General features: G+C 49.2%; 4 protein-coding genes across 9 annotated transcripts; 3 read left to right on the top strand and 1 right to left on the bottom strand.

Annotated features, from left to right (window-relative positions):
* Positions 1-17408: 17408 nt before the first annotated feature.
* On the bottom strand, positions 17409-27145 carry LOC111161514 (proteasome 26S subunit, ATPase 4). 3 transcript variants are annotated; one of them, XM_022525228.1, is made up of 12 exons: positions 27064-27144; positions 26132-26230; positions 25830-26016; positions 23894-24040; positions 23703-23812; positions 23521-23614; positions 18568-18735; positions 18410-18486; positions 18097-18265; positions 17827-17882; positions 17538-17654; positions 17409-17492 (listed from the first exon to the last, which is right to left on the bottom strand). In XM_022525228.1, the coding sequence occupies exons 1-11, from the start codon at positions 27097-27099 to the stop codon at positions 17541-17543; spliced, it is 1257 nt and encodes a 418-aa protein (XP_022380936.1). In that variant the 5' UTR covers positions 27100-27144; the 3' UTR covers positions 17409-17492; positions 17538-17540. The 3 variants fall into 3 exon arrangements, with proteins under 3 accessions (XP_022380936.1, XP_022380935.1, XP_022380937.1); XM_022525227.1 differs by having other exon boundaries at positions 17409-17654; positions 27064-27145; XM_022525229.1 differs by having other exon boundaries at positions 17409-17654; positions 25830-25923.
* A 34925-nt stretch (positions 27146-62070) lies between these two features.
* On the top strand, positions 62071-105025 carry LOC111161544 (Fc fragment of IgG binding protein). Its single transcript, XM_022525278.1, has 19 exons — positions 62071-62125; positions 66998-67344; positions 70546-71116; positions 73180-73784; positions 75921-76488; positions 80675-81267; positions 83668-84259; positions 84410-84609; positions 86936-87077; positions 89118-89455; positions 90415-90988; positions 91370-91986; positions 92422-92965; positions 93811-94382; positions 94613-95186; positions 96204-96403; positions 100727-101110; positions 104549-104816; positions 104942-105025. Exons 1-18 carry the CDS (start codon positions 62071-62073, stop codon positions 104777-104779), a joined length of 7707 nt encoding a protein of 2568 aa, XP_022380986.1. The 3' UTR covers positions 104780-104816; positions 104942-105025.
* Positions 105026-109385: 4360 nt separating this feature from the next.
* LOC111161582 (fibrillarin) lies at positions 109386-120588 on the top strand. The gene is made up of 9 exons (XM_022525330.1): positions 109386-109488; positions 115318-115467; positions 115566-115667; positions 115756-115850; positions 116793-116963; positions 118005-118137; positions 119118-119230; positions 120204-120349; positions 120459-120588. Exons 1-9 carry the CDS (start codon positions 109479-109481, stop codon positions 120481-120483), a joined length of 945 nt encoding a protein of 314 aa, XP_022381038.1. The 5' UTR covers positions 109386-109478; the 3' UTR covers positions 120484-120588.
* Positions 120589-120968: 380 nt separating this feature from the next.
* LOC111161538 (dual specificity tyrosine phosphorylation regulated kinase 1B) lies at positions 120969-129376 on the top strand. Of its 4 annotated transcripts, none has more exons than XM_022525270.1 (11): positions 120969-121094; positions 123083-123247; positions 124260-124379; positions 124487-124675; positions 124814-124961; positions 126025-126311; positions 127060-127206; positions 127294-127434; positions 127734-128049; positions 128438-128544; positions 128640-129376. In XM_022525270.1, exons 2-11 carry the CDS (start codon positions 123185-123187, stop codon positions 129009-129011), a joined length of 1890 nt encoding a protein of 629 aa, XP_022380978.1. In that variant the 5' UTR covers positions 120969-121094; positions 123083-123184; the 3' UTR covers positions 129012-129376. The 4 variants fall into 4 exon arrangements, with proteins under 4 accessions (XP_022380978.1, XP_022380976.1, XP_022380975.1 ...); XM_022525268.1 differs by lacking the exon at positions 120969-121094 and having other exon boundaries at positions 121812-123247; positions 127734-127769; positions 127854-128049; XM_022525267.1 differs by lacking the exon at positions 120969-121094 and having other exon boundaries at positions 121812-123247.
* Positions 129377-129828: the final 452 nt, after the last annotated feature.

Raw genomic sequence — 129828 nt, 5'->3', positions numbered from 1 at the left:
ACTGTGGGACTCGATCCCAGGACCCTGAGATCATGACCTGAGCCGAAGGCGGAGGCTTAACCTACTGAGCCACCCAGGCACCCTGACTTCATTTTATATAAAGGTTGGTGTGCTTTTTGGATGTGCATGTTTACATCTTTAATCAAATTTGGGACATTTTGGGGCACCTGGGTGGCTCAGTGGGTTAAAGCCTCTGCCTTCGGCTCAGGTCATGATCCCAGGGTCCTGGGATCGAGCCCCACATTAAGCTCTCTGCTCAGCAGGGATCCTGCTTCCCCCTCTCTCTCTGCCTATCTCTCTATCTACTTGTGATCTCTCTCTCTGTCAAATAAATAAAATTAAAAAAAAATTTTGGGGACATTTTCAGCATTATTTCTTCCAATAATTTCTTCAGATTTTTTTTGCCTTCCCCCACACCTTTTCTCCTTGGACCCGCATGATGCATATATTGGCTACCTTGATGATATCCCAGAAGTCCTTTAGGCTGTTTGCTTTTCCCTAATATTTTTTCTTTCTGTTCCTCATACTCACTAATTTTCATTGTTCTATATTCAAGTTCCTGGAGGCTTTCTTCTGCTGCCTTTGGATCCCTCTAGTGAATCTTTCATTTCAGTACTTTTCAGGTCCAGAATTTTTCTTTTTTAGATTTCCACTCTTTATTGATATGTCCATTTTGTTTGTGCATTATTTTCCTGACTTTCTCCACATTTTCCTTTAGTTTTCGAGCATCTTTAAGGCAGTTGTTTTAAGGTCTTTGCCTAGTATATCTGCCATTAGTTCTTTTTCAGGGACAGTTTCATTGATTAATTTGTATTTTCTTTGAATGCTCCACACTTTCCTATTTCTTTGTATACCTTTTGATTTTGGTGTTGTTGCTTCAGTTGGCCATTTGAATCTAGTAAGTGTGGTAACTCTGGAAATCAGATTATCTCCCCTCCCCAGGGTGTGCTGTTTTGTTTTGTTTTGGAGGTTATTTGTTTATTTTTGATTTTTGGTTTTTGGTATTGTTTTTTTTTTTTTTTTTTTTTTTTTTTTTTTTTTTTTTTTTTTTTTTTTTTTTTTTTTTTTTTTTTTTTTTTTGGTATTGGTTTTTGATTGTTGTATGTCATCTCTGTGATCTAAGACATTGTGTTCCACTTCCAGATCATAGAGTAAAAAGATATCTCTGCAGACCCATTCCCAAGTAAAAGAAGTAAAGCTGAAAAATAACATTTGAAATCCCACAACTAAATATTTACAATATGAAACATATCCTAAGGTCATATAGCAAGTGAAATATTCTTCCAAAAAAAATTTACTGAAACTTGGCAAGAACATCAGGAGTCTGGCCTTTAAAATATGGCCTGTTCCCTCCTCCACTCTGGAGCTCCCCTTGATAGAAGCTTCATTATAGGTAGGTGTGACCAAGAAGATGGGGCTCCCTCTCCCTCCAGGTCTTGATCAAGTGTTGCTGTATCTCAGAGGGAGGGAGAGAATGCAAGTGTTTCTCATCCTTACCAACTCAGTTGAAGAGGCTAAATGCCTGATGAGTATAGTTGAGTACTTAGGGACTTCTGCCACCAGCCCCTACCCTACATAGGTGGGGTACTCTACTCAAGCACAGTAAGCTCAGAATAATGGGACCTGACTGTCCTCATCTCAGGTCACATTTTAGACAGATTCTACACTGAGAGAAGCAGGATGAGAAGCACAATGCCCAGAATAGTTGTTCAGAGATTTTGCCCAGAGGGAATAGCAGTCTGTAAGAAAAGAGCTCTGAAGCTCTCTCCAAAGGAACTGATTTTATTTGAAACAGTATAGGAAAATTCAAGGCTGAGGGCAATGTTAAAGCAAATAGTTCCTCTCAATTAAAAATAATAACCAAAACCATAGAATAGCTATTTCATCATACACAACTGGGGCCTGAGCTAATAATTACTATATATTTTAAGGCCAATGGCATGATTACATAAATATTTTTTCCATACAACTTTTTAAATCTCCTAGGAAGAAATATGAAGCTATACTGTATTATATACTGTACTTTTTACACTGTACTTTTATACTGTACTGTTACTACTTTTGTTTTGATTTTGAATTTCTGTCCAGAATTACTTCATTTCAACATGAAGAACATTCTTCAGTATTTCTTTTTAAGGTAAGCCAGGTAGGAATGAACTCTCGGTTTCTATTTTCTGGGAATGTATATTTTACCACCTTTTGGGGGAGAGGTGTTGGGGAGGAACAGAGAGAGAGAGAGAGAGAATCTTTTTTTTTTTTAATTTTTTAAAAAATATTTTATTTGTTTGACAGACAGAGGTCACAAATAGGCAGAAAGGCAGGCAGAGAGAGAGGGGAAGGGAACAGGCTCTCCGCTGAGCAGAGAGCCCAATGTGGGGCTTGATCCCAGGACCCTAAGATCATGACCTGAGCTGAAGGCAGAGGCCTAACCCACAGAGCCACCCAGGCGCCCCGAGAGAGAGAATCTTACGTGGACTTCACACCCAGCATGGAGCCCAACACGGGACTTGATCTCACAACCCCAAGATCATGACCTGAGCCAAAATTAAGAGTTGGACGCTTAACTGATGCTTAACCGACTGAGCCACCCAGGCACCCCTACCATCATTTTGAAAGATAATCTTGCTGGTCATAAGATTGGTTGGTAGAGTTTTCATCTTGAACAATTTGAATATGTTTCCCACTGCCTTATGTCCTCCATTGTTTCTAATGAGAAGCAAGCTGTTAATCTTATTGAGGTACCTTTGTGATACATTGATTTCCTCTTGCTGCTCTCAAGATATTCTTGTCTTTGACTTTCAGCATTTTTACCTTTATGTATCTCTTTGTGGGTGTCTGCACGGATCCTGCTGGGAGTTTGTTGAGCTTCTGGTATGTATAGATTAATGCTTGTCAAAAAATTGGGGATGGTTTGGGGTGCCTTGGGTGGCCCCATTGGTTATGCGTCCAACACTCTTGATTTTGGCTCAGGTCATGGTCTTGGGATCCTGAGATCAAGCCCTTGTGTTGGGCTTCATGCTCAGTGCAGTGTCTGCCTGTCCCTCCTCTCTTTCCCTCTTTCTCATAAATAAAATTCTTGAAAAAACTGGGGATGGTTTTAGCCATTTTTTCTTCCTTTTTTTTTTTAACTTCTTCGATATTTTAATACTGTGAGGAAAACAGAAAAAGGTGTTTTTAAAAGTACTTATTTTCACTTCACAAACTACATTTAGCCATTATTTCTTTAAATATTTTTCCTCTTCATTTTTTTCTCTCTTCCTCATTTTCTCATTAAATGTATGTTGATGCACCTAAAGATGTTCCAAATTTGTCTGAGTCTCTGTCCATTTCCCTTCATTCTATTTTCTCTGTTTTTCAGATTGTATAATATCTGTTTACCTATCTTCTACTTCTACCTACCTTTCTGATTCTTCTGCCAATTGAAATCTACTGGTTACCTCTTGTGATTTTTTTTTAAATGTTAGTTATGGCATTCTTCAACTCCAGAATTGCCATTTGGTTATTTTTATTATTTCTATCTCTTTACTGATATTCTCTACTTGATAAAATATTATCTTCATATTTTTGTTCTTGTTCCTTTTTCTTCCTAAAAACTGGATTAGTCTCCAGCTATCTTTTCCCCTGAACACTCTGTGAAGCAATCTGCCTCATTTGTATTATTTCCAGCCCATTAGGCTCCACTGATTTCCTGCTGTTTGCTCTGCTGTTTTCAACAATTTCTTGGAGGTGTAAATTGCTCAGTAGTCTGATCCAATTTAATTCTGGAAGGGCTAGTTTTTAAGATCAATCTTTGAGGTGTATTTTGATCTCAGGATTTATACATGGATATGTATAACAATAAGAGTGCAGAAAGTGGGAGGATGGAATGAAACTACATAGGAGTAACATATACATCAGTGGAATTAAGTTGCTATAACCCCAAAGTCAATTCTACATTAAGATGTATATGGTATGTGGGGCACCTGGGCGGTTCAGTCAGGTGTCTGCCTTCAGCTCAGGTCATGATCCAAGGGTCCTGGATCAAGTCCCACATCGGGCTTCCTGCTCATCAGGGAATCTGCTTCTCCCTTTCCCTTTCCCTCTGCTCCTCCGTCCCTACTCGTGCTTGCTCTCTCATTCTCTCTAAACTAAATAAAAATTTAAAAAGATGTATATGGTATGCTTCAGAGAATCTACTAAGAAAATAACTTGAAATATATAGTGAAAGAGTGCTCGCTTCAGCAGCACACATTCTAAAATTGGAACAATACAAAGAAGATTAGTATGGCCCCGGTGCAAATAGGTGATGGGTTAATAGGAGGGCACTTGTGATGAGCACCAGGTGTTGTACCTAAGTGATGAATCACTAAATTCTACACCTGAAACTAATATTATGCTGTATGGTAACTGGAATTTATTTTTTTAAAGATTTTAATTAGTTTATTTATTTGACAGAGAGATCACAAGTAGGCAGAGAGGCAGGCAGAGAGAGAGGGGGAAGCCAGCTTCCTGCTGAGCAGAGAGCCGGATGCGGGGCTCAATCCCAGGACTCTGAGATCACGATCTGGGCTGAAGGCAGAGGCTTAACCCACTGAGCCACCCAGGCGCCCCTGGAATTTAGATAAAAACTTGAAAAACATATATAGTGAATGAGAAGAGAATCAAAATTTGTCACTATATAAAACAAACTAGGGGCGCCTGGGTGGCTCAGTGGATTAAAGCCTCTGCCTTCGGCTCAGGTCATGATCTCAGAGTCCTGGGATCGAGCCCCGCATCGGGCTCTCTGCTCGACGGGGAGCCTGCTTCCCTCTCTCTCTCTCTCTGCCTGCCTCTCTGCCTGCCTCTCTGCCTACTTGTGATCTCTCTCTCTCTCTCTCTCTGTCAAAAAAAAAAAAAAAAAAAAACTAACACCAAGGAAGGCAATAGTGGAGAAAATGAGAGACAATAAGATATAGGAAACAACAAAATAGCAAAAATAAATCATTATCAGTAATTGCTTTAAATGTAAAGGGATTAAACTCCCCAACCAAAAGATGTAGATTGGCAGAATGGATATAAAACAAAACAGAATCCAATTATATGATGTCTACAAGAGACTCACTTTAGATCCCAGACTTATAGTTTAAAAATGAAATGATTGGGAAAGATATTGTGAATAATTACCAAGATAGAGAAGGAATGGCTAATACACAAAATTGACTAATACACAAAATTGACTAAATTAAAAACTGTTACAAGAAACAAAGAGGGACATTATATAATATAATGATAATGAGGTCAATATACCAAGAAGATATATCAGTTACAAACATAAATGTGGCAAACATCAGAGCTCTGAAATATATGAAGCAAATGCTGACAGAATTGAAGGGAGAGACTTCGGTACCCTACTTTCAATAATATACAGACAACCAGACTGATGATCAATTTGAAAATAGAGGACTTGAGCAATACTATAGAACCGTTGAACCTGCCATATATACCATCCAACAATAGAAAACATTTTCCTCAAGTGCACATGGGATATTCATCATGATAGACCATATGTTAAGCCACAGAACAAGTATTAAAAATTTTAAAAGATTGAAACTAGAATTCAATGGCATAAGGAAAACGAAAATCAACAAATATGTGGAAATTAATCAATACACTCTTAACTAATGAGTTGAAGAAATCACAAGGGAAATTAGAAAATATCTTTTTAAAAATATTTTATTTATTATTTATTAGAGAGAACATGAGAGGGGGGAGGATCAGAAGGTAAAGCAGACTCCCAGCTGAGCAGGGAGCCCAGTGTGGGACTTGATCCTGGGACTCCAGGATCATGACCTGAGCCAAAGGCAGTCACTCAACTGAGCCATCCAGGCACCCAAAATTAGGATTTTCTAATATATCTAATTTTCTAGTATCTAATATCTTGAGACAAATGAAAACAAAAGCACTAACTACCAAAACTTGTGAGATGCAGCAGAAGCAATAATAAGAGTAGACAGTAAATGTCTATATTAAAAAGATTTCAAATCAACAACTGAACCTCACACCTGAAAGAACTAGAAGAGAAGAACTAAACCCATAGGTACTAGAAGGAAAGAAACAATAAAGATCAGAGTAGAGAAATAAAATAGAGGATAGAAAAACAGTAGGGACAATTAAGTAAACAGTAGAGGAAATTAATGAAGTTGTTTCTCCAAAAAGATCAACACATTGACAAATCATTAGGTAGGCTGACTAAAAGGAGAGAAGACTCAAATAACTACATTAGAAATGAAAGAGATGGAGGTTCCTCAGAATGTTAAAAATAGAACTCTGGAAAACAGTATGGAGTTTCCTCAAGATGTTAAAAATAGAGCTACCCCATGACCCAGTAATTGCACTACTGGGTATTTACCTCAAAGATACAGATGTAGTGAAAAGAAGGGGCACATGAACCTCTATGTTCATAGCAGCAATGTCCACAATAACCAAACTGTGGAAGGAGCTGAGATGTCCTTCAAGGGATGAATGGATAAAGATGTGGTTCATATATACAATGGAATATTACTCAGCATCAAAGGATGAGTAACTACCTTTTGCATTGACATGGATGGAACTGGAGGGGATTATGCTAAGTGAAATAAGCAGAGAAAGACAATTATCATATGGTTTCACTCATAGGTTGAATATAAAAAATAGCGCAGAGGACCACAGGGGAAGGGAGGGAAAATTGAGCGGGAAGAAATCAGAGAGGGAGACAAACCATGAGAGACTCTCGACTCTGGGAAACCTACTGAGGGTTACAGAGGAGAGGGGCATAGAGGGATGGGGTACCTGGTAATGAGTATTAAGGAGGGCATGTGATGTGATGAGCACTGGGTGTTATATGCAACTAATGAATCATTGAACACTGCATCAAAAACAAATGGCTAATGAACATAATTAAAATAACTTTCTAGTATATGATAAAAATTTTCAATATAGTACATTCTTATAAGTACTTATAAGTATAGGGACATTTTTTAAAAGATTTTATTTATTTATTTGGCAGACAGAGATCACAAGTAGGCAGAGAGGCAGGCAGAGAGAGAGAGAGGAGAAAGCAGGCTCCCTTGCTAAGCAGAGAGCCCAATGCGGGGCTTGATCCCAGGACCCTGGGATCATGACCTGAGCCGAAGGCAGAGGCTTTAACCCACTGAGCCACCCAGGCACCCCAGAATAGGGACATTCTTATAGTAAAACTTACTCATTGTTTATCTGAAATACAAAAATTAAAATACAAATTTGAAGGGATACATGCACCCTGATTTTATAGCGGCATTATCAACAATAGCCAAACTATGGAGAGAACCTAAGTGTGCATTGACTGATGAATGGATAAAGAAGATATGGTGTGTATGTATGTATGTGTGTATACATATATAGGTATAATATGATGAGCACTGGGTGTTGTATGTAAGTAATGAACCACCAAATTCTACTCCAGAAACCAATATTGCTCTGTATATTAACTACCTAAAATTTAAATTAAAAAATAATTTAAAAAATAAATAAAAATTTTAAAAAAGAAATGAAAGAAGTAATATTACCAAGTTTATAGGAGAGTACTATGAACAATTTGTGCCAGCAAACTGGATAGCCTAGATGAAATGGACAAATCGCTAGAAACACAACCTCATAAGACTGAATCATGAAGAAATAGAAAATCTAAATATACTTAGAACTAGAAAGGAGATTGAATCAGCATTCCAGTACCTTCCAACAAAGAAAAGCTTGGGATCAAACAGCCTCACTGGTGAATTCTTCCAAATGATTTTAGATCTTAATTCTTTTATGGTACCATAGGCATGTATGTAAGATATGAATTTCCCACTAAAAACATCCTTAACTGCATCCCATACATTTTGATAGGCTTTGTTTTTATTCTCCTTCAGTTCAAAATACTTTCTAATTTCTCATAATTTTTTTGAGTCCTAGAGTATTTAGAAATGTGTTGATTAAAATATTTTTGGATCCAACATTTCCTTAATTATTGATTTCTGATTTATTTCCATTGTAGTCAGAGAACATACTTAGCATGATTTCATTTTTTTTAAAATTTATTAAGATGCTTTATGGTCTAGCATATTACTTTGCCTGGAGAGAATAATAGGGCATGCTACCTTGAAAAGAGTGTGTATTCTTCTCTTGGTAGAGTGTTCAATAAATGTCAGCTTAGTCAAATTGTTTGCTAGTATTATTTAAGTTTTCTGTATTCCTGCTGATTTTCTGCTGGATTGTTATATCAATTATTGAGAGTATATTGCTTAACTTTCCAACTTCTATGAATGAATTGTCTATATCTCCATTCAATTTTGTCAGTTTTTATTTTGTATAACTGTGGGTTCTGTTGTTAGGGGCATACATATTCATAATTGTTATATTTTCTTGAGGAAATTACCCTTTTATTATTAAATAATGTCCTTTTTCTCTAATAACTTTTTAAAAACATATTTTATCTGATATTAATGTGACCACCTCTTCTCTCTTCTGGCCAGTCTTCATATGATGTATCTTTTTCCATTTTTTTCGCCCTATTTCTGTCTACTGATACGGTTCATTTTATGTCTGCTATTTTGCTATTTTTCTATATGCCTCGTGTTTTGTTGTGTTTTTTAATATCTAACTTGTATTTGTTAAGCAACAATGTATTTGGCATCTCCAAGGAAGATCTGGGGTTTATCTTCTTGTTTATGAATTTGGTATACTGATTAAAATCATTAGATGCTTATTAAAAATTCTTTTTAAAATTCCAGTCCATATACTAGAGAAGGGGGGAAGGGCAGATGGGAAGAGAGAGAGAGAGAGAATCTTAAGCAGGGTCCACTCCCAGGATGGAGCCCAACATCAGTGCTTGATCTCACAATCCTGGGTTCATGACCTGAGATGAAACCAAGAGTCAGCAGCCCAACCCCCGATTGCACCATCCCGGCATCCTTGTCAGAACTTTTCAAAGTCCCCTGTCCCTGTCTTATTTTCCAGTTCTCCCAACCAGTTTCATAGCCCTAGGCGGATGTGATGCTGATATTCAGAGTGACACCCCTTGCTATTGTTTTCAATAATGCCCTGAGGACAGACCTTTTCCAGAGTTTCAAATCAGGTGAGTCCCCTCTGATGACTACCAGACCTCACAGTTTCTGTACTTGCTAGTGTTGGTTGAGAACGAATGAGAGTGACCCAAGGTAGAATGTCACAAATTCCACCGCTCTTAGTGAAGTTCAGTAGTGTTTCTTCAATAAATGCTTTTTAGTTTGTCATGTAAATTCAGTTAATTTATAGTGTTCTAAAATGGTAAATTTTTTTGCTTTTTTTTTTTTTATCTGAGGGAGATTTACTGAGATCCTTACTGCACCATTTCAAACGTCCCTTCTTAGCAGTTTCTCATAGGGTTAAATGTACATATGACTTAGAAATTCCACTCCGAGGTATTTACCCTAAAGAAATGAAAACTTATGTTCATACCAAAACCTGTACAGTAATGTTTGTAGAAGCTCTATTCATAATCCCCAAAACTTGGAAACAAGGGAAGGACAACTCACAGAATGGGAGAAAATATTTGCAAATCATATATCTGATAAAGAATTTATACCTAGGATACAGAAAAAAATGCTTATAATTCAAAAATCAAAATATAAATAAATACATTTATTTATATTTTATATATAAATATATAATATATATAATATATTTAAATTACACAAATCAGGGGCACCTGGGTGGCTCAGTGGGTTGGAGCCTCTGCCTTCAGCTCAGGTCATGATCCTGGGGTCCTGGGATCGAGCCCCGTGTCGGGCTCTCTGCTCAGCGGGGAGCCTGCTTCCTCCTCTCTCTCTGCCTGTCTCTCTGCCTACTTGTGATCTCATTCTCTCTGTCAAATAAATAAATAAAATCCTTAAAAAAATTACACAAATCATATAAATTTATAAATTATATAAATAAATATATATGAAAGTATATAAAAATATATAAATATAAGTAATTACAATTTGGCAAAGATTCTAAATGACTATTCCACCAAGGCAATATACAAATGGCCAGCAAGCACTTGAAAAGATGGTCAACATTATTAACCAGCAGGGAAACGCAAATCGAAATCACACTGAGTTACAATTTCATACCCATTAAGGTGACTAGAATTTAAAAAAAGAGATAATAGGGGTGCCTGGGTGGCTCAGTGGGTTAAGCCTCTGCCTTTGGCTCAGGTCATGATCTCAAGGTCCTGGGATGGACCCCTGCATCGGGCTCTCTGCTCAGCGGGGAGCCTGCTTCCCCCCCTTTCTCTGCCTGCCTCTCTGCCTACTTGTGATCTCTCTCTCTCTCTCTGGCAAATAAATAAATAAAATCTTTAAAAAAAGAGAGAGAGAGATAATAGGTGTTGGTGAAGCAGAGAAATTGGAATTCTCAGACACTGCTGGTGGGAGTGTAAAATGGTGCAGTTACATGGGTTAACAGGCTAGTGGTTCCTTAAATGATTAAACATAGTGTTCCCATATCACCCAGCAATTCCACTTCTGGGTGTGTACCCAAGAGAAATAAAAAACATGTTCAGACAAAAACTTGTAAATGGAGAAGTACCTTTGATGGGTGGGGAGGGCCGATCTGTGCAGCTCTCCACTCACACTGTAGGAAGATGGCTCAAAGACTTCTCCTGATGAGGTGGGCACCCCTTACCTCCGGGGCTCTGCAGAACCCACAGTACAGTCCTGGAGGCCTGACATGAACAATATACACCCACCAGAGTCTCCACAGTGACTTTTAACATCCGGGTGGACCTGACTTTCAAGACGGAGTTGTCAACAGTGAGACACCAGTGCTTGTGGGTTTCCATGCATAGTGGTGTGGCCCCTGCAGTTTTTTTCTCTCGGGCCAAGGCTAGAGAAGATAGTGGCCGAACAACATGGAAAGGTGGTAATGACCAAGGTGGACATTAATGACCACACATTATGAGTATGATATATCAGCTTTTCCCCAATGTGCTGGCCATCAAGAAAGGGACATCGGGCACAAGTTTGTAGGTATCAGGGACCAGTTGGAAAGCCTCCTAAAGAAACCAATCGACTGACAAACAGGGAAGAGTCCTGTTTCCCCTTATCCCCTGGATCCCCATGGTCCCAGGGAAGGACTCTGGTGGAACTCACAGCCCTTCTGTGCCTTCCCTTCCCACTTCCTCCCTTTGTCTGACCCCCATGGGCCCATGCTTTGGAGACCAGGCCTCTAGACATAGGGGCCTCTAATATTTTCAACCCAGTTGACTGCCCATGGTGGCCACCAGAGGAATGGTACTGCTGCTAGTCTGGGGACTGCTATCTTCCTACCTTTGTCTTTCCTTCTAGGGCTTGTTGCCATTCTCCCAAGATCCCTGGAGAGAGCCCTGGGGCCAGCCAGAGTGTTACTGTTCCACCAGTAACAGCCTGGTTCTCATCTCCCTGGTCCCTTCTGATCTGAACCCAGGTTTCTGGCTCATTTGCTTCTTGTATTTTTCTTTCCTGCTGTTTTTGTTTCGTTTTGGTTTTTTTGTTTTGTTTGTTTTGTTTTGGTTAAAAATTTTAAGGAAAAAAAAACCCCAAAAGTAAGAATAATATATAATTCTCTCATTTATTATAAGTTTATAATAAAACTTTATGTAGGGGCGCCTGGGTGGCTCAGTGGATTAAGCCTCTGCCTTCGGCTCAGGTCATGATCCTAGGGTCCTGGGATCAAGCACCACATCAGGCTCTCTGCTCAGCAGGGAGCCTGCTTCGCAACCCCCCCACCTCTGCCTGCCTCTCTGCCTATTTGTGATCTCTGTCTGTCAAATAAAAAAAAAAAAACTTTATGTGATTACTACCTGCTGTGAAGAACAGACCCTGGGCTTTACAATAAAATTATCCCGTAGCTGCCTCTCACTCCCCCACCCAAAGAGCCTCTTTCCTTTTTTCCTCCTAGGCACAAAGGCAGAGAATAGCTTTGGGCTGGGGGAGCCCTGCAAACCCATGACTCTGGAAGACTGGGGACACTGTCTTCCCTCACCATCAGCTGGCCCGTTGGTTCTCTGAGCAGGAGGCTTAAACTGTGAACAAACCAGACCAACCAAACTAGAGTTCGAATTACCCACCCCACACCCCCCGCCCCCGCCAAAAGATAGTTAAACTTGTAAATGGATTTTTACAACAGCATTATCCACAATAGCCAAAATGTGGAAGTAAGTGTATGTCCATCAACAGGTGGAGAAGCAAAATGTGGCTGTTGTGGGATGAATTTGTCGCCCCAAAATTCATATATTGAACTCCTAGCACCGAGTACCTCAGAAGGTGATTTGGAGATTGGGTCTTGAAAGAAGTAATTAAGGTTTAGTGAAGTCATGAATGTGGGCCCTAGTGCAATGACTAGTGTCTTTATAAAAAGAGATTGGGGGCTGGGGCGCCTGGGTGGCTCAGTGGGTTAAAGCCTCTGCCTTCAGCTCAGGTTATGATCCCAGCATCCTGGGATCAAGCCCCGCATCGGGCTCTCTGCTCAGCAGGGAGCCTGCTTCCTCCTCTCTCTCTGCCTGCCTCTGCCTACTTGTGATCTGTCAAATAAATAAATAAACTCTTTAAAAAAAAGAGAGAGAGATTAGGGGGCACCTGGGTGGCTCAGTGGGTTAAGCCTCTGCCTTTGGCTCAGGTCATGGTCTCAGGCTCCTGGGATGGAGCCCTGAATCAGGCTCTCTGCTCAGCGGGGAGCCTGCTTCCCTTCCTCTCTCTCTGCCTGCCTCTCTGCCTACTTGTGATCTCTGTCAAATAAATAAATAAAATCCTAAAAAAAAAAAAAAGAAATAAAAAGATTAGGACACAGGCTTGCCCATACAGAAGGAAGACCATGTGAAGACACAGGGAGAAGAAACAACCCTGCTGACACATTCATGTTGGACATTGAGCCTGTACAAATACGAGGAATCACCTTTCTGTTGTTGAAGCCACCACCCTGTGGTACTTTGTCACGGCAGTCCTTGCAATCAAATACAGTGAATCAAACACAAGGAATGAGGTAGTGATCTACACTATAACTGGGATGAACCTTGAAAAACATTCAGCTAAGTGAAAACAAACAAACAAACAAACATAACATAACATAACGTAACCCAGTCACAAAAGACCACACACGTTCTATGATCACATTCAGATGAAATTCCAGAATAGGGAAATTCAGAGATGAAAGTAGATTAGTGGTTGCTTATGGCTTCAAGGACTTGGGGGTGGGGGGTGGTCTTTTTTTAATTGAGTTGTGCTTACGTGTAAAATTGCTGTTAACATTCCTGAACAAGTTTCCTGTAGGTATATATTTCTAATTCTCTCGCACAGATGCCCAAGAGTGAAATTACTAGATCATAGTATAGATCTGTGTTTAATTTTACAAGAAATGCCAAATTGTTTTATATAGTAGTTGTGCCAGCTTATACTCTCAGAAGTGATAAGTGACAGTTCCAGTTTCTCCACAGCCTTGTTAACATTTGACATCGTCTGTCTTTCACATTTTAATCATTCTGGTAGATTCGTTGTACTTACTATTGTGATTGCTTTGTGTTTTTCTTGGTGACTTGAGGGCTCATGATAATACCATTCTTACAAATGGGTAATCCCCAAATGCTTTTAGACCCTGGCTAGAAGTCAGTCAGTTGCTCTTCTTGAGCTGCTGGTTAAGTGCACACCCTAACTACCTCTCTCTTTGGGCAGTCACACTCCAGGACACTGTACATGCACCCTAATTGCCCCAGCACCAGGTACCAACCAGGGACAGCCCCTCTTCCCCAGAGCCTGCTGAAATTATTCAAAGTCACAGTCCTAAGCCTGCTTACCTTTCTTTGCCTCTTTCATTTCTTCCCACAGAAAAAGCAATAAAAGTGCTTGCCCACTGTTCTCTTCTCTCCTGTGGCCTTGTGTGTGACACTGGCACTTCCCCAGAGTGACCCCATGTGGCATGCTGTGTTCTCCCCTGGGAACTGTGAGTATAATAAATTGTAAAATTCTCCACTCACTCTCTCTTGATCTGCATCGCCATAGCTTACCCAAAGTAATATGGTTTAAATACTCATGATGTGAACTTTTTTCTTTTTCTTTTGGTGTTTTTTTGGCCATTTGTCTATCTTCTGTGAATTGTCTGTTCATATCTTTTGCCCATTTTTTGGTTTTGATTTTCATCCTATTAAGTTGTTTGAGTTCTTTAAATATGCTAAAGAGAAGCCCTTTTTGGTTGTATGTATTATAAATATTTTGTGTTAGCCCATAACTTAATTTTTGCTGTCCTAATGGTATCTTTTGATGCTAAATTTTTCATTTTTGGGAAGTTCAATTGATATATATATATTTTAAGTTAGGGCTTTTTGCTTGCTCCAAGGTCGTAAGGATATTCTACCATATTTAATTTTAGAAACTTCATAGTTCTTTTATGTCTTTGATTCACCTCAATTTAATTTGGGGGGATGGAGTTAGATATAGGTTGAGGTTAATTTTCCCAAGTTTATCCCATTGTTTCAGCACCATTTTTTGAAAGCTCTGTCCTTTCTTGCATTGAACTGCCTTGGAGTTTTTAAGGACAATTAAATGACTATATGAATATAGGTCTATTTCTCGATCCTCTATTTTGTTCCGCTTATCAATTTATCATTATACCAATACCACATTGCCTTGATTTTAGCTTCAGAGTAAATTAGCTTGAATTCCGGTAGTATAAATCCCCCAGCTTTGTTCTCTTTTAATATACCCTGAAGTATTCTAAGTCCTTTGCATGTCCACATGTTTATAATCAACCGAGCAATTTCTGAAGTGCCTGTTGGGATTTCAGTTCACTTCCATTAAACATACAGTTCAATTTGAGGAAGATGGATTTCTAAACTCAGCCATGATTATGGCACATCTTTCCATTTATTTAGGCATTCTCTAGCTTTTCACAGCAAAATTGTGTAATTTTCAGGTGTGTGTTTTGTTAAATTTATTCCTAGTATTTTATGTTCTCTAAAAATGGAACTTTTCTCTTTTAAATTTCATTTTCATTTCTCTGCTGTAATATAAAAATTCAAATTGGAGGCATATATCATCCTTGAAACTATAAATCTTTCCCACAAAGAAAACTCCAGGTTCAGATGACTTTAATGTCAACTGGACCCAAGATTTAAGAAAGAAATAATACGACACCAATATCCCTTTCAGAAAATAGAGAAAGAAGGAACATTACCCATTTCAACTTAACACTGATACTAAAATCTGAGAAAGATATTATGAGGAAAAAAATCATAGACCAAAATCAGTAATAAGCATAGACACAGGGGCACCTGGGTGGCTCAGTGGGTTAAAGCCTCTGCCTTTGGCTCGGGTCATGATCCCAGGGTCCTGGGACTGAGCCCTGAATGGGGATCCCTGCTCGGTGGGGAGCCTGCTTCCTCCTCTTTCTCTGCCTGCCTCTCTGCCTACTTTTTGTGATCTCTGTCAAATAAATAAATAAATAAAAATCTTTAAGCATACACATAAAAATCTCCAAACCTTCCCTCCACCACAAACCCACAATTAGCAAATGGAATTCAGCAGTATATATAAAGGATAATACATCATGACCAGGTGGGGCCTAACCTAGGATTCAAGGCTGGTATGACATTCTAAAATTAATCAAAATAATTCAGTATCTTAAGAAACCAAAAGATCGTGTCAGTAGTTGCTTTTTATGTATTTGGCAAAACTCGATACAATTCATGAGGACTCTCGATAAGCTACGAATGAAACAAAACTCTCCCAGTTTGAGAAGGGATGTGTACGAAAATGAACATCTAACAGACACCTTGTGATAAAATATTCATTGGTTTTTCCCTACGGTCAGAAACAAGGTGCTTCCATTCAACACTGTCCTGTTACGTGTATACGTATAGTGTAGAGCAAAACAAAAGCATGCCCATCGCACCCTCACCGCGTATTTCCAGTCTACTCCAAGAGTCAACTACTTCCCATCCTCTTGTTTTGAAATTCACTTCCATATTTCCAAAGTCTATGCTTTTGTTAATCAGTTTTAGGTATTAGCTGCTACTGAGTGGGAAAGATGAGGGTTTAATGTGTCTGAACAACCCATTCTCTTTTCTTTCTCTCATGCTGCTCAATTTCCTGATAGAATCCTTCAGTTGCCTGCCTGGGGCTCTCACTTAGGCTTCTTTGGCACACGCGCCCTCTCTCATCCCTGCTTCAGGCCTGCCAGCCCAGGGACCCAAGGTCCAGCCTTTCCTGGAGTAAACCTCCAGCCAGGCTGGAGAAGGGGCTTGGAGCCTGGAATAACAACAGTTCATTCCTTCACTGCAGGTCAGGTTCAAGTCCCACTTAGTGTATGAATTCTGATTTTTGTGTAGCCGTTCTGGTAGTCCACGTTTCCAGCCCTCCCCTTCAGAATGGGGCACCTGTGATCTCTCAAGTGTGAGAATCTGTTTGGGCTCCCCTGTAGCTCAGGCTCAGTTGGGCTGATGAGCAGTTATCAGCCTCTCCCCAAAACTGTGTTGCTCCTATGTCCTCTCTTCTCCTGTGTCCTTGTGAATGTCCATCTTGCTTTCTTGTCTCCTTACTCTTATTTTAGCGAGTTCCGGGGGGGAAAAAAGGGTAACGTCTCCACTCAATCTGTCATGCTCCTCGGCAGAAGAATCACCCCCATCTCAAGGACTTGTGACTACTGTTTTTCCTTATATTTTCTTCCCAGCTCACCTTCAAATATATAGTGACATTCATGTATTTGTTCAAGAAATATTAAGTGAAAGTCTACCATGTGTAGGCACTGGGACTTGAATTGTGATCAGGTCACAATCCCTCGCCATAGGAGGTTCCAGTTCGGAGGAGGGACAGGCAAGCACGTGAGAAAGCCTAAGGGGGTGTAAGTGCCAAGCAGAGCAGGTACATGGGGCCAGTGGAACACAGATGGGTTCCTTCCCAACTTGGGGCATTAGGGAAGGCTGCCCAGAGGGAGAGCCCTCGAGAATGGGCATTGGCCCAACCAAACACATTCGTGCCCCAAAAAGACCACATGGAGGAGAGCCAGAGACAGTCACAAAACCCAGCCATCCCACTTCCTCTCCACAACCCTCATCCCTACTCTTGGGGACTCTGCGGGGCAATCTCCTCATCCTTGATACTCCCTCTGAGTGTGAGGAAGGCAGGAATCACCAAAGACACAAATGGTCTTCTACCTATGCTAGGAAATGTGGGTGGTGAAATGTGTGGGGGCTTTATTTTGTGGTCAAGGGCCAGTCTGTGATTCGATTTCCACTCTTTTCCCCAAATTTCTAAAGTCATCTGATTTGAATTCTTTGCTTCTCTCTCAAACTGTAACCCAGGCCTGTACCTCACCCATTCATCTGTCAGGAGAGCTGGAGGGACAGAATATCCTATTCATGGCCCAGTTTTCTCCAAAGGAGTGAAACTTAGGAAGAAATTGAACAGATTTAATCTTGTATATTTATTGAGTAAACCAATCCTGGGTAAAGAAAAAAGAACACTAGGTTTGGGGACAGAAGTTGGGAGGTGAGAGAAGTCCCCTCCTCTCCCCTCCCCTTCCCCCACAGGGATGGGTCACTTATAAAACTCATGCTCCTGCTCATCCTTCTTGATGACGGTCTTGTACGCTTTCTCGAAGTCCTTTGCCAGAACAATGTAGCGGTTCTCACGGACTGCCAACATTCCACTCTGTTGAGGGATGACAGTTAAAATCTATTCCCCAGCCCTAGTGATGGTGGGGGAAGAGACCAGGCCCCAAGCCCCAGGGAGACAACGTGGGACACGAGGATGGCGGCAGAGTGGTCTCAAAAAGGAAGGGTCTTCATACACCCCTCCCTCCAAAAGAGAAACCCTCACTCACCTCCTGACAGATGGAGTTGATATCAGCTCCCGAAATCTTATCTGGTCGGGCCACATCTGTGGCAGGTGAGTTAAGGAAACCATTCCCTGCACGAGAGGGTAAGTGCCTGGAACCAGAAGTCATCCTCAAGCTGTCTTTGTCACCACCCCCATCGTTGGACCCTGGTGTCCCGCCCTGCACAAGGTGGGTCTCGGTGAAGGCAGAAGTGGTGATGAAGATCCAGTCCCCACTCCCAACTGGGACCCTCCCCTCCCTTCTAGAGCAGGATACAATCTTCCAAGTCAACCTCCTCAGAGAGATTCATCTTGCTGGTGATAGTGGAGAAAATCAATCTCTTCTGGCGGCGGTCAGGGAGTGGAAATTCGATTTTACGGTCAAGGCGTCCTGGCCGCAGCAGGGCAGGATCCAGAGTATCTGCTCTGTTTGTGGCCATGATCACCTGGCATTGGGGACAGGCCAGCTCAGACCTCTGTGCCCCCCCACACCCTTCTTCCTGTCATGATACCTGCCCCCATACATGCCAGCCTCCACTTTTCCCTAATTCCCATACCACACCTCCCCCTGTCCACCCTGAACCCCGAACCTTGACGTTAACGTTCTGGTCAAATCCGTCCATTTGATTCAGCAGCTCCAGCAGGATTCTCTGAACCTCCCTGTCAGCTAGAGAGCGCAACACAGTCAGTCCTAGGCATCCCGTTCAAGCCTGCCCAAGACCCCAGGCCCTGCTGAGGCATCACTCACCCCCCGTCTGGGCGTCAAATCTCTTGGTGGCAATGGCATCGATCTCATCGATGAAGATGATGGCAGGTGCGTTCTCCTTGGCCAGGCGGAACACGTCCCGGACCATACGAGGGCCCTCGCCCAGGTACTTCTGTACAAACTCTGAGCCCACGACCCGGATAAATGCAGCTGATGGCGGGATGACAAGGGTTAAATGAGGAAGGGCCTCCCACGGGGCCGTGCTGCTTTACTGAAACTGAGAATCCCCTGAAGACATCCCTTTCTTTGACACCCACTCCAAGTAACCCAGCCATTCTCTCATTCCCTGGGGCTGCGTCCCAGATCCTGCTGGGAGAACCAGCCATCTGCCTGCTCCCCACAGCAACCCAGCAGCCCAAATCACGAATCCTACCGCAGATGTGTCGTTTTTGGCACAACATTTAAATACCAGGACATCATCAAAAAAAAAAAAAAAAAAAAATGCATCTGTGCTTCAAAAGCCCATATGGAGGAAAACAGAGACATCTGTGGAATCTAAGACAGAAAAAACAAACCCCTGGATCTCCACATGTTGAAAAAATCAGTAAGAGAAAACAGAGATCTGTGGGGCGCCTGGGTGGCTCGGTTGTTAGGCGTCTGCCTTTGGCTCACGTCATGATCCCAGGCTCATGGGATCGGGCCCCACATCAGGCTCCCTGATCAGGGGAGCCTGCATCTCCCTCTCCCACTCCCCCTGCTTGTGTTCCCGCTCTTGCGTCTCTCTCTCTCTCTGTCAAATAAATAGAATCTTTACAAAAAAAAAAAAAAAAAAAAAAAAAAGGAGATGCTGTCCATACACTACAGTATCATACCACCTCACTGAGAGCTTGGAGTTCCGTTTGGTATGGAAAAGGACCCACTTTTGAATATCATGCAAGAATCCGGGACCCCAAGCACATATTCTAATTAACCAGCAAGTGGCAATGTGGCTGAAGACAGGCTTGTTCTGGGCCTCTCCTTTTGAACTTATTTCTTAAAGTCTAACTTACTTGTTAACGATAGATGTGGCTCTGCGAGGCATGGATCAACCCCCAGAACCCTCCTTTCAGCCACCGCAGGGAAGGGAGCCACACTGTCCACGATGCAGCCCTGTGGGTCTTCTGTCCTAACCTGGAGCCGTGCACTTGGCTGGCCTGCCCTGCCATGCCCTAACATCCAGCATCCACAGCTGGCTCAAGGTGTCCCTCCTCTGCGATACCTTCATTACGTGCGGGCTTGCTCAATGGCAAACCTCAGGGTATCTAAACACATCCCAGGATCTGCTTCCGCCACACATTTCTGTGGCTGCTCTGCAGGTGTCCATGCTGTTAACTGTGAAATCCCAACTTCTGAGCTCCCTGTATCTGACTCGGGTCTTGGTCTGTCTGCCTTCCCCACACTCAGTTGCTGCAGCGCCCCGTCCCCCTGCCTCCCCTTCCCCATCCTCCCAATCTCTTGTACTGTGTTTCAGTGAAAATCTCCCGGTCACTGAATTATAGCGCGTCCCACATTCACTCCATCTTCCCCTGACACCAGTCCTGTGAAGGTCACCATTACCCACCCCCCCCATGACCCAAGGGAGGAAATGGAAGTTGCTCCTGACCCCTCCCACTTGCCAACCCCTTCTAGTCAGTCAGTAAATCCGGTCACTTCTGCCCCTTGATTCTACCTTCTCTCCAACCACCTCCAAGGCCTTTGCCCAAGGCTACAATAGTCCTCCCAATCACTCCAAAGTCTTCTGATTGGCTGTCAGATTTCTCCTCCCTCCAGTTCACTTCCAGCTGCCAGGATCATCTTTCAAAAAGCTAATCTGATCATACCACTTCTCTAATGGGGTGGCCACTGGCTACATGTGGCTGCTGGGGAAATGGAAATGTGGCTGGTCCAAAATGAGACAGGCTGTCACTGTGAAATACTCATTGGACTTCCAGAGACTTAGCATAAACAAGTGTAAAATATCTTCATAGATGTCCACATAAAGAAAACAGGGTACATACATACAGTGGAATATTATTTGGCCTTAAAAAGGAATTCTGTTTTGACACCTGCTCCAGCATGGATGAGCCCTGAAGATAAGAGGTTAAGTGAAAAAGCCCGTCACGAAAAGACGAACGTTGTACGATTCATCTACTTCTATGAGATACTCCTATATGACAGCCAAATTTATCGCCGCTGGATGCAGAATAGAGGTCTTCAGGTTTGGGGGCGAAGGGGTCTGGAGAAACACGGAGTTAGCTTCTAATGGATACAAGTTTCAGTCTGGGACGACAAACAAGTTCTGGAAATGGGACAGTGGTAGAGGTTGTGCAGCACTGTGAATGTTTTTAATACCACTGAATTGTAGACTTAAAAATTGGTTAGGGGCACCTGGGTGGCTCAGTTGGTTAAGCAACTGCCTTCAGCTCAGGTCATGATCCTGGAGTCCCAGGATGGAGTCCCACATCAGGCTACCTGCTGGGCTGGGAGTCTGCTTCTCCCTCTGATCTCTCCCCTCTCAGGGTCTCTCTCTCTCAAATGAATAAATAAAACCTTTTTTTTTTTTAAAGATTTTATTTATTTATTTGAGAAAGAGACAATCAGAGAGAGAGCATGAGCGAGGAGAAGGTCAGAGGGAGAAGCAGACTCCCCGTGGAGCTGGGAGCCCGATGCGGGACTCGACCCAGGAACTCCGGGATCATGACCTGAGCCGAAGGCAGTCGTCCAACCAACTGAGCCACCCAGGCGTCCCGAATAAATAAAACCTTTAAAAAAATTGGCTAAAATGGTAATTTTTGTTACATATATTTTATTAAAGAAAGTAATAGGAAAAAAATCTCAAATTTTCTATCTGCTACCTGTTCAAATAATGGTATTTTGAGGATACGTGTTAGATAAGATTTAATAGGTTCACCTATTTCTTCTAACTTATTTTTTTAAATGGGTACTTAAAATTTTTAAATTCTAGATGCAGCTTGCGTCGTATTTCTATTGACCCCTGCCTGTCTAAAGCCACCCCGCTCTCAGGACAATGTGCAAAATCTGAGATTCGTGCTGATACTATATTTACAAACTTTCTGAGTTCCCCAGTCTCACCGCTGGGGTCCTGCCAAGCACAGCCCTCTTTCAGCCAGGCCCCCAACATTGGCTGACCAAGTACCACAGTGAGATTACTGGGCAGGCGCTGGAAACATGGGAAAGAACCAATGTACAAGGTCCTGCCCTTGTGGAGTTTAGTCATGGTCTACTCACGACTCACTAAATAAAAGTTCTTTCCCACCCCAGGCCTTTGCATATACTACTCTGGGATGCTCCCTCCCAGCTGCGTGCCCAACAAATCACTCTTGCCTCGCTTCCTCTGGGAAGCCCCACCTGAGATGCACAGGCAGAATGGACCTACTCGCCCCCCCTGTAAGGGCAATCCCATTTCTCTCCCTGCTTCTCCAGGCATCTGCTGCTCGGCAGACTGCTCCCACTCAACCTCCCCTGTAACTGTGAGCCCCTCGTTCACTCCTTTCGAGTGTAGGGCCTCCCTATTATTCCTGGGACACTAAGCACGTTCCAGCCTCCCCCAGACATCCTCAGGACTCACTCTTGCACGTATTTTAGGTCTTTATGTAAACGTTGCTTCATAAACGTCTTCCAAGACCACCCCCCAGTTCTGCCACGCAAAGTGGCAGCCATACTATTCTCTATCCCCTGGTCCTGCTTCCTCTCATCACACATTCGGCGCCATGTGATCCCTAATCTGTTCACCTGTTTATCTGTTCAAGCACATCCCCAACTAAGACATCACCTCCACAAAGACAGAAAACTTCGTTCTGTTCACTGCCACGTCTCTGGCACCTAGAACACGGCTTGGCACACATCAGGTATTCAATAAATAGTAACTGAATTCTAAGTGTTTCTTTTTCTTTTTCCCCAGTCACACTGGGAGATTCTCCACCACAGGGGACACGTCTGAGCTCAGCTCAGGGCCTGGGAGAGCAGAAGTCCCAGGAACCTCTAAGCAAATGAATGTTCGTGACAATGGCTGACATTTCTTGTCCACTCTCTACGTGCCAGGTATGGTTCTAGCTTTATATTGATTTAATCCTCTGAGTATTCCAGACAGATAGGAAACAGGAGTCAGAGAGAGACTAACTTACTGAGTAGTGACATACATGAGCTTACATAAATGGTTGTAGGGGAGGCAGATCTCAAACCCACTCAGCCTGGCCCAGAAAACCCACTGCTTAACCACTGCCTCCTACTGCCCCCCAGCTCGCATGTTAGGATTTTAAGATGTGCTGAGCTGATCCTCAGGCTTTACAAACAGTAATATAGCGACCTTCAGACATTTTTGTCCGGAACCTATGATAAGAAATACATAAGAATTACGTGTATAAGAAAAAGAGGGTGCCTGGGTGGCTCAGTGGCTTAAGCCTCTGCCTTCGGCTCAGGTCATGATCTCAGGGTGCTGGGATCAAGCCCACATCGGGCTCTCTGCTCAGCAGGGAGCCTGCTTCCCCCTCTCTCTCTGCCTGCTCTCTGTCTGCTTGTGATCTCTCTGTCAAATAAATAAATAAAATCTTAAAAAAAAAAAAAAAAAAGAAAAAGAATCCATACATAAACAACCACAAGCGTGTGTGTGTGCAACAGGTTTCGACAAAGTCATATGAGCTCCTACTATGTGGGATGGACTCTGATGTTTCCGGTTTCATTTTCTTAAATGCTGGTTGCAACCCATGAATTTTGAACTCACGGTTACTGATGGGTGACAACCCACTGAGAGGCAAGTCTTCTGTGAGACGAGGGAACTGAAGCACGAGGCAGTGAAGCCACCTCCCCAAGACGGCACAGCCAGTAAGAGTCACCCTGGGGCTTTGACCCCACAGCCCCCGTTCTTAATCACCACACCTCGTCACTTCCTGGGGAACAGGAGAAAGCAGGGGGCGAGGTCCCGAGCCCAGAAGGCCAGAGCTCCAGGGAGCGGCTCACCTGTCGTGTGATGAGCCACGGCTTTTGCCAACATGGTCTTCCCGCAGCCGGGTGGGCCATACATGAGGACACCTCGGGGAGGGTCGATGCCGATCTGAAACGTGGAGGTAAGGGAGGATGAGCCAGGGAGTCCCACTGCCAACTCGAGGCCCAGGGCGGGGGGGGCCCTCCCAGCCCCTCACCTGCTTATAGAGCTCGAAGTGTGTAAGCGGGAGCTCCACGGCCTCCCGCACCTCCTGCTTCTGGATGTCCATGCCCCCGATGTCTGCATACATCACGTCTGGCTTCTGGTCTGGTGGGAGAGCAGAGCGGGGGCTCCCAGCCTGGCCTCAAGATCCCCTCAGGCCCACCGGCCCCAGGCTCCCCCTCCCACCTGAGGTGAGCATCATGATGCTGCTGTCGGCCTCAGGCGGCAGCACGTCCACCAGGGCGTTGCTGTGTTTGTGGAGGGCCACCGAGGCGTTCGGCTTGAGCAGCTCCCGGTCAATGGTGCTCAGGATTCGCACGTAGTAGTTGGAGCCTTTGGGAGACGGGGCGGGGGTGGGGTGGGGCGCAAGTCAGAAGTGCCAGAACCTCAGAACCATCTCCTTCCCCGAACCCTGCAGTCGTAGTAGCCACTAGGCCACTGGTATATTTCACTCAGACCCAGAATGGCCCTCCTGGCCTCTAGTCTTGCATTCCCCTGGCCATCCCCACATTTATGATGACAGTTTCCTTGTCCATCTTCAGCTCCAATAGTCTCGCGAGCTCCAGTCCTAGCTGAACAGCAGCCTCTTGGACTGCATCCCCCAGCATGTCCCCAGGGTCTCCCTCACTCACTGGGTTCCAATATGGTCTCAGTATCTTCTCTCAAACTGTGCTGCTCCTCCTGGGTCCCCATCTCAGGGAGGCCCGTGGTCCCTAGTCACCAGCCAGAGTCCCAAGCCTCATTCTGGACCTTTCTCCCCGGCCCTCCAGAGCCCATCAGTCCCTACGCAATTTCCCTCAGCCTCCTGAATGTCTCCAACCAACCTCCTCTCCTTCCTCACAGAAGCCCCCTGATTCAGCCTTCTGCTCCCACCTAAGTCTCCACACCAGACTCCTCCCTGCTTGCCCAGCCCCCATTGACCTTCTGCTCTTATGGCAGTGATACACACCTCTGTCCAGCATCAGTCTCTCTCCTGACCTTCAGACCTGGCTGTCTAGCAGCCTCACAGACCCCTCCCTGTGAAGTCCAAAACTGCCCACACTGCCTCCCTCCAAACCTACTTTTCTGCCCATGTCAGCATCTCAGGGACAGCCCCATTGTCCCCCTAAGTCCTACAGGTCCAAGACATACGCCTCATTCCAGGTTACCTCCCTCCCTTCACCACCTCACCTCCAGCCCAACAGTCCAATTCCAGGCTCAGTTATACACCTTTCCCCACCCTTCCAGAACATGCTTGGTCCACAGGAGTAGAGGCCAAAAGCAGGAAATGACAGATAACACACAGAGATAACACCCATCATGAGGGCAGGGCCTGAGCCCGTGTTAACAACAGCAGCTACCACATACTGAGTCCTACCAGAGCCCAATCCCTTCACACTTCACCCATGGTTTCAAATTGCAAGTCCCAACTCAGTAACTGTCACATGAAATCAATTTAGAGGATCACATCCCGAACAGTTTAAGACAAAACCAGACTAGAATGGAACAGGAAACATCAGAGTATGTGACACACAGTAAGGCTAAATATCATTTGATGAGACTTCCAGCATGTATACGTATGCCACTGACCCTTGAAGACTGCAGGGGTTAGCAGCGGAGAACCCCCCAGGCAATTGAAAATCCATACATAACTTTACTCCCTCAAAACTCAACTACTAATAGCCGTTGACCAGAAGCCTTACCAATACCATAAACAGTCAATTAACACGTGTTTTGTATGTTTTATCTATTACGTACTATATCCTTACGGTAAAGTAAGGCAGAAAAAAATGTTACTGAGTGATTCGTAAGAAAATACGTTTACAGTACTGTACAGTATTTATCCAAAAATCCATGTGTAAGACCCACACAGTTCAAACCTGTGCTGTTCAAAGGTCAGCTGTACATGTGGGTATATACATATACACGAACACACACAAAACATACACACACGTAGCGAGAGAATGTGAAATATACGTCTACTCTTATATCAAAGTTAGAAAAACACCATTACGTTGCTTTGCCTTGTTCGCTCTTCTAAGACTCCAGCACACTTCCTGGTCCGTGACCAGAAAGAGTTAACCGACACTGAACGAACAGATGAGCGAATGAGGTGCTCCCACCCACCCACCCGCCTGTGCACCTGTGGTGGAGCCCACAATGGCTGTGTTCTGATCCACAGCCTCCAGAAACTGCCCGATGACCAGTGGGATGCTCTGGATCCGCTTCACCTCTTCCTGGGCGTGGAGGAATTCTTTCTTCAAATTCTTCTGCTCATCCTTGATGTACTCCTCCTGCACCTCGAGGAACTCCAGCTCTTGCTGCAGCTTCTGTGAATGGAGAGGGGTAAGGCAGACGGCTGGCTCTGGCCCAGCTGAGCCAGGCGGGAGTGGAAGGTATGGCGTGCTGGGCCCTGTGCAGGGTCCAGACTGGGGGTGACGGTACCTTGTAGCGGCTGTACAGGTCCTCCAGGTCCTCGGGCTCAGGCCCCAGGAAGGAAAGGCCAGTCTGGGGCCGTGACACAGACAGTGCTGGGATCTCATCCTAGAACGAGAGAGAAAACTCAGGCTGGAAGAGCATCTCCTCGTGAAAGGATCTAGAGCATCCTCCCCACTCCGCCATGAACCACCTGAGGCTCCTGACATCATTCAGCCCCTCTAAATAGACCCTACAAGCCTCTCAGCCCCCTAAATGGGCTCCTGATGTTACCCATTCCCAGGGTCACCTGACTCTCAACGAGGGCCTAAAGGTCACATCAACTCCTTTTAGGACTCCAAGGCCTCTTAACCCCTCAACAAGTTCCTAGTATCATACGGCTATCTCATTCGAGGCTGTTAAAAGTCACCTTCGGACATTCCAACAATACCCAGTTTTCCCCCAAACATCCCTCATGTCACAAAACCCAAACTCACATGAGGTCCTTATGTCGTCCAGTTCCCTACGTCGGCCGCAAACATCACGCGGCCAGACCACTGATATTACGCAGCCCCCCAACACCAGCCAAGCCCCGAACGTCAGTCAGCTCCCCCGCCCACATTGAGACATCATTCGGCCCACCGCCAAGGCCCTATCACTCACACCCCAACACATCCGCAGCCCCGCCGGGCCACCGATGTCACTAAGCACTCCTGGATAGCCCCCGAAATCATTCCGTGCCAAAGAATCCGGAACGTCACTCATTCCTGCAGCCGCGCGTTCTGAGCCTTACTGCCCTCCTAACATCATTCAGCCACCGACCGAGCCAGGCCTCGGGGCGGCACAGAGCTCTCCACCGCGGCCTCCAGAACCAGCCAGACCTGGGCCGGAATTCCCGCAGCCACTCAGCACCCCACTCAGGTGGGCCTCGCCCTCTCCCCGCGAGCCTGGCCCCACCGGACCTGAGCTTTCTCCACCAAGATGCCTATTTCCTCCATAGTGACCAAGCCGGCCCCTGTGTGTCCCAGCCAGATCTAGTCACCGCTTCCGCCGACGCTGCCGGAAGACCAGGGCCTCAGTGGGTTCTGGGAAACGTAGTTTAAAATGTCGCTAGAGCAGGCTGGGTTGGGCCGCAAAGGATGGAGGGAAGGGAAGCCTTCGTCCTCGACTCCGCCCCCAAGACTCGCCAACGCGCCCTCCTTACCCGGGCTTGGGATAGTGCGCTTGCGCAGTAGTGCGTGGAGGCAGGGCCTCGAAAGACGTCTGCGCCGGTTTTTTCTAACCTGCAGGAGGCTCTGCCTCGTTGCTTTTTCAATTGAGGAACTCGCAGATCTGTCAGGGAGAGCTTGGTGGCCAAGTGCTGGTGGCTCTCCAGTCCCATTTACTGGCGGGGCTGGAGATGCTCTGGGCGAGGTTGCCTAGAGGGGTTCCTTTAGGAGATATAAATGTGGGCTGCGTCCGAGGATTACCCGCCGCGTGGGGGCAGGAAGCACCGGGCGCCACCCTGGAGGTTGATGTGCTGTGGGCCAGGGGCTAATGCTGGAGAAAGAATTCTTGAGACGTTTTTGGTGGAAGAAGGTGCTTTATTATAGTAGGGGGACAGGACCCGTGGGCAGGAAAAGCTGCACTTGTGTTTGTGGGGAGTGACGGATTAAATACCTTCTAGTTTGGGGTGGGGGCGGGCTAAGGATAGAGTAAGTCTCTAAGGACTTTGGAAGTAAAGATTTCAGGACCTTGAGGGGCTAGCTGCTGCTAAGATAAGATTATTTACTAATACCTAGTAAAACATCAGTCTTGAGGCTCTTCAGATGTGTATCAGTGGGCCCTATGCTCAGAAGGTCATTGCACATACATCTTGGGGAGTGGTTATAGCGATCAGAAAAAGTGACACTAACAGGAGCAAAACTATGGTGGTAAAGCAATAGAGAGCTTGAGAGGAATTCCACCCTGAGAATTCAAGACTCAGCAAAGTGTGGCCTTAGGTGTCTTTTTCTCCCATCAAGGGTGAGAAGCCCCAAGCCTATGTTATAGATTAGCAGTGAATCAGGTAGAAACACCGTCAGGGCTGGAGAAATGAGGCAGCCGTGCCAGGCGTTGGGTTGAGAGGGAGACCCGCGGACCTATCCACCCCAGGCCCTGCCTAAGTCATAGGTACCTCAACTCACTGAATCTTGACAGTATCTTCCCTTTGACAGAGAAGGGAACAGGCTCAGAGCTTTGAAGCTACTTGTCTGTCACAACACTCAGAGCGTGGAGCCCCAGATCCGTCTGTCCCCACGGCCCAGGCAGGCCTCTGGTCCCGGAGATACACGGCTCAGTGTTTGATAAGTAAACATTTTATTGAAGTATAAATACAGAGAAGTCTACACATCATTAGTGTGCCATTCAATGGCTTTACACAAAGTGAACACACCAGTATAACCAATACCCAGATCAAGATGCCAAACATTAGGTGCCCCCAGGTGCCCCCCACAGGCTCTTTTCCTGCCACGCCATCGCCTCTGAATGTTTTTCCTTTTCTGACCTCTGGCCGCCTGGATTACTTTTGTCTGTTTCCATTCATGCGGCACGTACTGTGTATTTGGCTTCTTTTTTTTTTTTTTTTAACCTAAGTCACGTTTGTGACGTCCAAATTGCACAGAGGAATAGTTCCTTCATTTTCATTTCTGTCTGCTTTCTATTGTGTGAATATGCCTCAAACTGAATATTTTCCTGCTTGGGGTTATTCGCATGCTGTGAACATTCTCGTCCATTTCTAACATAGACATTTGGGTATATCCCAAGGAGTAGAATTGCTGGTCAAACGGCAGTTGTGTGTTTGGTTTTAGTAGAAGACACTGTCAGACTCTACTAACTTGCACTCCCACCACTTGTGCACTCACTTGATACTCTCTTTCAATTTTTTTTTTTCCATTCTGGTGGGTGTGCTGAGGGTTGTCACACCAGACACCGTTTGTGCACTTTCCGCTGGCACTTTCCAAACTCAGAATCCTTACAACGCCCTCAGAGGTGGATTTGCTATTCCTCATTTTACAGATGAGGCAAGAGGCTCAAACAGGGGAAAGTCACTTCCACGAAGTCACAGAGAGAATTAGTAGCACTTGCTCGGTGCCAGCCCTGTGCTAGGGGGACCCAGAAATCAATCAGATCTGGCCCCTGTCTTTTTTCTTTCAAGTCCCAGGACTTTTATTTCCATTTAAAAAAATGGAAACAACGATGACAACTAATCTTCTGTTCTTTCTCTGCAGTGACAACCCTTAGTTTTGTCTTCCATATTTCCGTCTCCTCCAAAAGGTATCCCAATTTCTGCTTGAGTCTTAGAATCTATCTTCAAACAAGCACTCATCATCTCCGTCCTTGCCTCTTGTTCCCTAGCTTCCCAGTTTCCAGACTTCAGACTCAAACCTATGTGAGAGCCTTGCCTTTACTCCCCCAAGTCCTGTCAAACCATCACCGAGCTCTCTCTGCCATCTTTGGCAATGATAAGTCAATGAATCCCTTTGGAGTTTTATGGATAATAATTATAAGTAACTATTTCCTGAACACAGACTGGGTGCCAGGCTCTTCGCTAAAACATTTTATTGTATTATCTCATTCAATCCTCACAACCTTATGAAGAAGGTAGTAAAAGTAACCAACATTTATACAGACTCTTTACTTTTACTACCTGTTTCATAAGGTTGGAGGATTGAATGAGATAACACAATAAAGTGTTTTATACACATCATCTGATTTAATGTCCTATTAAAGTGGGATTTGAAATGGAAACTGTTGTCTTACTTCCTACTTCCTCATTTCTGATACAAGATACCAGACTCAGGGAGGTGAAGTCACTTGGCCAAGGTCACACAGCATGGAAATAGTACAGCTGGTCTTCAAATCAGAACCTGGGCTCTTAACCTGACATGATAGTTATTTGGATTTGCAGATGATCTTCAACAAGCAAGGTAGTCATTCTCAAGCAGGAGGAAATCACATCCTTTAGGGAGTAAAGCTAGACCCACCTTTACCTTATTTTAACATTATGACCTTTCCTCCCATCTTCCAGTGAAGAACCACCCATCTAGATCATTTAACAGATGGGTAAACTAGAACGAGGATCAGGTCAACTGACTAAAATTTCTTCCTCCTGGGTCAAGTCCAGGGCTTTCTTCCTCTAAACTACACTGCCTTCTGACACAGGTCCTGGACAGCTCTTGTGTTTAGTGAGGGCATTCCCAGATCTGGGTCTTCAGAGCCCTGCGTGAGGCTGGGTGCTGGGTGCATACCAGCAGACAGGTAAGTAAAGACAGCAGGGCTGGCAGAGAACCTCTTCCTCATCTATAGAGGTCAACTGAACTCCAGTCATGACAGCCGTGCCAAAATGTGGGCCCACGGTTGCCAGATCTGATGTTTCAAGAAAGTCAAGAATGGAAATTTTCAAGTGAAATCTTCTAATTTTTAAATCTTGACAATAACTTCAAACACTTAAAAACATCACGCCACAGGGTGCCTGAGTGGCTTGGTCAGGTAAGTGGCCAGCTCTTGATCTCAGCTCAGGTCTTGATCTCAGGGTTGTGGGTTCAAGCCCCACGTTCAAGCCCACGTTGGGCTCCATGCTGGCTCTGGAGCCTACTTAAAACAAAACAACCACACACCATGCAGGTCAAAGTGGGCTTCATACAACAGATAGATGATCCCTGGTCTAGGTTCATCCGGTCCCCAGCATTGCCATCAAAGGCCCAGGAATGAAAGGTTTTATTTAGTCCCAGGGTGGAAGTGGAGGGAGGGTCAGAAACATTGAGAAGGCAGCAAGAATAGGAGGTAAAGGATGAATAAGGATGAAACTCAGGGAAAAGCAAGTGTAAATCTCTAGCAATAGCTGATTTGTTAAATAAACTGACCATCTTTTGTTATGGACTCGGTTTTTTAAAAGTGGGGTAGAATATTTAACGGTATACCGTGTGGTCACAAAATATGTAATACCTAAAAGAAAAAAAGAGATGACAAAACAATAAGTATAAACCCTTTAAAAATCTTCCTATATGGGGACACCGTGGTCGCTCAATTGTTAAGTGTCTGCCTTCGGCTCAGGTTATGATCCCAGGGTCCAGAGATTGAGACCCATGTCAGGCTCCCTGCTCAGAGGGAAACCTGCTTCTCCTTCCCCCACTCCCCCCTGCTTGTGTCCCCCCTCTCGCTGTCTTTCTCCCCCTGTCAATTAAAGAAAATCTTTTTTTAAAAGTACATACCTTAATTTAAAAATACTTTATCGCTGAAAAATGTTAACAATCATCTGAGCTTTCAGTTAGTCATAACCTTTTTTGCTGGTGGAGGGTCTTGCCTTGACGTTGAGGGCTGCAGACTGATCAGCATGGTGATTGCTAAAGGTTGGGGTAGCATGGCAATTTAAAAAATAAGACAGCATTGGGACACCTGGGTGGCTCTGTTGGTTAAGCCACTGCCTTCAGCTTGCGTCATAATCCCAGGGTCCTGGGATCCCCACATCGGGTTCCTTGCTCAGCGGGGAGCCTGCTTCTCTCTCTGCTTCTGCCTGCCTCTCTGCCTGCTTGTGCTCTCTCACTCTCTGACAAATAAATAAATAAAATATTTTTAAAAATTAATTAATTAATTAATTAAAATAAGACAGCATTGAAGTTTGCTGCATCCATTGACTCTTTCAGGAACAGTTTCTCTGTAGCATGTCAGGCTGTTCGATAACATTCACCTGCTATAGAACTTTCAAAACTGAAGTCAGTCCTCCCAAATTCTGCTGCTGCTTTATCAACTATGTTTATGTAATATCCTAAATCCTGTCATTTCAACAATCTGCACACCATCTTCACCAAGAATAGGTTCCATCACAAGACACCATTTTCTTTGCTCATTTCCAAGAATCAGCTCCTCATCTGTAAAACTTTGATCATGAGATCGCAGCAATCCAGTCCCGTTCTCAGGATCCACTTCTAATTTCAGTTCTCTTGCTATTTCCAGAACATCTGCGGTGACTTCCCCCACTGCAGTCTTGGATTTCTCAAACTCATCTATAAAGATTGGAATCAACTTCTTGCAAACTTCTGTTCATGTTGCTATTTTTACTTCTCCCCAGGAATCACAGATGTTCCTGATGGCATCTAGAATGATGAATCCTTTCCAGAAAGTTTTCAGCTTGCAACACTAGCCTTATGAAATGTTTTTCTTAAATAACAAGACTTGAAAGACAAATGACTCCCGATCCATGAGCTGCAGAATGGATGTGGTGTCAGCAAGTACAAAAACAACATAAATCCCACTGTCCGTCTCCTTCAGAGCTCTTGGGAAACCAGATGCATAGTCTGTAAGCAGTGGTGTTTGGAAAGGTATCTTCTTCTCCTCCTCCTCCTCCCCCTTCTCCTCCTCCTCCTCCTTCTCCTCCTAATCCTTCTTTTTTTTGGCTGAGCAGCAGGTCTCAGCAGTGGGCTTAAACCATTCTGCAGACCTTGCTGTAAACAGATGTGCGGCCATCTGGGGTTGGCTGTTCCAGGTACAGAGCACAGGCAGAGTAAGATGGGGCATAACTCGTCCCGGCCTTGGGATCTTCAGAATGGTCCGGGAGCACCGGCTTCCACCGAAGTCACCAGCTGCATTCCCCCTACCCGGAGAGTCAGCCAGCCTGTCCTTCGAAGCTTGAAAGCCAGGCATCGACTTCACCTTCCTCCAATAAAAGGCTGTCTTTGTCTGTATTGGAATTCGTTTGTGATAGCCACTTTTGTTAATGGTTTTTGCTAGATCTGGGTAATTGACGGCGGCTTCTATACCAGCCCCTGCTGGTTCACCTTGCACTTCTACGTCATGGAGATGGCTTCTTTCCTTGAACCTCAGGAGTGTCGCGGCTGGTGCGACAAATCGACCAGGGTCGAGAGGGTAAGAGGATGCTGAAAAGAAATTAAGAAACAAAGAGATGGGGGCAGGAGGAGCACCAAGGAGGATGTCCAATAGCGCCTCTCGAATTTCTTCCCATATACTCATAGTTCCTTCAGGGTAGGCAGAGGGGCCTTGGAGTTTAAGCTGATTTTTAATTTCTTGCCCTACCTTTTGCCATGCATCTAAACTTACAGTTCCTTCCTTTGGGAACCATGGACATAACTCTGACAGTGTCAAAGAACTGCTGCAAGGTTCGTTTAGTAACCTTGGACCCTGCTTTTTCATTAGGGCCTGCAATGCTGTCATAAAGAAGGTTTGTTCCACTGACTGACCTTGCCCCATGTTATTTTACTCTTGTTGTGGCCCTGAAAAATGGGGCTCCTCTTACCTGGATTTGGTAACTACTTACCTATCAGCGCGCACCTCCTGAATGTGCTCAGGTCCCTGTTCGGGCGCCACTTGTCGCGGCCGGCCACGACACAGGAGCCAGTCTCTGCTGGCGTCCAACTTCTGTAGTTGCCTTACCTCTCAGCCTTCATGGAACTGAAGAGTCCTGAGGCCTTGCTCTGGATTAGGCTTTGACTTAAGGGACTTCCTCCATATCAGCAATAAGGCTGTTTTGCTTTCTTAGAATTCATCTGTTCACTGGAGTAGCGCTTTTAATTTTCCTCAAGAACTTTTCCTTTGCGCTTACAACTTGGCTAACTGTTTGGCTCAAGAGACAGAGCTTTCGGCTTATGTTGGTTTTCGACATGCCTTCCTCACTAAGCTTAATTATATCTTGCTTTTCATTTAAAGTGAGAGATGCGGGACTCTTCACTTGAACACCTAGAGGCCATTGTAGGATGGGTCACTGTTCTGTGTGGGCAGGGTTCGTGGTGACCCCAGACAATTTTATTTATTTTTATTATTTTTTAAAGATTTTAAGTATATATTTGACAGAGAGATAGCATAAGTAGGCAGAGCAGCAGGCAGAAGGAGAGGGAGAAGCAGGCCCACTGCTGAGCAGGGAGCCCAATGCAGGGCTTGATCCCAGAATCCTGGGATCATGACCTGAGCCAAAGGCTGCTGCTTAACCCACTGAGCTACGCAGGTGCCCCGAAACAATTTTAAGAGTAACATCAAAGGTCACTGATCAGAGATCACCATAACAGATCTACTAATGAAAAATTTTTAGGGGCACCTGGGTGGCTCAATGGGTTAAAGCCTCTGCCTTCGGCTCAGGTCATGATCTCAGGATCCTGAGAGCAAGCCCCGCATCGGACTCTCCGCTCAGCAAGGAGTCTGCTTCCCCCTCTCTCTCTGCCTGCCTCTCTGCCTACTTGTGATCTCTGTCTCTCTGCCAAATAAATAAATAAAATCTTTTTAAAAAAAGAAAAATTTTAAAATATTGTAAGGATTACCCAAATATGACACAGAAACATGAAATGAGCAAGTGTTTTGGGGAAACAGTGGCAATAGATTTGTTCAGTGCAGGGTTGCCCCAAACCTTCAACCTGTAAAATCACAGTATTTGCAAAGCACAATAAAACAAATGCAATAAAACAGGGTATGCCCTTGCCTATTTCATTTTTTTCTAGCTATTTAAAATAGTACCTCAGGACGCCTGGGAGGCTCAGTCAGTTAAGCATCTGCCTTCGGCTCAGGTCATGATCTCAGGGTTCTGGGTTCCAGTCTCACATCCAGCTCTCTGCTCAAGTGGGGAGCCTGCTTCTCCCTCTCCCTCTGCTGCTCCACCTGCTTGTGCTCTCTCTCTCTGTCAAATAAATAAATAAAATCTTTTAAAAAGAATAAAAATAAAACAGTATCTATAAAAACAGGGGGTGCCTGGGTGGCTCAGTGGGTTAAAGCCTCTGCCTTCTGCTCAGGTCATGATCCTAGGGTCCTGGGATCGAGCCCCACATCAGGCTCTCTGCTCAGCGGGGAGCCTGCTTCTCCTTCTCTGCCTGTCTCTCTGCCTACTTTGTGATCTCTCTCTGTCAAATAAATAAATAAAATAAAATAAACAGGTATAATTGATATATAATAAATTGCATGTATTTAAAGTATACAACTTACTAAGTTTGGGTACATGTACACACACACGGAACCATCTTTAGAATCAAGATGATGAACCAATCTATTACCTTCAAAAGTTCTTTCAGGTCCTTTTCTCTACTCTTCTTGCCTCCATACTGGAGAACTCTAATTTTTTGGCATTTTTTAGAATTTTGTGTAAATGGAATCAGACAGCACATACTCTTTCATTCCATATAAATATCCCGAGAGTTATGCATGTCACTGTGTGTGTCACAGTTCGTTCCTTTGCACTGCTGAGTACCCACGGTATTGAGTATCAGCCTTTGGCTATTACAAGTGCCATTGCTATGAATGTACAAGCTGGACATGTCCTTTTATTTCTCTTGGATAAACACCGAGGAGTGGAGTGACTGGGTCCTAGGGTAGGTGTATGTTTAACATTAAAAAAAAAAAAAACAACAACAACAACAAACCACCACACCGATCCCCAGCGTGGTTTTACCGTTTCACATCCCTGTCAGTGATACGGGAGTTCCAACTACTCCATAGTCTCACCAAATGCTCCTGGACTTTGAAATCGGTTTTTCCATTTCAGACATTCTAATAGGTGTGATTTTAGCTTGAATTTACCTAATGACTAATCGTGTTGACCCTTTTATCACATGCTTATTTAACACCCACATATTTTCTTGGGTGGGGTGTCTGTTTAAATCTTTTGCCCATTTTTCATTGTGTTGCTTTCTCATTATTGAGTTTCAACAGTTATTTATTTATCCTGGTGTCTCAATCTGCTTGGGCCACCATAACAAAATATTGAGCAGCCCAAGCAAAAGGAATCTATTTCTCACAGTTCTGAAGGCTGGGAAGTTCAAGATCAAGGTGCTGGCTGTTTGCGGTCTTGATGAGGGCTCTCTTCCTAGCTGATAGATGGTTGCCTTTTCACTGTGTCCTCACATAATGGAGAAAGAGAGCTCTGACATCTTTTCCTCTTGTAATAAGGATAAAGTGTCTATAGGATCAGGACCCCATGCTTTAGCAGCTCATGAAACCTCTACCACCTTCTCACAGGCCCTATCTCACCGATTCAGTAACAGTGGGAGTTAGGGTACCAACCTATGAATTTTGAGGGAACACATTCAGTCCATAAAACTTATACTAGTCCTCACTCAGATATGTTATTTAGAAATGCCTTTCTAATATGTGGCTTGCCTTTTCATTCTCTTAATGGCTGGTGTCTTTTAAGAGGATAAATTCTTAATTTTAAGTCAGATTTATCAATTTTTTAAGAAATGGATCACTCTGTCAGTGTTGTTATCTAAAAAATCTTTGAATAATGGAAATTCACATCTTATTTTAAAAGTTTTGTCATTTCATATTTTACATTTAGATCTATAATTCATTTTGAAGTTTGGGGGGTTTTGTTTGTTTTCTGTTGTGGGTTTTTTTTTTGTGTATGGTACAAAGTATTGATCAAAGTTTATCTTAAAAAAAAAAAAAGAAAAAGTTCATCTTTTTTTGCCTATGGATACCCAGTTTTTCCAGCACCATTTTTGAAAACACTATCTTTCCCACTGAATTGTCTTGCAGCTTTGTCAAAACTCAATTTACTATGCATATATGGACCTATTTCTTTCCCTGAGAAGACATGATGTTGAGTAAAGATGCCTGTGAGACATACCAGTGGAAATATCCCATAGTCAGATGGGTATATGGGACTGTCAGATTCCATTTATACGACATACTTGAAAAAGACAAAACTATAGGAATGTAGAACAGATAGATTGGTGGTTGCCAGGGGCTAGGGGGAGAGGAAAGGTGTGACAGAAAAGATAGCACTAGGGAGGGTTTAGGATGATGGAACAATTCTGCACCCTGATTGTGGTAGTGGTAACATAAATCCACACATCAATTGTACTGTGTGTTGATTTAAAAAATAAAATAGGCAAATGACTCTCTGGCTTGCAGAAGTAGTGCCAATGGCGGCATCATTTTCTGAGATTCAGAACAAGGAAAGGAGCTGAGGTAGGTGGTGGGAGACAATGAGATTTGGGATATACTGAGTTTGAGGTAGACTTTGAGACATTCAGTAGGTATCAAGTAGGCAGTGAGACACACTGTCTGGAACTCAAAAGAAGAGCTGTGTCTGTTCTTAAAATTTCCAAATTCCTCACTTGGTATAAAATCATGTTTTTCAGGGTGGCTGGGTGGCTCAGTCAGTTAAGTGTCTGCCTTTGGCTCAGGTCATGATCTCAGGGTCCTGGGATCAAGCCCCACATCAGGCTCCCATAGGGAGCCTGCTTCTCCCCCTCCCTCTGCTTGCTGCTCCTCCTGCTTGTTCTCTCTCTCTCTCTCTCTGTCAAATAAATAAATAAAATCTTAAGAAAAAAAAGAATCATGCTTTTCTTCTCAACTTCTACATGAGTTATCAAGAGTCACTATTTCATGTTCCCTATCACTGGTGTTTACATTGGCCTGGCAGGGGCCAACTTAATCCTTTCATCTCAACCATAACATGATGGTAAATAATGAATTTTGGTAACTTCTGCTTGTGTGCATGGGGTGGCGGGGTGTCTTGTTTACAATATAACAAAGGCAGGGGCATCTGGGTGGCTCAGTTGGCTGGACATCTGCCTTCAGCTCAGCACATGATCCTGGAATCCTGGAATCAAGCTCCACATTGGGATCCCCACTCAGCAGGGAGTTTGCTTCTCCCTCTGCTCCTCACCCTACTCATGTGTGCACTCTCTCTATCTCAAATAAATAAATAAAACTTTTTTAAAAAAGCAATATAACAAAGACAGAAGGTCACTTAGAACCAACATGGGGCATGAGTCACCGTGAGTCAGTGGTATCTGAAGCCAAGAAAGGGTTTGAGAAGGCTTAGAAAGACTGTAGAATGTCAGAAGAGGCTTGAAAATGAGAAGTGACAGAGGATAAGGAGCTTGAAAGTTGCAACTGGAGGTGTTGGTGGGAGACCAGGGGTGTGTGGGGTGGGTGCATTCGTGTGTGTGTGTGTGTGTGTGTGTGTGTGTGTGTGTGTGTGGTGTGGACGTCAGTATGTGATGCCAGAAAAGCCAATGGAAGGAGAACATTAAAAAAGAAGTGTTTATTCTCTGAGACCAGGAAATGTTCTCAGGTCTTAATTACAAGGGGTTATTGGCAGCCTTGGTTCGCTTCAACTCAGACCAGTGGCGGGGTAGAAGCTAGACTACAGTGGGGGAAGGATATGGAAAGAAAGCGGAAGGAAGGGACTGTACTGAGAAGAACAGTATTCTGATGGGGGATGCCCCCATCTTCAGTCTCTTTCACTTTGTGTTGGAGCCATGAGCCAACACCAGTTAGAGACATGAGAATTGGAAACTATCTCTATTTGATGAGAATATATTCAATAATCAATGGAAAAGCAACTACAAATAAGAGAATTTAGTTAAGTAGCATGACATAAAATGAATATACAGAAATCAACGGCCTTCAACTGTGTTCAGTTAGAAGAAAAAACAGAAAAGCAGACCTTGTTCCTAAGAGCAAAAAGAATAACAATAGAATACCTAGGCATACGCTTGACAAGAAATCTGCAAAATGGATAAGAGGAAAACTATAAATACTCCTGAAAGACACAAAAGTAAACATGAACAAATGGAAGGGCAACATTTTTGGACAGAAGACTCCCAGAATAGAGGCATCAATTCTTTCAAAGTTAATTTACAAATGTAGTACAATCTTCCCCCAAAGTGCCATCAAGCTTTTATCAGGAACTAGAAAAAGGTTGATGACAAAACTTATTTGAAAGAATAAACAGGGCGCCTGGGTGGCTCAGTGGGTTAAGCCTCTGCCTTCAGCTCAGGTCATGATCCCAGGGTCCTGGGATCGAGCCCCACATCGGGCTCTCTGCTCAGCAGGGAGCCTGTTTCCTCCCCTCTCTCTCTGCCTGTCTCTCTGCCTACTTGTGATCTCTGTCTGTCAAATAAATAAGTAAAATCTTAAAAAAAAAAAAAAGAAAGAAAGAATAAACAGACAAGGACAGCCAGGAAATCTCTGAGATAGACTGTGGTAGGAGGGCAGGATTGACCCTACCAGATATTAAAACATATGATAAAACCCCTGTAATTACAACAATGTGGTATCAGCACATGGGTGGATACACCAAAAGAGCAGGATAGAAAATCCAGGAAGCGATCCAAATGCGTATAGAAATTTAGTACACGTTGAAGGTTGCATCTCAAACCTTTGGAGAAAAGGATTTTTTGAATAAGTGGTACTAGAGTAAGTGGGTAACTATGTGGGGAAAGTTCAAATTAGATCTGTTCCTCACAACACACATCAGGATAAATTTTTAGTGAGATCTAAATTTTTTAAAGTGAAAACTGTACAATTACTAAGAGAAACATGATTAATTCCTTTATAACCTTGAAGCAGGCAAAATGGTGCTAACTCTGATTCAAAATGTAGAAGTAGCACAAGAAAAGCTTGACACATCTGGATGAGGAGAACAAAAGCAAAAGAAATGTAGATAAAATTAAATTTCCTTACTTTTTTTAAAGATTGTATTTATTTATTTGACAGAGGGAGAGACAGGAGAGAGGGAACACAAGCAGGGGGAGTAGGAGAGGGAGAAGCAGACTTCCTGCCAAGCAGGGAGCCTGATTCAGGGCTCGATCCCAAGAGCCTGAGATCATGACCTGAGCCAAAGGCAGATGCTTAATGACTTAGCCATGCAGGCACCCCAAAATTTCCTTACAACTTGCAGCCCACTGACAGATACTGAGACAGGCAGAATATGACAATCCTCAAGGAGTTCACAACTGCCTTAATGTTGATGCTTTGCTAGGAAAAGAAGCAACCTTAGATTGGTAATAGCCAGACCTCCAAGTTCCTCTAAGTCTTCTTTAACAGATGAAACTCCTTTTGGAAACTTCCTTATTTCTAACCCACCCCCAACTTAAAAGTATAAATCAATCGCTCCTCACAACCCCAGCTCAGGTCTTCCTACCCATGGGTCCTATCCCTGTGCTTTAATTTAAAAAAATAATAAAATAAAAAACCCAAAACAAAAAACAACCTTCTTGCACTTGAAGACATCTCAAGAATTCTTCCTTTACTGTTGCTTCCAGCCCCCTCACATCATTTTGGCGCCCAACATGGGGCCTGAGTCCAGACGTGGAAACTTGGTATAAATTTGGTGAGTACTTGCGCTTCTCTTCTTTTACTTTCATTTCAAGGGCTTTTCAAAGAGTGCGGTCTTATTAAAATACTTTGATGTTGTGGGGCGCCTGGGTGGCTCAGTGGGTTGGGCCACTGCCTTCGGCTCGGGTCATGATCTCAGGGATTGGATTGGGATTGAGTCCTGCATCAGGCTCTCTGCTCAGCAGGGAGTCTGCTTCCCTCTCTCTCTGCCTCTCTGACTACTTGTGATCTCTCTCTCTGTGTCAAATAAATAAATAAAATCTTTTAAAAAAATACTTTGATGTTGATTGTTCAGGCTACAATCCTCCAGCCCATAGCTACTCAATGGGGAGGAGAAAGCCTGCCTTTTGGCTGGAAGTTAGTACTCTGGCTCTAATGGTAAAAAGATCCAGAAATTTGATGCCCTCTCTTTATTCCTATTCTTACACAAAGTTGTCTGTCTTGGGCATGGGACAGCCACCTAAGTCATTAGGATAGCTGCTAACTTTAAGACTCCTGTGTGAGGTTTCCTCCTCATTGGCCTAATGTGATCCCCTCCATATCTCAGGTCTAGCTGCTTCTGGCCAGGTAGACCTCTGCTTGGAGCTAGCCAAAACTACCCAACTGAATTAAAACCTCAACCTGGACAGTTTCCTAGGGAAGTCAGGTGTAAGGATTACATGTGTGGGCTTGTCACTTAGATCATGATGAATTTCTATCTTTACTGTTTTCCATCTACTAGTTAGTAATGTCCTCTACTAACTACTTAAATTACAAAATTGGGTGATTTCCCCTTATAAAACTTTTCTAGTGTTTTCCATGGATTACAAATGCCAGGTTCTTCACAGCCTTCAAGGCATGGCATGGTATTTTTGTTCATTCACTGGCATTCATTTGTAGCCTAGGATGCAATGGGGAAGTCAGGGTGGGAGGGGACACTGGCATCCCTCCTACACGGCAGAGCATGGTGGTAATCATAGTGATTCCATTTGAGGGACGCCTCCATGGGATGCCACGTGGGATTGGGGGGGGTGTTTCTTAGTAATGCATCTTCTCTACTTTTCTAGGAACGTGAGATCTTCTTCAGTTCCCAAGGACTATCCCTTGGAATGCCTTTTAATCCACTGAAAACAATTCAGACTGTAAGATTTCGGGGGGGGGGGGACTGAAACCAGGACTTGACCTAAGGGCCTCTGGCAGAATGTTTGGCCACTAACCAGGCTAATAGACCCCTTCCCACCATATGGCATGATGATTATCCAAGTAGGTCTCCTCCTAATAGATGCAGGTTGCTGGAGGAAACACAGGCCATCCCTGACAAAGGGAGACACTAATTCTTACTGCTCCTCTTCCCAGTTGGTCCCCCTCTTGTAGGGGGGATTCTCCCTCATTCATTTCCCATTTCCCTCATTAAGACAGTTGGAGCTTTCTGGAAGAAAGTCACACATAATGCAGCCAGGAGCAGGTGGGGGAGGTTGTGGGATGCCAGCTTAGTCTTTGTCTTTAGCTAGCCTTCTGCTTCCTCAACAATCTGATACCTTTAAAATCATAAAACTAAAATGGGTAAAAATTTCCAAAACTAACTTCAAAAAGCTGCTTTCAAACTGAACAAGAATTAGTAAATGGGGCTAAATGAACTGAGGAAGATGATTATAACTTTTGTGACTCTTGTTTGAAACATTGCTGGTTCTCTAACGTTTGCTCTTCCAGATTAAGGAAACTTTCTCTTAAGATATCTCTGACTTACAGAAATATGATAAAATAGTCTTTTGTGAACAAATTGAAACCTTTAACTTTTCTCTCTACCTGAACCCTCTGAAATTCAAAAGGTCTCTGTAGGTATTCTTTCTTCTATGGCAATCACAGTCATTTGCATGAGTTCAATAAGAATCTGTTCTTCTCTTGACAGGACACCATTGGAAACATTGGTTATTTTACTAAGGCTTCGACTGGAATGTCTTATTTGAGAAAGACATGCATAGACTCAGATATGACCAAACAGCTTTAAGGAACTAAAGTTGAATTTATGAAGCATGGAGCCACAAAGCCCCTTGGAAATGTTGGCCTGACATCTTGCTTACAGAGTTCCCAGCAGCTGTACCAGGTGAGTAAGGAATGTCATTTCTGGAAGGTGCAGGAAACTCAGGATATTTTGGGGACCTTGAGAAGAGGAACTCACATAAATCTGCATGTATTGAAGGCATGTCTGATGGCAAATATTTGGCTTGGCTTCTTATCTTGGGGCTACTAAAAGTTCAATCTAGAGATTCCTTATAAAAAGTTCTGACAAAGCAGATTTTTAAAGATCTATATGATCGATTGCTATTCTTGCTGAGCTTATGTAAATAATTACATCAAGTTTGTTAAAATCGAACTTGTTTTTCAAATAAATTACTGTTGGCTTGGCTATCTTTGATAAAAATGAGGGCGATTATAGAGAAAATATGTTTCAATAACACATCTTTGTAGATATTAGATTTTAAGACTTGAGACTCAAGAAAACTGGTTTCTTTTCCTGGTAGCATGTCTCAAAATGAGAATTGTCCTGAAACTAACAAGATTAAGTCCCACTGAGTTACTATTTAGAAAACCTTTCCTCACCGTAGACTTATCAATAGATGGAGACTATAATAGTCTGTTAAATTATTCACTTGAGGCTGAGTTAATTAATAAATCTCTAAACAAATACACAGACCATATTGGTGTGGAGAACAAAGGCAGAAGGAAATGTAGATAAAATGAAATTTCCTTATACCCTGCAGCTCATTGACAAATACTTGAGGCAGAGTGTAATGTTCCTCCAGGAAACTCCCACCTGCCTTAAGATTAATGCTTTGAAAAAAAAAAAAAAGATTAATGCTTTGCTAGAAGGAAAAACAACCTTAGCTGCACCATAACCAGGTCTCCAGGATCCTCTGAGTCTTCTTTATTGTATGGAAGTCTTTTTGAAAACTCCCCTTTGTCTTTCCCTCCCCTAACTCCAAAGTATATAATCAGCCATTCCTCACAACCCTAATGCAGCCCTTTTATGCCCGTGGGTCCTGTCCCCTTGCTGTAATAAAACTACCTTTTTGCCCCAAAGAGTCTCAAGGATTCTTTCTTGGCCATGGGCTCCGAACCCCAACATTTCCACATCAGTATCCTCCCTGAGCCTGACCTGACAGTCATTAGCAATGCACCCCGTAAAAGCCAAGGAGACATGGTCTGTTTAAAGGATTGGAAGTATCACACAGCGGGGGATTTAACTACAAAATAGAAGGCCCCTACTGGGTTATCATGTATTCCTGTGACCATAAAATTTGAAGGACATTCCTCCTGGACTCCTATTGTTATAGTTTTGGAATGTTGGTGAGGTTGGGAGCCAATGACCAAGAAAGAATTCTTGACATTTCTTTAGTGTAAAAAGGTGATTTTATTAAAGCACAGGGACAGGACCTGTGGACAGAACGAGCTGTTACCTGTTGCTACCTGCTGCCCCAGGGTTGTGAGGGGCAACTGATTATATACTTCGGGATATATAAGTAAAGGTAAGAGAAGGACCCTGAAGGTCTTGCTATTGTCAAACCCAGGTTGGTTTTCCCTCTACCGAGGCATGAACATTAACACAGTTGGGAGCTTCCTGGAGGAACATTACACACTGCCTGCCTCTAGTGTTTGTCAACAAGCTGCAGGTTATAAGGAAATTTAATTTTATCTGCATTTCCTTCTGCCTTTGTTTCCCACATCATTATCAAGAATTAAGCCTGGACCTTCCCCACAGGAATCCACTGTGCCAGCTAACACACCTTCTCACTCCTGCAGCAGACCTAAACTTCTCTTCAAACCACAATGAAAGCTGTACCTTTTTTTCATTCTCTTTTCCCCTGACAACTCCTTCTTACAATGGACACAGCATTATGCTGAACTTCAAACTCGAACAGCTTGCTAGAGATGTGGAATTCTGCCTATATCAAGCACATCGGGTCTGCCTTGGTGGGTCTCCCCATTTCAGGGCACAAACTGGCATTGCTTCTATAACTATGTCTTAGGTATGATCCATGACCCTGTTAGGGTCCGTGATCAAAGGAACGAGACTGATATAAAGCGAAAATCAAACAAAGCTTTATTTCACGCCAAGCATCAAAAATCAAACTGACCGATCAGGGCTGTCTCTTATGAAAAGGTGACGACGATGACCCTGGCAAGTCCGCTCCCAACGTGGCTGCTCTGGACGAGGCCTTTCTGCAGATGAGGCCACTCTGGACGAGGCCACTCCCAGGACGAGGCTGCAGCTGATGAGGTCGCTCCTCAGACAGGGCTGCTCCCCGGAATGGCTGCTCCACGGACAGGGGCTGCTCCGGTGAGGCCTTTCTGCAGATGAGGCCACTCCGGACGAGACCACTCCCAGGACGAGGCCGTCGCTGATGAGGTTGCTCCTCAGACAGGGCTGCTCCCCGGACAAGGCTGCTCACAAAAAGAGGCCACTCTGGAGGAAGCCTCTTCCCCGACGATGCTGCCTCTTGCAGGGCTGCTCACCGAGGAAGCCTCTTCCCAGACGAAGCCGCTCCCCAGAATGGTGCAGCTCCGGCGAGGCTGCGGCTCAGGGTGTCAAGGCCGCTCCTGGCAGCGAGGCCGTTCGCGGCGAGGTTGCTGGCGTCTAGGCCGTTCCCCGTATCCACTGCCGAGGACCGCAGTGTGTGGGCAGGGCCGCTGGTGTCGGGGCCGCTGGCGTGCTGGGACCACTGGCAGTTTGGGGCTACTGGCGTGCTGGGACCACGGGCATGCTGGGACCACTGGCATCAGGACCACTGGTGGCTTGGGACCTCTGGCGTCGGGACCACTGGCGGCTCGGGACCGCTGGCGTGCTGGGACCGCTGGCGTCGGGACCGCTGGCGTCGGGACCACTGGCGGCTCGGGTCCGCTGACAGCTGGGCTGCTGGTGGCTCCGCTGCTCCCCGCGGCGCTGCTGCTGAGGCCGTGGTGTGTGGACAGGGCTGCTGGCGTTGGGGCCGCCGGCGGCTTGGGACCGCTGGCGGCTCGGGTCTGCTGGCGGCTCTTCTAGCTCTGACAAGAGCTGTTACAACTCCCACAGCTCTTACAAGAGCTGTTATAGCTCCTACAGCTCTTACAAGAGCTGTTACAGCTCTCTTTCGTCTGCTCCCGCCGACTCTCCTTCTTCTGCTCCTTCCTCTGCTCCTTCTTCCTCTGACAGCTCTCCTTCTTCTCCCCTCTCGCCAGCCTCGCAGACCAACCTTTATGGGGGTGGTTGAGCCCCGCCCCTACACAGGTAGCCAATTGAATCCCAATTTACCCGGTGGATATACCCACGCCCCACTGATTGGACGTCTCCACCCAGCCTGCCCCACCCCTACTTCTGGGGTCCATAAGCTAGTTCCTCTGGGAGGGGCAGGCCCTTACATTCCCCCCTTTTCTTTGGAGATTAATCAAATCCCTGACTTTTCAGCTAGTTCTAACATTTTATCGCTCCAATTTTCTTTAGTACAGCAACAATAAACTTACAGGGTTTTTTTTTTAGTCTTAGTTTTAGTCCATGGTCAGCAGGGTCTGTCGGCTGCAGCTTCCATTTCTGGGGGGCTTCCCTACTCTCGGCTCGTTTAACGTGACCCGCATGAACCCAGGCCCTAATGCCTTCTACTTTTACTGCCGTGGGGGTCGTTAGGATAACAGTAAATGGTCCCTTCCAGCGAGGCTCCAAGTTCCCCACTTGATAGCGACATATCCAAACCAAGTCCCCGGGTTGGTAAGGTTGTGGTTCCACCACCGTCTCCGTCCCAGTGTGGGCAGTTCGGATCCCTGCGTGGGCTTTTTTTAAGACAGACTGTAATGCCTGCAGTGACTGAAGTACAGACTGGTCAGTCGTTTCTGCTAGGACAACCTCCTGTAGCTGAGGAGAGAGTGGGGGGGGGGTCTCCCAAACATTATTTCAAATGGGGTCACCTTGTTTAAATAGGGTGTACACCGGGCCCTGAGGAGGGCGAAAGGAAGGAGATCTACCCATCCACCGCCAGTCTCCAGAATTAGTTTTGTCAAAGTCTCTTTAAGAGTCCGGTTCATTCTCTCTACTTGCCCAGAACTCTGGGGCCGATAGGCACAATGTAGTTTCCAATTTGTGCCCACGGCCTTGGCCAATGCCTGTGAGACTGAACTCACAAATGCAGGGCCATTGTCTGACCCGATCGCAAGAGGCAGCCCAAACCTAGGAATTATCTCTTCTAATAGCTTTTTGGCTACCACTCCTGCTGTCTCATGTTTGACGGAAAAAGCCTCCACCCAGCCTGAAAAGGTATCCACAAAAACCAACATATACTTGTGCCCATATTTTCCGGGTTTCATTTCCGTAAAATCTATTTCCCAATAAATTCCTGGTTCCTTACCTCTTTCTCTTTTCCCTCTTCCCATCTTAGTTCTTCCCACATTAACTGCCTGGCATTGAGCACATCTATCAACTACATCCTGAACCATATGCCCGAATTTAGAAACCTGGAACTGCTTGCCTAGTCTTCGAGGAAGAATTATTTTTCCTGTTTTAGTCTTAGCCCAGTCCCCTTCATAGTCCAATTTAACCCATTTCTGCAAATACTTTAGATCTTCTTCTGAATAGTTTGGTTTTTCTGGTAGGGCTGGAGCCGGGAGTGTAACCAGTTCTTGCACTGTTTCTTGAGCTGCTTGCTTTGCGGCTTGATCTGCTAAGTGGTTTCCTTTTGAAATCAGATCAGTCCCCTTTTGGTGTCCCGGGCAATGCATAGCAGCCACCTCTTTTGGGTCCCAAATAGCCTGGAGGAGAGCCAATATTTCTCCTCTGTTTTTAATTCCTTTTCCTTCTGCTGTTAATAGGCCCCTTTCTTTATAAATAGCCCCATGTATATAGAGAGTAGCAAAGGCATACCTGCTGTCTGTATAGATGTTGGCGGTTTTACCTTTGACCATCTGCAGTGCCTTAGTGAGTGCAATCAGTTATGCTCTTTGTGCCAAAGTTCTATGTGGCAGGGCTGCTGTCCAGAGTTCCTGCTCAGGAGAAGCCACCACAGCCCCTGCATACCTCTTTCCATTGGCCATGTAGCTACTCCCATCTGTGAACAGAGTCATCTTGGCATCGGGGAGGGGAATGTCTCTGAGATCTGGCCTTATTCCTGTGACTTGGGTTCGGACCTCCCCACAGTCGTGTGGATGGTCAGCTAGCTCCTCTGGCAGCAGTGTGGCTAGATTTAGCACCGCTGAGGGTTGGAAGGTCACTTTTGGTGCATTGAGGAGAAGGGCCTGATACCCCATTACTCGGGCCTTCGTCATCCATCAGTCTGGTGGAGTCCGGAGGAGGCCCTCAATAGCGTGTGTGGTGGTTACGATAAGATTTTGACCCAAAGTCAATTTACTCGCATCCTTGACCAGGAGGGCCATTGCAGCAATTATGCAGAGGCAAGGGGGGAACCCAGCTGCTACTGGATCTAGTTTCTTGCTAAGATAGGCCACTGGCCTTCACCAAGGTCCCAGAGTCTGAGTTAAAACTCCTTTGGCCACCCCTGCTTTTTCATCCACATACAATTGGAAGGGCTTGGTAACATCTGGGATGGCCAATGATGGGGCACTCAGTAGGGCTGTTTGTAATTCCCGAAATGCTCCTTCTGCCTCAGCTGTCCACTCTATCATAGTGAGCCCTCCTTTTGTCAGTTCGTAGAGAGGTCGGGCAACCTCTGCAAACCACGGTATCCACAGCCTACAGTAGCCCACCGTCCCGAGAAACTCCCTCACTTGTCAGGACGTGGTGGGGCGGGGGTATCGGGTGATCACCTGTTTCCTGGACTCAGACAGTGAACGCACTCCCTCGTGGAGATCAAAGCCTAGATAAGTGGCATGGCTCTGACAGAGCTGTGCTTTCTTTGCTGACACCTGATACCCTTTTTCCTGCAGAGTCTGTAAGAGAGCTCTCGTCCCCCGCAAACATGACTCAAAGTCCTCAGCTGCTACTATCAAGTCATCAATGTACTGTAACAGAGTGACTCCTGGGTTGGAGGTTCTGTACTCACACAAATCCTCATGTAGGGCCTCATCAAAAATGGTGGGTGAATTCTTGAATCCTTGGGGAAGTCTTGTCCAGGTGAACTGGCCTTGAAACCCTTCCTGTGGGTTAGACCACTCAAAAGCAAAAAGGGGCTGAGATTCCCTTCCTAAAGGTATACAGAAAAATGCATCCTTGAGATCTAAGTCAGTATATACAGTTCTTTTGGGGCCCAGGAGGGAGAGTAGGGTATAGGGGTTAGGCACCTTCGGGTGGATATCTTCAACCCGTTTGTTAACTTCCTGCAAGTCCTGAATGGGTTGGTACTCCCCAGTCTCGGCCTTTTTGACGGGCAGCAAAGGTGTGTTCCATGGAGATTTGCAAGGAACTAGGATCCCGTCTCCTTGGAGGCAGTTAATGTGTTTTCTGATCCCTTCCTTTGCTTCCTGGGAAAGGGGGTACTGCCAAATGCGAACAGCCATAGCTGTCGCCTTTAATTGTACCACCACTGGAGTTTGTTCTTTGGCCAGGCCAGGGGGCTTCCCTTCTGCCCGACCTCGGGAAACTCGTCCTGTAGGATTTGGAGAAGGCTCCCCCCCTTTGTCTTCTCTGGTTTTGAGACTGGCTCGTAAAGGAGGTATTCATCTACTGCTGCCAGAAGCGCTTGTACAGTAGGTTGTCTCAAGGTTACAATCATGTCTCCTTCCGAGAACTAAATGCCGGCTCTTAACTTGTGGAGGAGATCTCTTCCCATCAAGTTATATGGAGCATTAGGGAGGACCAAAAATCGATGTTTAACTACTCCCGAGGCCAAATTTAAAGTCCTTTCTGTTGTCCATTTATGTCTCTCTGTGCCATTTGCTCCTTGTACCCAAACTTCCTCTCCAGATAGTTTTCCCATAGGTTTAAGTAATGATGAAAATTGGGCTCCTGTGTCCACCAAAAAAATCAACTGATTTCCCCTCCACTTCAATTTTTACCCGAGGTTCGGGGAGGAGCTCCGAACCATGGCCCCTTCAGTCTCTAGTGGCAAGCATTGCTGTCTTCTTTTTAGGGCACTTCCTGGCCCAATGTCCTTTTTCCTTACAGTAAGCACACTGATCTGAATCTAAGTCTTCCTGCCTGCCTTCTCTGTGCTTAGGCTTTTCCTTCCATTTACTATCCCCTATTTGTCTCCTCTCTGCCTCATGTAATGCCAAAACCTTAACCAGTTTTTTTTGTCTGTTTTTCATCCTCTTGTGCATCCCTGTTGTTAAACACCTTTTCTGCTATTCCCACGAACTCAGTCAGATTCTTCCCTTCAAATCCTTCGATTTTCTGAAGTTTCCTCCTTATATCTGGGGCTGACTGACTGGCAAAAGCAAGATTCATTGCCCTCTGATTTTTGGGTGCCTCAGGATTGATTGGGCTATACATTTTATAGGCTTCAATTAGCCTTTCTAGGAAAGCTCCTGGAGACTCATTCTTACCTTGAGTCACCGTACTGATTTTGGATAAATTTATGGGTCTCCTTGCAGCTGCATGGAGGCCTCCCAGTAGAGCCTGGCGGTAGAAACATAAGCTCTCCTTACCTTCATCAGAGTTTGGATCCCAGTCGGGGGGCTTCCTCAGGCAGTAGTCCTCCATTCGGCAGAGATTGAGGTCCCTGCCAAGTCTCTCACTTATCACCTTATGGGTTTCTCGCATGATGCGACCCCGTTCTTCCCCGTTAAAGAGAGCCATAAGAAGCTGTTGAACATCTACCCAGGTAGGTTGATGAGTAAGAAAGACAGTCTCCAAGAGGCTAATTAAATCCTGAGGGTGGGGGACGCCTGGGTGGCTCAGTTGGTTGGACGACTGCCTTCGGCTCAGGTCATGATCCTGGAGTCCCGGGATCGAGTCCCGCATTGGGCTCCCAGCTACGCGGGGAGTCTGCTTCTCTCTCTGACCTTCTCCTCGCTCGTGCTCTCTCTCACTGTCTCTCTCTCAAATAAATAAATAAAATCTTTTAAAAAAAAATCCTGAGGGTGGCCAGAAAAGGATTTGTGTTGGGTCTTCCAGTTATAGATATCAGAAGAGGAGAAAGGGATATAGGTAGGGCCGCCCTCTTCCATCTGGTAGAACAACCTCACGAAGAGGCAGCATCAGCACGGACAGTACCGGTGGGGTAAAGGAAGGCTGAGGGGGATAGAGGAAAGGGGAAGGATCAGGGCTGTCTCTCCGCTTGGTGGTCCCATAGGTGGACCCCGACCATGTATGAGGTGGACTGGTAAAGGCATTTTGGGACTGAGAGTCAGATTTAGAGGACAAATAAAAGGGGGGAAATTCTGCATCCTCTATATCTGATGGAGGTAGAATGGTCTTCTTCCCTGGATCCCCCTCATCTATCTGTTCTGGTTTTGGTGCTCTGACCTGCCTTAGAGGGAGAGAAATGGTTTCATTAGCAGGGGGAAGGTGGGACTTGAGACATGATGGCGGCTCTTCTATCAGATATCACCAGGCCACAATATACGGTATTTGGTCTTGATGTAGATCAAAGACCTCACCCAGTGTGGAATAAATCTGAGTCAAGGCAAACGTTCCTTCCGGCGGCCACCCTGTGGAGAAAGTGGGCCACTCTAATTGGCAGAGTGTTTTTAGTTTTCCTGGATAAACCTTGTCACCTGACTGGGTGGCTTTACCTTGAAAATCCTTGAAATGTTCAAGAACAAGACCTAGGGGTGTCACAACAGGCCCCTTACTCCCCGTTTGTCTCATTTTTCCAAATACAACAAACAGCACAACAGTCATCAAAAAAACAAGGCAAAGACAACCGCAAACCCAGCGATTCTCATCCAGAGCCTGCTGCTGGTGGGGACTTTCTTGGTCCCCTACAAACACAACAAACCACACAATAGACAACAAAAGAACCAGGCAAAGACAATTGCAGACCCAGTGATTCTTACCCAGAACCTGCCACTGGTGGGGGCTTTCTTTATCCCCCAACCGCCTAGGGGGACTTGAACCCCCCGACCGCCCAGGGGGACTCAAACCCCCTGTCGATCTATCAGCAGAGGGATGGGGCATCCCTGCATCCACTCCAGCCCTGGGGAGCATGGCTGCATCCAGCTTCTCCCTGGTGGGCTATACACTGGAGCTCCAACCAGACAGACAGATAAGATCCCAATACCTCCGGAGGCTTTTCCTAAAAATTCTGATGCTGGTTCAGTTCTGGTCGTTTGATCTCAGACGAGCCCCCAATGTTACAGCTCTCTTTCTTCTGCTCCTGCCGACTCTCCTTCTGCTCCTTCTTCCTCTGACAGCTCTCCTTCTTCTCCCCTCTTGCCAGCCTCGCAGACCAACCTTTATGGGGGTGGTTGAGCCCCGCCCCTACACAGGTAGCCAATTGAATCCCAATTTACCCAGTGGATATACCTACACCCCACCAATTGGACGTCTCCACCCGGCCTGCCCCACCCCTACTTCTGGGGTCCACACGCTAGTTCCTCTGGGAGGGGCAGGCCCTTACAGACCCATACTGCTATATTTCGTGATAGGTTAGAACAACACAGGGCCATGAATAGCACACTACAGTTATGATGGCTGCCATCAAAAATATGCTCGCAAATCATTGTTCTTCAGTTCTTTGGTTTGCTACTGACTGGACAAGGAGGCCTAGAGTTAGATGGCTGGTTCCTAACGGGGCCCAATGGCTGTGCAGCTCTACCCTGGGGCCATGGCTTCCCCCATGCTGGATAGCCTGCTGTACTCTGGATATTGCTTGGATGCACAGATGCATTATTAAAACCATTACCGACCCAGCCAACCTTCCACGTTTAAAACAACCATGGATATGTTCTGTGTTTCATTGGTATGACCACTTAGCTTCCATCTTTACTCCCTCTTTAATACTGGGGGATATCCCTCAGTACATGGAAGGTCTTACTAAGTTCACAGAGCTGTAAATCTTGAAATAGCATTTCCCTATTAAATACTGAAGTAACACAATTGTGTAAGACAGTTTTATAAAATAGAATGGTATGCACAAGGTAGATCCTATGCTGTCATAAAATCAACACTGTGTACGCATTCCGGATTACCGCAGAACTATTTCTGGGCTTCTAATTGACATGAACACTCAAATTGGTGCTTGAGACAGGCAGTGTATGACAATCTTCAAGGAGTTCACAACTGTGTTAATGTTGATGCTTTGCTAGAGACAAAAAGGAGGCTTAGCTTCACAATAGAAAGACCTCCAGGATGCTGTAAATCTTCTTTCTTTTTTAAGATTTTTATTTATTTATTTGACAGACAGAGATCACAAGGGGGCAAGAGACAGGCAGAGAGAGAGGGAGAAGCAGGCTCCCTGCTGAGCAGAGAGCCCAATGTGGGGCTCGATCCAAGGACCCTGAGATCATGACCTGAGCTGAAGGCAGAGGCTTAACCTACTGAGCCACCAGGCACCCCTGTAAGTAAATCTTCTATAACATATAACTATTTTTTTGGAAACTTCCTTTATTTCTACCCTCCCAACTTAAAAGTATATAATCAGTCACTCCTCACAACCCTAATGCAGCTCTTCCTTCCCATGGGCCATGTTCCCTTGCTTTAATAAAAGCAACTTTTGCCCTGAAAACATCTTAAGAATCTTTCTTGACTGTTCGCCCTGGCCCATATCACATCAATAGGGATCCAGGCTCTTTGAGAAATGGCTGATTCTGGATCTGGTCAGGAAATGTACAAAGATGAGCCTGGAACATCTTGTCATGCCATGATGGTGGAAGAGCGATGGGTTGAAACACCAAATATGTTCAAAATCTATGTATTCATAATATCAAACACATACACACCATGTTTGTTTATCTTCAGAGAGAACCATCTAAATCTGAAAATGGAAGCATTTAAGTTGCTTTTTCTGTATTAACTGCAACTCAGGGTACCCAAAGAATTAATGTGGGAATGTTTCTCTGCATAGTACAGAAGTATACAGATTTTCCTCTGATAGTAGCTAATTAATGAAGAAAAGACAATAAATTAGAAATTCCTATTTTTGCAAAGCCCCTAATGAAATAATGGCTGTAGGCAGTTTGCCAGAGTTAGCAAATAAATTGCATGTGGCATACAACTTTATAACAGATTGTATGGAACATACTTACACTGGAAATTAACTTAATTTATCTGAAATTCCGATGTAATGGGATGATCAGTAATTAGATAATGATTAGTTAATGATCAACAATGGATATTAACATCACTGAGCTAGATGCAGAAGAATCATTTAATAAAGCTATACATCGGGGTGCCTGGGTGGCTCAGTTGCTAAGCGTCTGCCTTCGGCTCAGGTCATGATCCCAGGATCCTGGGATCGAGCCCGATATTGGGTTCCCTGCTTGGTGGGAAGCCTGCTTCTCCCTCTCCCACTCCCCCTGCTTCTGTTCCCTCTCTTGCTGTGTGTGTCTCTGTCAAATAAATAAAATCATTTAAAAAAAAGCTATACATCCATTTGTGTTGAAGCTAAAAATTGAAGAAAACGTCTTTAAGACAATAATGTGTACTTACTAAAATCCTATGCAAGCATCATACCTTAATAGCAAAATGTTGAAAGCTTTTGCTTTGTGTTTAGGAGTAAGACCAGGATGCCCCCCATCATGTCTTTTATTCCATGTATTGGAAAGCCCAAAGAAAAGACATAGAGATGAGAAAGGAAAGAGTTAAACTCATTCTCTGTAAATAATGTGGTTATGTATGTAAAGAATCCAAAAGGACCTACAAATAAATTACTAGAATAAGAAGTGGTGACCTCTGGTTCCAGACAAGATGGTAGAGACTCATTTCTCCATACCCATCTCTGAGTACAACAAAACAGTTATGGCATGGTCTGATGTGATGCTCGATGTAGATGGAGGAAATACTTAAAACAATTGTATTTTTTTTAAGTGAGGGAAGTAAATGGACGTACATAGAAGTAAAGCTTCAGCACTTCAAAGTGGTAAAATATTGATGTTAGATTGACATGTTGCATATTCGTATTGTAATACCTAGATCAAATGGCAAGACAATTGTCCAAAAGAATACCCTCAAAAGGAATAGAAATCAAAATGGAACTCTAAAAAATGCTCAAGTAACCCACAGAAATGTAAAAACAAAAAGATAGAGGAATAAGAAGCAGAAGGAACAAATGGAAAATGAATAACAAAATGTCAAACTTGAGACCAAGCATCAATAACCAGTTTGGAGGTAAATTATCAAATACACATAATCAAAAACAGAGATTGGTGGAGGGAATTTAAAAAACATAATTCAAGTATAAACTGTTTCCAAAACTCACTTGAAATACAACAATATTGGCAGAATAAAGGTAAAAGGATGGGAAAAGACATGTTGTGAAAATATTAACTTTAAGAAGCCAAAAAGGGGTGCCTTGGTGGCTCAGTGGTTTAAAGCCTCTGCCTTCAGCTTAGGTCATGATCTCAGGGTCCTGGGATTGAGCCCCACATTGGGCTCTCTGATCAACAGGGAACCTGCTTCCCCCTCTCTCTCTCTGCCTGCCTCTCTGCCTACTTGTGATCTCTCTCTCTGTGTCAAATAAATAAATAAAATCTTAAAAAAAAGAAGCCAAAAGTTACTACATTAATATCAAATTAAATAGACTTCAGAGCAAAGAAAAATTACTAAGAACAAGGCAGGACATTACATGATGATAAAAGCATCTTTCTATCAGAGGGACATTGCAATCCTAAATCCATATTCATCAAACAGTAGGATTCAAAATACACAAAATAAAACCTAATAGAACAGAAAGGCCAGGGACACCTGGGTGGCTCAGTCAGTTAAACGTCCAACTATTAATTTCCACTCAGGTCATGATCTCAAGGTTGTGAACATGAGCCCTACATGGGGGCTCCAAGCTCAGTGAGGAGTCTGCCTGAAATTCTTACTCTCTCTCTCCCCACCTTGGAGGGCTATAAATAAATAAATAAATAAATAAATAAATAAATAAATAAATAAAATCATTAAAAGAAAAGACTTGAAAGGCAAAATAAACAAATCTGCAATTATAGTTAGGGAATTCAAAACCTTACTCTTGTTAATTCATAGAACTACTATAGAGAATATAAGCAAATATACAGAAGAACTGAATAACACCACAAATCAATGGGATCTGATTGCCACTTATAGACCACTCCACCCAACATAGCAGTATGCACATTCTTTCCAAGAACCCATGGAACATTTACCAAAAGAAAACATAGATTGGGTAATAATGCAAAGTATTTGCATTATTGGGTAATAGTACAAAACCAGGACAAAATGAAAAGAATTGAAATTATACAAGAGTGTGTTCTCTGACCATAACAGAATCAGCTAGAAATCAACAACAGAAAAAGAAGAGAAAAACCTCCAGTCACATGGATATTAAACAGCTTACTTCTAAATAACCCATGGTCAAATAGGAAGTCTCAAGAAAAAAAATTTTTTTCTTGAACATATCAACTCATGGGATGCAGCTAAAGCAGTGATGGAGAGCATATTTATAGCACTAAAATACTTACCTCAGAAAAATAGGAAAGTTGGGGTGCCTGGGTGGCTCAGTGGGGTAAGCCTCTGCCTTCAGCTCAGGTCATGATCTCAGGATCCTAGATCCAGCTGGTGTCTTGTTCCCTGCTCAGTGGGGAGTCTGCTTCTTCCTCTCTCTCTGCCCCTCCCCCTGCTTGTGCATGCACGCTCTCTCTCTCTCTCTCTCTCTCTCTGTGTCAAATGAATAAATAAAATATTTTTAAAAGATTTTATTTATTCATTTGACAGACAGAGATCACAATAGGTAGAGAGACAGGCAGAGAGAGAGGAGGAAGGAGGCTCCCCGCTGAGCAGAGAGCCCTACATGGGGCTCAATCCCAGGACCCTGGGATCATGATCTGAGCCGAAGGCAGAGGCTTTAACCCACTGAGCCAACCAGGCACCCTAAAATATTTAAAAAAAAAAAAAAAGAAAGAAAAATAAGAATGTCTCAGACCAATAATCTAAGCTCCAACCCAAAAAACCAAAGACCAAAATAAACACAAATCAATCAGAAGGAGAGAAACAATAAAGAATAAAAATTAATAAAATTGAGAAGAGGATCATAAGAGAAAGTCAATGAAACAAAAATCTGGTTATTTGAGAAGATCAATAAAATTAATAAACATCTAGCAAGGTTGACAAACATAACAGAGAAGCCCCAAATTACTAATATCAAGAATGAAAAATGATATATATCAACACAAACCCTACAACCATTAAAAGGATGCAAGAGTAATATGAACAATTCTACAGTCACAAATTTCACAGTTTACACGAAATGGATCAATTCTGCAGAAACCACAAAACTGGTAACCAATGAATGATTTGTATCCAGAATATACAAAAAAACCTCACACAAACCAAAAGAAAAACTGGCAAGCAACTTGAATAAGCACATGACTGAAATCACAAATCAAAACAAGAGATCCAAGTGGCCAATAAATCTATCAAAAAGCACTCAGCCTCCTTGATAATCCAGGAAATGCAAAATAAAACCACAACCCGACACCACAACACTTCTAGCATGGCTAACACGACTTTGTTACAGACTCTCACAAGATCAAGTATTGCAGTGGAGCCAGCACCATGGTCATGACCATGGGAATTGAAATTGCAGCACATTTGGGAACATCTACTAAAGCCGAGCCCAGTGATCTAGCCATTCTACCCTTAGAAACCCCACAGCATACCCCAACAGAAATGATGTGCACATGCGCACTGAAAGATAGGATCGATAAGCCCAAGCAGGAAACAGTCCGAATGTCCATCAACCATAGAATGGGTAAGTATGTGGGGATCTTTATACGAGTTCCATATGGCAGTGAAAATGAACTATGGTTTTGTGCTCAAGGTTAGCACCCAGTGGAGGAAGTGAGTCACAAAGAAACACATATGGTTCTATTTAGGTAAAATTTTATCTTTTTTAAGTATCTTATTTATCTGACGGAGAGAGAGTGCGCGCACAAGCAGGGGGGCGAGAACAGATAGAGGGAGAATCAGACTCCCCGCTAATCAAGGAGCCGATGTGGGGCTCGAGCCCAGGACCCCGGGATCATGACCTGAGCCAAAGACAGACACCTAACTGACAAAGCCACCCAGGCATCCCTCCATTTAGGTAAGATTGTAAAGCAAACTAAATAATCGGTTATGTTAGAAGCCAAAATAGTGGCTCTCTGTGGGAAGGAAGGAATGGGTGGTAATTAGGGAAAAACACGAAGAGAGTCTCTGGGATGCTAGGATTGTTCTCTTTCTTGACCTGGGTGAAGGTTATGAGGGTGTATTCATTCTGAGATAATTCAATGAATTGTATACATTTATGATTCGTGCACTGTAGTGTATGGCTGGAGGTTTCCGTGATTTTTCCTGCATAACCCACCACTCTGGCCCACAAGTACAGGACTCCTGCTGTGTAAGTGACCTTGAGAGCCTGATTTGTTGACATTAGCTGGCCTCCAGGGCAGAAGTGACCCTTCTGGCCTGGACACCTAGAGCTATAAATTGTGCCCTGTATCCCCTCTGGCTCCAGGCTGGGCTGGACCCCCAAGAATGGAATCCGGGAGGGGAGGCAAACACACCTAGCCCAGCCTCCTTGAATATGTAAAAACATGATTACACAGAAATGCAGCTGACTTCAAACTGCACTTAGGCAAACGAATGTTTAAGTAGGTAAACAAATGTTTAACTTTAGACCCCTTCATTTGCCGTATAAATACAGCCCTAATGGGGATGGTCAGTTGGAAGTCTCACATGAAGGAAGGGTGATCTGCCCAAGCTTCTCCATCAGGATGCCAACCTGGCCATCTCCCCGGGGCTGCCCCAGCTAATGAGGTTGGATGTTTTAAGTACCTGAGTTGACGAAACTGTCTTATCTCCTTCAGTGCTTACAATAGCCCCCACCTATACACAGATTTCCCTTCTTTCTGTTTCTGTTAGATTTTTTACAATGTCAATAAAGTGTTCAGTATGCCTGGGTAGCTCAGTGGGTTAAGCCTCTGCCTTCGGCTCAGGTCATGATCTCAGGGTCCTGGAATCGAGCCCCGCATCGGGCTCTCTGCTCAGCAGAGAGCCTGCTTCCCTGCTCTCTCTCTCTCTCTGCCTGTGTCTCTGCTACTTGTGATCTCTGTCTGTCAAATAAATAAAAGTCTTTAAAAAAAAATAAAAATAAATAAATAAAGTGTTCCCCTTGGAAATTGAGAGTTCAGCCATGGACCTTTTGTTTAGAGTGTGAACTAAATTTTTTTAAAGATTTATTTATTTATTTATTTGACAGACAGAGATCACAAGCAGGCAGACAGGCAGGCAGAGAGAGAGGAGGAAGCAGGCTCCCCGCTGAGCAGGGAGCCAGATGCCAGACTCCATCCCAGGACCCTGGGATCATGACCTGAACTGAAGGCAGATGCTTGACCGACTGAGCCGCCCAGGCACCCCACTAAAGATTTTATTTTTAAGTCCCCTAATGTGGGACTTGAACCCACAAGCCCGAGGTCAAGAGTCACATTCTCCATCAACTGAGCCAGCCAAGTGCCCAGGCCTTAGACGTTGTCCAGGAAAAATGTGTCAAATGTAACAGAAGGAGCAGGAACCAAGTGGCAAATAAGAGGGCTCAGCAGGAACAGTTTTGGTGAGAACGGAGGTCGGACTATGGCAGGTGGGAGAGAGATTGGTGGGGAGGCAGGGAACTGTGGATGCGGTAAGAGTCTGAATTTCAAGAGTGGAGAAAAGGGGGGGATCTCCATTAAGCAAGGGAGCAAGCAGTCAGTGTCAATTAGCCTTACGTTGGGTTCTTGGGAAATAAAGTGAGGTCTGGACTCCAGACACAGAGTCAGCAAGCAAAGTATCAAGGAGGGGGCTCCGAGGAGGAAGAAAGGCACAGGTGGTGGCCAAGTGGCAGGTGCAGGGCATGGAGATAATTCCGCCAGGAGTGTGGGCTTGAGTTCACAAGGACAGGGAAGCATGGAAGGGTATTGAGCAGAGGAGGAATGAGATCAAGGGAGATCAGTGGCAGTTTATGGGAGATGGAAGAATTCCTGCGGGGGCAGGAATCCTTGTGGGACCCGGGTTTGAAGGAATGATGTTAGAAATTGCCAGCAAATCTGCATTGATCAGGATGCCTGGGTGGCTCAGTTGGTTAAGGGGCTGCCTTCAGCTCAGGTCAGGATCCCCAGGTCCTGGAATCAAGCCCCAGCTTCGGGCTCCCTGCTCACCAAGGAGCCTGCCTGCCTCTCCCCTGCTTTTGTTCTGTCTTTCTAATATACACATAAAATCTTTTTTTTTTTTTTAATCGCAGAGAGTAACTTCTCTCCAGCAGCGCCCTTGGTTTGTAAAGCCCAGACAAGCCTGAGGGTCCCAGGGCTCTCCAGATGAATGACGAGTGCAGAGCTGCCCCCTGCCAACCCCGCTGCAGGGAGAGGCCAGAAGGCTCAGGTTCAAAAAGACCCCTGTTTGAACTCTGAGTGAGGATTTGAGGGGTGGGATGGATGTGTTTTTCTGACCATAAGGAAGTGTCCATGCATGTTCTCTCCTGTGGGATTTCCAAGAATAGATAAGGGTGTCCTCAGAGTTGATGTGATAGATAAGCCACAGCGTGTGTCAACACACACACACACACACACACACACAGGCCCTGAAAGGAGTGAGAAGAAGGTCCCACGCAGTGTCAAATCCAAAATATTAATCCAAAATATGAGATTTCCCACAACCACCCCATATCTAGGGTCTCTGACTGCAGAGGACAACAGTGGATTTTGAGGAGGCAAAGACTTTTCTCTGGGGTCAGCCAAGGGGACACCTCAAGGCTTAGAAGAGATTGAAGGGGCACAATCACCCCTGAGGTTCCCCCTAATTCTCTGCCCCCTTGCCCCTCATTTCTCTGTCTCAGACCACAGTGGGGTATCCAGTTTAGAAAATTTTGCCGCATTGGTCTGCCATAGCTGCTTCCTTCCTAGGACTCCCAGCAGCCCTACCCCCTGGTCCTTGGTTTCCTCAGCCAGGCACGGCTCCCCGCAAAGCTCCTACTCCTGTAAGCCACCCCTCACCCCATACCTGCTTCTTGACATCCCTGGCTTTCATCCAGCCTCCTGTTTGCTCACTTCATTTTCCTGGTTGACTTTGGGTCCCATTCAACTCTGAGACTTTATCTCTCCCTCTGGAAACCTTCCCTGAGTGGGGGATGCCAGAGCCCCTACCCACCCTGGCCACCCACAGGCCTTGGTGATAAGAGAGGGAGCGCTGGGGGCAGCAGCTGCTGGGGTGTTGTCCGAGAGGGTGCCCAGGCCTTGCAGCTGCTGGGGAAACTCCCCAACAAACAATGAGTCCTAACACTGGGTGCGAGGAGCCCGGGGCATGGGTCAGGCCAGCTCCTCTGCAGGAAGATCCCAGAGCCACACCACCTCGAGGCAGTTTCGTCCTTGGCTCCCCGTGTAACACCTAGACTCCCATCCCCCCAGATTCTGGGGTGATGGGAGGCCCAGAGTTCCCCAAAGCCTGTTCATCCAGTCCCCTCTTTACTTTTTTTTTTACCTTTTAATCTTCTTTTCTTTTCTTTCTTTTTTGATTTTTATTTATTTATTTGAGAGAAGAGAGAAAATCAGCATGAGCAGGGGAGAAGGGTAGAAGGAGAGGGAGAAGCAGACTCCCCGTTGAGCAGGGAGCCCTGGGGCTTGATCCCAGGACCCTGAGATCATGACCTGAGCTGAAGTCAGGTGCTTAAATGACAACTCCCCAGGTGCTCCGAGCCAGTCCCTTCTTGGGTCAAAAAGACCTCCCAGAAAACAAATAATCCTTCAGGAAGTAGAACCCAGTGTCCGCGTGGAACCAGGAAACAGAGGCCTCCATCCTTCTTCACACTCTGTTCCAGCCCCCAGTTCCTGCCCTGCTCTCCATGGGGGCACAACCAGAAGGTCCCCACCAGAAAAGCCTGCCTCCCACCTCCAGTCCCCAGTAAGGCTAATTTTGATGTTCACATTTTTCAGACAAGGTTCCCAGCAGGTCCTGCTGAACTGAGGTGGACATATTGTGTCCCACTGGCCTAGGTCAGCTGCTCAGATGCTGCCCACCCCAGACACCAGAGTGGGGCCCAGACACAGGATGTGGATGGCTGGGGAGCAGGAAGAATCAGCTTGTGGGGACTAGGGAGCAGCCAGGACCCGGATATGGGTCTTTTGCTATTGTTCCTGGCAGGAGGCAAAGGAAGACATCCAACCATCGAACCAGCAAGCAAGACCAAATACCACACTCCGCCCCTACACCACACCCCACCCTCTGGGTACCCAGGCTCCCAGCACCCGCTTCCCAGCTGTCCCCCTCAGGGACACCACCCTTCCAGTTCTGAAGTTTCTAGCAGGCTCCCAGGCCACAGCCACCAGCTGTTCTCACACCCCTCTAAGGACTTAGGTGTCCAGGCTTGCCCTCCACCCTTCCCAGGCGTTCAAGGTCCCCATTCCACCTGCCCTGGGATCACCAGCCTCCTCCAGGAAGTTGGCACCATCTTCTTGGCAGGTGGCCCGGGGTGTGGCCTGAGGAGCCATGAAACTCCACTATATAGCCCAGCCCAGGGGCTAGCCCTGCAGCTCCAGGGACCTGCAGGTGAGAGAGGCCGGGGTCCCCTATAGAAGTGGGACATGAGGTCCCCTGCTCTAGCCCCTGGCTCTAGGCTTCCCCACTCCAAACCCACTGGACCCACTGGACACCTAACTTCCCATCCTTGCCTTGTCCTGCCCTCCCTGCCCCTCACCAGACCCACTGGACATGTAACTCCCCTATACACACGCACACTGGCTCTTGGATCCAGCCCACCTCCCTTGGTGCCCAGGTGGCCCCCGTCCTCTCTGGAACAGTGCCCAGCCAGAGGGACAGACTAACCTTCTATGACCCCTTCTCTCTCCCCACAGCAGATATGGGTTCCCTGTGGAGCTGGTGGACACTCTGGACAGGAGCAACCCTCCTGTGTGGTAAGTTGGACTGAGACCCCGTCCTCGTCCTTGCTCTCGTCTAGGGGACTCTGCCTGCTGTGGTCAGCACCCTCTGTCTGTATGCCCTCCACAACCCCAGCTCCCAGTGCCACCCCAGGCTAGCTAAGATGGGAGTGAGGCCCCTTAGGGTCTGCAGAGAAGTGTGGTGGGATCCTCCCATTCTCTCTCTGTCCTAGAAGGAAGCAGATAAAATCCACTGTCCCCCAATTTAAGTCTTCAAGAAGTACCACTTTCTAGATTTTCTGTAACTCAGCTGAAGTTCTGACTCTGAGTCTCCTGCTGAGATGATGGAAAATTTCACTCCAGTTATTCTTGGGGAGCTTGGTGCCTGGATCCCCAGGGTTGTGCCCCAGACTACAGTCTCAGGTGAAGCCAGGGTCCCTGGGAAGGTTGGGGCCTCAGAGCCTTCTAGTCGTCAATCAGCATCTGCTTCGTCCCTTTTGAAACCTTCATTGTTCCTGATGCTCTGGCCCCATAGGACACTGGGACATCCTTCCAGTCTCCCTAATTCAGCAGACAGTCCTTCTATAACCCCATACTCTCTCCAAGACCCTGTAGATCACCTCCCCTGCCCTCTCTCTTTCCCCAACTCCCTCTCTCTCCCTCCTTCTCTTCCCAGCCCTGGAGAATCTCTTCCTAGTTGGGGGTGTTGAAAAGCACCCAGTCCTCTCTTTCTGGGAGACATATTGTCCACACTCCCATACCCTCCTTCTTCCTTTAACCCCCTTTACATCCCCATGTTTTTATTAAGACAAAAGTCATAAACCAGCACCTGAATCCGGCCCGTTGGAGCCCCATAGCACTTAAAACAATTTGGGGTTGGAGATTTCACATGGAAATTCAAATAGCCAGTTTCTCCTGAAAAATGGTTAAGATCTGGCATAAAAAAAGGGAGGGGAAGAGCCCACAAAGCATCATAATAACAGACTAATCCTACCCGCTTTCCTTGGCATATGAACACTCTAGTTTGCACACTGGCCACCCAGTTTCCCACATTCTTATTACTTGCCTGGCCCATCAGGTCCGAAGTGTTCAGGCTTTTGTTTTACTTACTTACTTACTTACCTACTTACTTATTTATTTAGAGAGAGGGAGTGCACAGAGAAGAGGGAGAGGGAGAAGCAGACTCTCCACTAAGCAGGGAGCCCGATGCGGTACTCGCTCCCACGACTGTGAAATCATGACCTGAGCCTCCCAGGCGCTCCCTGTTCAGGCTTTTAGAACACAAAAGCCAGAAGGGCTGGTAGGCGAATATGAAGAAAGGAAAGCAAGAGGAGAAAAAGCTCGAGTCAGTATTTCAATGTGGTATCTAGGCTCAGTGCAAGGCTTTCCTTCTCTGCTGGAGAGGACTAGGTGAGCAGACCTGCAACTGTGTTCTCTCCCCCTCCGCCCCACTTCCAGGGTTGACCCAAGGGACCTCAGTGGACTTCCTTGTGGCCTTCCTGCAGAACTACCTGCCTGGCTACCACCGGGCCTCCCTCCAGCTCCAACTCTCCAGTCTGTCGGACCACTCTGCCTCGGTCTCCATTCACTGCCACGCGGATAGCACCGAGCAGAATGTCACAGTGAACCCGGGACAGTCAGTCCTGGTCAGCGTCAGTTCCAAGGCTGAGATGGTTGGCAGTAAGGTCTTCCAACACGCGGTGACCATCCACTCTGACCGCGAGATCTCTGCGCAGGCCATAAACACAAAGCCCAACACAGCAGAGCTGACCCGGCTGTGGCCTGTCCGGGTTATGGGCACTGAGTACTTTGCAGTCACACCTCCTGGCACCTCATCCAAGAATGTCAAGGAGTTCGCCGTGGTGGTGGGGGCAGCGGGGGCCTCGGTCACTATTAAGCTGAAGGGGTCCGCGACATTCCAGAACAAGTTCTACCCAGCGGGCAGTATCATAACCTTGACCCTGCAGCCGTACCAAGTGGCCCAGGTACAGAGCACATCTGAGCTCTCGGGGTCGAGGATCACAGCCAACAGCCCCGTGGCTGTGTTCTCCGGCCACAGCTGTGCCCAGAAACACACGAACTGCAACCACGTGGTGGAGCAGCTGCTCCCCACGTCCGCCTGGGGCACCCACTACGTGGTGGCCTCGCTGTCCTCCCAGGCCCGCTATGATCTGGTCTATGTCGTAGCCAGCAAGACCACAAAGCTGAGCTACAATCAGGGGGGCACCACTGGCTCCCGTGGGCTCCAGGCGGGTGACGTGACCGAGTTTGAGACTGGGCAATCGCGGCCGCTCTACCTGTCCGCAGACGTGGGTATCCAGGTCCTGCAGTTTGGCACAGGGGCCACAAGGGACAGAATAACCTATGACCCCTACCTGGCCTTGGTCCCAGACGTGGCAGCCTACTGCCCAGCCTATGTGGTGAAGAACTTGCCAGGCACTGAGGGCGTGGCTCTGGTGGTAACACAGACAAAGGCGGTTAACGAGCTGACCCTGGAAGGGCAGAAGATGGGGGCCAAGCTCTCCTGGGCAGCTGTGCCCGGCAGTAAGTTCTCCTATGCCGAGGTGGACCTTGGCCACGCTGACGAGATCCACATGATTGAGGCCACTACTAACTTTGGGCTGCTCGCCTTTGGGCTGCTCCAGGCTGCAAGCTATGGGACGGCAGGTGCCTGTGGCCGAAGTGAGTGATGGGATTGACCCCCCTCCCCCCCCACCAGCCCTGTCTAACCCATGACCTTTTGGCTGGCTCTCTCTCCCTCTCCTTTTTCCTACCAACTGCTCCCCTGTGGCTGTTCCCACCTCACCTCCATCCTCTCTGGCATCCTCCCCCTCCCTAAGGCTTCCGGGCTCTTCCCTACCCAACCCCCTCCAGGAACCACTAAATATTTAGCAACCAGTGTGATCCAAGGTCCGCAGCAGTCAGAAACAATGCCCGCCAGAGCACGGCAGCAGGGTCCTATGTAGAAGCCCCCACAGTGTCTGACAGGTGTCTGGCCTCAGCCCTCTGTCTCTTTTTTGTTTTGTTTTGTTTTGTTTTTTTAAGATTTTATTTATTTATTTATTTATTTGGCAGAGAAACAGAGATCACAAGTAGGCCAAGAGGCAGGCGGGGGCGGGGGGGGGGGCGCGGGGGAAGCAGGCTCCCCGCTGAGCAGAGGGCCCGATCTGGGGCTCGATCCCAGGATCCTGGGATCATGACCTGAGCCAAAGGCAGAGGCTTTAACCCACTGAGCCACCCAGGTGACCCTCTGTCTGTTGTTTTTTTGCAGGGGGAGGGGAGTTAGGGATAGAGTCCTAGGAAAGAGCCAAGGTGCCTAGAGGAAGGGATCTTTGTGGGGAGGAGTGGGCTCAGGTCAGCAGATTCTTAACAAACAGTTTGGAAGTATTTTGATATTTTATTTGTTTTTTTGAAATATGTTGCTATTTTAGCAACCATACAAGTGGCGAACTACCACTCCCCCACATCCTGTAGGAATGTTTATGTCCCAACACAAGAGGTCTAAAAGTATGATAACTAATAATGGCTGCCGTGTGGGGGCGGGGCTTTTCTCAATATACAAGAGACCATTCTAGTTGTGTGTGTGTGTTAACATAGTTAGTCTCTAGGACCTTGCCCTGTGTGTAACCTTAGGCTCAGTGCATCTGAGGAATTGCCTCCAGGCTGTGTAATGTGGTGTTTGAGGACACAGATGCTAAAGCCAGACTTCCCAGGTTCAAATCTCACCTCTGCTTGTATGACCTTGGCCATGTGACCTTGCCTATATGGGCCTCCGTTTCCCCATCTATAAAATAGGGATAATAACTGTATCCCTTCACAGGACTGGAGTGAGGGAGTAATAAGTTTTGTAAAGCTCTTAGGGGGTATCTGGCAAGTTATTATGAGCAGGCAGAAAGCAAGAGGTTTTATTTATTTTTTAAAAGATTTTATTTATTTGAGAGAGAGAGAGAGCATGAGCAGGGGGAGGGGCAGAGGGAGAAGCAGACCCCCTGCTGAGCAGGGAGCTGGATGTGGGACTCCATCCCGGGCTCCAGGATCATGACCTGAACTGAAGGCAGTTGCTTAACCAACTGAGCCTCCCAGGCACCCCAAGAAAGAGGTTTTAAACACTGGGAGGCAGGGGAGGAAGAGCTATTTCTTCCTGCGTGGACCCCTTGCTTCAAGGGGTCCCCTAGATATTAGAGTCCCCAGCACTGGCAAAAAATGCTCCCTCCAACCACGAGCATGCAAGCCACCTACCCTCCAAGAGCCACTTCGGGCTTGAATAGTAGAACAGGAGAAGGGGTAGGAGATTCATTATAGCCGGTAACACTCACCACCTGGGCCAAATCCTACTTATATTTTAGCTTCGTTAAGTCTGACAATGCCCTCCTCCCAAATATCCCTGTGAAGAATGTACTGTTATCAGCCCCTTGTTGCAAACGGGGAAACTGAGGCATAGAAGGCTTAAAATCACTTGTCCAGTGCCGCCCAGTGGACCGGCAGAGCCAGGATTCTAACCTAGGTAGCCTGATCCAGGAAGGCAGAGAGTTCCAAGAGTTCCATTTTCTGTCCTTAAAAAAGATACCTTAGCCTTCTGACCCAAGTGGGAATGCACGGGAAGGGGATACGGGGAGAGAAAAACCACAGATCAGCATTTCCAGAGTGATCCCTGCCCGGCTTTCTTCACTACCTTCCAGTTCTTCTGGGCTGGGCCATGTCAAACCAGGGAATTAGAATACCTGGGGTTGGGTCACGCCTGGGCAGCCATCTCCTCAGGGGGACCTCCAGACCTCAGTTTTCCCACTTCTCCACTGGGTAGTTGTGAGCCCACTGCCCCAGCTCCGCACAGCAGGAGAGCTCCACGATTTCCACCTGTGAGGATACCCCTGACTTTCTCCGTTGCCGCCCCCTCCCTCCACTCTGCAGCCGTGTTGTCCCAGAAACCCTCCTGTCAAGACCTGCAGTGCAGTCCCCAGCAGAAATGCCAGGTGGTGGATCAACAGGCCAAGTGCGTGGCGGTCCCCGTGGCCACCTGCCGCGCCCAAGGTGACCCCCATTACACCACTTTTGACGGCCGGCGCTACGACATGATGGGCACGTGCCTTTACATGATGGCGGAGCTGTGCAGCAACGACCAGACCCTGCCGGCTTTCAGCGTGGAGGCCAAGAACGAGCATCGCGGCAGCCGCAGGGTCTCCTATGTGGGCTTGGTCAACGTGCGTGCCTACAGCCACACAGTCTCTCTGGTCCGAGGGGAAGTTGGCTTCGCTCGGGTAAGTGTCCACAGGGTTCGGATTTAATACCTATGAGTCTCTGGTCCGAGGGGAAGTTGGCTTCGCTGGGGTAAGTGTCCACAGGGCTCGGACTTAATACCTATGAGTCTCTAGTCAGAAGGAGGAGGCAAAGCCTGGGGTTCGGGCCCCAAACCCAAGCCCTCGGCTATGGAGTGAGGGGTACAAAGGAGGGGCTGTGGCCACGGGAGTGGGGACTTGAGAGGGGGAATTTGAAAATCAGTGGCAGAGCCTGCCATCCCTTTCGTCCAGCAATTCCACTTCTAGAAATTTTAGGGATACTCAGAGATATGGTTAGGGGAAGAAAAGCTTATGCCAACGTGGTTTGTGATAGCAAAAGGAAAAAAAAAATAATAAAGGAAACAAACTGTCCAACAATGGGGAATGTCTTCAGTGACCAAACACTAAATTTAGGGAACACTTCCTATATGCTAGATTCGTTTCTTAGTGCTTTCCATGTAGTAATGCATGGAATGCTCACAGCAATCTACAGGGGTAGACGTTATTATTATTAACACTTTCAGGTGAGGAGACTGAGGTCCAGAGAGATGAGCGACTTACCAAGGGCTCTGAGCCAGTAAGAGGTGTAGCTGGGAACACAGGCAGGCTGACTCCGGAGTCACTATTCTTAACCTCTTTGCCATCCTGTCTCATATCATATATTTACACTCTTTTGTTTATTTTGGATATCAAATGTACACATAATAAAACCCATAAATCTTAAGGTCATGGAGTTTTGACAAATATGCAATTAAGATAAGAATCTATTCATTATTTCAGAACATTCTCTCATGCCCCTTCCCAGATGATCCCAGCCTGCTCCTAGAGGCAACCATAATTCTAATTTTTTTCCACCATGGATTAGTGTTGCTTGTTTAAGAACTTCGTGTTAATGGAATCACACAGTGGAAGAAGCCATTTGCAGGAAGATTCTTTGCTCTCCACAGTCCTTGTGCATTTCTTCCATGTTGCTGCAATTCTTTTTTTTTTTTTTTTTTTTAAGAGGTAAAGCATCAGCAGAGCTCAAAACAAACAGGGCATGTCCTGGAAAGGTCTGGCTGTCACTCCTGTCTTCACCGGCTTTTTCTCCCTTCCCGACCCCTCCCCCACTCCCCAGTTTTCCTGATTTCTTCAGGTTCCACCTAGGGTTTCTTTATGCCAATACAAGCAAGGGAAACCTACATTCTTCCCTCTCCCCTTTCTTAGCAAAGAGTACTATACTATCTGCTCTGTCCTGCACTTTGCTTTTTACTCTGTATGGTAGCTTCTGGAGCCGTTTCCATAGCAACATAAAGGGAGCCTCTGCTTGCTTTCTTGTTGTTCCTTATATCTGCGTGGCTCTGCGTTGGATGGATGCCCCATCATTCAGTGAGCTCCCATCTCCCACGGATGGATGCTTTGTTCGCAATGGCAGATATGATAGCACAGCACTGAGCGTTCTTGTACCCCCTGGCCGTGCGGGGGTGCGGGTGGATCTGTGAGATTCATAAGCAAGTGGATTAAAGTAAGTGTTCTAGAAATCTAGAGGGACTGAGCACCAGTTCAGAGGGACTTCAAATCCCCCAAAATTACATGCGGAATTTTGCCCCTGCTATGAGAGAGCCGGGTACGGTTACTTTTGTCAGATCCTTACAGAGGTCAGTCACTTGACAGGGGTTTAGAGCTCCTGAGAGAATCATGGTAGGCCGTCCCCAGGACCGTTGTTAGGAGAAAAGAGGGGTTCATGAAGTGGGGACTTCAGCATGGTCTCGCTATTTAAAAAGAAAAAAATATATAAATTAAAAGGTGGGAAAAGCCCTGGCAGAGTTTATAAATGTACCTGCCTGTGTGCGTGCATGTGTGTGTGTGTGTGTGTGTGTGTGTGTGTGTGTCTGTGGTGTGCGTGCATGTGTGTCCACCACAATACGGGTGATTTCTCTCTCCTCATTTTCGCTCAAGAACATTTTATAAGTTTTCTGCAATGAACAAATATTATTTGTATCATTTAAACATGGAGATGACCAGCGTCCCTGGGCTGGGAGCCTGTAGGCATCTCGGTCCCTGTACCCACAGCACTGCTCAGCACAGGCCTGGACACGCCGGAGGGCTCTTGGAGGCATTCCTGACCACTGACCAGAGGAAGATCTATCTTACCTTTGGACCTTGTTCATACGGTCCCCTCTGCCTATTATTCCTTTTCTCATACCCCATCCTCTTGGCTAAAACAAGCATATGTGAAGAAAGAATTCAGAAGAAATGCTGAGAAAGAAGGAACTGGGCCCAAGGGACAGAGAGACACGCCCCTCATCTCCCAGCCAGACTCTCCTTCCACTCAGGAGATCCTCGAAGGAATACGCTTTGCCTTGTTTTTCGTGGCTCTCCCTCACTGATCCCTTACAGCACAGCTCAGCACAGCTGTCCCTGCCTCCAGGAAGCCGCCCCTGATCTGCTACATCGAGTCTGACTCTTCTCGCAGACTCCCAGACCCTCCTGTGCTTCCTCCATCCCAGTCCTGATCCTTCTGACCTGTCCTTCTGATCTAGTGAGCGGTCCGTCTCCCTCCCTGGACTGGGAGCCCCAGGAGAGCAGGGTCTGGGTTGTCTCGGTCATCACTCCTGGAGTCGCCCAGCCAGGACCAGGCCGAGAGGGACTGCCGAGTGAATGTTTATCTAACACGTCAGCGCTTTTGCTCACTCACTGAGAGCTTGCAGTTCTACCAGGCGCCTTTCTAGGCATTGGAGGTGAAGCCGCGAGCAGAGCAGACAAAAATCCCTGTCTTTGTGGGGCTGCAGGTCTCTGGAGTGAGGCAGAGGATAAACATGAGACATTTGCAAATGATATGTTAGAAACTTAGAAGCTACAGGAAAGCAAAATAGACCAGGGAGAGGGCATAGGGAGTAGGGACGGGTTTGCCACATAAAATAGAGTGGTCAGGAGTGGCCTCACTGCCATGGTGACAACCGAGCAAAGCTTTTGTAAGAGGACAGAGGTCAGGAAATGAGCCACGGGTGCGTCCAGGGGAAGAACATTTCAGGGCACAGGGAGGCGAGGGCAAAGACCCCAACGCTTGGTCAGTGGCAGCAACAGGAAGAAGGAATCCCAGGGCAGCCGGGGCAGGGGGAGGCGAGTGCGGAGGGTTTGAGGGGTGAGGGCCAGACCACGCAGGATCTGACAGCCCATCCTCCCCACCCCTACCCCCTGCAGATTGACAACCAGCGCTCGCGCCTGCCCATCTCCCTGGCCGAGGGCCACCTGCGCGTGTACCAGAGTGGGACCCGGGCCATAGTGGAGCTGAACTTCGGGCTGGTGGTCACCTACGACTGGGACTGCCGGCTGGCCCTGAGCCTGCCCGAGCGCTTCCAAAACCAGGTGTGTGGACTGTGTGGCAACTACAACAACAATCCCGATGATGACTTCCTCACCTACGACTCGGAGCTGGTAGATGACCCCGTGGAGTTTGCCAACAGCTGGAAGCTGGACGACGAGGACTACCTGTGCGATGATGGCTGCCAGAACAACTGTCCCTCCTGCACCCCAGGCCAGGCCCAGCACTACGAGGGCAGCCCTCTCTGCGGCGTGCTGACCCAGGCCAATGGCCCATTTGCGGCCTGCCACAGCGCCCTGCCCCCCCGGCCCTTCCTGGAGGAGTGCGTGTACGACCTGTGCGTGGTCAACGGGGACCGGGCCAGCCTGTGCCGCAGCCTCAGCGCCTATGCCCAGGCCTGCCAGGAGCTTGGCATCTCTGTCGGGAACTGGAGGCCGCTGGCCCACTGTCGTGAGTGATGCCCTTGGCATGTGGTGGGAGGCAGGGAACTCCTTGCGTCTGCTCCACATCTGAGCACTTCTTGGGGTTCAGCCTGAAGCTGGACCATACAGGAGACACAGGGAGGGCCAAGATAGTGAGACTGTACCCACAGTGAGCCTAAGGTTGGGACAGATACATCCTAGACAGTGACCACGAGGGTGGTCCCTGCTGGGCTCCTCCAGGCACAGGCAGAAGGGACAGGGACAGGAGGAGGGAAGTCTAGGGGCTATGGGCAACCAGGAGAGCTTCTTGACTCAGCCTGGGGGTCGAGGAGGGTTTCCTAGAGAAAGGAATGTCCAATATGAAACCTGTAAGAGGAACTGAAACAAGACAGAAAAGGGGGGGGAGCAGGACGTGGTTTCTAGGCTGGGAGAGGAGCATGTGTAAAAGCTGGCACAAGAGGTAGTCCTCCAAGTCCCAAAGCAGAAATGGGAGCATCCCCTGGTTCACAGCCCTTCCAGGACTCCTCGATGCCCTCTGGATGAAGTCCAAGCTCCTTAGTTAGGTGTCCATCCACTTAATCATTCATTCATTCATTCATTCATTCATTTATTCATTCATTCCACAAGCATTCCCCGAGCCCCTATTGGGCCCCATCCCTCTGCTGATGATGGACACCGTGGGGGCCCAGCACACACCTGTCCCTGCCCTTGAGAGGCTCCCCAAAAAATTTTTAGGAGACAGAAAGTCCAGTGCACAGGGAGGAGGAGGTGTCCAGATCTAGGCCTAGGGCTTGAGATGGGGATTCCAGAAGGGGAGTAGGTCTGGGGGAGACACTGAGACCACGTGGGGCTTGGTTTAGTCACTCCTCTGTCCTCACTGCCCAGTAAACACCCACCCTCCCGAGTTCCCCCAATGTCTGGTGCAAAGGAGGAACTGGTGAGTCCTTTCATCCACTCATGCATTTCTGAGCATCTCCCATGGGCCAGACCCTGTCCGTGGTGCTGGCAGTTCAGTGGGGGATTGAGGCTGACCAGACCCCCACCCTCACAGAATTTATACCCTAGCAGGGGAGACAGACAGTAAGCAGCAAACTATGGGACATCTTTAAAGAGCAAAAGAAATGAAGTTCATGTATAACAGCAAACAGGAGGCTCCCGAAGAAGGTGCTCGGGGATGGCATTTCTGGGGAGGTGACAAAGGAGTCGAGAGCAGGATGACACTGGAGTCAGCTAAGTAGTAATGATACTATGGGCTGTTTCTGCATGGATGAACTCATTGACTCCTCAGAACTCTGTGAGGTCAGTACTATTATTATCTCATGTTACTGATGAGGAAACTGAGGCATAGTGTGATTGGAGTCATTTGCTCACAATCACACAGCAAAAAAGGGAGACTGGTGTTTGAACCCAGGCTATCTGGGCCCCAGTAGCTTTCTTTTAACCATATGCTGCACTGCCTTCTGAGGAACAGCCAGTACAGACCCTGGGAACAGCCAGTGCAAAGGCCCTGAGGTGGAAGTGTGAGGACCCATGAGGAAGCCTGTGTGGCTAGGACAAAGTGAACCAAAGGGAGAGTAAGAGGAGATGAAGAGAGACACAATGGGTGCAGATGAGGGGGAGCTTGGTGGGCCACCAAGAGGACTCAGCTTTTCCCCTGAGATGGCACAACAAGAAGGCTCTGAGCAGGAAAGGGACATCACTGGTGCTCACAGGGCCCCTCTGGCTGCATGTGAGGAACAGCCTGTGAGGGTCAAATGGGAGATAATGGGGGAGAGACCAGGCAGAAGGCTGCTTTGGGGCACCTGACCGGGGCGGGGTGGGGGGGGGCTGAGGAGGAGGACAATGACATGAGAAGGGGGTGGATTCTGGATAGATTTTGACTGTGGAACTCACAGGATTTACTGACAGGTTGTCGGTGAAAATGAAGGAGGAAAGGAGTCAACAATGTCTCTGAGATTGGGGGCCCCAGGACCTGGAGGGATGGAAGCGCTGGGCAGAGCTCCAGGGAGGAGTAGGGTGTGGAGAGGGAAGTCCTGCTGAGCGCTGGCCTGACCCCACTCCCCGTCTCTCTCCTCCCTGTCTCTCCTGCAGCCCTGTCCTGCCCTGCCAACAGCCGCTATGAGCAGTGCGCCCCTGCCTGCCCCCCCACCTGCAACTCCCAGGCGGTGCCGTCCAACTGCTCCGGGCGCCCGTGCGCCGAGGGCTGCCTGTGCCTCCCGGGCTTCGTGGCCAGCGGCGGCGCCTGCGTGGAGGCCTCGTCGTGCGGCTGCACCTTCGAGGGCCGCCCGCTCGCTCCTGGCCAGCAGGTGTGGGCGGATGATCAGTGCCAGCGGCAGTGCACTTGCAATGGCGCCACCCAGCAGGTGAGCTGCAAAGACACTCAGGGCTGCCCCAGGGGCGAGCACTGCGGCATCCAGAACGGCCTCCTGGGTTGCTACCCTGACAGCTTCGGGAGCTGCCAGGCATCCGGGGACCCGCACTACGTGAGCTTCGACGGCCGGCGCTTTGACTTCATGGGGACCTGCACGTACCTGCTGGTGGGCTCGTGCGGCCAGGCCGCCGCGCTGCCCACCTTCCGGGTGCTGGTGGAAAACGAGCACCGGGGCAGCCAGACAGTGAGCTATACGCGCGCCGTCCGTGTGGAGGCCCGTGGCGTGAAAGTGACCGTGCGCCGGGAGTCCCCTGGCCAAGTGCTGGTGAGTGAACCGGGGGCTGGTGGAGGAGCAGGAAATCTCCCTTAGGGAGGAGGCGCTCTGAACCCTGGGTGGATTAGAACACCTTGTGGTCAGTGCTTAAGCCCCGGGCCCCCAAGCGGGGTGGTGCTGCGTCTCCTTGGCTGTGTGACTGTCTCTCCAGGCTTTCGTTTTGTCTTTTGGGTGCACCACCCAGCAGAAGTCAAGAACCACTGATTTTTCTCTGTAAAAAAAAAAGAAAAAAAAAAAGATTAAAATCGAGAGGTGGTGTTGTAAGATTCACAGCTCTAGTAAATGATTACTGAGATGTTTGGGACAGTGGCCCATGTCCTGGGGAGGAAGAGGATGGATTGGAAATGGAAAATAAAGGAAATTTCCATGGCCAAGCACCACGGCTAAACCCTTTACAAGCCTTAGGTCAGAATCTTCAGAATGGCCCTGGAGTAAAGGAAATTTTGCCCATAAATCTGAGTGTCTGGCATAGAGAAACTTCTAGATAAACAGAAGGCATAATGATTCATTTTTAAATTCCCACCTCTCTGAGATGACATTTAAACTGAGTCTGGAATAGCCATCGCCAATACATACTAAGTTACTTCTACGTGTTAAATGCTTGACATAGAGTAACTCAATCTCTAAAACTCTGTGAAATAGCTAATCTTGTTAGGTGAGAAACTGAGGCATGCAACGGCTAAATTATCTATTCATGGTCACACAGCTAGTGAGTGATAGAACCACGACTTGAAGCCAGCTCGTTTGGCTCCTGAGCCCATACTTTCTTAACCACTACACCCTGCTGCCACTTCTGCGCAGAGAAATGGAACAGGCAGAGACAGAAGTGGATGGAAGAGTATTCCAAGCAGAAGGAACAGCGAGTGCAAAGGCCCTGAGGCAGGAACAAACAAGAGGGGCAGAGGAACAGCCTGGAGGCCCCTGGGGCTGGAATGGAGGGAGGGGATGATGTAGGGGATGACTATGATGGAGGTCTTGATTTCACCCAAAATCTGAAAGACAAGGGAGAGACTACCAGGCGAAGAGGGGTGGTTCCTAGGTGCGGGGAGCAGCAGGTGCAAAAGGTGGACTGAGCTGAGCTTGAAGACTATAGAAGAGCATGGAACCAGTGCAGCTATACTTGAGAATGAGGCTGGGGGGATGGGATAGAGAGGATGGTAGAAGAGGAGGTCAGAAAAGTGGGGACAAGCAGGGCCTGGTGGGGAGAGGGGTTCTATTTTAAGCTGAGATACAAAGGATGATGGGGAGTCAACCAGGTGAAGAATAGGGATGTGGAGGAGGATAGCACTGTCTAGCAGAAGGCACAGTGAAGGCTTTGAGACCAGGCTGAGCTCGCTGAGTCCAGGAGAAGGTGAGACTACCCGGATGAGTTGCGGGGGTGGGGATGGTCAGTATTGGAGAACGAAGTTGGAGAGCAGTGAGGCTCAGATCACCTAGGGCCACCAGAAGGGGTTTGGCTCAAAGCTAACACCCAACAACTGAAGTAGCATTGGCCAACTAAAGAGTGCTGCATGGGGTCCTAGGAGGAGGGCATGGCACGTGCAAAGGCCATGAGGTGGGAGCGCACTTGGTGTGCTGTGTGCTCAGGGAGACAGCAAGGAGGCTGAGTGAGTGATGTGGCAGGTGCTGCAGGCACCAAGGTGGACAGAGCTAAAGTGAAACGAGACCTTGTAGGGAAGGGGCCTGGCTTTGTGCCATGTCCTGAAGGATGAAGGGGAAGCAGCCAGGAGGGAAGTGTTGAGTGATATTCTTGGCAAAATGAAAAGGCCGTAGAGGTGGACGAAACTGAGAAAAGTAGAAGAATAACAAGAAAGCTGGTGTGGCTGGAGCAGACTGGGTGAGGAAGGAGGAGTGGGAGGTGGTAAGGTCAGGGAAGGTAATGGGGAGACAGATCCTGTAGGTCATGGGTTAGAGATTTGGGTTTAAGCTGATAGCTGGAGGTTGGAGGCAGGTAGCTGGTGTGTCAGACAGGGGGAAGAACAAGTGCAAAGGTCCTGAGGTGGAACCAAGCATCATGTGCTCAAGAGAACAACAAGGAGTTCAGAATAGTTGGAGCCAAGTGAGTAAAGGGTGGGACACCCAGCCGTGCATACCCTGACCCCTTGGACCTCCTTCATCTCTGTCCAGGTGGATGGCGTCCTTTATCACCTGCCTTTCCAGGCAGCAAACGGGCAGGTGCAGGTCTTCCGCCAGGGCCGAGATGCCGTTGTGCGCACAGACTTTGGCCTGACTGTCACCTACGACTGGAACCACCGAGTGACTGCCAAGGTGCCCAGCAGCTATGCTGGGGCCGTGTGTGGGCTCTGCGGGAACTTCAATGGGAACCCCAATGATGACCTGGCTCTGCGGGGTGGAGGCCAAGCTGCCAATGCCCTGGCCTTTGGGAACAGCTGGCAGGAGGAGACGAGGCCAGGGTGTGGAGCAACTGAGCCAGGGAACTGTCCAAACCTGGACTCCCTGGTGGCCCAGCAGCTGCAGAGCAAGAAGGAGTGTGGGATCCTTGCGGACCCCAAGGGGCCCTTCCGTGAGTGCCACAGCAAGCTGGACCCGCAGGGTGCTCTGCGTGACTGTGTCTATGACCGCTGCCTGCTGCCAGGCCAGTCTGCGCCATTATGTGAGGCACTGGCCACCTACGCTGCTGCGTGCCAGGCCGCCGGGGCCACAGTGCACCCCTGGAGGAGTGAGACGTTTTGCCGTGAGTACCGGGACTGACAGCAGGGGGGCTCTGCCTCATGAATATTCATTAACATATAAATCGCATTAATTCATGTAATTCTTAGAAAAGTATTTCTGAGGTAGAGACTGTGGTTGTACCCATTTAACAGGCGAGGAAACAGAGGCTTAGGAAGATTCAGTTACATGCCCGGGAAGTCACAGATGCAGGAAATATTTGTAAGATGACCAGAATATCTGGTGGCCCTGGGTCTAATTCCTCTATGGCAGCATTCAGAGATGAGTAGCAGTGCTACCTCTAGAAGAAGACTCGTCCCTCTCCAGTGTTTTTGGTCACCAGCTGGCCCACTCCACTCATTTACAGCACCTGCCTGCGGGTACGCATCACTGTCCATTGAAATACACATGATAAATACATACATGTCACACCATTACTTCTTCTCCTTCAGCTTATATTCATTCATCCATTCAACAAATATTTATTGAACACCTACTGTATCCCAGGCACTGAGGATATCATGGGGAAGAAAACAGGAAAAAAATTTGTTTCCTCTCCTGAACTGACTTTCTAGTGGTTTTTAGTTCCAGCAGCATCTAACCTAACGTAATATACTGACAGACATGAAAGTCTCTTTTCTCATCACTGCACCAGTTAGTTCTTGCTGTGTAACAAACATCCCCAAAGCGAAAAGTGGATTAAAACAACACGTAGTTATTATTTCTCATGATTCTGCAGGCTGCTTGGCTTATCGCCTAGTCTAGGCCAGCGGGGTTTTTCTCTGCTGGCTTGTTGGTGGTTCTGTGAGGGCTGGAGGGTCCAGAATGGCTTGACCTTACACATCTGCTGGTTGTCAGGCTGGTTGGTTTGGGGCACCTTAGCTGGGACTGCTTGTCCCTGCTGACTCGGTCTTATCTTCCAGCCAATTGGTACAGACTTCTTCGCATAGTGGTCTCAAGGTTCCAAAGAGCGGTGTGCGTGGGCAGGCCCCAGTAGGCAAGCGCACTTAGGGCCTCTGCTTGGCATCCCATTTGCTATCATCCCATGAGCCAAAGCCAGGACCACGGCCAAGCCCAGAAGAAGGGGGGGCTGTCATCAGTCTGTCCCAATCCCCATCATACTTCTTCACCACAAATTTAAGACCCCTGTGAACAGCATTTCATTATCTTCAGAAATTCCTGAGACCATCAGACTCTAAGTGTTTAAAAAAAAAAGGTTGGAGTGACTTATCATTGAAAGTATCATTAGTACACAACTGATAAAAATATTCAACATGAAGAGTAGAATATCCTGGAAAAGCATCTCTTAGTGAGACGGATGCAACTTCCCCCCATAAAGAGTTCACATCTGCTGTTGAGTGAGACCAGGTTCAACCTCAATTCTGGTTTTGATTTTCTTTATTTTAATTTTTTGTAAAGATTTTATTTATTTATTTGACAGACAGAGATCACAAGCAGGCAGAGAGGCAGGCAGAGAGAGAGGAAGAAGCAGGCTCCCTGCTGAGCAGAGAGCCCGATGCAGGGCTCAATCCCAGGACCCTGGGATCATGACCTGAGCCGAAGGCAGAGGCTTTAACCCACTGAGCTACCCAGGCGCCCCTGGTTTTGATTTTCTTATATAGGATACTAATAAGTGGGTAGAAGGGGTTCTCGCCCAGCAATGTCGCTGCACTCCGAACTCCTTTTGAGTTGTAGGGAGGTCAGGCACACAGAGAGATGCCATAAAACTTAACTCTTCCTGTCTTCCGAGAAGACGGCTCCATCAGACCCTCCTTCTTTCTTGTCAAGAGTGACGTTGGTCCTGATCCCTTATCAGGGAGGACTCATCGTGCCTGGTCCCCATACTTCACAGCAGTATTTGGAAGTGTCCCTTTGTGTCCCCAGAGGTTTCCACGCCCCTGGGGGGCATACTGTGTTGATTCGGGATGGTAGACAGTGCACAGTTATCCTCCATAAAGTGGGAGATGTACGCTCGCCGAAGGAACAATGGGAAGGGAGGTGCATCTCGGTCTGAGGCAGGTTCTCAGCCCGGTCATCTTAAGAAAGGTTCCTATTGCTATGGGTGACACTCGGGCGGCACACTTCCCATGGCGCAGCTCCCATCTGAGGGCTTCTAAGGCTTCTTATTTCCTCCTGACCGCCACCCTGGGAGGTGGGATCTTTCCTATTCATAGTTTACAAAGTGAGCATTTGGAAGCAGAGAGATACGGAATCATCCGCTTGAGGTCACACAGCAGGCTGGCAACACCTGCATTCAGGCAGGTCGGCTCCTCGACTTGTACCGTTAATTGCTTCATTCTGTGGCCTTTGTGGAAACTGAGAATCTCTTACTTCCTTAAGAGCACTCTTGAGCCTTGTACCACTTGGGGCGGTTTTAGAAGACTGGGTCGTGAGGACACAGACATCAGGCAGGGGGCGCCTAGGGTGGGACCTTACCCCGTGCACCCAGCCACAGCTCTGATGACTGTGCATGTTGTGCCGTTCTCAGTTCCTCCAACACCCCTTTGGTTTTTGTTTTGTTTTTTTTAATTTTGCTGAAATGTTTTATGTTTTAAAGATTTTATTTACTTATTATTTATTTATTTGAGAGAGAGCACAAAAGAGAACACAAGTCGGGGGGAGGGGCAGAGGGAAAATGGGACCCTGGGATCATGGCCTGAGCCGAAGGCAGATGCTTAACCCACTGAGCCACCCAGGCGCCCCAATTTGCTGAAATATTTTCAAGCAAATTCTAGACATATGAGTTTTCCCATAAATACTTCAGTAAACATCTCCAACAGAGAGAGCTTTTTTTTTTAAGATTTTATTTATTTATTCGACAGACAGAGAGATCACGAGTAGGCAGAGAGGCAGGCAGAGAGAGAGGGGGAAGCAGGCTCCCTGCTGAGCAGAGAGCCCGATGCGGGGCTCCATCCCAGGACCCTGAGAGCATGACCTGAGCCAAAGGCAGAGGCTTAACCCACTGAGCCACCCAGGCACCCCCAGACAGAGCTTTTAAGAAACATGACCACGTGCTGTTCTTACTAGTAACAAAAATAACACTGACATCATTTAAACCCAACATAGGTTCAAATTTCCCCAACTGTGTTAAAAGAAGTGAACTTTTTCCCCCTAGTTTGTTTGAATCCGAATCCAGACCAGATCCACACAAGGCCCTGAGTTGATTTTTCTTGAATAACTTTCATCCTGCAATAGCCCCTTTCCTCATCTCCCCTTACACATTATTATGAAAATGTTCAAATGTATAGAAAAATGGAAGGGATTTTACAATGAATACCCATATACTTACTGTCTAGATTCTTCAGTCTACACTTTGCTATGTTTACTTTATCTCATATCTGCCCCCCTATCCATTTTGTTCGGGCCATTTATTTGTTGGGAAAAAAATCAAGTCATTGGTCCTGCAGAATTTCCTACTCCCTGGATTTGGCTAGTTGCTTTTTTTAAAGTGTTATTTAACTTGTTCTTCTGTCCCCGGATTCTCTTGTAAGCTGGCTATAAGATCTAGAACAGTGCTCAAACTTTGGTGATGATGGCAATGTGCTGTCCCTGAGCTATCCGGTGTGGTCACCACCAGTGACATATTGAGCTCTTGCCATGGGGCTAGTCTGACCAAGGAACTAAATCTTCTATTTTATTGAGTTTTAATTAACTTGGCTTTAAATGGCCACACATGGCTAGCATCTCAGCACACATAGAGGCTTTACTGGGCTCAGTCTCAGGTGTCTTTGTTTCGTTTTGTTTCGAGGAAACCACCTGTCTTATAATCTGGAGTGACTGGCATTTGGAGAGGAACAGGAATTATTTTTTTTCCTCTTCTCCACAACATGGGCCAAAGACTTCAAATTACTACAGAATCACTCCTACTACTACTACATTACTATAGAATGAAGAGGCTAAAATTTCTGGGTTCACAAATGCACTGCATAGATCACAAACATGCATACACTGTATATGCTCTTACATGTTTAAGACATGACATTAAGGACATTATAGATAACCACAAACTACAGTCAGGTTGGAACAGAATCTTCGCTATCAGGCCCAGATGAATTGTGATATAATCTGGGTCCCGGGCCCCACTGAACAGAGGGGCTCCTTGCAGCAGGATGGCGTACGTGTGAGTGTGTGGGCAATGGTGTGGCTGTGTGTGTGTCACCCGGGAGCCCAGATTCTTGATGCTCACGTTCTCACCACTGCTCTCCCTGCAGCTCTGAGCTGCCCGCCCCACAGCCATTATGAGACCTGTTCCCATGGCTGCCCGCTGTCCTGTGGGGACCTCCCGGTGCCTGGGGGCTGTGGCTACGACTGCTACGAGGGCTGTGTGTGTGACGAGGGCTTCGCACTCAGTGGTGAGTCCTGTGTGCCCCTGCCCTCCTGCGGCTGCACACACCAAGGAGTCTACCACCCGCCAGGCCAGACCTTCTACCCCGGACCCGGGTGTGATTCCCTTTGCCAATGCCAGGAGGGCGGCCTGGTGTCCTGTGAGCCCTCCGCCTGTGGCCCGCAGGAGGCCTGCCAGCCATCCGGTGGCCTCCTGGGCTGCGTGGTCGTGGGCTCTGCCACTTGCCAAGCTGCGGGAGACCCCCATTACACCACCTTCGACGGCCGCCGCTTCGACTTCATGGGTACCTGTGTGTACGTGCTGTCTCAGACCCACCAGACCCGGCCCGGGCTGCAGCAGTTCACCGTCCTGCAGGAGAACGTGGCCTGGGGCAATGGGAGAGTCAGTGTGACCAGGGTGATCACCGTCCAGGTGGCGAACTTCACCCTGCGGCTGGAGCAGAATCAGAGGAAGGTCACGGTGAGAGCAGCAGCGGAGCACGCAGGGGAGGGGGCCTGGGATGGAGGGTGATCTGTGGGTGGGACACACACAGCACTCAGCCCCGGGGCAGGGGCTCCGAGCTCCAAGTGGATGTGGGAGGCACAAGATCCCTGAGGTGGAGAGGTACCGGTCAGAACCCCAAGGGGGGAGCTGAGGAGTCAGGAGGCCTTGGGGACCTGAGACCTGCCCCCATGTGGCTTAGTTTCCCCATCTGTCTGCTCCTCAGTCTCTCCTCTCCCTGCTCCTGCCTATCGCCTCTAAACATCTCTTTCCACCCCTCCTCCCTTTCGCTGCACCTTCCCTGCAGCTGGTCCTTGCCCCAGCTGCCCCCTGGTCTTCCGAACAGCAACAGGATGCAGTCAGAGGCTGGGCAAGGTCGGGGATGGGAAAAGTTGGAGGCCAGAGGATGATCTGGGAGTGACCCCATCACCCCTCACCAGCTGTAACAACAGTAACAGCAGCTAACGGTTGTTCTCACACGGCGGACCCCTGATCTTGTTGGCCTCTGAACACTTCACATCCGCAGTGTCATTTCATCCTTGCAGCTGGAAGTACCAGGATTTGCTTTATTCTGTGTGGGGGGGGGGGATCCCATCCCTGGCCCAGAGTGCCCCAGCTAGGGCACGACTTGAACCCAGGATGACATGCCAGGAGACAGCACACCTGACCCTGGGTACACCATGTGCTTTTCTGAGAAGGATTTGGTCTCTTACGGAAAGTGGAGGGGTCTTCGCAGGGATCCCATGGCCGTTGTACTCGTGCAGGATTGATGGTGAGGCTGCCGATGAAGACTGACTTTTCAGGGCCCACTGTGTCCTGGGCATGCGTTAGTTAGATGCTCGCAGACGCTCCTCGGGCAGCACCTTACACAGAGTTCGCTCTGAACACAGGAGTGGTCAGTGTTCTTGTCATTCACATCTCACTGAAGTTGCCAGCTTCTCCATGAGGTGGAAACGTCGATATCCCGCACTTTACAGAAGAGGAAACTGAGACACAGAGGTCCCTGCTTGGGAAGTCTGGCAAGTGACTGTGTTTTAAGGAGCTTCAGCGAGGAGCGTGTTCTCCTGCCTTCTCCTCCGACGCTCATCGGGTCTGCATTCAGGAAGGACGAGCGAGTGTGTTAATCAGGAGTCGATCTCCAAGGCTTCACTGGGTGCCCAGCAGCCTTCAACTTGAAATCACTGGCTCTTGGCTCAGGGGGTTGAAGTTCATTTCCCATCAGCCTAACATTCCACTTAAAGTGAAAAACTTTATGCTTAATGTGAAAAACCTTAGCACCCACTTACTTGTGAAAAGAAAAACTTCCCAATCAGAGCTCAAAATCCTAGCAGATGCCAGAACACCCATTCCGTGCCAGACACATTTCTCACCACTTCCCAAATGTCAGTTTAAATAATCCTGACAGTAACCGGAAGGACCCCACTCCGCAGATGAGGAAACAAACGCAGAGAGGCACCTCACAGGCAGAGTTGCCGGAAGGGGAAGGCGCTGGAACCCAGACAGGTGGCTCTGGAGTCCATCGCCGTGTTATTGATCCGCAAGGGGTAATGGAAGGGTAGCTGGGAAGCTTCTTACTCCTTGGAGACCTGTGTCAGCGCCCCGGGGCTGCTGGCACAAGTTACCACAAGCGTGGTGCCTTAAAACCAGAGAAATTTGTGTTCTCACCGTTGTGGAGGCCAGAAGTCCAAACTCAAGGTGTTGGCAAGAGCTACCCTCCCTCCGAAGGCTCTGGGGAAGGCTCCTTCCTCGCCTCTTTCAGCTTCTGGTGTTTTCCAGGTGCTCCTTGGCTCGCAGCCACGACACTCCCATCCCAGCTTTGCCTTTTTTTTTTTTTTAATTTATTTTAGAGAGAGTGTGCACGAGCAGGAGGGGCAGAGGGAGAGGGGGAGAGAGAATCTTAAGCAGACGCCACTCTGAGTGCAGAGCAAGACACAGGGCTCCATCTCATGACCAGGGCTGAGACCAAGAAACAGTGGCTCAGTCGACTGTCCCGCCCAGGCGTCCCCCCTGGCTTTGTCTTCATGTAGCCTCTTTTCTTCTTTCTGTCTCCTTTTCTGGCTCTCATTATTCTATAAAGAAACTCATCACTGGGCATAGGGCCTACCCGAATCCAGGATGATCTTGAGAACATGACCCTAAGAAGATCTGCAAACACTCTTATTCCAAATAAAATCATATTTTGGGGTTCTAGGTGGACATATCCTTTGGGAACCACCATTCGACCCACTATAAGACCCAGTAATTATGCCCATTTTACAAATACAGAAACTAAGGCCCAGAGAGGGGAGGTCACATGGATCTCCATGTCAGGCAGGACTCAAATTAGGGTCTGCCCTCTCAAAGTGCACCCTCTAATGCATGGAAACTGCTGCCTCCCAGGTGAATGGTGTGGACATGAGGCTGCCCCTGGTGCTGGACCAGGGCCGGGTCCGCGCCTCCCAGCACGGCTCGGACGTCGTGATCAGCACTGATTTCGGCCTGCGTGTGGCTTATGACCTCGTGTACAACGTTCGGGTCACCGTCCCAGGCAACTACTACAAGCAGCTGCGCGGCCTGTGTGGGAACTACAATGGCAACGGCAAGGACGACTTCCAGAAGCCGGATGGCTCACAGGCAGGCAACTCAAATGAGTTTGGTAACTCCTGGGAGGAGCCGGTGCCAGGCTCCCCCTGCCTGCCGCCGCCCACCTGCAAGCCCGGCGAGGATTGCTCCCCAAACCCTCAGTGCCCACCCGAGCTGGCGGAGAAGTACAAGCAGGAGAGGTTCTGTGGGCTCCTCACCAGCCCCACCGGGCCTCTGGCCGCCTGCCACAAGCTGGTTGATCCCCAGGGTCCCTTAGAAAATTGTGTCTTTGATCTTTGCCTGGGTGGTGGGAACGAGAGCATTCTCTGCAGCAACATCCACGCCTATGTGAGCGCTTGCCAGGCGGCGGGAGGCAACATTGATCCCTGGAGGACCGAAACATTCTGTCGTGAGTAAGGGGCAGAGAAGGGGGGTGGTGGGGGGGATGGAGGGGCAGCGGGAGGGGACACTGAGGCACAGAAGGGACAGACACGGGGCCTTGCACCCCCTCCCACAGAGCCCCTGGGAGGGGGTTCTGACCAGAACTCCCTCTTTGCAGCGATGAAGTGCCCCCCGAACAGCCACTACGAGGTCTGCGCGGACACCTGTTCCCTGGGATGCTCGGCACTCAGCGCCCCCCCACACTGCCCAGAGACATGTGCTGAGGGCTGCCAGTGTGACCCCGGCTTCCTCAGCAATGGCCAGGCCTGCGTGCCCATCCAGCAATGTGGCTGCTACCACAATGGTGTCTACTATGAGGTAGGACCCCAGTGATGGCGGGCAGAGCCCGGGCCTCGTGTGGGACCCCGTTCCACTGCCCATCACCCCACAGCCTGTCCACTGGCTTCCTGAACGTCTCTCCCACCCAGTCCTTCCCTTCCCATAGCCCCAATGTGGTCCCATTGGTCATCTCACACCTGCTGCCCCTGTCCCCTCACTCTGGCTCCCTTGGGCCACCTTTCCCCATGGCAGCAGGAAGACCTTTCTCAATATGGCCGTGGGCCTTGCAGCTTCAAACCCTCCCCTGGCCCCCCCTGGTCTAGGCTGTCTCTGTGACACGGCAGGTAACCCCCCTGCTTCCCTCTCCCACCCTCTCACCCACTTAACTCCTCTTTCTTTGATTTGACTGTGTGTTTGTCTGAAGTCTGTCTCGCTCAAAAGACCACGAGCTCTGCGAGGGCAGGCACCCTCTCTGCTCTTCCCCTCATACAAAGGAAAGTGGTAACAAAAGCAAACAAGTAGACGCTGCTTACCACGCACCAGTTACGGCATTTGGTGCTACATGCACAGTCTCGGTGTGTTACACAAAAAGACGAACTTTTGTTATGAAAATTTTCTTTTTTTTTTTTATTTGTTTATTTATTTATTTATTTATTTATTTGTCAGAGAGAGAGAGAGAGAAAACACAAGCAGGCAGAGTGGCAGGTAGAGGCAGAGAGAGAAACAGGCTCCCCGCTGAGCAAGGAGCCCGGTGCGGGACTCGATCCCAGGACCCTGGGATCAGGACCTGAGCTGAAGGCAGCAGCTTAACCAACTGAGCCACCCAGGCATCCCAGTGATGAAAATTTTCAAACATGCTAAAGTCAAGAGAACAGTGTGATAAATCTCCATAGACCCTTCACGCAGCTTTAGTGATAACCACATTTCCCCCATCTTGTTTCCTCTTCAACTTGGATGATTTTTATTTATTTTTTTTAAGATTTTATTTATCTATTTGACAGAGAGAGATCACAAGCAGGCAGAGAGGCAGGCAGAGAGAGAGGAAGGGAAGCAGGCTCCCTGCCGAGCAGAGAGCCCCATGCGGGGCTCGATCCCAGGACCCTGAGATCATGACCCGAGCCGAAGGCAGCGGCCCAACCCACTGAGCCACCCAGGCGCCCCCTTGGATGATTTTTTAAAAAAACTCCCTTTTCCAGGGCGTCTGGGTGGCTCAGTGGGTTAAGCCTCTCCCTTCAGCTCAGGTCATGATCCCAGGGTCCTGGGATCGAGTCCTGCATCGGGCTCTCTGCTCAGCGGGGAGCCTGCTTCCCCCTCTCTCTCTGCCTGCCTCTCTGTCTACTTGTGATCTCTGTCTGTTAAATAAATAAATAAAATCTTTTTTTAAAAAAGGTCCCTTTTCTTTTCCCCTGTACTTCATATGTATTATGAACTAAGTCATACTACCATAGGCAGGTGCTATTATTATCAGCAGCTTCTAGATGAGGAAATTAAGTGATCAAGAGGTTAAGTAATTTTTTTAAGATTTTATTCATTTGATGGGACGCCTGTGTAGCTCAGTTGGTTAAGCGGCTGCCTTCGGCTCAGGTCATGATCCCAGCATCCTGGGATCAAGTCCCACATCGGGCTCCTTGCTCAGCAGGGAGCCTGCTTCTCCCTCTGCCTCTGCCTGCCACTCTGTCTGCCTGTGCTCACTCTCTCTGACAAATAAATAAATAAAATCTTTAAAAAAATAAAATTAAATTAAAAAAAAAGATTTTATTCATTTGAGAGAGAGAGAGCATGTGAGTGCACGAACAGAGGCAGAGGCAGAGGCAGCGGGAGAAGCAGGCTCCCTGCTGGGCAGGGAGCTCGGCACGGGACCGATCCCAGGATCCTGGGATCATGACTTGAGCTGAATGCAGATGCTTAACCAACTGAGCCACCCAGGCGCCCCGAGGTTAAGTAATTTGCACAGACTGATGCAGTTTGGAAACAGCAGAAACAGGCTTCAGACCCAGGCAGTTGCTCCAGAGTCTTTGCTCTTTTTTAAAAAATTTAAATTCAATTAATTAACATAATGTATTATCGGTTTCAGAGGTAGAGGTCAGGGACTCATCAGTCTTGTATAATACCCAGTGCTCATTATAGAGACTTTGCTCTTAATTGGTACGTACCAAGCTCCTCACATACAGCAGACATTGAGAAGGCATTGTGGAATCATGGATGAGTGAATGAATGAAAGAATGAATGAATTGGACCCCAAGGCCATGCAGTGCCTCAGGGTCACAGACATCCCTTTCGTGTTCTCTGAACCCTCTGGGTCTAGAACACCGGACATGCCGGTGTCAGCTCCTGCCCTGACGGCTGCTGCCCTCTGTCCCCACAGCCGAACCAGATGATGCTGATTGACAACTGCCAGCAGCAGTGTGTGTGCCACGCTGGGCAAGGTGTGGTGTGCCAGGCCCACAGCTGCAAGCCAGGACAGGTGTGCAAGCCCTCGGGAGGCGTCCTGAGCTGCATCACCAAAGGTACTGGGCTGCATCGGACCCTGGGTGGCTGGGAATGGAGGACAGGGACCCCAGAGCAGAGGGTGGTCGAAACCCTCATTTTTACCGTGGGAGGCACAGAGGACCAAGGATCGAGGTCTCCACCTGGGGACCTCTGGGCTGGGATTTCTAGGGTCAGGGGCAGAGGGCCCCCAGGATGGAAGGTAGGGACTCATATGGTAGAATTCAGGCTGTGTGAATATACTCCCCAGGGCTACGTTTCCTAGGGCAGGTGTCTGAGACCCTCTGCATAAGGCAAGGATGGGCAAACTTTTTCCCTAAGGGGCCAGATGGTAAATATTTAAACCTGCAAGGCCTTAGGGCCTCAGTCATAACTACCCAACTCTGCCATCGTGGCGTGAAATCAGCCATAGACTATGTAAGCGAGGAGGTGAGGATCTCGTGAAACTCTGATATTTATGAAAACAGGCAGCCGGCTGTGAAAAGTCACTAGATTAGGCTCAGGGCTCCTAACACCATCTCCCCTTCAAGGTAGGGGTCTCGGGCAGGGACCCTACCAAGACTGGGGTCTTCGATACAGGGCACTCCTCAAAAGGAGGATCAGGACTTACAGGGACACAGTCTCAGACAGTGCAACACCCCGCCCCCCGCCACCACCCAATTAAGTTTAAGTCTCAGCGCTGACCCCAGGACTGGTTTCTTAGGGTGAAGCGCAGAGCATAATTTCTTACTCCCAAAGACAAGAGAATGGGACCTCCAGAACGGACTGAGACTCTCAGTGCTGCTGGGCAGGGTAACAGGACCCCCAGGGATGGGGATATAGCAGTCAGAGTTGGATCTGGAGACGGAAATCACAGAGTAGCTTCAATGCAGAGTTTAATTGACAGAATTTACCTGTAATCAAGTACCAGGGGTTTAGAAGAATATGAATGAACACAAGAAGAGCAGATGTTGGGAGCAGCCCCCTGCTCCCACCCCCAGGTTAAAGCAGGGCACCCAGGGAAGGGAGGGAGACCAGGATGTCATTGGAAGTTGCAGCTGGAGCCCACTGGCTTAGAGGTTGTGCAGGCTGGAACTGGCAGGCAGGAAGATTCTGCTGGGTTGCCGGCAAAACTAGCAAAACTCCGCAGAAGCTGCTGGCCAGAGCCTAAGTGATTCTCCAGGAGCCATGGACCTGGCTGCATACGGCCGTGTCCCCCCACCCCCCCACCCCCGCCCCGTCCCCGCAGGCGAGGAGAGCCAGAAGCCCCGCCCCCTGCTACGACCCTCCAGTGCTCTCTCCCGACAAAGCCCCATACTGTTTGTTGGTGAATTTGGAGCTGAGAGACGATAAACTGAACACGGGCACAGGCGCAGAGAAGAGGCAGTTTTAAGGTTGGAGTCTTAGGCACAGGGGTTCAAAAACTAGGGTCACAGATACAGTGGTCCTAGGGACAGATTTTTAGACAAAGAGACCCTCAGAGCTGGGGCTTCAGAAATGAGATCACCAAAGCCAAGGTCTCAGAGGCAGCCAGCTCAGGGAGGCAGAGTCTTACACAGAGGGATCCCCAGGCCCTAAGGAGATACAGGGACCCCCAGGGCAGGGTCTCAAATGTTAGGTCCTCCGAGGGTTTAAGTTCTCACCAGAAAGTTCCTCTAGTACCTTGGTTTAGCACAGAAACCTCCAGGACAGAGTCTCAGAGGGAGTGGCCCCCAGAAGGCTAGGAGCTCGGGCACATAGAGAAATGGGGGGTGGGAGACAGGTCTGGAACACAGAAAGCCCTGGGGCTGTGGATGCCCTCCATGGATGCCTGCAGGGCTGGTATCACAGCCAACAGGACCCCATGGGGCTGGGTTCCAATGTAAGAGCCCTAGAGTGTGGGTCTTGGCTGCAAGGTCCCCGGGGCCCAGGTCTCATACAGCAAACTGCCAGGTGTGGGTCTCAGCTGGGAGGCCCCTGGTATCCCTCCTCACCCGCAGTAGCCCTCAGCACCATAGAGTAGCCCCAGCACAAGGCAGATGCTGGGGAGTGAGCGACCTTAGGCCAGACAGACCCAGAATGTCCTCTTTCCTTGTCTCCAGACCCATGCCACGGTGTGACGTGTCGGCCACAGGAGACCTGCCAGGAGAAGGATGGCCAGGCTGTGTGTGTGCCCAACTATGAGGCCACATGCTGGCTATGGGGTGACCCACACTACCACTCCTTCGATGGCTGGAACTTCGACTTCCAAGGTACCTGCGACTACGTGCTGGCCGCAGCCGGCCCCCAGGGGGGCAGCTCCCAGGGCCTGACCCCCTTCACCGTCACCACCAAGAATGAGAACCGGGGCAACCCGGCCGTGTCCTATGTGAGGCTTGTCACCGTGTCTGTCCTCGGCTTCAACATCTCCATCCACAAAGGGGAGATTGGCAAAGTCCGGGTAAGTCAGGCAGCGCAGCCTGCCAGCCTTGGTTAGGAGCTGAAGGTTCTCTCTGCCCCGAGGGCGGAAACAAAACAGCAACAGCAGTTACAGCAATTATCACCTCTCTGTCGGGAATTAAGTGGCCCTAGCCCTTTGCTAAGGGCTTTGATGTGGGATGGCGGCGTTTGCCTTTGGAGAGACCTGGGTTTAAATCCAGACTGTCCTTGTGAGCTGCATGATGTTGGGCGAGTGACTTTTCTTGGTGGGCCTCCATTTCCTCATCTGGGACAGGGGATCTGGCTGAGAGCCTGTGAATGTTTGTGAGGGAATAAACGAGAGGCCCAGAGCCTCCAACATGGAGAGAAATTCAGGGAGATGGGGAGAGGGACAAGGGCCAGGAGGAGACGAGCCACCCTTCCTGCTCATGGTAAAGGGGTTGCAGATGAATGGCAGCGGGAGAGGGAGAGGTGTGGGACAGGGTAGGCACCTGATAAATAATGTTGAGTGACTTGAAGAGATGTCCAGACACAGAGGGTTGCACAGGGAATGAGGAGGGAGAGAGGGAGTCACTGAATAAGAGAGATGCAGAGAAAGACCCAGAAAGAGAGAGAGAGAGAGAAAGATACAGAGTGAGAAAGAGAAACCCCGAGAGAGAAAGAGCCAGAAAGAGAAATAAGTCTAGATGTAGAGAGAGGGAGAGACAACAGAGAGAAAGAGAGAGAGAGGAGAGGAAGGGAGGGAGATTGAGAGCGAGCGACAGACCCAGGAAAAACAGCAGAGGGAGGCTTCATTCTCCAGGTCCTGGACTCCAGCGATGTCCACAGTGCTTGTCAGATGACCTACAGCCGTCAGTCAGTTGTGAGGGAGGCCTTGGCAGCTGCCAGCCGCAGCGGGATGAGGGAGGGAGGCAGGGGCCAGAGCTGGAGCCTCCACACCTTGAGTGAGCTCTGTTTGCCTCCTTTCCCCCTCCTCCCCAGGTGAACGGTGTGCTGACAGCACTGCCCGTGTCTGTGGCAGGCGGCCGGATCTCGGTGACCCAGGGCGCATCAAAAGCGCTGCTGGTCACCGACTTCGGGCTTCAGGTCAGCTACGACTGGAATTGGCGAGTGGAGGTGACGCTGCCTAGCAGCTACCATGACGAAGTATTTGGGCTCTGCGGGAACATGGACCAAGACCGCAGCAATGACCGAGTCTTCCCCAATGGCACCCTGGCTCCCTCGATACCCGTCTGGGGCGGCAGCTGGCGTGTTCCAGGCTGGGACCCGCTGTGCTGGGATGAATGTCAGGGGAACTGTCCAACATGCCCCGAGGACCGAGTGGAGGAGTACAAGGGCCCTGGCTTCTGTGGACCCCTGGCCCCTGGCACGGGAGGCCCCTTTGCCGCCTGCCATGACCACGTGGCCCCCGACAGCTTCTTCAAGGGCTGCGTTCTGGATGTCTGCCTAGGCGGTGGGGCCCATGACATCCTTTGCCAGGCTCTGGCTGCCTACGCTGCCGCCTGCCAGGCTGCCGGGATTGCTATTAAGGACTGGAGGGAGCAGGCTGGCTGTGGTGAGTGTTCGGGAGCAGAGCCCGAACTGGGGTAGGGGAGGGGTCCTGTCTCTGCCAGACTGGATGGGTCTCATTCGGCTTTCTGGGTCGTTTTGTTTCTCACTCTCCCTCTCTGTTTTTGTCTCTAGGTTTCTTGGTGCTTATCTCTCTGTGTGTCTCCCTTTGATTGTCTCTCTGCCTCTCCATTTCTCATTCTCTCCTTGTCTCTGTTTGGGTCTTTCCCTGTGTCCCTATCACTGTCTGTCAGTGTCTCTTGCTGTTCCCCTCAGTCCCTCTGTCTGTCCCTCTCTGTCTGCCTCTGTCTCCTCCCAATCCGCTAACTCCATCCCCTGATGCCATTCCCTCCCTTTCTCTCCCTCCCACTCTTTCGTCTACCCACAGAGATCTCCTGCCCTGAGAACAGCCACTACGAGCTCTGTGGCCCTGCCTGCCCAGACAGCTGCCCATCCCCTAACCCCCCCACGACGCCAAAGCCATGTGACGGCCCCTGTGCTGAGGGCTGCCAGTGCGACCCGGGCTTTGTGTGGAGTGCTGACCGCTGCGTTCCCCTGGATGGTGGCTGCGGCTGCTGGGCCAACGGCACCTACCACGAAGCTGGCAGCGAGTTTTGGGCTGACGCCACCTGCTCCCAGATGTGCCGCTGTGGGCCTGGGGGTGGCTCGCTGGTCTGCAAACCTGCCAAGTGTGGGCTAGGGGAGCAGTGTGCCCTGCTGCCCTCGGGCCAGCATGGCTGCCAGCCTGTCAGCACAGCGGAGTGTCAGGCCTGGGGTGACCCCCATTACGTCACCCTGGATGGGCACCGATTCGACTTCCAAGGCAACTGTGAGTACCTGCTGAGCGCGCCCTGCAAGGCACTGCCCACGGGAGCCGAGAACTTCACCGTCACTGTGGTCAACGAGCACCGGGGCAGCCAGGCGGTCAGCTACACTCGCAGCGTCACCCTGCACATCTACAAACACAGCCTGACCCTCAGTGCCCAGTGGCCCCGGCAGCTGCAGGTGAGCGGCCTGGAGCCAGGCGGGAGCACATGCCAGCCCTGGGGTTGTCTGGGACAGTCAGGAATTTGCCGTTCCCCCGATTACCTTGCATAGGTTAGCAAGGAATGATGCAGGGGTCGGAGTATAGGCCTTGAGGCAGGACGGCTTGGAGCAGTGGCTTCCCCACTGGATAATTCCTTTAGTTTGGCCTTAGTTTATCCCGCTATAAAATGGGTGTAAGGAAAGTACCTGCTTCAGAGCGTTGTGTGAAGAAGCAGCAACCTCCTGTCTGCAGAGGCCTGTTATTACTACTACTGCTGTCATCATTATTATCGCAAAGGGTAGATCCCGGGCTCAAGTTTCCACCCTATACCCCCAACCCCGTGGGTAGTGGAGCCAAAATTCGAACCCGTACCCGCACCGTTCACTCCCCCAACCCCTACCCCGTGCCCGCAGGTGGACGGCAAGCTCGTAGCGCTGCCCTACCAGCTGGACTCGCGCCTGAGCGCCTATGTGAGCGGCGCCGACGTGGTGGTGACCGCGGCCGCTGGGCTCTCTCTGGCTTTCGACGGGAACAGCTTCGTGCGGCTGCGCGTGCCGTCGCCGTACGCGGGCGCCCTCTGTGGCCTGTGCGGGAACTACAACCAGGACCCGGCCGACGACCTGAAGGCTGTGGACGGGAACCCAGATGGCTGGCAGGTGGGAGGCGAGGCTGGCTGTGGGGAGTGCGTGCCCGGGCCATGCCCACCGCCATGCACAACGGAGCAGCAGGAAGCCTTCGGCGGCCCGGACGCCTGTGGCGTGATCTCCGCCGCCGACGGCCCACTGGCGCCTTGCCACGCCCTCGTGCCCCCGGAGAAGTACTTCCAGGCCTGCTTGCTGGACGCCTGCCAGGCCCAGGGCCATCCGGGAGGCCTCTGCCCGGCTGTGGCGGCCTACGTGGCAGTCTGCCAGGCCGCGGGGGCCCAGATCGGCGAATGGAGGCGGCCGGACTTCTGTCGTGAGTACTGATGCATGCATAGTCTACATAGTGGGGGTCTTCCTACCTCCCCCTTTCCAGGCCTCTAAGACAAGAGCCTTCTCCTCCACCATGGAGTTAGGCACCTCCTTGCCTCCCCTGAGCCAGATAGCTCCTGTCTGAAAAACGATCTTGGCGTACACACACTGCGATGCTCCAGGTCATACTGCAATGGGAGAGACTCAGATATACCTGGTCAGAAACCTCGGGTCCAGGATCCTCTCAGGGATTCAGGTGCTGATATCCTAGTCAGACAGACAGGGGTGGCTGGGCCCGCAGAAGCTACACAGCAAGATACAGCTGGTCAGGTAGAGGCTGTCCAGTACCCCTGGTGAGAGAGCCCTGGAGTTGGTCCCATGCACCTAGGCTGTTTCAAGCCCTGAAAGACACAAGGTCAGACAGAATTGGTCTGATAACCTCAGACGGGGACTCTCCTGCTTAGAGGCACTTGGGCAGAGACTCCCGGGTAGAATCATGACCCTGACATAGCCCCAAGTAGATGGACATATACAGGTTCTTGGTGGGATCATCCAGGGCAGTTCCCCTCAGACACATTGCCTTGGTCAAATGTATCCCGTTAGCTTCATGCAATCAGACACCTATGGTCAGAGTCATGCTGACACCAACCTTGTCAGAGAGACTCTGTCAGAGGCCCCCGGTCAGACATCCACAAGCCAGGTAGACCCAGGTGGATTCCCACCAGACACACAAGATACATTTGGCCCCACACCCCACTCAGACTCACCTGGGCAGATCCTCCCACTCTGCGCCTCCCCTGTGCCCCCTCCCTTGCTGCTGCCTGGCTCATTCCCTCTTGCTCCCCACAGCCCTCCAGTGCCCTGCCAACAGCCACTACAAGCTCTGCGGCGACTCCTGCCCCGTGAGCTGCCCGAGCCTCTCTGCACCTGAGGGCTGCGTGCAGAGCTGTCGTGAGGGCTGCGTCTGTGATGCCGGCTTCGTGCTCAGCAGTGACACCTGCGTGCCTGTGGGCCAGTGTGGATGCCTCCACGAGGGCCGCTACTACCCGCTGGGCGAGTCCTTCTACCCTGGCCCTGAGTGTGAGCGGCGCTGTGAGTGTGGGCCGGGTGGCCAAGTCACTTGCCAGGAGAGCCCGGCCTGCAGGCCCTACGAGGAGTGCCGGGTAGAGGATGGTGTCCAGGCCTGCTACCCTACAGGCTGTGGCCGCTGCGTGGTCAATGGGGGCCTCCACTACATTACCCTTGATGGCCGTGTCTATGACCTACATGGCTCCTGCTCCTACATCTTGGCCAAAGTCTGCCACCCACAGCCTGAGGATGAGGACTTTAGCATTGTGCTCGAGAAGGATGCGACCGGCAATGTCCATCAGCTGGTAGTGACTGTGGCTGGCCAGGTTGTGAGACTGGCTCGGGGGCCAAAGGTAAATGGACATGGCCTTACCCTGGGGATCTGAGCAGGGCAGGGCCCACCCTGAGGGTTCTATGACCCTGCCCCAAAGGCAAGTGAGGGGGACAGAGATCTGAGGGTCTGAAGGGGACATGGTCCCACCCCAAAGGGCCTGCAAGGGGCATGGTTCCACCCCAGGAGTCTGAGGGGACCACTCCACCCGTGGTTCTGTGAGTCCCTGATCTCCCTGACCTTTCCACCTAGGTCACCGTGGACGAAGAGGCTGTGGCCCTGCCTGTGGCTGTGGGTCGCGTGCGGGTGACCGCCGAGGGCCGGAACGTGATTTTGCAGACGACCAAAGCACTGAGGGTTCTCTTTGATGGCAATGCCCATGTCCTCATATCCATCCCCAGCCCCTTCCGTGGCCGGGTCTGTGGCCTCTGCGGGAACTTCAACAGCAACTGGACCGACGACCTCATCTTGCCCAACGGTGCTGAGGCCCCCAGCGTGGATGCCTTTGGAGCCGGGTGGCGGGTGCCCAGCTCCTCCCAGGGCTGTGGTGAGGGCTGTGGGCCCAGCGGCTGCCCCGTGTGCTTGGCCGAGGAGACAGCACCATATGAGAGCAACCAGGCCTGCGGTCAGATCCGGGACCCCCAGGGCCCTTTCGCGGCCTGCCACGCATTACTGAACCCCTCTGAGTACTTCCGCCAGTGCGTGTACGACCTGTGTTTCCACAAAGGCAACACCACCTTCCTCTGCCGCAGCCTGGAGGCCTACACGGCGGAATGCCAGGCAGTCGGTGGGACCGTGCAGACGTGGAGGACAGGCAACTTCTGCCGTGAGTGTCTGGGGGTCCCCTCGGAGGACTCCAGACTGCGCTCAGGGACACCCCCCTGACCTACTCCTGTCCTGTGTCTCAAGAGCAGTCCCTCCCTCTGGAAGGCTTCCCCCAGCTTCTCCCGCAGCACACCTGCTGGCCTCCCTCCTTCCCCCTGAAGCCCTTCTCAGACTGCAGGGACCCACAGTCCTGAAATCGCAGACACAGTTCTTCCCCAGGGTTCATCCTCAGCCCTTTCTGTGGGGACCCTGGAGGTCAGGCAGGTCCGCAGCTCACATGATAAAGCCTGAGTCTGTGGCTCACCTGGAGCCCCGGGATGGGACCATATGCCCTCCGATCCCCAGGCCAGGACGGTACCTCTCAGGTACCCCTAGTTAGGAGTATGTTTCCTTCAGACTCCCAGGGTAGGGCCGTGTCTCGCTCATCCTTCTCAGGACAGCACCCATGTCCAGAGCCATTACCCACCCCTGTAACCCTCGATTTGTATTCAGTGCTGACAGTAGACACTGTCTGTCTTCAGCCCCGACCAATCTCCTGACTACCAGTCTTAGGGGTCCAGCAGCTTCCTGGACACTTTCCCCTGGGTGTTTTTAGGGTCTCTCACACCTGCCGTGTTCCATATGACATCAGCATTTTACCCCAAACCTGATCCTCCCTTTCCCTGACCCCAGTCCTCATCTCCCGGCAGCCTTGCCATCGGCCAATTGCTCAGCCAGAGCCCAGGGCCTCACCCTAGAGGCTTGCCTTGGGTCCTTGCAACTCCCTGAGTTTGCCCCATCCTGGCCCTGGACCCCTCTGCCTCTGCTTCCCCAGTGCAGCCCTGACCATGCTATTGGACTATTGGTCCCTCTGACATGAACTCCACGGGGCAGGGCCCGAGGCTGTCTTGGCAGCTGGCATCCCCAGCACTGCCAACCGAGATCCTGGTTTGCGGGGAGGCCACAGTCAGTGTGGGGGTTGGGGCAGGGGGCCTCGCCCGCCCCCAAGCCTGACCCACCCTGCCTCTTTCCTGTACAGCACTGCAGTGCCCTGCCCACAGTCACTACTCCACCTGCATGCACTCCTGCCAGGGCTCCTGCGCAGCTCTGTCCGGCTTCACGGGCTGCACCAGCCGCTGCTTTGAGGGCTGCGAGTGTGACGACCGCTTCCTGCTCTCACATGGCACCTGCGTCCCCATACAGAACTGTGGCTGCGCCCACAATGGCCACTACTTGCCGGTGAGGGCGGGCTGGCGGCGGGCAGGGAGGGTGGAAGGGCTCAAGGGAGACTCGGGGCTTCTGTGCCGACCCCCTCAAGGTTGGGGACAGAGGAGCCACCTCCATTTCCCAGCTTGGTGACTCAGTGCCAGTAAAGTCCTGGTATGAGTTTCCTGAGGCTGCTGAGACAAACGACCTTAAACTTGGTGGCTTCACGAACCAGAGAAATCTGTTCTCCCAGAGTTCTGAAGCCCAGCATTGGAAATCAGGGTCACTGGGGCAAAATCAAGGTGTGGGCAGGATGGCGCCCTTCAGAGGCTCTGGCGGAGAATGGCTTCCTCCCCCGCTCCCGCCCCAGGTTTTGATGGATGAAGCATTCCTCAAATGTGGCCACCTCCAATTTTTTCTTCTGTGTCACATTTCCCTTCCTCTTGTGTGTGTGTGTGTCATAAAATCTCCACGTGCCTCCCTCTTCTAAGGATACATGCGATTGCATTTAAGTCCCACCCAGATAATCCAGGACAGGCTCCCCATCTCCAAATCCTTAATTCATCACATCCACAAACACTCTTTTTCCATATAAGGTAACATGGACAGGTTCCAGGAATCGGGGCCTGACATATTTGGGGGACCATTATTCGGCCTCCTCCAGTCCCCTCTCTGAGCCTCATTTTCTCCTTGGGGTTAATCGTCATCCTGGCACCAGAGGTGTTTGACAATCGGGTGCCATTGCACCTGAAGGGTACTGCTGGGCCCCGGGCCTCACCTTCTGCCTCCATCATACAGTAAAAATACTGACAATTTACAACAGCACAGAAGGTGGGCAAGTTGGCAATCGTCTCCTGATGGAAGTTGAAAGTGAATTAGATTTATTTTTGTGCTTGATGTTTTCGGCGCTCTTGTGATGTCCCAAGTTTGTTATAGGTGTTACTTTATTTAGTGATCATAACACTCCTATGAGATGGGCACTATTGCAACAAGGAGAAGTCAGCCCAGGACCGTCCCTTAGCAAGTGGTGATGCTGGGATTTACACCCCAGCAGTCCGGACCCACCCTCTGAACAACTAGGCATTCTACATCCTCATTATATTTATCAAATAAAGGAAAGATGAACGACCACATCCCATCCTCATTTATCCCCATCATTTTATTAATGGCAGAAAGGTAGGCTAGAAGGCCGGAAAGTACAAGACTTCTGGGGGAGGAAATGCCAAACTTCTCCTTCCTCTGGGTGTCACCACCTATAGGAAGCCCTCCCTGATACCCTAGGCTGGTTTAGGTATTACTGCAGTGCTTCCCCTTTCCCAGCCCTGACCAGTCTGCCTGTGCTAGAAGGTTTCTTGAATTTATGAGTCTAACATTCACTGGAGAAGTCTGGGCTGGAGATACAGATGAGCGGGCCACCCATATAGAGATGGTATTTAGCTCTTCTGTTCTATTCATTCATTTCTTTTAATGTTTTCAGACTTTTATTTTTATTTTTTAATACTTAACATATAACATATTATTTGTTTCAGGGGTACAGGTCTGTGATTGATCAGTCTTAAATAATACCCGGTGCTCTTACAACACATACCCTCCCCAGTGTCCGTCATCCAAGTACCCCATCTTCCCAGCCTCCAGCAACCTCCCCTCCAGCAGCCCTCAGTTTTTTCCTAAGATTAAGAGTCTCTTATGGTTTGTCTCCCTCTCTGGTTTTGTCTTGTTTCATTTTTTTCCTCTCTTCCCCTATGATCTTCTGCCTTGTTTCTTAAATTCCACATATCAGTGAGATCATATGATAATTGTCTTTCTCTGGTTGACTTATTTCACTTAGCATAATATTCTCTAGTTTCATCCATGCCATTACAAATGGCAAGATTTCATTTTTGATGGCCATGTAGTATTCCATTCTGTATGTGTGTGTGTGTGTGTGTGTGTGTGTGTGTGTGTGTACACACACCACATCTTCTTTATCCATCCATCTGTTGATGGACATCTAGGCTTTTTCCATGGTTTGGCTATTGTGGACATTGCCACTATAAACATTGAGGAGCATATGCCCCTTAGGATCACTATATTTGTATCTTTAGGGTAAATACCCAGTGGTGCGATTGCTGGGTTGTAGGGTAGCTCTATTTTCATACTTTTTGAGGAACCTCCATACTGTTTTCCAGAGTGGCTGCACCAGCTTGCATTCCCACCAACAGTGTAGGAGGGTTCCCCTTTCTCCACATCCTCACCGACATCTGTCGTTTCCTGACTTGTTGATCTTAGCCATTCTGACTGGTGTGAGGTGGTATCTCATTGTGATTTTGATTTGTATTTCCCTGATGCCGAGGGATATGGAGCACTTTTTCATGTGTCTGTTGGCCATCTGGATGTCTTCTTTGCAGAAATGTCTGTTCATGTGTTCTGCCCATTTCTTGATTGGATTATTTTTCTTTGGATGTTGAGTTTGATAAGTTCTTTGTAGATTTTGGATACTAGCCCTTTATCTGATATGTCATTTGCAAATATCTTCTCCCATTCTGTTGGTTGTCTTTTGGTTTTGTTGACTGTTTCCTTTGCTCTGCACAAGCTTTTTATCTTTAAGTCCCAATAGTTCATTTTTGCCTATGTTTCCCTTGGCTTTGGAGACATGTCTAGCAAGAATTTGCTGCGGCTGAGGTCGAAGAGGTTGCTGCCTGTGTTCTTCTCTAGGATTTGGATGGATTCCTGTCTCACACTGAGGTCTTTCATCCATTTTGAGTCTATTTTTGTGTGTGGTGTAAAGAAATGGTCCAGTTTCATTCTTCTGCATGATGCTGCACAATTTTTCCAACACTGTTTTTTGAAGAGACTGTCGTTTTTCCACTGGACATTCTTTCCTGCTTTGTCAAAGATTAGTTGACCACAGAGCTAAGGGTTCATTTCTGGGTTCTCTATTCAGACTTCTTTTTTTAAAGAATTCAAACTTAAGGAAACTTGCAAGAATCATATGAAGAACTCCTATATACCTTTCCTTTAGGTTCTTGTTGACCTTTTAGCATGTTTGCTTTTTTTTTAAGATTTTATTTATTTATTTGAGAGAGAGAGGGAGAGAGAAAATGAGCGAAAGGGAGGGGCAGAGGAAGGGGGAGAAGCAGAGTCCCCGCTGAGCAGGGAGCCCGATGCGGGGCTCAATCCCAGGACCCTGAGATCATGACCTGAGTCAAAGGCAGACACTGAACTGACTGAGCACCCCCCCCGGTACCCCCTTACGCTTGGTCTATCATCCTTTCGTATAAGGGTATATGAACGTGTTTTCTGAACTATTTGAGAGTGATGCTGACATAGTGCTCGTTTACCCCCTAGTACTTTGGCTTGGCTTTCCTAAGAACAAGGAAATTCATTTACATGATTATGATGTGATTAATTTCAAAATCAGGAAGTGAACACTGACTCAATACTATATAAAGACTCCGTTTGAGTTTTACCAGTGGTCCCAGTGATATCCTCTACAACAATTACCCGCCCCTCCTGGGCCAGAGTCTAAAGGAGGATCAGACACTGCTTTTAGTTTTGTTGAGATTTGATGAGATCACCAGGTAGTGAACCCAAAGAGAGAAGGAAAAGGTCTAAGGGCTGCACACTGAGCAAAGTAACAGTTACGGATTGGGGAGATGATCTGGGAGGTGAGGACGAACTTGAAAACACAGGAAAAAGGGAGGAGCCAGTCAGGTAGGAGAAAAAAAGTTATTTGCTGGAGTTGGGTTCCCAGGGCCCTGTGTTCTGGGCTGTGGGTGTCAGGACTCCAGGCTTTCTTCTTACCTGCTATCATTTGGCTTTTACTGGTTTACAAATTACCCCAAAACATAGTGGCCTAAAACATCTACTTGCTGAGTTCATGATTCTGGGAGTCCGCTGTTCAGGCTGGACTCAGCTGGGTGCTTTCTCTGCCGTTCTGGAGCTCATCATACATCTCTAGCCCAGCGGTGGGTCTGCTGAGGGCTGGCTGGCGTACAGTGGTGGCAGCTGGGATTGGTGTCTCTCTTCCGTGGGGTCTGATCATCCAGCAAACTAGCCCACGCTTGTTCTTATGGCCAGGGACCCAAGAAAGAGAGAGAGAAGGGAGGAAGGAAGGGAAAGAGAGAGAGAGAGAAAGCTGTGAGGTCTCATGAGGTCCAACCTTGAACCTGGGGCGGCATTACTTCTGTTGCCTTATAACAAACAAAGTGTAGCGCTAAACTGAACCCAGATTCCTAGGGGAAGGGGAAGTAAACTCCATGGCTCAGTGGAAGTTGCTGCCAAGTCACCCTGTACGGTTGCAGAGAGTCTGGGAGATTGCGGCCATGGGCGCCATCCGCCCCACCCCGGCCACCTGGCCCCTCTCTCTATGCACAGGTGAACTCCTCACTGCTGAGCTCAGACTGCCACCAGCGCTGTTCCTGTTCCCAAAGCACTGGCCTGACTTGTAAGGCATCCAGCTGCGAGCCAGACCGTGTCTGTGAGGTCCAGGCTGGGGCCCGGAACTGCTGGGCCTCCCAGGGTCTCTGTTCTGTCTCTCTGGATAACAGCCTCACCACCTTCGATGGGTCCCGCAGAGCCTTCCGCTCCCAGGGCATCTACGAGCTGTCTTCCCGCTGCCCGGGGCTACCAGACACCATCCCGTGGTTCCGCGTGGTGGCTGTGGTCCAGGCCTGCCAAGGCAAAGTTGAACCTGTGAATCAGGTTCACATCTTTTTCAAGGATGGGCTGGTGACTCTGAGCTCAGAGAACGGAGTGTGGGTAAGCCTGGGCACATGGGCATGTCTCCCTTGGGCTTTTGTCCTTCCTGCTGCTGTGCGCCTACAATCCTGGCTGCCCGTCTGTCATGTGTTTTCTTTTTTTTTTTAAAGATTTTGTTTATTTATTTGACAGAGAGAAATCACAAGTAGGCAGAGAGGCAGGCAGAGAGAGAGGAGGAAGCAGGCTCCCTGCTGAGCAGAAAGCCCGATGTGGGGCTCGAACCCAGGACCTGGGATCATGACCTGAGCTGAAGGCAGCGGCTTAACCCGCTGAGCCACCCAGGCGCCCCTGCCATGTGTTTTCTTTATCCAGATCTCTGTAGTTCGGTCTCTAGATTGGTATTTGTCTCGGTATTTCAAACTTAGTCTGTTCTGGCTGAGTTCTTGAGGAGCAAAAACACACTCAAGTCAATCAGTCCTTTTGATCATAGCATTAATCGAAACTCTATTGGTTGTAAGCAGCAGAAATCCGAATCAGGTTGCCTTGAGCAAAAAGGAATTTCTTGGCCCCTAGAACTAGAAAATCCAGGGGTAGAGCCTCAGGCATGGCTGGATCCAGGCGCCCTAGTGGTATTATCTGGATTTGTACCTCTATCTTTTGGACTTGCCGTTCACCAAATCAGTTTCATTCTTTGTGGTTCCCCACAAGGACAGGGACTATTATCTCCATTGTACACAGAGGATAAACTAGGGCCCAAGAAGCCCCAAGCATTCAGAGTGCCTGGGAGAGATCCAGGCTTTGAACCCACCAGCACTGGGCTCTGTTCCCCACCATGTTGGTGGAAACAATGTCCTAGGGGTAACAAGGGGCCATGATCATGTACAAGTGCAGTATTCAATAGGAACTTCTCCTGGACTCTGATGATGCCGGCCACTGATCCTTCCCTCACCTGTCCCTCAGCTTGCTTTTTGGGCCCCACTCAGGCTGTCATTGCCTGCCTCCATGAGTCTGTTCCAGCCATGGTGCCCCTCCCTTCTGCCCCTTGACTTCCTCTCACGTACATTTATGTTTGCCAAACCCCATGGTTCTTGCCACCCCCATTCCAGATTTCTCATAGAGAATCCGGCCAAACTGAGGTCTGATGCTGACTTACGTTCCAATCATTCATGGCCCACACGGGAGAGCCCAAGACCCAAACATGGACGTCAAGCTACACTAAAGTTCCCAGATGAGCATGTCCCTAGTTCTGTGGCCTTTTACTGGTTGCAGAGACATCCACTGGGGTCTTCTAGGTTCAGTGGAGAGAGACAGCCAATGCTCCACACACACACACCCCTCGGTGGATGGTCTGCAAACCCCCACCAGCGCTTGGAGATGGGCGAAGACTCAGCCTTGCTGGAAGCAGGGAGGTTTGCATTCTCTCTTTCCAATAATCTGAGCCAGTCATTCCTTTTCTCAAGCCATCTCCTTGATCCATAATTCAGGTTAACAGACCCCTACTCTTGACCTCCCCCTTGCCCTTCTACTGAGAGAAACAGTTCTCTACAGAGCAGACAGATGTTCGAGAAATGGGAATCAGATCAGGTGGAAAACTCTACGGTGGCTTCCTAGAGCAGCATTCCAAACTCAAGCCACCTCCCTTCATTGGCCTACATACAAGGTTTTGTGTGATCTGACTCCTGCTGGCCTCCAACCCTGTTTCCCGTAACCATCCCTTGTTAGCTATGCTAATGATAGGCCAGGCCGACCTTTCAGTAAACCAGGCTTGTTCTCGCTTCGGACCTTCACATGTGCTGTTCCTACTGCTGCAAAGCTCTTCACCCAGGCAGACTGAGTTGACACCTTCTCATTCTCCAGATCTCAGTTCCAGCGCTGCTTCTCCAGAAAGGCCTTTCCTGACCACGTACAAAAGTTCCTCCTCTCTATCCCGGTCTCCATCCTATCGGGGTCTTTGATTTCCTTCAAAACACTTCTCGCTTTCTGTAGTCACCCATTATTTGTTCGTGTTTCTTGCCTTTCTTCATCACTAGAATATAATCCTTAGGTGGGCCGTGGTCCCATCCATCTTGGTCATCACTTTGTCCCCAGTACCCAGGATGGGGCCTGCCCACCCAAGAGGATTCCCAGGAAAAGGTTGTTTTTGTGAATACATTCAGCCCTGTTCCGTCTACAACAGACCATGCACTGAGTGACAGATGATTCAGACCAAAGCTTAAAGCCTGGTAAAACTCTGCATCCACCCCTCCAGCTATCCTTCACTGCATCTCTCTCTTTCTTTCCCTTCTTCCAGCCATCTATTTTTCTACCTGTTTCCTTTTTCCCCTTTCTCCCTCCCTCCTTTTTCCCTCCCTCCATTCCTTCTTTCCTTCTATCCACCCACCTATCATCCATTCACCTACCAGTTGTGGGAGGCCACGGTAAGGCTTGAGATGAGAACCAAACCAGGCCCTGACTTGTGCCTCCTTTAAAGGCTGAATAGCCAAACAAAATGCTTAGGTCGATAAAGTCGAGTAGCACTGAGAAAGGGTCTGGTTTGGTTCTTGTCTCAAGCCTTACTGTGGCCTCCCACAACCAGTCCATACACCCATCCATCCCCTCATCCACCCATCCATCATCCATCCATCCATCCATCATCCATCCATCCATCCAACTACAAGTCCATCCATCCGTCGATCCATCAATCCATGCATCCACCCACCCATCATCCATCCACCCACCAGTGTGTACACCCACCCATCCACTCACCCAACCAACCACCATCCACCCACCAATCCATCCATCCATCCATCTATCCAGGCAATATCTACCTATCTTTCCAATCAACTGACAGAGGAACAGACAGAAATCATTTATTTAAAAAGAACTTTAATTCAAAGAAGTTTCTCTAGGGAGTCTAGCTCTAGAAGGATTAACTCATCAATGAAAACAAACAACAGATATTTAAAGGAAAAATCTCATACAGTTCCCAAGGTTACTGAGTCCACAGCTTATGACAGAGAAACTGTAATTTTCTCACATGATTGTGATACTTTCTAGATCATTACTTGTCTTCAGACATCAGCATTGAGAAAATAAAGCATGAAGTTGCTTTTGTTAGGGAACCAGTAACTTACAGGACACATACAAGTGTGTCCTATACTTTATTTTGAAAAAGAAAACCGGAAAGGATGATGCTGGAGTTGGATTGTGTGTTTATCTCTCTGGTATAAAGTGCTCCTCGCCACCCCAGGTGCCCTCGAGATGTTTTTTGCATCCTTACTTATCCATTGACCCATCTCTCTGTCAACTGTCTTTCCTTTTAACCATCTGTCCAAATCTCCAGCTAGCTTATGTATGCATCTGTCCATACCATGCCTCTATCCATGTCTTTGTCTCCTTTGGCACCTGTGTCTCTGCTTTTGCTCCTTGAACTTGTTTTCCTGCTTGGAGTCTCCTTCCTGATAACCCTCCAGTTCTTTTGTGGCTCTAGTCTCACCTTGTTTCCCCTACCACCACCAGGTGAATGGTATCCATGTGGCCCTCCCAGCTGAGTTATCAGCATCTGTGTCCATACATAAGAATCCCGATGGCTCCGTGAGCGTTAACCAGAAGGCAGGGGTCCAGGTATGGCTTGACCTCAAAGGGAAGCTGGCTGTGATGGTCAACGAAGCCCATGCTGGGAAGCTATGTGGGGTCTGTGGAAACTTTGACGGGGACCAGACCAATGACGAGAATGACTCCGGAAAATGACATCGGACATCTGGAGAATGCAGGACTTCTCCCCATGGTGAGGGGTATAGCATAGAAGCCAGGCTACTTGGGGCAGGGGTACCTGGGTCCTCATGGGAAGTGGGCAGTCGGGGGTAAGTGCTCAGTCTGCAAGAGGAAATGCTAAGAGTCTGTCTCTTACAGTGACAGCTGGTCAGTCATCTACTGGGAATGAGGACTTCAGGACCTGACCTTCCTGGAGACTGCAATAATTGGGGGGTGCACAGTGTCCATGTGTGCCCCTACACTGTTGTATCCCTTTGATGAGTCACCAAGGCCAACTGCAAGAGCACTGAATAAATATCTCAGGCTAAGCTGCATGCCAGTGTGTCTGTCTCATGCCTCCTCCTCCCCAACTTTCCTTCTTGCATGGCAGCTGCCAGATGCCTGCACAATAAATTTGGGGGTGAAAAGATGGATGGATGGATGGATGGATGGATGGGTGGATGGATGGGTGGGTGGGTGGATGGATGGATGGATGGAAGGATTATGGGTGGGTAGAAGGGAGGAGAAAGGGAGGGAGGGAGGAAGGAGACATAGATGGGCAGATGGTGGGTGGAGAAATGGGAAGATAGGGACATGGATAATTAAAAGAGTAGATGAGAAGATGAACAATTGGATGGAGGGAAGGAGTCAAAAATAGAAAGATGGATGAATAGATTCCAGCTTTATCATTTATAGTCCAACAAGTTAATTTCTCTGTCACTCAGTTTCCTCGTATGTCTTAGTCTGTGCAGCTGCTAAAACAAAATACCACAGAATGAATGCCTTATAAAGAGCAAACATTTATTTCTCACCTTTCCAGAGACTGGGAAGTCCAAGGTCAAGTCACCAGCGAACTCAGTATCTGGCGAGAGGCCTCTCCCTGGTTCATAGTTGGCTCTCTTCTCATGTGTCCTCACAGGGCAGAGGGGCAAAGGAGCCCTTTAGGGCCTCTTTTATAAAGGCACTAATCTCATCCATGAGGGCTCCACCCTCACGACCCAATCACCTCTCAAAGGCCCCACCTCCAAATACCATCACATTGGGGATTATGTTCCAACATAAGAATTCTAAAAGGATTCAGTCACTCAACACCATCTCTATTTTAGAGAGAGTGTGTGGGCAGAGGAAGGGGCAGAGAGAGAGGGAAAGGGATAGGGAGAGACTCTCAAGCAGACTCCCCACTGAGCAGCGAGCATGATGAGGGCTCCCATCTCAAGACCCTGAGACAAAGACCTGAGCCAAAACCAAGGGTCAGATGCTTAACCAACTGAGCCACCCGGGTGCCCCAACAGCATCATATTTAAAGCAGAGTTCAGGAAAGTACCCACCTCACGGAGTTGGAGTGGGGATTTAATGTGTCAATCCTATCCAAAATTTGAAATCCCTCTTCCTTTCCAACCCCGTCCCCCACCCTTCCCACGGTGGCCTTCCCCACCTCAGTGAATAGCACTGCCTCCACTCAGCCGAAAACAGGGATCATTCTTGATTCTTCCCTTCCTGTCCGCCCGCCTCAGTTCATTAACATACCCTGTTGGGTTGTATCAAAGCATATCCACTTTCTTAAGCCCGCCTGGTGCAACCTTCACCCTCATTCATGCTGACAATGCCAACAGCCTCCTATCCGCTCTTCCCCTTTTGCAATCCATTCTCACCACTACTCTACGACTCTTGTTAACATATAAGGGGGACGATTAGCTAGAAATTTCTCTTATAATAAAATCAAATTCTTCACCTTCTCCTATAAGGCCCCTGTCCACCTCTTCTGACTCATCTCCAGTTGCCGCCTTGCCAATTATGATTTGGGAACCTGCTCTTTCAATGTACCGATCATGCCAAATGTTCCCATTTCACTTCTGTGCACTTGGCGCATGACTAGCTGCTGCTTATCCCTCAAATGTCAGCTTATATGTTACTACCTTAGAGAGGCCTTCCACAGCCACCTCATTTAAAGTGGATTCCCTCTGTTACCCTCTGTCCCAGACATTTGCCTGCTTGCTTCTTTCCTTCCTAGCATTTACTACACTTCAAAATTACTTTCATTTGAATTTCTGCCCAATTAGAAGTAACTCAAAGGTAGAGACTACATCTGTCTCATTCACCACTTTAAAGATTTTATTTATTTATATGACAGACAGAGATCACAAAAAGGGAGAGAGGCAGGCAGAGAGAGAGAGAGGAGGAAGCAGGCTCCCCACTGAGCAGAAAGCCTGATGCGGGGCTCGATCCCAGGACCCTGGGATCATGACCTGAGCCAAAGGCAGAGGCTTTAACCCACTCAGCCACCCAAAAGCCCCACATTCACCACTTTATTCCCAGAAACTAGCACATAGTAGATGCTGAGTACATATTTACTTGAATGAGTAAATGACCAATGATTAACCTGGAGCAAAGATTGCATAGTAAATCCTTTACATAGTAAAGGATTATATCCACAATATGAAAAGTGCTCCTTCAAATCAATAAGAAAAAGATAACAGTTCAATTAGAAAAAAATGAGGATATACACAGGCAATTGACAGAAAAAGAAATGTATATATGTTGAATGATTCAATATGTCAGGTTATTCATATATAATATTTCTGAGCTTCACAACAAACCTGCAACAACAACAAAAAGGACAATCCAGATGTCTATTAGTAGGAGACTGGTTGATCTAACATGATGGACAACTCTGCAGATGAAGGTAAAATAAGGTATATTTGTATACACTGTACAGTACTGATCTCCAGGATATGAAGTGAAGAAAGCAAGGTGGGAACAGGGTACATAGTGAGAGAGACCTAAGAGAAGGGTCACAAGGGGGCTTTAGGAGTACTGGTAATGCCCTTTTTGTGGGCTTGGGTGGCAGTGATATGGGTTCCCCCCTTTGCGATAACTCGTAAAACTGCACAGTTGCATGCACGTTTCTGTAAGCGTGTCGTATTTCAAAAAAAAAAGTTTTAAAACGAATAAAATCATAATCTCTGAAAATTCTTGGCCAGAGTGTGTGTGTGTGTGAGAGAGAGAGAGAGAGAGAGAGAGATTGAGAGAGAACAACCAAGTGAAGCACTCACTCTGGGCCAGGCCTTGTTCTAGGTACTGGGCGATACAGCAATGAATGGAACAGACCAGTTCATTCTCCTGGAGGTTTTTAGTAATTTCTCATAGTAGCACTTGTTTTGCTTTGTGGAATGAATACAAGGATAAATATTAATATTATAAAATTACGAGTCACAAATTCCCAATACTTATGCAGAATCCACTCACTCCTCCCTCTGTACCCCGATCTTGTCCTTCCTTGTCTGCTACCTGATCCACCACAGCAGTCTCCCCCTTGGTCTTCCTGCTTTCAAGGCAACTCCCACACTGTTTCCCACCTGCAGACAGTGTGCTCCCATGTCAGATCACACCCCTTCTCTGTTCAAGAACCTTCCATAGCTTCAGATCACTCAGAATAAAAGCCAAGTCCTCCCCGTGGCACACAAGGCCCCACACAATTTTCCCTGCTCTCGTCTGCTTCCACTCTGCGGGCTAACTCTGCCCCAACCACACCCTTCACTGCTTCTCCAACCCTCCATACCCTCCCTGCCCCAGGCCCTTTGCACATACAATCCTTGCTACCTAGAACTCTCTTCCCCCAGATAGGGCCATACCTCACTCTTCACCTCTTTTAGCTCTTTGCTCAAGTCACCTGATGCATTCCTTGACCACCAGTGAAGAAATGTCACCCCTCCTCTAACAGTCCTCTCTTCTTTCCCTGCTGTTATTTCTCCAAAGCACCTTTATTGCCTTCTAATACCTTGGTTGGTATCTGTTTCTCCCACTAGAAAGATGAACTCCAGAAGGGTGGGGATTTGGATGTGTTCATTGCTGTATTCTCAGTGCATAGGGCACCTGGTGCATAAATGCTTATCAAGCCCAGAGTCTTCCCTGTTCTTAGCGGGGGAATGGGTCAGGGAACGTTTTCCAGTATAGAGGGGCCTTAGGTAGTTAATTATAGAGAAGAGATGAGATGCCTGGGTGGCTCAGGTCATAATCCCAGGGCTCTGGGACTGAGCCCCACATCGGGCTCCCTGCTCAGCCAGGAGCCTGTTTCTTCCATTTCCTGTGCCGCTCCCCCTGCTTGCAAGTAAATACATAAAATCTTAAAGAAGAAGAAGAAGAAGAAGAAGAAGAAGAAAGAAAGAAAGAAAGAAAGGAAGGGAGGGAGGGAGGGAGAAAAAAAAGGAAGGGAGGAAAGAAGGAAAGAAGGGAGGAAGGGAAGGAGGGAGGAAGGCAGGAAGTGAGAAAGAGGGAAGTAAGGAAGGAAGAAAGGTAAAGAAGGAAAAGAAATAGAGAAGACGAGCAGAGGGCACAAGGCGTGCGAAGGCCTGCTGATGAGCCCCGATTACCCGAAGACTCACAACCGCGAAGGGGAAGCGGGAAGCGCGATCACCGTAGCGACCGCAGCGCAACCAGTGTAAGCAGCGCAAGCAGCGCGTAAAGACAGCGCCAAAGCGGCGGAGGGGGGCGGTGCCGTGCGAGGCTCACGAAGCCCCGCCCACAGCGCGCACAGGGGGCCGCGGACGCAGCCTGGGCTCCGAGGGGCGGGGTTGCGAAGATGCGTCACGCGCCGTACGACGCCGCGCGTGCGCTCCTTTCCACGTGCGAAAGCTCCAGACTCGTGTAGTCTGGGTCGCTCCAGAAGAGTCCTGAGCCGGGGAGCTGAGCTCTCGCCATGAAGCCAGGTGCAGGCCGGGGTTGGGGTCCTGGGTTAGGGGTCAGGGACTGGGGCCGGCGGGAATCGAAGCGCCAGACCGGCGTTGGAGGGGCGGGGCCTTGGCTTAGGGGCAAGGGCTCCGGTGTCTTGTGGGGTCGGGGTCCTGGTTCCGGTCTCCTGTGCCTAGGGGGTATTGGTTCCGCCCTGTGATGGTCGCCGAGCTTGGGGTTCGGGTTCCTGGTCTGGAGGTGTGTGACTGGCTTTGGGGGTTCCAGTCGTGAGTCGAGCATATTGGGCTTGAAATGGGGGGGTTCCTGAACTAGGATTCATCTCACTGAGGCCGTCATTAGGGGTCTTGGTTGTTGGGCTGGGGGTGGCAGTCGGGAGTGCTGACCCGGAGTCTGGATTCAGGCATCTGGGGGCTTGGATCTCAGGCCGTGGGATTTGGGGTTAATGTCTTGGTTCACAGGTGGAGAGTCTCGATTTGGGGTCGGGGAGAACTCCCGTTTGCTTCCTGTGTCCCCGCCGCAACGACCATCCATCCCCTTAGGTCCCGGGCCAGCTTCTCAGAGAGGGCCCAAGTGAGTGAGGAGTGCTGCTTTGACAGTGTGTGGCCTTCTGTGTCCCACTTTCCCGCTCTCTACTCTCCCGAGAGGCGGGTCTCTGAGGTTTGAGTGATCGTGATTCTCAACTCGGGTGAGATGAACCTTCACAAGCCCAAGATAGGCTTAGCTTGGGGTGGGGGGGGAAATAGAGGACTTGAGTGATTTTATTCATTTGATTTTCCCCGAGGTTCTCATGAACCCACCCCACCTCCGTGGTGGAAGATTGATGACAGTCCAGGCTTTGACAGTAGGAAGGTCTTCTTAGTTCATAAATTTCAGTGCTGGCTTTGTTTCTTAAGCTACTGTGTGACCTTGGGCAAGTGGCTTTGCCTCTCTGAGTCTCGGTTTTCTTGTCAGTAAAATGGTTTCTGGTTATAATTTAGCAAGATCGTGTTAAGAAAAAATAGCATATCATGGTAATCTTTTTGCAATATTTAAGTGTACAAATCGATGGGTTGTACACAGTAGCCTTACACGATGCCATATGTCAGGTCTTTTTTTTTTTTTTTTTTTTTTTAAGTTTTTTTTTTTTTTTTTGACAGAGAGAGATCACAAGTAGACAGAGAGGCAGGCAGAGAGAGAGAGAGAGAGAGAGAGGGAAGCAGGCTCCCTGCTGAGCAGAGAGCCCGATGCGGGACTCGATCCCAGGACCCTGAGATCATGACCTGAGCCGAAGGCAGCGGCTCAACCCACTGAGCCACCCAGGCGCCCCCATATGTCAGGTCTTAATAAAGCTGGGGGGAGAATAGCACAAGGCTTGACACATTGTGCTGTCTCTAATTGTTAGCTTTATTGTTCTTTTTTTTTTTTTTAAGATTTTTAATTTATTTATTTTGACAGAGAGAGATCACAAGTAGACAGAAAGGCAGGCGGCGGGGGGAGGGGGAAGCAGGCTCCCCGCTCGATCCCAGGACTCTGGGATCATGACTTGAGCCGAAGGCAGAGGCTTTAACCCATTGAGCCACCCAGGCGTCCCTTTATCGTTCTTCTTAAGAGGAGCAAAATTAGGATCTTTCTCCCTGGTGTCTTAGGTCTTTCTAAGTCAGGATGTACCCCTCCCCGCAACTTGCTCCACTAGAGTTTGAAGAAATCTTCCCACTGTGACCCAGAAGGTCTGTTTCCTAGTGCAGATCTTTGTTATCCCTTAATCTTTTCCCTCCATGTGTGGAGAGATGGGGTCATCTGGTGGAGGGGGCAGCTGGGTTTGTGGATCCTTGTATCCCCTGTGAAACTCCCTTTCTCTTCAGCATTTGGAGATCGGATAAAATGGTGTGGGGGGTGGGGTGCTGGACTGTGTATCTCCCATCAGACACTGGCATGCAGGCAGGCACCCTATAATCTGATTCCCCCCAGGAATGGAGGAGACACCTTCCTCCTAACCCTTCCCTCATTGTGTTAGGCTATGAAGTTGCAGAAGTTGTTAAGAGTCAGCTCTTCACCGGGGCGCCTGGGTGGCTCAGTGGGTTAAGCCTCTGCCTTCAGCTCAGGGCATGATCTCAGGGTCCTGGGATCGAGCCCCGCATTGGGCTCTCTGCTTAGCAGGGAGCCTGCTTCCCACCCCCCCCCCCCCCCCCCCCCCCCCCCCCCCCCCCCCTCCTCCCTCCTTTGGGGTGTTTGTAAAAAAAAAAAAAAAAATAAAAAAAAAAAAAAAAAAAAGGAGTCAGCTCTTTACAAAGGATTGAGTCTGGTTGAGAGAAGAAGCCTTGGGGAGATTTTGAGCAGGGACGTGAGGCAGTCTGATGGACGCATTTAGAAGGATCCTTCTGGCTTGTGTGTGTGTAAAGGATGTCAGGGGAGCAGAAGTGGAAGCGGGCGCATCAGTGGGAAGCTTGTTGCTGTGATCTGGGAGGTGACAGCCTTGGACCAGGATGGTAGTAGTGGATCCGCCTGATACACTGTCCCAGTTTGGAAATGTATTTTGAAGATAGAGCCTGCAGCTTGTATGTGGGTATAAGAGAGGGGTCAAGGAGCCCTCGGGGCTTGGGCATGTGTAACCTGAAGGATGGAGTGTCGGTTTTCTAAGCTGCGGAAGATTGTGGGAGGAGAGCAGGGTTTAAACCAGCGAACCTCCTCCTAAAACTCCTGGAAAAGCATGTGCGAATGTATAGTTTCCCTGAGGAGTGGGTGCTTTTAGTACATTTTTGTAAGCTCCCCAGGACCTGAAACGAATTAAGATACGTTTTGAGTATCTGGGCCTGAGAGTTGGCACCCGTGCCCCCATGCCCCCTGCCGTGGCCGCACTTCTCGGGTCTCTGTTACACAGGCCTGGGTTGAGTCTCTTAGGCCCAGTGGAGTCTCCCCTAAGAGGGAGGGCAAGGGGACTCTCCCTCCCTTCATTTGAACACTCCTATGCAAACTGTGTGCCAGGAGCTGTGTTGAGGGAAGTGCTTTGTGCGTATTAAGTCATTTATTCTTTGCAGCTCTGTGTGGTGGGTGCTGTGTTATCACCATATCTCTGTCTTACAGATGAAGTTCTGCAGGATTCCCATGAACCGTCCCTACTCTCTAGGGTCGGGAGTGGCAGCTCCATTGCCATGTATGGGACACATGAACTACTCGAGGGGAGGGGACCAGGGTTCTGGTCACCATGTCATCACCTGCTTCCTGAACAGAGAGGATGCTTTTTCCCCCTGAGGCAGAACGCAGGGGTGTAGGAGTCATCGGCACACAGCTCACTGAATGTTTATTGAGCCACTTGGTGCCAAGAGTCGTGCATGGTTCTGGGGATGCAGTATGATCAAAACAACTAAAACATCCTGGTCCCTTGGGGCCTTGATTCTGGTGCAGGAGTCAGGCAGTAATAAAGAGTGCCATGTGTGGTGACTGATAGGAAAAACAAGAAAGCTGGGTAAAGGTAGGCAGCCCAAAGGCCTTTCTGGAAGGAACGTTTCATCGGAGATCTGAGCGCAGTGAGCAAGTGGGTGAGCCTAGCAAATGTCTCCAGGACCCAGGCAGTGGGAACAGCAGGTATAAAAAGGTTTTGGGATGCCTGGGTGGCTCAGTTGGGTAAGCCGCTGCCTTCGGCTCAGGTCATGATCCCAGAATCCTGGGATTGAGTCCCACATAGGGCTCCTTCCTCAGCAGGGAGCCTGCTTCTCTCTCTGCCTCTGCCTGCCACTCTGCCTGCTCGTGCTCTCCCTCCCTCTCTTTCTCTCTCTGACAAATAAATAAAATCTTTTAAAAATAATAATTAGTTAATTAAAATTAAATAAATAAGTAAATAAAAATAAAAGTTTAGAAGCTGGAGAGGGAGTTTGAGGAGGAAGAGCACAAAGAGCCCGGCATAGAAGGAGAGAGGTCACAAAAGTCAGCGGGAGCCAGAGTTGGGGGGTGGTGGTTTTTCTTTGGACTACACATTTAAAATCACCTGGGGAGGGGTGCCTGGGTGGCTCAGTGGGTTAAACCTCTGCCTTCGGCTCAGGTCATGGTCCCAGGGTCTTGGGATCAAGCCCTGCATCGCCCGGGCTCTATGCTCAGTGGGGAGCCTGCTTCCCCCTCTCTCCCTCTGCCTGCCTCTCTGCCTACTTGTGATGTCCGTCAAATAAATAAATAAAATCTTTTAAAAATAAAAAAATAAAAAATAAAATCACCTGGGGAACTTTAAAAAGCCCTGTGCTCAGGCTCCTACACCAGACACCTAAACAGGATCTGTCCATTCCAGAGATTAGCCAAAGGTGAGAGTCACTGATTTCGGTCTTTGGAAGCCAGAGAAAGGAATTTTGGATGCATTTTCAATGTGACAGAAAACCACTGAAGGGATTTAGGCAGAAGGATGAAGAGATCTGATTTCGTGGTTTGGGAAAGGTCAATCCCTAGCTGCCGTGTGGACAGGAGACTCTAGAGGGCGGTAGGGAGTAAAGGTAGGCCAACTCTTTAGGAGTACCCAGACTTAACTTTTAACACTTAAATTAGTAATAACGATAAAAAGTTTTTCATTTTCATCTTTAAAAAAAGGTTTTTTTGAAGATTTTATTTATTTGAGAGAGAGTGCACAGGAGTTGGGGGGTGGGGTACTGAGAGCAGAGGGAGAAGCAGACTCCCCTTCCTAGCCTTCAAAGCAAGGAAGGAGCCTGATGCAGGGCTCTCAGGATCCCAGGACCCTGAGATCATGACCTGAGCTGAAGATAGCCACTTAACCTAACCGACTGAGCCACCCTGGCATTCCTATGTTTTCATTTTTAACGGCGTTATGAAACATGAAGCTTTCCTAGCGTGTGAACATAGTAATGCATCTTTACAAAAACTCTGGCAAGTTTACTATTGAATAGTTGACATCAAGTGAGATCATTTTAAAGCATCACCAATGTTCACACTATTATCTTATAACTCGTGGGATTTGCCGAACGTCCAGCGGAGCTTGGGACCCCGGCACAGAAAAGTCAGCTGTTGAATCTGTTAGCACCAGAATTCCATCTGCTTCCGCCATGGTTACGGGCTAGGTGAAGTGGACGGGTTTGCTCTGACCTGAAGTGATGAAAATCAAGTCTCCCTGAATCTTTTCCCTTCAACTTTCAGTCCTGTTGACAAGCCCTAAATTGTTTATACATTGTCACTCACCCATAAAGGACAATTCAATTTTTTTTTCTCGTTTTTTCCTCCCTGAGGTGGGAGAGACTTCTGCAGGTTTGTAAGCAGGGAATCCGGTAGCAGGAAAGACATCATGCCCACCTCCCCTCCAGACCCAAGTTCAGAGGGTGGGAGGGCATGGAAATGTTGTCAGGGTCTGGGGGCCCCTGCTGCCACAATGAGCTGCTTCACGCTAACACTGAAAATAGAGTGGATTCTGCAGATTTGCTATCTGACCCACAAAAGCAGAACTTTGACAGTAATCTCCATGTACCTAGGTGTTCCACCCCTACCCGAATCCCCACTATTTTGAGTTTTACATTATCATCCTCTTGCCTGGGGATGGCGGGGTGGGGGGGGTGGCTTGTGGGTTACAGCCTGACATTATTTCATTTTAGTTGTTGCTGAACTTTATAAGAGATACTATGTTGGATGTGGTTTTCTTCAACTTGCTTTTTCACTTAACTTATGACTCTTTACGATTTATTTACCTGTTGTGTGTAACTGTAGATCCTTGTGATTATTGACGATGAATATTCCCCAGTTTTATCTGCCGTTGGAACCTCTGGGTTAGCCCCTGATTTTTCTGCTGTTGGGGGTATCAGGGACCCCCTCCTGGTGGAATCGTGAGATGTAACTTCTCCAGCCTCATCTCACTCTGATTCCTCTTTCTGTTGCCATTACAGGTTTCAGCCCCCGTGGGGGCGGCTTCGGTGGCCGAGGGGGCTTCAGTGACCGCGGTGGTCGTGGTGGAGGCCGAGGAGGCTTTGGTGGGGGCAGAGGTCGGGGTGGCGGCTTTAGGGGCCGAGGCCGAGGAGGAGGAGGAGGACGAGGTGGTAAGTGACACACAATCAGGAGGCTTTGCCTGGGCTCGGGGTGCGGGGAGGGACGAGATCATGGGATCTCCCTCTCTCACGGCCTCCCTGCCTTGCAGGTGGAGGTTTCCAGTCTGGTGGCAACCGGGGCCGTGGTCGGGGAGGAAAAAGAGGAAACCAGTCGGGGAAGAATGTGATGGTGGAGCCTCATCGGCATGAAGGTGAGTGAGGCGGGCCGGGAGCTGCCGAAGGTGGGGTGTGGTGGGGTGCGGCCCAGGGTCTTCACCTTGTGCTGTTTTCCTCGCTTAGGTGTCTTCATTTGTCGAGGAAAGGAGGATGCCCTTGTCACCAAGAATCTGGTTCCTGGAGAATCAGTATATGGAGAGAAGAGAGTCTCTATTGCGGTGAGAGCAGTGGCCAGCGGTCTATTCTCCCTGTCCCCACCACGTCTTACACGTGCCAGCCAGGGGGATCATCGTAATCCAGAAGTCAGATCCCCACTTCTGTGGGTCCTGGGTCCTCAGTGTGGCCCAGAAGCCCTTGCACATCCCCCTCTCTCCCCTCTGACCATACGGACCTCCTCTCTCCTCCCTCTGCCTGGAGTACGGCTCTCCCAGCTGTGCGCGTGTGGCTGGTTCCCTTTCTCACAAGGCCACCTTACACCACCCGGTCTGTCAAAAGCAGCCCTCACTGCCCACCCTCCGCCCTGTTATCTCATGTCATTTTCTTTATGGCCAGGCACACTCTTACTCAGGGCCTTCTGCTGCCTTTCCTGCTGCCTCGAATGCGCTTTCCCAGATAACTTGCTTGGCCTGCAGCTCCTTCAGGTCTACTGCAAATGCCTCCTTTGGGGCTCTTGGCTGGCCACCCTGTCTCATCTTCCGCTGTTCCTCAACCCATTCCCCCTACTTCATTTCCTCTTTCCTGACTTGATCTTTGCCCTAGCAGCTGTCCCTGGCTACTGTACCATATGTGTTAGTTAGTTCCGTGTATACTTACTCCTTGAGGACAAGGGTCTTGGTCTCATTCAGTGTGCCTCCCTAGTGCCTGGCACAGGGTCTGGCCCACAGTCTGTGCTGGCACAGCGAATGTTTGGTGAATGAATGCACAGGTCTTGCTGTTAATGGATGTGATCTCTCGTCTCTCTGTTTATGGTCTGTCCCTGCCTCCTTCTACCTGAGTCGATAACCTCCATGAGAGGGCAGGCGCTGCAGCTGTCACGGTCACTAATGTGTACCTGTGTTTATCTCTTGAACAATGAACAAGCGCTCAGAGCCCTGGGGCAAAGGGCAGTGGGGTCTAGCAGAAAAGCCTGGCACTGACTTCCCCCACCTCTCCCGGCCTAGGAGGGAGATGACAAAATCGAGTACCGTGCCTGGAACCCCTTCCGCTCCAAGCTGGCAGCAGCAATCCTGGGCGGCGTGGACCAGATCCATATCAAGCCAGGGGCCAAGGTGCTCTACCTTGGGGCTGCATCAGGCACCACTGTCTCCCACGTCTCTGACATTGTAGGCCCGGTGAGTGAATGGGGGGAGAAGGAGGGGTGAGTAAGGGCAAATGGTGAGGTGGAAGGGAGGGAGAGGTGTGGCTTGGGGCTAGGCCCTTCCTGGAGAGCACCTATGGGAGAAAGAGCAGCTCCAAGCATCCGGTCTCCAAAGCCTCATTTAGTCTCACTCCTGAGTTCCTGGTCTGGAGGGAAGGGACATGGGTGTGGAGTAAGTGCAGTTAGAGGGGCCCAGGGTGGAGACGGTTGGAATTGTTTGCCCTCTTTCAAAATGTTTGTCCCCAAGTCTCGTCTTCTGGTTTCTCTTAAAAGAACAGATGTCAGTTTCTGGGCCTGCATTTCTGTGTCGCTGTGCAGGCTCCCTGGTTAGAGGACCCCAGCGCAGCTCACTTCAGGACCCCCCTGCTCCTCCGCATGACTTTTAGTGGTTAAAAACCCCAGGCTCAGATGTGGGCATTTAACAGTGAGGTGGCCTTCGGCAAGTTACGGAAACCCTCTGAGCCTCAGTTTACCCTCTGGAATATCAGGTTGCCTTGAAGCTAAAGGAGTGAATTCCTATAAAGTACTTAGAGCAGTCCCTGGCCCATTGTAAGCTGTTAGGACTTCATTGCTGTGCCCTGGCTTCATTTGAGGCCTGTATTGAGGGACTGGGCTCTCAGATCAAGTCAAGAGGGACCGAGTAACCGTTGGCAACAACAGTTGTCAAACGGCAGGATTTTGATTCAGGGATTTGAAGGGACGCTACATGCAGTGTTCATGCCCAAAAGTAGGTGTCCCATCTAAGAACTGGGATCAGTGTTGTTTTGTTTTGTTTTGTTTGTTTGGTTTTAAAGATTTTATTTATTTATTTGACACAGAGGGAGACAGCAAGAGAGGAAACACAGGCAGGGGAAGTGGGAGAGGGAGAAGCAGGCTTCCCACTGAGCAGGGAGCCTGATGGCGGGGCTCTATCCCAGGACCCTGGGATCATGACCTGAGCTGAAGGCAGACGCTTAACAACTGAGCCACCCAGATGCCCCTGGGACCAGTGTTTTTATTATTTGATTTATTTTAGGACGGTCTAGTCTATGCAGTCGAGTTCTCCCACCGCTCTGGCCGTGACCTCATTAACTTGGCCAAGAAGAGGACCAACATTATTCCTGTTATCGAGGATGCTCGGCACCCGCACAAGTACCGCATGCTCATCGGTGAGGGCTCTGGGGGTTGGCTCAGCTTGTGTAGGCCAGGCCACACCAGGGTTCCTGGAAGAGGTGGCCAGAGCCCCTATTGGAATGGAATCAGAGTGGATGAGCAGGCCTTCTGAGTCTGTTGGAATGAAGAGGGTGAGGGGAGCTGGGTGGGGTTGTGGAGCTTGGGTGTCGGGCACCCTCATACGTCCCGCCTCCCTCTAAAATATGGTACTTGGTATGCTGCACCTGGCTTACGTATAACAGCCCCCTTCAGAGGTCCTCCTCCTCATCACCTGGGGCGATCATAACCCAGAAAGGATAAACTGAGTGTGGTCTGGCCCAGAGGGACCCATTGTGACTGTTACTGTGTTTAAAAAAAATTGGAAGCATAATGTAAAACTGGAATTCCTTGTAAACCACCCTCAGAGGTAACCAATACGAGCAATGTTTTGTCCGCTTTCCCCAGTTTAAAAAAATCGGTTTTCATTATACCATGTTTTTATTCAGTCACATTGGCTTAAAAATAATACTTTGCATTCCTCTGGTTTTGAGTTGTTTTTCCCCCCCATGCATTCATACCATACCCTTTGTCCTGCAACGTATGTCACTTTTGACAGTCCCGCAGACACTTTTGCCTGTAAGTGCTCACCTTTACTTGCCTTTTTGATGACATGTCTGTCTCCCCTCCCCCCCCACCCCAAACCTGGGAGCGTCTCGAGGGCAGGGTCCAGGTTTGACTTGTCTTTGTGTCCCCCACACCCGGCCTAGGGCTGGCCACAGAGTAGGTGGCAATCGTGGTTCACAAGAGGAATGAGTGGATAGTGTGATTGGGTTTTGGACCCATCCTGGGAGCACAATGGAGGAAGGGGGATCGGTGGTGTGAAAAGAAACTGGGAGCAGGAAGACTCTGGCAGGAATCTGCTGGTGATGGGGCCTCATGGGAGGAGCTGGGAAGGTGGGGTGGTTCCAGCTTGTAACTGTCACTTCTTTCTCCCTAGCGATGGTGGATGTGATCTTTGCCGACGTGGCCCAGCCAGACCAGACCCGGATCGTAGCCCTGAATGCCCACACTTTCCTTCGAAACGGAGGACACTTCGTGATTTCTATTAAGGTGCGGGGCTGGGAGGAGTTTAAGACGGAGTGGTAGTACCTTCTTTGTAACTGCCAAGCAGCTACTCAAAAACAAGGGGCCCTCCATCCTCCTAATCCAGACAGTCTATTCCCAGACTCTATCCCTGTCCCCCCCAGCCCCTAGTCAAATAGCACATGATGGAAAATGTCTGCAAAACTAAAAGGCAAAGAATGGTCAAGTGCATGATCGTGGAGTTGACCATCTGAGTTTGAATTCCAGCTTGCACTGATTCTGAGCAAGTTACCTAACCTATGTGCCTGCCTGTTTCTTTATGTGTCAAGTAGAGGGATTAGTCATATCTCTTTTAGTGTTGATATAAGGATTAAATTTATCAATATATATGTAGTGTTTAGAATAGAGCCTGGTATAAAATTTTATTTATGTATTTATTTTTAAAATTTATTTATTTGAGGCAGCGAGCACAAGCAGGAGAGGGAGAGGGAGAAGCAGGCTCCCTTGCTGAGCAGGGAGCCCAATGCCAGGCTCTATCCCAAGACCCTGTAATCATGGCCTGAGTTGAAGGCAGATACTTAACCAACTGAGCCACCTAGGCGCCCCTAAAATAAACTTTAGGTGAATGCTAGATGCAATTTGAAAAATGTTTTATTTTGAAATAGGGATTTTCAGCCAGATTCACCATTCGTTAGCCTTTTGTTACATTTATTTTAGTATTCTCAGCATCATTATTATTGTTAAAGAAGAGGAAGTAAGAGGGGAAAAAAGAAAAAAAAAACCTGGGTATAAAATTAAAACACTGGCTTTAAGATAAATAGGTCTCTGTGTGAAGTCCAAACCAAATTGGAAAACTTCTCTAACGAAGTCTTTCCCTACATTTCCAAAACCTGAGTTTCACAGAGTTTCCAATGAAAACAAATACTGCTGGTTTAAAGAGCACAAAAATAGGGACAAGAGCCCAAAGCCTTGCTGCGAACTTAAAGTCTGTCTTCTGTAGGCCAACTGCATTGACTCCACGGCCTCTGCTGAGGCTGTGTTTGCCTCTGAAGTGAAGAAGATGCAGCAGGAGAACATGAAGCCCCAGGAGCAGCTGACCTTGGAGCCGTATGAGAGAGACCACGCCGTGGTGGTGGGTGTGTACAGGTGAGCAGGGGCAGGCAGCCCGCGCAGACAGAGCCCTGCAGGTCAGCGTTGGTGGGAGTGCCCCAGATGGTGACAAGCTCTGAAATCGCCTCTCTCCTTCCTCGCACAGGCCACCTCCCAAGGTGAAGAACTGAACCCCCGGCCATCTGGTTTGCCAAGAGATTATGTTGCTACTGTTTCACGTGTGTTTTTCTATTAAAAGACTCCTCCAGGCGCACCTGGGTGGCTCAGTCGCTTAAGCGTGGACCTCTTGATCTCAGCGCAGGTCTTGATACCGCGGTCGTGAGTTCAAGCGCAGCCTTCTTTAAAAATTCAACCGTCACCGCTGTGGGCTGAGCAGCGACCGCCATTCCACAGGGCGCGTGCGCCGTTCGCCAACTGGCGCGGGAGTGGGGGTGGGCAACTTCATCTGGTCGCTCGTGCGCATGCTCCTTTCTTGGCTGCCTTTTGCGCAGTCGTAACCCGGATTCTGACGCCTGGGCGGGGTTGATAGCATACTGTGCGTGTCGGCCGGTGAGCCTCGCTGCGCGCAGGCGCGGAGTGTTACCCTTGGTCACGTGGGGGAAGCGGAGTGGGGGCGGAGCCTGGGGTGGGGGGGCCGGTTTGTTGTGGTCGCCATTTTGCTGGTTGCATTACTGGGTAATCGGGGCCCTGGCTCGCCGCGTCCGCCGGATACCTTCAGCCAGTGGGCAGGTCTGAGCTCGGGCTTCCCGAGCAGCTTGAGTCCCCTTGCCCGCGCCCTCAGGTAACAACGCGGCTACAGGTGGGGCGGCACGAGCTCGCGGGAAGGGGGCAGTACAAACCCGCCCTGCCCGCGTCGCCGCCAGACTTAGCACGAGGCCGAGGGAGGAGAGCAGGGGCCGGCGGGCAGGTGCAGTGCAGGCCGTGCCTGACTATTCATAGTCGGATTCTTGGAAGGGGCCGAGCCCGAGGGAGCAGTTTTGGGAGGGCGACTGGGAGGGGGTAGCGGGACCCCGCTCCCGCCCTTTGTTTGGGCTCGGCTCCTCCGGCTGCATCGTCGTCGCCTAGCAACAGCCGTTCTGAGCTGCGATTGGTTGAGCTCTTGGCAGCAGCAACCAATGGCACGGTTGTTGCCATGGCAGGTGCGGACTGCCAAGCTCAGTCCGGCCCCGCCCGCCAGGGCTCCGCCGACCGGGGCGGGCCTCCAGGGTGGGGGGGCGGGACGCCTGGGTCCCCAGGGGCGGGTGGCTGTGCGGGGCGGGGCCGGCGGGGCGAGTGTTAACCCGCCCCTCCCCCGTCCACCTGCTTTCCCCCTTCCCCCGCGTGCCCCGGGCTGACCCTCGTTCCCTCTCCTCCCCGCCCCCGGCGGCGGCGGCGGCTGCTGTTGTCACCCACCGGGCCGCCTGTCCCGCTTGCCCTCCCCGCCGCGGGGCTTGCCGGGCCGGCCGGGCCGGGACAGGCGGCCGTCTCCTCTCTGCCGCCACCGCCGCCATGCTGGCCGCTCGCCCACCCCACTGGGGGCCCCACCGCGCCCCAGCCCCCCGTGGGCCCCGCGCCAACCCTGACACGGGTAGGGGGTGGGTGCTGGGAGAGACGGTCCTGCTGTGGGAGGGCCCCAGGGAAGAGGTTGTTTCGGGTGAGGGGCGGGGGAGCGCCAAGAGAGAGGAGGGATCCTGGAGTGGCAAGGCTTGGCATAGGAGAAAGGGATTGACATGGGAGAAGGCCTGTGGGGAGAGGATTTTGGTGTGGCAGGTACTCTGGGAGGGGAGAACTCTATGTGATATTTGGGGAATTTGGTTCTGGGGGCCTTCTAGGAATGGGCACAGTTGTGGATTGACTCTGATGTAGAGAAGAGTAACTGGAGAAAGGGCCCTGGTAGGAATATTGGATGGGGGAGGAGGGAAAGATCCAGTGTAGGGGAGAGAAGGGCGAGTGAAGAGACGCCTCCTCCTTGCTCCCATCAGGAGAAGTGAGCCTTGATTGGGAGGGGGAACCATGGATTAATATGGGGAAGATCCCTGATGTGGCACAGAGAAAGTACCTTGGGGGGGGCTGATGTGGGAGAAAATGGTATAGGGATGAGGTCTTGCATGGTATGGGGAGGGTCCCCTGGGAAGGAGGTGCCCTGATGCATGAGAATGTCATAGGGGTAGGATTCTTTTATATAAAGACAATCCTATGTAACAGGATAACCTTGGTGTGGTCCCCAGGACCCTGATGCGGTTTTAGGGGCCTGCAGAGGACTCTGCTATGGGTTTGGAGGGGACCCAGAGTTCTCTCATGTGGTTTGGGGGATCCTAGAGTTCTCTGGATTTAGGGATCTACTGGGAAGGGTAGATCTTGAAGTGCAGGGATCTTGTGTGAGGGGGCGCTGGGGAGGGCCACAAGCAAAAATGGGAACCAAAGAGTGAACCCTACTCCCTATACTGTCTGTGGTTTCTTTTTCTTCTCTTCCTCCCCCCGATTATTGGTGTCTTTCTGTCCTTTCCTTTCATGCCCTATATCCCTGCCTGGCTTTCAATCATCCCCGTTCATATGGTCCCCTTTTTGCGCCACCTATTTCATTTATTTGGTAATCATTTGTTGAGGGACTCTGCTGTGCGCCCCCCACCGCCCCACCCTCTCTTTCCCCTTTCTACATTGCCACCTGTTGTCCTTTTTCTCCTCTCCCTGTGTGTTGCCTTCTTTCTGATGTCCACCTCTTTCCCGCCTGGCCCTTTCCCACACGTCCCCTTGTTCCATGTTGTTCCCCTGCCTCCCGCCTACTCTCAGGTCTCAGCGGCGGTGGCAGCCGAGGTGCAGGATGCGAGAAGGCGCCCCCCCGGCCGGGCTCCCGCTCCAGGCCTCGCTCCCCTGCGGCCCTCTGAGCCCACCATGGCCGTTCCACCAGGCCATGGTCCCTTCTCTGGCTTCCCGGGGCCCCAGGAGCACACGCAGGTATGCGTTCAGCTGGCTCCTCACCTGCCTGGGGTAGGGGGAGGCTGGGGATAGAAGGGTCTTGGGGGTGAAAGATATTTTGGTTACCCAGATCAGCTTCCCGGGGGCAGGAAGGGCCCATCTGGAGTGGAAGAGAATAGAGGAGTTGCTGGCCGAATCTGTTTGGAGAGCCAGGGTTCAAATCCTGACATGGTGGTTAAATGTCTCAGGTTCTCCCTGCTTTAGTTTTCTGTTCTGTAAAGCAGAACCAAGAATAATACCTACCTCACAGGGTTGCTGCGAGGTTAAACAAGTTAATGAAATGCATGTAAAATGCAGAGAACGGTGCTTGGCACCTAGGAAGCACTCAATGAATGTTGACCAAGGGAAAAAAGGTCCAGAGTAAAAGACAGGCTGGCGGGGCGAAAGGTAGTGAAGTTTGAGCCAAAAGGATCTTGGAGCCAGCAGCATCTAAGGGTATAGAGTCAATATTCCAGGGTGGACACTATCAAGGCTCTGAACTGTAGGGCTTGAAGCTCGATGGAGTGGGAGGTCCAGGCTGCTGGATCCCAAAACACTGGGCAGAAACGTGCAGAGTTGGGGGTGAGGGATGGGGCGACCCCATGGGATGAGGGTAAAGCCTCATGGCAGCCCTCAAGATGGGACACCCAGAATGGATGGTCTCAGGTGAAGGACTGGGAAGGACAGCCCACATTTTCTATTTAATCTCTCCCACAGAGGTTCAGAAAGGAGTAAAGGTGTGGGGTGAAAGGTCAAGGGTAAACAGTTGATCATTCATTCACTCAGCAAATCTCTGATGACCACCCACTATGTGCCAGGCCCTGCTCCAGGCACTGCAGATACAGCAAGAACAAGACAGTCTCTGCCCTTGGGGAATTTCTATCTTGGTGGTTGTCACACAGGAACCAAGTAAATCTGTGTGTGGTAAAGATAACCCAGCCATCCAGAGGGTTCTCCCATGGTCTGAGGTGAAGGCCTATCCTCAGTGCCCACCCCCCAACCCGGCCCACAGGTATTGCCTGATGTGCGGCTGTTGCCACGGAGGCTGCCCCTGGCCTTCCGGGACGCGACCTCAGCCCCACTGCGCAAACTCTCCGTGGACCTCATCAAGACCTACAAGCACATCAATGAGGTGGGTGGGGGGCTAGGGAGCAGGGGACCTGGCTGGGGGCTGAAGGGTCCTGGCTGCCAGCGCAGGTCACTCAGCTGTCTTTATCTTCTGGCTGGCTGGCTGGGCAGGTATACTATGCGAAGAAGAAGCGGCGGGCCCAGCAGGCACCACCTCAGGACTCGAGTACCAAGAAGGAGAAGAAGGTCCTGAATCATGGTTATGATGACGACAACCACGACTACATTGTGCGCAGCGGCGAGCGCTGGCTGGAGCGCTACGAGATTGACTCACTCATCGGCAAAGGCTCCTTTGGCCAGGTGTGGGAGGCCCCCCTCTACCCTGGCCCTGGGATCGGGGCATCCACTGATGTTGACCCACAAAAGAGTGGTGCCCTGCTCTGTCCCACATCCCCTTCCCCCCATTTCCTCACTTTATGACATGCCCCGCCCCGGCAGGTGGTGAAAGCCTATGATCATCAGACCCAGGAGCTGGTGGCCATCAAGATCATCAAGAACAAAAAGGCCTTCCTGAACCAGGCCCAGATTGAGCTTCGGCTGCTGGAGCTGATGAACCAGCACGACACGGAAATGAAGTACTACATAGGTGAGGCCTGGGGCAGTGGTACTCCCAGTACGGAATGGGGCTGGTGTCTTTAGGGCAAGGGCTGGTCTGTAATTCCCTGATATCAGTGATTCTCCTGCCGCCTTCACGACTTTTGCCCTATGCCCATGATGGTGCCAGTCGGAGTTTATTGGGTGCTCGCCGCTGCAAGCCTATTGCAAGCACTTTTCATGAATTAACTGGTTTCAGTCTGACCACGGCCCTGGGGGGAAGGGGCATCTTGGCCCGCAGCTTGGAGAAGAGGACAGGCATGTAGATGCTATCACTTGGATAAGGTCACAACGTTTGTACTCCAGGGCTGTAATCTCACCAGGTAGTGGGCTCCAGCACCTGTCCTCTTAACATCTATGTCAGTCTTTTTCCTCTTTCCCATACTCATTGATTGCTCTTAGAAAAAGCAAGCGCATTGAAAGAGTGTGTTTCCTTAAATACACATCCTTACCCTAAATGGAAAGCCAGTATCCGCTGCACAAAAATAAACAGAACTGAGACTAAAACAATGGTAGAAAATTAAGTGAGGAAATGTAGAAGGGCATTAAAGATCCATTGGCACCAAAAGGAAACGTTCTCTTTGGTTTATCAGAAAGTTTGACAAGATGGGGCGCCTGGGTGGCTCAGTGGGTTAAGCCTCTGCCTTCAGCTCAGGTCATGATCTCAGGGTCCTGTGATCGAGGCCCACATCGGGCTCTCTGCTCGGCAGGGAGCCTGCTTCTCCTTCTCTCTCTGCCTCTCTGCCTACTTGTGATCACTCTCTGTGTCAAATAAAATCTTAAAAAAAAAAAAAAGTTTGACAAGAGACTTGAAGAGAATGAACTTGTCTTTATCACGGAAATCATTCTCTTGATGTGACTCAAGTTCTAGACCATATAAAAACGACCTGACTAGCCGCCGCTTCCTGTGGGCACCCCACAGTTTGGCCAGAGCTGCAGAAGCAGAATCCCCGATCAGCTTCCGGCCTCTCTTATTACTTTGTGCCCCGGGCCGCCTCTGGCCCTCTCTGAGCCTCAGCTCCTCCGTCGGTCCCTGTCCACCCCCTTGCCCACAGTGCACCTGAAGCGGCACTTCATGTTCCGGAACCACCTGTGCCTGGTGTTCGAGCTGCTTTCCTACAACCTGTACGACCTCCTGCGCAACACGCACTTCCGCGGCGTCTCGCTGAACTTGACGCGGAAGCTGGCGCAGCAGCTCTGCACAGCGCTGCTCTTCCTGGCCACGCCCGAGCTCAGCATCATTCACTGCGACCTCAAGCCAGAGAACATCCTGCTCTGCAACCCCAAGCGCAGCGCTATCAAGATCGTGGACTTTGGCAGCTCCTGCCAGCTTGGCCAGCGGGTGCGGCACAGGGCGGGGCGGGATGGTGTGGGGGCGGGGCTCCCGGTGTGGGTGTGGTCCGGGCGGGGCGGGGCCAGCTGGTGACTGGCGTCCGAGGGGCGGGGCGGGGGTTGTATGGTGCTGCCCGACGTGGCCGGTGCTTGAAGGATAGTATTGGGACGGGGTGTTTGCGGCACAGAGTCGTTAAGGCCAGTGAATGGGAGAGGTAAAGGAGAGGGCCGCAGGGTATAGTACCCAGTAGGAAAGAAAGAGAGAAGCCCGAGGAGACAGGGCCAGCTTTGGGCCGTTGGAGGGGGCAGGGTGGAGTCGGTTTGGTAAGCCAGGAGTGGCACTTGGATAAGTTTGCTGACCCTGTGCTTTTAATGCTATGGAGGAAGTGTGGGGCGGGTGCTTTAGTTTTGCAGCGTCGTGTGAACAGGCATTTGAGATGGCTTGGAAAGGGTCTGGATTGGGTGGGTGGCAAGGGCCTTGGGCTCATGCACTGCTGACCTTCGATAACCAAGAGAGGTTCAGGGTCAGGCTTTGGGATGGAGATCTGGGTCAGACTAGGCCACCAGAGACTTCTGAGGCTGATGAATTAAATGATGGTGGTGGCTCCTGGAAGGTGGGTGCTGATAACCTCAAGGTTTGGAGCCCCTATTCTCCGTTTTCATGGAAGGAAGCTTATCTTAGCCTTGGGTATGTCAGCAGCGCCATTCGAGGAGGCTGGGACCTCTGACTGTGGCTCTCTAACCTGCTTCACCCCCAGATCTATCAGTACATCCAGAGCCGCTTCTACCGGTCGCCTGAGGTGCTCCTGGGTACACCCTATGACCTGGCCATTGACATGTGGTCCCTGGGCTGCATTCTGGTGGAGATGCACACCGGAGAGCCCCTCTTCAGTGGCTCCAATGAGGTGTGCTCCCGGGGAGGGGGGTGTGCTGGAGGGGGCAGAGGCCCGGCTGGGCTGGCCTGCTAACCCTGACTGCCCACCTGCTCACAGGTGGACCAGATGAACCGGATAGTGGAGGTGCTGGGCATCCCACCAGCCCCCATGCTGGACCAGGCACCCAAGGCTCGCAAGTACTTTGAACGGCTGCCTGGGGGTGGCTGGACCCTACGAAGGACAAAGGAACTCAGGAAGGTGCGGCCCCTGCCCCGTGCCGCTCCTCCCACCCTGGTGGCCCCTCACTCTCTCACACTTGGGGCTTCCTTTCTCCCTGCTTCCTCTCCCTTGTGTCTTTCCCTTCCTTCCTCTCCCCCTTGTCTGTCCTTTTCCTTCGTCCCAGTCCAACCCATCTCTCCTAACCACCCCACAACTCTTCTTAGCTTCTTTCCTTCCACTTTCTCTCTTGTGCCTCTGTTTCCCCGTGTGTGTCTCCCTGCCCCTCCTGCCCACTGACGGCCACTCTCTTGCCCCCCCTCCCACCCCCTCCCTGCCAGGATTACCAGGGCCCCGGGACACGGCGGCTGCAGGAGGTGCTGGGCGTGCAGACGGGCGGGCCCGGGGGCCGGCGGGCGGGGGAGCCGGGCCACAGCCCCGCCGACTACCTCCGCTTCCAGGACCTGGTGCTGCGCATGCTGGAATATGAGCCCGCCGCCCGCATCAGCCCACTGGGGGCTCTGCAGCACGGCTTCTTCCGCCGCACGGCTGATGAGGCCACCAACACGGGCCCGGCAGGCAGCAGTGCCTCCACCTCGCCCGCACCCCTTGACACCTGTCCCTCCTCCAGCACCGCCAGCTCCATCTCCAGCTCTGGTGGGTGCCCGGTGCCAGTGGGGCCGAACAGGGAAGGGAGGGAGGGTGGGTAGCTCTGGTTTGGCCTGACCTGGGGGACCTTGCCCCCCTGGGCCTTCACCTAGAGCTGTGAAGCTGCGCCACCCTGAATTTGAGAATGGGTGGGGCAAAGAGGGCTCTGACCTGGTCTCTGAAATTGAGCTTGAGCTCACACCTCTAAAACTGCTTCTGACTCTGATACCCGGAAGTGAGCTCTGACTGTAATCTGAAAATTGTGCCCCATCCTTCAAATAGGCTCTGGTCCCAAGTCCTGGGCCTGGGTCACAAACCAGACTCAGCCACCAAAAGACCCTACCACCACCTCTCCTCACTTAAGGTTTCTCCTCATTTTCTCCCCTGGCACTTCCAGGAGGCTCCAGTGGCTCCTCCAGTGACAACCGGACCTACCGATACAGCAACCGATATTGTGGGGGCCCTGGGCCCCCCATCACTGACTGTGAGATGAACAGCCCCCAGGTACTGGGGGCCTTGGGGACTTGGAAGTTGGTAGTGGGGTATCTGGGACTTTAAGACCTGGGTCTCCATCACCCACTGTTCCTTTGCTCCTTTAGGTCCCACCCTCCCAGCCGCTGCGCCCCTGGGCAGGGGGTGATGTGCCCCACAAGACACATCAAGCCCCTGCCTCCGCCTCGTCACTGCCAGGGGCCGGGGCCCAGTTATCCCCACAACCCCGATGCCTTGGCCGTCCCCCATCACCAACCTCACCACCACCCCCGGAGCTGATGGATGTGAGCCTGGTGGGCGGCCCTCCAGACTGCTCCCCACCTCACCCAGCGCCTGCCCCCCAGCACCCGGCTGCCTCAGCCCTCCGGACTCGGATGACAGGAGGTCGTCCACCCCTCCCACCCCCTGATAACCCTGCCACTCTGGGGCCTCGCTTGGGCCTCCGTGGTGTACCCCAGAGCACGGCAGCCAGCTCATGACCCAGCCCCCTCCCTGGGGCCCCTCCTGAAGCCATACCCCCCATCTGGGGGCCCTGGGCTCCCATCCTCATCTCTCCCCTTGACTGGAATTGCTGCTACCCAGCTGGGGTGGGTGAGGCCTGCACTGATTGGGGCCTGGGGCAGGGGGTCAAGGAGAGGGGTCTAGGCACACCCTCCCTGTAAGGACTGGACCCTTAGCCCCCTCTCCCCTCCCTTGTTTTCTATTTATTGTACCAAAGACAGTGGTGGTCCGGTGTCGGGGGGAGACCCCCTTCACCCTCGGGCCCTAGGAGGGGGTGGGGGCAGGTAGGGGGAGATGGCCTTGCTCCTCCTTGCTGTACCCCCCAGTAAAGAGCTTTCTCACATGCCTGCCTGAGCGTTTGCAGGGCCTCGGCTCTCTCACCGGGCCCTCAGAGGCGTGGTGGGGAATGGTGTTTGGGGAGGGGGTACCAGAAGAGCTTTGTCATGTGGGATGCGTCCCTGGGGAAGTTATGGCTGTTGGCGCAGACATGGGGCTGCAGGAGGTCCGGGGCTACGGAATCCTAGACAGAGATCCTGGATAGGATCCTAGCCCACGTTTGTCTTTTCCTTGGTAAACAGAGACCCTGAAAGAGTAAAGCCCAGTTCTGGCCTGTCTCTGGAAAACATCAGGATCTGCCCTAATAAGCCAGGGCTTCCACAGAGTCTGCAGGGGCGTGGCTCTTTATGCCAGGCAGGCATCTAGCAGGTGCTGAATGCATGTAGCATGCCTTATTGGTGCCATCTGGGGGATGGCAGGCAGACAGTGGGTACAGGCTTTACCCCCGCCGTCTGGTCT

Source organism: Enhydra lutris, unplaced genomic scaffold (genome assembly GCF_002288905.1).
Source record: "Enhydra lutris kenyoni isolate GAN:26980312 unplaced genomic scaffold, ASM228890v2 scaffoldscaffold85, whole genome shotgun sequence".
Taxonomy (NCBI): Eukaryota; Metazoa; Chordata; class Mammalia; order Carnivora; family Mustelidae; genus Enhydra; species Enhydra lutris.
Note: the sequence above shows the minus strand (reverse complement) of the source record. Positions and strands in the feature narration are given on the sequence as shown.

Coding starts and splice junctions, on each gene's coding strand:
- LOC111161538 (XM_022525267.1), top strand. CDS start 122,804: ATGCCCTATATCCCTGCCTGGCTTTCAATCATCCCCGTTCATATGGTC. Junction 124,676..124,813: donor GCAAAGGCTCCTTTGGCCAG/GTGTGGGAGGCC, acceptor CCGCCCCGGCAG/GTGGTGAAAGCCTATGATCA. Junction 127,435..127,733: donor GGACAAAGGAACTCAGGAAG/GTGCGGCCCCTG, acceptor CCTCCCTGCCAG/GATTACCAGGGCCCCGGGAC.
- LOC111161544 (XM_022525278.1), top strand. CDS start 62,071: ATGGGTTCCCTGTGGAGCTGGTGGACACTCTGGACAGGAGCAACCCTC. Junction 91,987..92,421: donor AGTGGCCCCGGCAGCTGCAG/GTGAGCGGCCTG, acceptor CCGTGCCCGCAG/GTGGACGGCAAGCTCGTAGC. Junction 101,111..104,548: donor GCTCAGAGAACGGAGTGTGG/GTAAGCCTGGGC, acceptor TACCACCACCAG/GTGAATGGTATCCATGTGGC.
- LOC111161514 (XM_022525227.1), bottom strand. CDS start 27,099: ATGGAGGAAATAGGCATCTTGGTGGAGAAAGCTCAG. Junction 26,017..26,131: donor ACCTGTACAGCCGCTACAAG/GTACCGTCACCC, acceptor CTCCATTCACAG/AAGCTGCAGCAAGAGCTGGA. Junction 17,655..17,826: donor TCAACTCCATCTGTCAGGAG/GTGAGTGAGGGT, acceptor ATCCCTCAACAG/AGTGGAATGTTGGCAGTCCG.
- LOC111161582 (XM_022525330.1), top strand. Junction 115,851..116,792: donor AGAAGAGAGTCTCTATTGCG/GTGAGAGCAGTG, acceptor CTCCCGGCCTAG/GAGGGAGATGACAAAATCGA. Junction 120,350..120,458: donor GTGGTGGTGGGTGTGTACAG/GTGAGCAGGGGC, acceptor TTCCTCGCACAG/GCCACCTCCCAAGGTGAAGA.